At 37.9% G+C, this 144,179-nt stretch overlaps 1 pseudogene; it reads right to left on the bottom strand.

Moving 5' to 3' along the window:
- Window positions 1-27,897: 27,897 nt before the first annotated feature.
- Window positions 27,898-107,060, bottom strand: LOC112304411 (protein NipSnap homolog 1 pseudogene; annotated as a pseudogene).
- Between the last annotated feature and the right edge of the window lie 37,119 nt (window positions 107,061-144,179).

Below are 144,179 nucleotides of genomic sequence, written 5' to 3'. Positions count from 1 at the left end.
GTCCACAGGACAGTGGTGAGTCTTCAATGGGAGCCCAATGGGAATGCAGAATCTCGGGCCCTGTGCCAGACCTTCAAACACTGCATTTCAACAAGATCCCCAGGTAACTTCTAAGTTCATCCAATTTTGAGGAGCCCTGATTTGTACAGTTGCACTTTAGAAGTCTCTTCCTCTTGTGTTGGGGTCTTCAGGAATGTGACTTTTCATCCTTGAGTCTCAGTTTTCCAGTCTGAAAAGTAGGGCAATTATATGTACTTTGCTTGGTGGTAATAAGGACTAAAAGACATAAAAGTCTAAAAGCAACAACAATTCCAGAAAAATGTTCATGTTCAGCCAAGTGACAGCTGCTCTTCGTAGAGGTATTTTCAAGCAGGGTGGGCCCCTCTAACTTTCTCAGTGGTAGAATGTAAGCCTTTAACTCTCATAAACACTCTGCACCCAAGCCCAGTCCTCCCCTTACCTGCGCCAGCACTGCAAGAGAATTAATTGTCTGCAAATGTCAGGCCCGAGTCGGAGCTATCTGTGGAAGTTGCCCAAGCATGAGGGCCAAGCTCCAGGCCTGCCTTAGCTGATGCTCTTTGCTGACTGCTCCCTGAAAGCCACAGAACTTAACTTGAAAATGGAGAGCTGCAGCAATGAAATAAAAAGAGCAAAACGCCTGCTAGGATAATAAGCAGGTTTTCTAAGGGAAGTTTGTTCTATAAAAGGACAGAGACATTCATGGGAGAAGAGGAGGGAAAAGGGTTGGGAGACGGGAGACATGACATGTCAGAAAGGCTTGTGTATAAATATTGCTCATAGGCAAATTAAGGATTTTTAAAAAATAGGCAAGGAGAGATCTTCCCAGCTGAGCTGTCTTGAAAAATGAGATGTCCCTGAAGTAGAAGTTAGTATGTTTTTCTTGGTTGAATAGGAAAAATATGTTTGATTGGGGAAATGTCTTTAACAATGATAATTACATGGGTACCTGAAATATTACCTTCCTGGTCATTTTCTGCAGGGTTAATATCAGTGGAACATATTTAAAAATATGAGTTTTATTTAATGGCCTTTTCTCTTTTTTCCTGGTACTAGTTTTCACGGCATGATTTCTGACTTTGGTGTCAGATTATACAGGAAAGCAGTTTAGAAGGTGCAGGTGATAAAAACAGGCCCAGTCAATTTTTACAGGGCCAGCGGCAGTGATGACTTAATTGCCACCTTGGTGAAAAGGCTGTGATCCTTATGCTAAATTATTTAAGAAATAGCTTTCAATGTACGTTCTCAGAATTCCGTCCAGTCTCTCGGCATTTCAGGTAGCACCAACAGTTTGGGTGTGGAAAGGCCGAAGAATGGAAAAGTTCACGGCTAATCTGCAGGGCAGGATGTCACCAGCTCAGGGGAGCCGGGATGTTGGGGGCGGGGCGGGCAGAGGGAAGTGCAGACTGTGTACACGTGGACAGTCAATCCATCTGGGAAGCCGGCGAGCATGGTGGTGTTTTAAATGGAGCATTGTGTCTCCCGTCCTGATGACATATTCAATTATGCAGGATCATATTATTTCCCACCCTTTGGGATTTAAAAAAAAAAAGTCATTGAAACTTGGAGAAATCCTTCTCAATACAAGCAAAGGAAAATTCTGTGACTGGGATGATAATGATGTCTTTCACAATCTCTGACAGGTAAATTATGAACATTTGCAGGAAAACTTGGGAGCACAATGTTAACCTGAAATAAGTTCAGACCATCTATGGGGCTTCTGTTTTTATAAATCAGTGTCAAACTGTAGGGAGGTAGGGAAGCTACAGCTTCTTTTTTCAGAAGTCAATGACTTTAGCCTTTATCTTACAGATAGTGCTAATAAGGACAAGTAATGAGGTCAGATTAGGACATGGTACTTCCTAGGGACAGGGATCCTTATGGGACAGCATTTCTCAGGGGTCTGTCTCCCCTACAGCTTTCAAGGTGGGGTAGATGATTTTTGCTTATTGTGTACATCAATTTCCAGCTGATAATATTTTCAAAACTATAAATTTTCTAATACTTAATCACAACCATAGGAAAGTTATATCAAATTATTGTTACAAAGTTACAACAAATTATTGCTGCCCCCAACTTGGGAGATTTTGAATTTCATTTCCTGGGGGGAAAAGCCCCATTGAGTTTTGAGTTCAATGCCTTAGACACTTGGCCATCACAACCTCAGGTCAGTCAGAAAAAGTTAAAAACCACACGATTTCACTCATAGGTGGGATATAAAACTGAAAGTAACAAATGAACAAACAAGAAAAACAAACAAAAACTCAGAGGCATAGACAACAGTACGGTGGTTACCAGAGGGAAGGGGGTGGGGAGGTAGGAAAGGCTAAAGGGGCCAAATAACAAGGGGTCAGGCACAACATTCATACAGTTATTTATTCATGCAGCCACTTACGCATCCTGCCGTTTAGCAACATTTACTGAGTGCATTCACATGCAATGTGCTGTAAGTTCTATGAGGCAGAGGAAATACAATAGTAAGTAAGTGTACACAATAACGTTGAAATGAACTCACAGTAACTATTGTTACTGGCACTTTATATGCAGTGTGTCATATAATTCTCACAATAACCTTATGGGAGAAGTACAGCTTTCTCTCCGTTTACAGATGTAAAATCTGATGACTGGAGGAGCGAAGTGTTTTGCCTCTAAATTTACATAGTGGTGAAACGGAAATTTGAACCTGTAATTGCTAGACCCTATAGTGTGTGCTGTTTACTGTCCAATTCTTACTACACAGCCCAAGTTGGGAGACACACATACAATTACAATACAATTTAGTATGTATAGCATAATAGAGATAATATAAAAATCATGGAAAGAGATGATTTTAAGTCTGACTACAGGTTGGAAGAGCAGGTAATTCTTTGAAGGATGTACCCTTGAAGAATGAGTAGGACAGGTAGGGAGGTGAGAAGGTAATATACAAAGTAAATGAGCATGAAAACTTAAGGAAATGGTACAAAAATGTTGTTAATAGAGCATAAGGTACAGAGGAGATGATGGCTGGAGAGATTGAGAAATCAATAGGAAAAGAGGGACAAGAATTTGGAAAGCTGCAAACAGCAAGAGCAGAGGCTAGAAAGCTATCCTTAAAAAGTGGTGGGAAATCAGAAATGGGAAGTTAATTGATTTGCATTTTAGAAAGTTCTCTCTAGAAGCATTTTCCAAGTTAAATCAGACAAGGCCAGTTGGGAGACTTGGAGCACAATATGAGGGGATGTGGTACAAAAGAATACTTTTGAGTTTGTCTACAAATACTACCCCATAGGGGAAAATACCGCCCCCCGGGTGAATTCAGAGCAGCACAGAGTGGGGCAGGGGCACAGGATATCAGGGGTGCCTGCTTTGTATCAGGGACTATTGACTTTGAGCCCGTATGTACTGATCTTTTATGTGTTTCTTAATTTCATGGGGCAGGGATATTTGTGTTCTAAATGAGTGGTCTACCTTTGGTGCTGACTGGCGTGGCTGGCCAATTTTGGCTGTTGCTCAGCAGCTATTGATGGATAATTTCTTTTTCATCAGAGCCTTGCTGTTCTGGCTACCCCTTGTGTATTAGTAAGTGCCCCGTTCCTACCAATTAACCCCAAAGATAACAGAAGCAAACTAACATGTAATTCAATAGAATCTTTGCAATATTTAAAAGTACTAATATTAAGGATTTTGTTGGGTTATTCAACATTCAATTAAAAAGCCTCAAGTGTTTAATTTAGAATTTTCCATAGGACAGGTATTGTTTGTTAATTAGTTAATTAAGTAACAAATGATTATTGAAAGCATGCGTTAGGATTAAGCAAGCTGCATGAGAGATAAAGTTATCTCTAAGGCAATTAGCTCACTGTAATTTTAATGATAAATGTATAATTAAACTCTTATTCTGAAGAGATTGTTTAGAATGTTTTTTTGCAAGCATTAAACAGGCATGTAACAAGATATTTACTTATATAACAAGCAAAATGTAATTCTAATTCTTATTACGCCTCAGCCAATGTGTTCAAATGATACCTAATTTGCTAAAAGCAAAAATTTGCAAGTATTAGTACTTAAAAACATAATCCATTAAAAGCTTATGTAACTAACTTAATTATACTACAACTAGATTTATCCCTAAGCCTGTTTATTTCACCTCAGACAATTCCATCTGAGGCTTTCAAATGTATTATGACTTAATAACCAACATTTATACATTTATGTATTCAACACTTGAGGGGATTACTAGCACATCACAGTACAAAAACCCTTCCTCCCTGTTTTAGTGCCAACTTGTCAAGAGAGAAGTACATTCCCTTCTTGGATGTCTAGAACCTACCACAATTCCTGGCACATGGTACTTCGTAAATGTCTGTTAAATTAATTTGAGTGAGCAGAATCAGGAAGTCTAGATGTTTCTTGAAGTATATAATTCTGTTTATGGCCCTTTTACTACAATCCCCTGGCTTCTATCCTTGTACATGCTGTTCTTCTGTATGTTTTGTTCTCTCCAGCCAGCGGCCTGGTTGAGTAGGGCTCCGGAAATTGTTTCTCCAGGGAACTAGCATGGACTGCAGGTGCAGTGGGAATTGCAATAATGATGATAATCATAATCATAATCATAATCAATACCTGCAAACATTTATTTAGTGCATATTATTTACCAGGCACAAAGAGAAACTCTTTCATTGATTATTGCAGTTTAGATTGTTAATAATGCTATGAAGTAGATCCTACTCTTATCTTTGTATTTCAGTTGAGGAAACTGAGGCTTAGAGCAGTTACATATTTTCCCAAGATCACACAGGTAGTAAGTAGTGGAACCAGGATATAATCCCAGGGATGGTGAAGCCAGAGCCCATTCTTGCCTGAGACTGTGATCTCTTGAAGCAGATTCTGAGATGGAGTTACTTGTACAGCTGGTTTATGAGAGCACACACTCAGTGGAAACCCATAACGGAGGGACCCTAGCAGAGTAGGGCAGGGGAAGAAGCTAGGCAAAGAGGTGACCTCAGTCTGATGTACAGAGACTCTGGAATATAAGTAATAGCAAGGAGTAGTCCCATCTTCAGGCATGGGAAAGGAATTTGAACCCTAGAACCTGTCTCTAATGGGCTGTCACCTACCCCTGGGGAAGAAGGCATAACTTTACAGGTATGTTCTGATGAGAGTAGGTCATTTTGGCAGAGGCCAGTGTCTGGGACAAATTTTTTTCTTAGCTGTTGCAACCAATGCTCAAAAAAGCAGAGACGATGGGTGCACCAGGCAGCTATGACAGATCGGGGCAGGGTACCAGTAAGCATCTGCTGCAGAACTTGATTCCATTATGGTTCTCCTAACTTCCAAGCTCCAATGAAGAACACAGAATTTTAGTCAAGCACACTAGGTTTTTACCCTGATGTATATTTTTTCTAGCTTACTGGCTTTGGGGAAATTGCTTTAAAATCCTGAGTCTCATTTTCATCATCTGTAAAGTGGGAATTTTACTATTACTAGTCTCATGGGATTGTTTGGGAGATTAAATTGAGAATGTCTTTGAATGCATTTTGTAAACTTGTTGGGAACCACCCTGCCTGGTTTTAGATGCTGTAACCCCCCATGGCTAAGGCTGAGGGAGAGACCTTGGGACCCTAAGCCACTAAGGAGACAAAGCTTATCTCCCTGGCAGGGGCGCTGCCTCTGCCCCCTTTACTTCACCCTGCCTGGCCCTGAGCAGATGACTGGTTAAGATTGCTCAAGAGAGGGACGACCTCAGACAGGCACGGTCATGAAGGGGCCTTCAGGGAAGGACTTGGGGGACTATAGAAAGAGGGGATGATGGACTGTTGGCCCTCAGCTTTGACATAGCCTGAGTCCTCATTCTGTCTGCAAGACCTTTCCTAATCTCTTGGCTGCCTTACTTCCCCTGCCTGACTTAAGCCTGAAACAATGCTGGAGGTGAGTGCAGCCCTGTTCTGGAAAGGGCAGGTTCCCTGGGGCGATCAGGCTTAAGAAAGAATACTTAAAATCCTGTGAAACCTGCTTTGCTGATACCCTCAATTTAAATGATAAGGGTCCAAGCATGAAATGAATGTTTCCCCAAAGCTTTATGGGCCTTTAGCTATCTTGCCCTGACTCAAAATAAGCCCTCAGAGTTCTGTGAATGTTATCTATTGTTTGGGCATTACTTACTGCCTGACAATGATTGATTAGCTTTACATATATACACCCTTAATTCCTATGCAAATAAACCCAATAAAAGCCCATTGAGGAATAGGCTCCTGGCCCCTCTCCTTTGAGAGATCGGCTACATTTCCTCCCCCAGCAGTTGACTTATTCTCATCCTCGGCAGCCAGGGGGGTGGGGGTGGGGGTGGGGGGTTCTGTGGGCAGAGCCCCCTCCACATAAATAAAGCAGAACTTGAATGTAGCTTGTATATTGTGTTTGACATCCCCAGGGGCAGCCAGTGGGTGGCAGCCATAAATCTATGGAAGTCCTGGTTTAGGTGACAAGTTTGTTAAAGATGTCATTGTCATCAGCACAAGGCCAATAATGTAGAAGAGGGGAATAAAAAGACTGGGAAGAAACTGAACTTGACAGGAGGAGGGTTGGCCATTTACAATCTTTTAAGATTCCTGCTGAATTTTGCTAAAACCTAATTAACAGGTGCAAAAACTGAGGTTCAGAAAAATTAACCTACCTAAGTTCCACAGCAAGTAAATGGCAAGCCTTGGATTCCAACTCAGGTCATGTGAAGCCTAATTTCACTAAATTTTTCAGTAATCCCATACTCCTTTCCTGCCTTCAGCATTGGCAAGCCCAGTATTGAGATCTACCTTCTCCTGCTCTCTTGACCCTGTGAGTCTCGTCCTGCATCTCAAGAAATTCTCATCCTCAACATTTCGTGCCTTAGCTCTTTCTCCTGAACTATAATCATAAATTCTGAGTAGTGGAGGAGAGAAAAACAACTTCTGGTTTCTGTTTGGCTTACAATCAGCACTTACTCCTAAGACACATTTGTAGCCTTATTTGAAGCTTGAAGAGGCAAACAAGTTCATGGTAAAACCATGCTCAGTGGAAGTCAGCGTGGAAAACTAACTAGCTGCATAGAACTGAAGCCTAAATGAAAGGCCATAAAGCCAGCTGATGCGAAGCATATGGATTTCAGTAGAAGGCCAATCATTTGTGAAGGAAAGGAATTTAATTTTTCAGGGGGATCTAATTTTCCCCCAGAGAACATCATGCAGGCAATAGCCAAATAGCCGTTAGCTGTTAATTTGCAAAAACATTCTTTCTAAGAAAAGCACTTAGAAAGTGATTGCTTCTGACTGATAAATAACTAAATTTTCTCACTCTCTTTCTCTCTCTTTCTCATATCATGTATGGGGGGGACCCCCCCCCAAAAAAAATCCCAGAATTATCTTCTGAAAGGCAGCCCTTGTGGTAAAGGCTTTCCCCACTAGGTAGTGTTCCAGGAACCCATTGTATCAGTGTACCAGCTGGCGCTGTTATGAGAGGCAGCATTCGGCTTCAGTGAACTTTTTTAAAAGACTCTTTCAACTGTCTGCCCATTCCTGATGGGAGATTTACGAGCTCACCCGCTCACACCGCAATGAGTGTTCAGCAGTTTTTGACCAAAAGCAGCATGACCTCATGCCCCACCCTCCCTATTCACCCACTCTTACCCTGAGTGACTTTTTTTTTTTTTAATTTCCCTGGATGAAAAATGTCTTCAAAGGGAAATATTTTGCAGATGTGGAAGAGGTGAAACAAAAAACGGCAGAAACACAAAAATGTATCAAAATCGACAAGTTCAAAAACTGTTTTGAGCAGTGGAAACAACGTCTTGATAGGTGTATTGCATCAGTGGAGAGTACTTTGAAGGTGAGGGAAGTTTAAACATGTAAGAATAAATACACACTTCTTTACAATTAAATTCCATTTTGGGGTCACTCCCCGTAATTATGTTTAGATAACAATTTTGAGTGTCTCCAATGTTGTTCATCGATGTCCTGATGAAGTGTGAAATGGACAGACCATTTGTGTTTTTCCTCTTTTTCTGCCTTTGCTCATAAAGCAGAAATACTTCTTTTAACAGGGAAATCTCAATGACCTTAATTGTGTTTCATGGACATTCCTTCATCGATCATTAGCAAAAGGTAATGTTTAGACCATTTACAACCATTCTTTGAGGGGCGAGACCACTTCTCCTCCTGAGGCCGTACAACGGACACACGTAACTGAACAAAACTGGGGTTCTTCTAGGAAGAAGAAAGAGAATAGATTATGAATAATCAACCAGCAAAGTATACAGTATAACAAAATGATATGATATATTAAAATATGTTATATTTTTATCCTTTTATTAATTAGTTAGAATTTTCAGAAGAGGGAGAAGTTCTGTAACATGCTTCCTCAAATCCCCAACACCAATCTACAGAGGCCTTTCTTCTTTGCGAGAATGAATGTGTCCTAAAGCTGGAGGCCATGAAAGCAACTGTGGAGGCACCTTGCTCGGGGATTTCCGTGCGGCATGGTATCCACCATGAGTGATTTTGTAAGTGTTAGAAACTCTCCTTTGGCAAAGGGAAGACATTAAACCTCTTTTAATTGGCTGGTCGAGGAGCACAGGATTTGGAATTAGGCAAATCAGTACTTGAATTTTTGCCCAGTAATTTTTTTTGTGTTAAATCATGGTTCACTTATTAGATGGAGGTCATAGCTTCTCACTCATAGATTTGTTTTGAAGTTTCAGTGGGATAAAATATTTGAAAAATACTTCATGCCCAACGGGAAGGTAATGCTGTCAGTACACATAGGTTGTAGACATGAGAGGGGGCTACGGATGGTGGGGACATCATGGGCCTGGATGCAGGAAAAATGCAGCCCATCACTTAGATGACATGAACTGGTATTGGAGGCCCTGATGGCGGCACAAGGCTTGGGCAGAAGAAAACTACCATTTGAGGCAAGCTCAGTTCTGTCATGGTTTTGCTGTGAGGTCTGGAAACGATCAATCGACCTCAGGATTTCGTCATGTTGGCTGTGATAGTTACTGCCCAACTTTATGAAAGAGTATGCAAAGACAGTTCTAGGGGTTGAGCTTTCAGCTAGTCTGTACACTGAATCAGACATGATGGAAGAATATGTGAAAGTAATAATATTTATAAGCATGTATTTGTACTTTGAAAAAGTAATCTGCGAAGCAATGTATTATGAAATTTATTACACAATGTGTTTGAATATTACTCTGAGTGCTTAGAAGGGAAGGGAACACTCATGTCCAGGGGTTCATGACTGATGGCCGCCCTGCAGGAGGCATCATAATCTTCCCTTTTCCTTTTCCTTTCCTTTTCCAGGATGCTGTGATTACAAGGCCACTGTTTCAACTAAGCAGTGGATCCCACATGTCTTAGAACTTGGAATCTCTTTGTACTGAGGAGACAGCATCCTGAGCATAAGGAACATGTTAAAATTAAAGTTTGGGCTTAGAGTTATTTAACTCATGACATATTATTTTGAAAAGCTCATAGTTTGACTTTGAGCAAACACAACTAGGCTTAATTATTTTAAAATCCATCTTTTTAGAGGATTTTCATCCCCAGACTATTGCCACGCTTGGTGTGATGGCAAGAGTTATTTTAAGTTCTTTAAGGCATACTTAACTGATGCTCTAAGCCAAACTTTTGGTTTGGCAGCTCCAAATAATCTATCTTCACAAAGCATTTTTAATAGCACTGTGAAAATCTCTTCTCCCTGAGAGTCAAAGTGTCCCGCATAAACAATAGAACAACACGGAGGCCCGGCCTGCTAAACAAACAGCAATGATAAATTCCAATATTTCCCAATGTCACTACTTGCTTAATAGGGTGTAAGCAATCAAAGCGACCTGAAGCTGTTCTCTAATTATTTTCATTAACTGTTCAAATCTGAGTTTTTCATGATGCTGGTTATGAAGAGTAAAAGTAAATCAAGTGACACTACTAATAGTATAATTATTAAATTATACTATTAATAATTTTCAATTAAAAACAAGCTAGAAAATGAACTGCTGGCTCAGCCCCATTGTTCCAGGATATGTCCTCCCTTTTCATTAACACAAGACCCAGTTAAATGAATGAGTGTAATTTGGCTCTTGAACATACGAAAAGGTTTTCCCAGGGCTCAAAAGATTTCTGGTTGGAATCTCTCAATATTGACCAATACTTCCTACCTTTTTGTTCCTTTATCCTCTTTCTCTTGTGTCCTCACCATCTTTTATTTTTGTGTAATGTGGGGCTTTGTAGGAGAAACAAGTTAGGCTGGGAAGGGGGAAGTAATCAGTACCAGCAAAGAAGGCATTCCGGAACTGAAAACTCAGGAATGAATAAGTCCCCTGGCAAGGACAAGTGAATTTGTGACCCAATGTTATTCTTCTACTGTGGAAAGGATAAATGTGGGCAGAACACAGAGAGAAAGGTTATCTAGCACCCACTGGCCTTGTGTCTTACAGCGTTTTTGTTGTAGTGTGTACTTGCTTCCTGAATTTCAGCTGAGGGAAAACGTCCATGGAGTTGGTTTATACCAAGGCATGATAACCAATGACTATAGGCTCATTGAAGAATAAACGTCCTCGCCCTGACAGTGTGACTCAGTTGGAGCGTCGTCCCATAAACCAAAGGGTCACAAGTTTGATTTCCAGTTGGGGCACAAGCCTGGGTTGCAGGTTCATCCCCGGTTAGGGGGTGTTCAGGAGGCAACCGATCAGTGTTTCTCTTTCACATCGATCTTTCTCTCTCTCTCTTGCCCCCCCCTCTCCCCCATCTCTAAAATCAATGATCATGTCCTGAGGTGAGGTTAAAAAAAAATAAGAGTTCCATTATATTATGATATCATGCCTAAAACATTTAGAGACCACTGGTGAGATCTCAGTGTTGAGCTTCCATATTATTGCATACTCTAGAAATGCCTGCAAATATATTTTTTTGATTATTGAATAAAATTTTCTATAATTTGCATCATTACTGTAAGATTATGTATATGAAAGAAGAATGGAAAGGCAACTACGAAGGTGATACTGAACGGTTTTTGTTGTTGCAAACAGAGAAAAATCTCTCCTTCCCCCAGTTACTCAACTTTTAACAATTCCATAATAATGATTTCTTTTACAACAAAAAGAACTAGTAAAACAAGTGAGTATGGATGTTTGAAAGATAGAGTCCCAAGTGGAGCTGAGCCACATTAGCCGTCAACGACTGGCAGGGCATCTGGGGCCATACAAACTATAGTAGGCATGCAATAGAGGTTAAAGTGGTAGGAGGCGATAATGCCCTCATCCGTTCTTCTTTCTTTCTCTAAAGAAATTTATGGTGGGAGCAAGACAATTAGAAATCTGGATTGTTGTCTAAATTCTAGTAGGAATTCTCAGTCTGCTCTGTGTGGAGTCACTTGAGCGGTAAAGATACAACGAAACTAAACCTAATACCTTCACAATCCTACTCCACTTAGGTCGGAATGACTATTCAGGGTCAAGAAGTTCTTGAAAAGTGATAACTGGTCTTGGTTGGGCTTTTTCTTCTTTCTACTCTCAGAGAAGGTAACTATATGCCATTATCTCCGCCGTCCCCCTCCACAGCCTAGGCGCCATGGCGTACGTACTTCAGCATATTCTCCAATTAAGCCAGAACTCTACCCAGAATCCTTTAAACTGCCAAACAATTGGAAAACACAAGCTATCCCATCCTAGCCCCCAAATTCTTTCCAAGCCTCATTTCTTCCCCAAGCAGTTCTTTCCTGAAAAAAGGGGGTATGCAGCAGTGAACTATAGGTGTGTATTTTTAACAGTATTCCAAGGGTAGTGTTTTTTCCTACCAAGACGCAAATTTTGATCTTCATGTTTTAATATGTAATTTATCTCACATATTTAGAGATTCTCCATGTTGATGATTAAATAGCAAGTGGTCTATTATACTTATTTGGAAGAGAAAAGAATTTGAATTTAATATTCTAAAAATACAAGCAACTATTTGATCCGTAAGGCAATACAGACCATTGCGTACGTGCACATTTTTAAAAATTCCATCCTTTGAAATCCTAGTTGAAAATGTCAAAGTGGAGCTGCAATGAGCCTCATCGGAACAGGAGAAAGCCCCCAACCTCACTAATAAAACTTTCAGATTTTTTGATTGAATGCCATTTGAAATTACCCTCATCACGTTAACGTGCAGTAGGTAGCATGCAGTCGGGCTGCCTCTCGACATGACCCTATTAGAGATTGCCACTTGTGAGGAAATCTATTCAAAGGCAGAGGCTGTATTAAGCTGGATACCAGGTCAAATGACACTATTTGGGGGAAAAATGGAGAGGTACTTCAGCCTAATGATTTGTGAAAAGTTAAGTAACAACAAATTCCATGAATATGAAATTGTGGAAAGAATGCTCTCATCACTGCTTTTATCCCTCAGCACTCTGTGCAGACGGTAGCCGTGAGGAATTAGAAATAGCACCTGCTGGTGCGCCTGTCTCCCTCTGAAATGATGCTTTTTAAGAATGTAATTTTAGAGCATTTAAGATGGGAAGGAGAAATTTCAGTGTGGGGTTCTTAAAGGTTTTTTTTTTTTTTTTAGTCAGTAAGAGAGGATGGTAGGAAGTGCTATGTGAGTATTCTGACATTTCCTACCTGCTTTTGCTTCCAACAACCTTTGTATATTCATGCAACTGCTGTGGAGAACTTTGACAGTTCTGGCTGGAAGCTGTGGAAATCTCAGGAAAAAGCAAACTCAGTTTCTGCATTAATAACTGGTAGAAATAGATCAGAGATCCTCTCTAATTTATATTTGGTTTTTGGAAGGTTAATTTTTATAAACTTTTTGCTGGACTATAATAAGTATTAATATAACAGTGAAAGATATAATATTATATAATGTATTTTAAAGTATAATATAACAGAAAAGTATGCCTATAATAAATATATGACAAACTGAATTTTCATCCTGAACACACGCCAGTATAAAGCCATAAGATCAAGAAATAGCAACCCAGAAGAAGCTTCTCTCATGCCCCCTTCCAGCCTCTGCTCCCTCCCAAGAATAATCACTTTTTTGTCTTCTAGATTCTTTTTGCCTTTTGTTTACTTACTCAAAGCAGAATCCTACACCTGATGTTATAAGATTCACCCATAATTATCTGCTTTATTTTAATTTATTCATTTGCATTGTTGTATATTTTTTCACTATGTGATTACACAATTTGTCTATTTTTGATGGGTGTTTAGGCTATTGTTTTGGTTCCTACAAGCAGTGTGGCTTTGAACATTCTTGCACGGATCTTCTGAAGTAACATAGACACATGTTTCCGTTGGGTGTACACCAACAAGTGGTCTCCCTGGGTCATAGGGCTCGGAGAAGTTCATCTTGAGTCAATATTGCCAAGCGGATCTCCAGCGTGGTTGCTTGTTACTCTCTGCAGGCAGTGAATGCACGCCCCAGTGGCTTCACATTCTCACCGTACTTGGCAGGCATGTGCAGCTGCTAGGAGTTCCGGAGACTCTCGGGGACAGAGCTGTTTTCTCGTTCATCTCAGCATTCAGAGCACGGAGCCCAGTGACGGCACTTGGTTAGGTTCCCAGATTACTTTCAGCCCTAACAGTAGATGGGTCTGTGAGCAGAGGGACAGCTGAAGCAAAACTGAAGTCTCTGTGGAATCAAGAAGCCAGATCCTGAAGGAAAGGGAGACACTGGCTGCCTGTTACACTTCCTTGCGTTGGTCTTTATGAGGAGCTGCCAGTTCTAGAGGACCATCTATTAGGACACGTCTAGTGAAAACTGATCCAGCTCATAGAAGTTTCCTCTCACTGCCAATATGGGAACAGATTTTCGTTTTATAGTTATTTAATTTTACAGCACCAACCCAGATGTGCCAAAAGGCAATTCTCTTTACTATTCTATATTTGCTCTCAAGTCAACATGCACACCATTGCTGGAAAACTCTCTGTCCCCTTCAGGGAAACTCAGGTAGTTTTGGCTTAAAACCCTGTCTCTTTCATGTAACTATTCAGTTAAACTGAAAATTTGCCCTCTACTTCAGCTTCCCTTCTCCCAAGACATGACCGGTTTTTCCCAGGGGATATTGGAAGAATAGTGTCTGGTTGCTTCCTGGACTGTCTTGGTCACAATAGCTTTCAAGACGGGTGTCTGATCTGCCTGGACTCTAACCGTGGTTCCTGATGTAGCCTCCAGTTACAAGGCCCACAAGCTCCGAATCTTCAGCTCAAACCCGGGATGCTGTCCTTTGAAGCACTTCCCTCCACCATTGCTACACCCTGTGCATTAGGTTGCCCCCAGCCCCATGCATATCTCATGGATTTCCTCATTTAGAGACATGACATTTTCGAAGGGTGAGCTCTGGGAAGCGCAGCACTAACTCCGCTGCTCTGAGATCCCCCCAAGCCCACACTGGATGCCTCTCTCAGTCTGCCCTCCTGTATGTGTCCAAGAAGAGTTTGGGTGTAGAGTTGGTGGAGGTCTCTTAAGACAAGCACCAGCTTCTTTATCCCAGTTTCTCTGTCAGAATCTTCTTTCTTGCCTGCTGGTTGAAAACTTATTTCCTTTTGGGGTGGGGATGTGTAAATTGCTTCACTCACGGTGAATGTTTTTCTGCAATGTGTGGTTTATTTTTTTTAACACGAGCTCTATGTCCTGTCTTCTAAGTTTGGTTATTGATATTTAGATTTGTTTTGGAAATTCTAATGAGCCATGACCCCCTTTTCTATCAGTAAAGCCTGACTCCTGCCCAACTAAGGTATGTATCCCTCAGATTTTATCTTCTGTGGCTTTGAGGACTATAGTTATTTAAGTGACACTTGGCCCTTGCTAGTATCGACCCTTCCTCTGAGTTCAATGCCTCTATAAAGCTATCAGTGGTGGAAATATAAAGCTGCTTGAATGGTGGAAAGATGCTTGAATGGTGGAAATATAGGGATGAGGGCAACTGGAGCACACAGCTTTATATCCATTCACAGCCCCCACTACCTCGTGGAGCTGCCTGCAGTCTGTATATCGGAGGGGATACTCTGGAAAACCAGAGGACTCGTTTGCTCAGGAGGCCTTTCAACTTCACCAAGTAACGATATCACTTTTTATTTTTTTAAGAATGTGAAAATAACAAGCTAAACATTAAGCAAGTTCACTAAAATGTGTGGGCCCCTTTTCAAGAATATGTTATGAAATTTCCATGAAAATTTCCATTTTACAAAGACTTTTTTTTTTTTTTTGCCAGAGCCCCAAATGAGGTATTAATGTTGTGGCAGGATGTCCCAGTTTATGCCTCAGGGAGGTAGTAAGAATATTTAGAATATTTTCTCCACGTTGAAGCAGCAAAACCCAGTTATACCCCGCAAGCTCATCTTAAATGTAGCCCCTTCTTTGTTCACACCCAGGGTCAAGGAGGTTAAGTCAGCCTGGGTTTCCAGGTTTGCTTGGATGTCAGAAGAAATTCTCCTTTGGCAGAGATATGCACCAAAGGGCTAATAAAAAGCATTTTGATTGGCCGCTTTCTCTTGATGTCTTGAAATTTATATTTTATTATGATCAAAGAATGAGAGTATGTCTGCGTATATCAGGCCCAAGGGATGACATTCCTAATTTTGCTGTTTCCTTTATCTTCGCAGTGAATCACATCCACTCAGTAACACACCCTTTGTTTGTACTTCACAAGGGCGAATACCTTCTGATTTGGTGTCACAGTAATTTTCTATAGATATTTACCAGAAATACATTTGCCCCTCAGCCCAAAGCAGTATGTTTATTTACTCACGACTTCTTTCATTCATTATATTTATTTATAACATATTAAATGAGCACAAGAGTATGTGGAAATGAATGAACATGCCCCCTGTGCTGAGTTAAGCTCACTATTCAGCGGTGCAGACAGACCTATAGACACAAAGTACAGTGAAGTGTCACTGGTGTTGGGATAAATGAAGTACAATGAGGCAAAAACATAAGAGTTGTTTTCCATATTGGGTAATGTTCAGATTTTTTCTTAAAAAAATGGCATGAATTGGATTTACAGGCAAATACAATGGAGAGGTTAGTCTCGGTAGGAAGCACAACAGAAGCTGAGCTGTGGAATTATGGAGCCACATAACAACATCTCCAGTGACCCATGAGGATGCTTAGAGTGTGGCGTAGAGGAGCTGATAACTTGAGAAGAACGGCGGAGGTTCCACAAGTCCAGATGGTGGAGTTGGTGTGCCAGGCTGATGAGGTATTTCAGCTTGTAATTTGGTCATGGATATGGGTGGAGGATGTGATCACTTACATGTCTCAGTTGCAATCTCCAAACTGAGAGGCTTAAGCAACACAAATTTATTTCTCTCAATTTTGGAGGCTACAAGTCTAGATGAAGGTATTGGCAGGTTTGGTTTCCTCCGAGATCTCTTCCCTTGATGACCACCGTTTTGCAGGTGACTGCCTACCCTTAGTGTCTTCAGCTGGCCTTTCCTCTGTGTGTGCATCCCTGGTGTTCCTTAGAGTGTCCCTGTGAGTGTCCTAATCTCCTCTTATAAGGACACCAGTCACACTGAGTAAAGACCATTCCTGGAGGCCTCATTTTAACTTAGTTACCCATTTGGAGTAACTGTCTTCAAATGTAGTCACTTTCTAAGGTACTGGGGTTCATGACTTCAACATATAAATTTGGAGGGATACTCACCCCAAAATTTATTATCAGCCCATAAGAGACACTGTTAATTTTTTTCAACATTATAAAAACTTAACATGAGGACTACGTTGGATCTATAGAATTCTGAGGTTGCTAGTTTGGGTGAAAAGAAATAACAGGTGCATTCAATGAGATAAATAATTCAGAAATGAAGCAAGTTTGTTGGGGGGAGGAGGGAACAGGTGATTACTTCATTTCTGACTAGGTGGAATTTCAGGCAGTAAGATTTTTGAGAGAAGTCCAGTATATAGTCGGGGAGGTGAAGACGAAGTTGTGTAATACTTTAGATATTACTTATATTTAATAATTTTCCCTAATAATTTTATTGAGCTTCTTCTGATAAATGATCAGCAAGCAATTTTGCATTGGAATGAAAGGTTTTCTTGAAGGAAGGAGGAAAACCACAAATCTTTATAATATTTAAGGAAATGTTTGCTTCCACTAATTCTTATTGCTTTGGAGAAGCTCTTGAAACTACCTCCCCTCAGTTTCTCATGACATATTTTATCACACACACTGATAATTAAAATATATATCTTTTATTATTGCAGTGAATAATGTTACTGTGTTAGCAGACACTTCATTAGAATGAATGAAACTAACCCACAATGATGGGGAATTTCAGTATCGGAGAAGTTCCTAAAATTTGACAAGCAAAACCTTTTGAAATAGCAAACGTTACCAAAAAGGCCTGACTACTTGTCACAGATGGATGCCTTCCCAAAGGTGACTTTGGTAAACAAAGCCGCCTTTGAACTACAAGACAGAACAAGTGTCAGAGAAACAATATTATTTTCAAGGGAAAGGTGTGTGATGGGCAGAAAGTTTCAATTTTGTTGAAGGGCAACACCGATATTATTTTGTGATAAGTAATAATTGTAGGTAAATGCGTAAACTGTTACAGAATGTCACAATATAATTTTTATATAAATAAACCAATGTCTTATTTGTTATATTTCTCCCAGCTAGTTCATATACTTCAGAATAATTAATGGTTACCAACCAGGGCAATTTGCCTCCTCCCCTCAGGGAGTATCTGGAGATATGGCAATATCTGGAGATTTTTTTTGTTCCAACATGGGGGGAGATGGGAGGTTTGGGGGTGATTGTTTCTGGCGTCTAGTAGGTAGAGGCGACGGATGCTGCTTAACATCTGGCGGTGCCCTGGCAGCAGCCCTACTAGAAAGAATTATCCAGCTGAGATGTCAGTAGTGCAGAGGCTGAGAAATCCTGGGTTCATAACAAAACAATGGCATTTGCCTTGAAAAGTGAAGAACCAGTCCTCTGAGTTGACTTTCAAGTTTGGGTCAAATTCCTCTCTGAGGAAGTCAGTCCCTGCTGCAGTGAGGGTGGTGCGGGTGCGTATGGTGGGTGCCCGTGTTGGCTCGCTTGTTTGTAACCTGGGTTATTGTTGTTTTGAATTAACTGCATTTCATAACTTACACATCTGGGCTTAGATGCACTTAAGCTATATCAGCACTTTATTTTTAATTGTATTTTTGCACATATGTACATTTAAACAATGAGATTGTAACAAATCCTAAAACCCACTATGGTTCTTAGAATGGAAATTCAGAACTCCACTGAAACTGAATGCCCGTATAAATTATTGAGTCTTGAATGACTACGTAGACCTAGTGTCTATAAACTCAGTCTCTTTCTCTTTTTTTAATAGGACGCATAAATGGGGTACATTTATAAATTGCATTATTATCTATAAATCATTTTTATACATTTTCCATTTAATGCATATAAATCCAGTGTCAGTTAGTATTATCAATACCTTTTTAAAAATGAAAAGAATGGCTCGTAGACAAGAAAAACTTGCCTAGCTATTCAGGTCATATTAACTTTAAAATAAAATCAAAGTCATTTATTTATTGGAATTCAACACATATGTATTAGGCTCCCACAGTGTGCCAGGTACTGTGATGAAATACTGTGCTAGGTTCTGAAGACACAGCCACAGTCCCATGAGAAAAACTTTGGCATTTTAGGATTAGAATTTGGGTTCTTTGAGGAATCCCAGAACCAGAAAAAGATTTATATTTAATATGATATTAACAGCATAATACTATTCACTCTCACAGAGTTTAAGAGGTAGAAATAGCCATGGGGCACAGCAGACAATTAATTAAAGTATATCCTTAAAGTATAAGAAGTTACAAAATTCTGAATTCAAATGTCATATTTTTATACCTAATTATCTCTTTTTCTGACTCCACTGGCTGGGGATTATGGATCAACAACAGAGACAGTTATATTTATAATCATATACATCTAAAGAATTATAACTTATCTGACCTTGAAAGACCTTTGAAATACACTATTTCATATTCCTCTGGGTCAGAGGGACCAAGCCACTCCTCAAGCCAGAGCCAATGACTAGGAGAGTGAAAACACAAAATAAAACAAAGTGTCCTGACTCCCAGATAGGTTGACTTTTCTACCAAATTTCTTATCTGCCTGTCCCACAGAGCTGCATGTCTGATGGCAAGTAGGGTGACCAAAACTGAGACTCTCCCAGCTGTCAGGGACTCTCAGTTTCAGCACCCTATGTCTCATGGTGGGGACTCTGCAGCCCCAGCAAACGGGGCAACTAGTCTCCCTAAATTGACAAGATGCGTAGACGGATTTGTTACGGGGGTTCCTTCCTGCGAGTATCGCCTTATGGTACTTCAGCTTGCTCAGGTATTTTCTGTGTGACCGTCGATGGCCAGGAATGGAAATATGCCCACGGTCAGAGTTTTGTAAGATATGAGAAAGTAACACAAGGAGTCATGGCTGTAAATAGTAGGAGATATTGCAACATCTCACTTATATTTGAGATATGTTTTCAGTGACGGATAAAGGTCATTTACTAAACACGTCCCAATAATACCAGAAACAAGATCCCAGTCTATTCTTAAGCATAAGTCTTTGAGATAATTGGACCTATTTATGAAGAGAATTAGAATTAGCTGCCGAACTTTATAAAATTCCACTTTAAGTCTCTAAGTACCTAGAAGAGAGACATGTTTTCATTAAAATTAAAATGTGAAAAATTTCCTTCTTGATTTAAAATAGTAATATTGAAAGTATTTACCTGAGAATCCTAAGAATTTTCACCTCACAATCAGGTACCGCTTTGTACAGAAGAGAGTGGCTGCAATACAAAAGTCTGGCAATAACAATTGTTGGTGGGGAATTGGAGAAATTTGAACTCTCATGGATTGCTGCTAGGAAAGTGAAATGGTGCGGCCATTTTGCAAAATACTTTGGAAGTTTCTTAAAATGCTACACAGAGATATTTCATGTCACCTCAGCAATGTGCTCCTGGGTATCTACCCAAGAGAAATAAAAATTCATATTTACACAAAGACTTGCATGTGAATGTTCATAGCAACATTGTTCATAACAGCTAGAAAGTAGAAGCAACTCAAATGTTCATTGACTGGTGAGTGGATGAACAAAATGTGACCCATCTATACAATATAATACTATTTGCAATAAGAAGGAACAGAATACTGATACATGCTACAGTCTTCTCAAACCAGAAAAAGCTTTATTCTCAGTGAGGGAAGCCAGAGACAAGAGATCACATAGAGCATGACCTCATTTATATCAAATGTCCCCAAAAGGCATTTCTAGAAAAAACAAAAGGTAGATTAGTTATTGCCTGAGGCTGGAGGCGTGAATGAGGAGTGACTGCAAGAGGCTACAAGGTCTCTTTCTGGGGTGATAAAAATCTTCTAAAATTAAATTGTGGTGATGGTTGCACAACTCTGTAAATTTGTTAAAAATTGTTAAATTGTGTATGTAAAACTGGCAAATTTTATGATATGGAACAAAACAATATACCTTAATACAGCTATTTTTAAAAAAGGAAGTATGTTCACTTCAAATCACTTCCCTTGAAACAACATAGAACCAAAAAGGACAACATAGCTTAAAAAACCAAGATAATTTGATGTTGTATGTGGAGGGAAGTCGTGAAGTCCGTATTTCTTTTGTCGCGGTTGTTATTTTGCAGAAAGAATCAAACCTGTGCTAACTGACCTCCTCTGCCCGCGCACATTGAGCGGCATAAATCCCTATTTCTCAGTCTCGCTCTCTTTAGTTCCCTCCCTCTGCCTCATCACCTGGTAACCATTTGGTGGCATTTAGAGCAAGGGTGCAAATGCATTTTCTTTATGGATGTTTGAACAGAGTTTGGGCCTAGCACAATGAGAGGAAAAAATGGAAGGAAATCCTTGTAATAAGATTCATGGACTCTTATTATCCAGAAATAATGACATTGCCCGTCCTTTCCTCCCTCCGCTGAAATCACCTGCACCGAGGGAGAGCGAGGGTGGATTTACAGTCAGACTCACCAGCAGAACAGAACTGGGCTGTCCCAGCCCACCTGCCACAGGCAGAGTGTAGGCAGAAGAGAGAAGAGATTTGTAGTAGGCAGTTGAAAAGGGCAAGAGAGAGGCCAACTGATTTAAACTCTTTTTGTGAGCTTTTTAAAGATGCCTGTCTGCTTACTCCTTCTCATTGAAGTTCAGAGACCAATCTGGCCCCCTCCCAGGCTTTTCCTTCTCTGCCCCTGCCACCGTGGCCCTGACCCACACCCTGGCTCGTTTTCCATTGCAATACCTGCAAGTCAGCCCTTTGCACAAGTTAGGGATCAAACCAGACCTGGCAAATGGAATATATAGGTTATTTACAGATTGTTGCTGAGCAAATTTAATCACTGGCCGGCTGTAACTCTATCATCATTTCCCTTGACGAGAACATCACAGACTTAAATTTTGCAAAGGAGGGAGAAGTGGCCATAATCCAACTATAACAGTAACAGCCAATTCTGCTGTGATGGGAAGAGCGCTGTATTAGTGCCAATACATTAACCAACTTTCCAATTGCAGCGGGGAAACCGATTGTCATTACAATTCCCACAGCACTTCTCCGTGGAGGTAACAGAACTGCTTGAATGAGCCTTCATTTCCAGCTCTGCTGGACTGTGTGTGTGTGTGTGACAGAGAGAGAGAGAGAGAGAAAGGGAGAGTCACTGATTAAAACTCGAGAGTGGGCGTGGAGGGCTAGGCATTTCTGAATCATTCTTTTGCCACTAGTTGCATGATGCTGGGCAAGTCAGTCAGCTACTATAAAACTTGGACTGTATTTGAAAAATAAGAATAATAAAAATAATAATACCCACTAGTGTATTAAATAGGGACACAGATTCTTTAACACTCCTATCAGGAGATGAAACCTGTGTCCCCTCTCCTTGAGTCTAAGTGGGTGCTGTGCCTGCTCTGATTTATAGAATATGGCAGAAGTGACACTGTGGCAATTTCTGGGCACAAGCCTAAAAAGGCTAGCAGCATCTACTTGCTGGCTTGCTGGGGGTCCTAAGGTGCTATTTTAGAAGCCTGACCATGCTAAAGTACCAAGCTGGAGAGGCCATATGTCAGCGTTTCAACCAACTGTCCCAGGAGAGCTCTTGCTTCCAGCCATCCCAGGGCATGAGGCATGTGAAGAAGGCCATCTTGGAGTCTCCAAATAAGCCTGCCCACCAGCCACACAACCCACAGGACCTCAGCTGATCGCACAAGAAGCAGGAGAATTGCCCTGCTGAGCCCTGTTCAGATCCATTGGCCACATATTCATGAGGTGTATTAAATTAGTTGCTGTGTTAAGCTGCTAAATTTTGGGATAATTTCAACAAATAACCATAACACCAACCATGAAACTGTTGAAAAGATTAAGCAGAATAATAAAATTGTTCATTGAAAAATATTTTTAGTGCTATTTTAGTAATGATGATAATACTGAAAAAAGGAACATATTCCAGCTCTGCCTAATATTATAAAAAACTGACCTTTTAAAAAATAGTTTAGAGAGCTAAAATCCTTCCTGACCTATAGGTTTTATCTTGAACAACAGATGAGATGAGGACTTGCCTGGAGTAACTGGAGAGTCACACACATCAGGACAAAGTAAGCATCTGGAGAGTACCTTTAACATACCAGGTGCCACATACACATTTTCTCATTTAATCCTTATAGCAGCCTGATGAGGTGACTACTATGGGTTCATGTCTTACAATAGGCTCAGGAAAGTTGAGTAACTTGGCCAAAGTTCCACAGCTAGGAAGTGACAGAGCCAAAATCTGAACTCACGGCTGTCTGCCGCCAAGGCAGAGAAATAGCATAAATTGAGTTGAGTCTTGGAGGCTACATACGTGTGGAATGAAAGAGAGGAAATCCTGGAGGCATAGTAAGGATGTCTGCACTGGGGATGGTGAGAAGATGAACGGCCGTTGTTTCTGAAGACAGGGGAGAACGAGCTCCAATCAGTGGAATCTTGTTTTCCGGACTTGCATTGATCTCGAGGTCCCCACTTCCCATCCACAAGTCGGCCCTGATGAAGAAGAGTGTGGAAATGGGCCTGGGGAGACAGGCTGGGTGTTAGAAGTCAGGGTGAGGAGGATTGAAAGCTCCAGTGTGGCTTCAGGACTCACTGTTTCTGTTGAAGTCCTACTTTCATCTCCTCTCTTGGCTTTTGGCAAAGCCAACACTAGCAGCGAACAAAGGCTGCTTCCTTCAGTGCCTGAGGGACAGAGCCAGTATCAAAGTTGATGAAGAAACAGGTTGGACTTGTGAGGGTATCTCCTGAATTTCTTCATAGCCTATGACCTAAAATAACCCCCAGATTGAAACTTCTGGCCCATCCTTGTCTTCAGTCCTGGGTGAACAGCAAGACTTCCTGCTGGAGCAGCCTCTCGCAGCTCTGAATTGGGCCCATGCAGTGGGAGGTGTGTGGCTGATGAGGAGAGAATTCCAGGCTCAGGAGCACACCTGCTTACCTCCTGGAACACAGAGCTTCAAGCTGCCCTTGGTTCCTCAAATTGCTTACCTCATCCCTGATGCTCTGACTTGCCACCTTCCCCAAGTACCTGATCTTTGAAAATAGACTCTTGTTGATCTCATCAAATTTTCTTCTCTCCCCTCACTGTCACAAACATGCAAAAAGTAGAAAATACTTGTGCTAGCTCCTCCCTAGTCTTCAGCTTTGGAGCAGTAACTGGCTAACAGCAGCTAAAATGAACGCACAAACAATTCTGAGCAACTGTGTCAACAACAACAACCAGAAAGGAAGGAAGGAAGGAAGGAAGGAAGGAAGACAGACAGGCTAATTGGATTTAATAGCTACTTTCTTAACTTTTTTTTAATCTGAAGACTCTCCTTGTAGGATATCAAAAGAGCCATTTGAAGGAGATGATCTCTGCAATGCTTGTCATCTTGTGTTTGTTGGAGAAATAAATCTACAACACAAAACATTGTTGTTAGTGAAATAACACAAGTATTACAAAGTAAAAATTAGATCTGGACATAAAACCCATTTAAAAGAATGATCATTCAATAGCTCTTGAAAGCAAGCAAGTGGCTACTTCATGTGCGGCATGATGGGAAAACTCATTTGATGGGAGTGAAGACTTGGGTGAAATATCTGGGCTCTGCTTTCTTTTCTGAAATTTTGCTGAAGGTTTCACTCTAGGTTCTACAGTATCTAGTCATGTGTCTGTAACTTATTTCCATAGAGAAGAAAGCCCTTACACTTACTATCTTTTCCCTAATCCATTGAGCTTACTCAGAGTGTTCATTCTCAGCAACAAAAGTCAGCCTATTTGCCTGGTTTTTCCATTTTAGTTGCTCTCCCCCATAAATTCATTTTGCTACTTCCAGAATTATATAATGAAAAGATACAGGTACCACAAGTTCACTTTATACCCATTTTGGGTATATGAGTGAGATTTCTTGGGCCATATTATTATTTTTTTCCTTTCCTCCCAGAATAGCTTTTTGGTGGCAGAAAGGAGATGTAGGGATATTATGATACTATGATGTTTTAAAAATATTTATAGAATTAAATGTGCTCCTTTCTGTAGTTTCTGCTAATGAGGTTTCATTGTGGTCATGGCTGATGTAATGTTTGGGAGAAAGAGTCTGTGACCGACATTCACCCTGTTATCCTTACCTGAAAATACCCGGTTCATAGAATTTTAGAGGTTCCTTTCCAAATCACCAGTCCTCAGTATTACCTAAGAATTATATAGAGGACTAGCATTTATTACATATTTATTTACTAAATTCTAGCAATTCTACGAGGTTTTCATGCATTGATAACTTATTCCTCAGAGCAATCCTATGAGAGAGCTGTTATTAGCATGCCATTTTTTTCAGATGTGACACTGAGGAACAATATGGCTAAATAACTATATCAAGGTCAGGAACTACTGGAATATGGGACCAAGACTTGATGCTAGGCATTCTGGAATCTGTGTCTTGATCTGCCTTAATCACTGTCTTGTTTTCCTTCAAGAACTCAGAAGGAGGAGCCAGCTGTGTTCATCAGATTCTGCCACGGCCAAGCACTCATCTTTGTGTCTGTGCCTTGCTTTATCCAAATTTGGCCCTTGTAGTTCCTGTTATTCGCTCTAAGTGCTGAGAAGTTGCATTAGGGCTAGATTTACATATGTGGAGGTGGCATCATTCCAGAAACCTTCAGTATCTTGTGTCGTGGTAGAGCGAGCCACACTTCTGGGTTTGGGGAGGCCTGCACTGATGGCAGACCCATGCCTTTTGTTCTTGAAAAATAACAAGATAATACTGTCACCGACCATGAAAAAATAAGCATTATTTTGTTAGACTTGCAATACTTTATCTCCCCAATTGCTTTAGACAATAAGCATCTTATTGTCCTTAGTCTATTGCTTTTCACATTCTGTTTTCCCAAGTGCAATACATATTCTCATTCTGCTGGATTCCTCCATATGAATCAGGAATGAGTTATTCTTTCATGAACAAATGAAAAAAAAGATATAATAGACAAGAAAGAACAGAGATAACTTGCCTGTTTGCCCCAATGAACCTCCTTTGGACATCATTTCAGAACTTTGGCTAGGGCAGTGGAAAAAATAAATGAAAACATGAGAGTTTGAGTCATCCTTCTAAGTAAATAATCGTTCCCATTTTTTTATTTTAATCAATCTGTCAGCAAAAAGTCTCCCTTGACCCAGAAATGAAGAATTATATTAGTGATCAGTAAATGCATCACATTCAGGAGGAAAAAATGACATAATGTGCCAGAGAGAACAAAAGTCATCTGAAAATCTAAAGGGGGGTTGGTCAAGGAACTGACTGATTTCATGTGGCCAACATCTCATTCCACCGGCTGAGTCACACGCTCTCCTGGTGGGTGTCAGTGCTGAAAAGACAAGCTTTTCTTAGTGCAAGTATTTCAGAGCCCCATGAACAAAAAAGCCAAGATATTTTTCTACGGTGTTGAGCCCTGTCTAGATTTTGAAATGGTTGTTTAATATTATTTAATAAAGGATGATATCAGAGAACAAAATATGGATTGCTCTTCCATTTTTAGCATTGACAAAGAAAGGACGACTGAACCATATATGCTTACGGGCTCTAGATATAGGGAGACCATGGACTTTGAATAGAAGAGCAAAACTTCCAGGTGTCTGTGTTGTGGGAACAATGATTCGTACCTACATTTGGAAGGTACCTGTCCCTCCAAGAAGACTTGTCGAGGGGCTTATTTGTGGCATTATTTAACTTGTGAAGACAAGGAAAGGAGTGTGACTTTTGAACATACAAGCACTGGTGTTTGGCTGTGATTATACGCTGAGCTCTGCTACTTTCTGTGTTCTTGGATTACTCGGTAAACTCTTTGAGTTTCTTTGTCATTAAAATGGGTATGTTAATATTAATTCATAGGATTGTTGGAAGGGTAAAATAAGCTAGTAAAGTACCTGTCTGTTACATAGCAAGCACTCACTGTTAGTGACAATAATTATTACCATCATCCTGTTACTGTTTCTTACCTGAGAGTCCCCCACTCAAAGATGTCATGCAAGAGCACGGGCAGTTCAGAAGTAACCGCCATTGTCCATCATGTTTTTGCTTTACTTTGCTCTTTTCTGCATGATTTCTCCTCCGTTCCATGATTATGCTCTGTGTCCAGGTCTAGGGCTATTGTAACCCCAGCTGTGAATCTTTGCCAAGGCCTCAGACTTCTCAGAGCCTCAGCTGGCTCATCTGTAACACTTACCCAATGTCCATTCTCAACACATTTAAAAAGGGCTCATATCTTTTTTTTTTTTTCCATCAGCAACTCCAGCACAATTTTTCTGAAAGGGAGGCAGAATAAATCTACCCAGAGGACCATGCATGAAGTGTGGGGGTTACTGAGGAGGCCCCCAAAGTCACTGACCCCATTCCACATTTCGAGTGGCCCAGCAGAATGAGGGTTGGGCTGATCAAATGTGAAGAGGGAGAAAGGGATGCAGGGTGAAGGAAATACAGGCTTAGGCCCATATCTTTGCCTACAGGAAGGAAAAGGGAGGGCGGGAGACTCTCCCCGCACAGAAGGGCTGGAACTACACATTCTTTATGCAGAAGGAAACAGATGAGCCTCTTTCCAAGTGTCTTGTATTAGGAACCCCTCCTAAGTGGTCTTCCATCACGTCTGTTCTATCTTTCCCATTCTGTATTCCAAATTTTGCAGTTCAAACCAAAGTTCTGAATTCTATGTCCTACCTTCGGGGTTCCTGGTTCTGGATTCTTGTTCCTTTTCCATTCTGATTCCTGACCCCAGAACCTTTCCAGTTCCCTTTCCCCAGACTTTCTAGGTGAATTAGGTGGACCTACTGCTGACTTTGCTAATAAAGGGTTTTCCTTTACTTCTTGTGGAAATTCTAGGCTTTTTCCCAGCAGGAGGGATTTGGTTCAGACTATTCAGCAAGTGGGTGGCCCAGTAGAGACCAGGGAATTCTTGAGAGCCTGGTCTGATTTCACCTCTTCCCTTCCCACCCCACCTCTAACCATTAGACACACTGCATTTCAAGCAACTAAGCCAACCTGAGGTTTTCCATGGTGATGGTTCGGGACTAGTGGACCTCAGATGAGGAATCTTACAGAGAAGACATAAAAGGTTGCTGTTCTTCATTCAGAAAAATTAAAGGCTGCTTCCAGCACAGGGGAAGGAGTGGGCGGGGAAGGTGGGAGGTCTCTGGGCAGAGCTAGAAGTAACCCTGTCATCCTTTGGCTCCCCACTGTCTGAGCTGAGCCTAGCCCCCAGAGTCCCCCTAGATCTGAGAAAGAACCAAGACAGCAGAACTGGGAGCTCCTCTGTCCATGGCTGCCCTTAGGGAGGAGGGGAATGAGGTGGAGGCAGCAGCCAACATCACTGAAGAGGTGAAATCTTCAAAGGGATCATGATCTGAGACTCCATGTGTCGCACCAGGGGGACTGTAGTAGACATTTTGGTCCCAGCCCCTCTTCCTCCAAGCAGCATTTCTAGTCTCTTCCCAAGACTGCAGGTCTTTATAGGCCTGGAGATGATGCACAACATAGAGCTTTCCTCTCTGTGAGAAGAAGCTGCCCACTGCCTCCTGGTTCTCCTGCTGCTACTTGATGGCCCGAGCCCAGTTGTTACCCCACTCGATCATAGTTCCTGGCTTAAGCTTGTATGTCCTCAGCTCATAGATGTTGGGACCTGCTCTGGGCCATGGCTCATTCCAGAAGCTGAACTCGAGGAACATCTGGTTTCTCCTGGGCAGCAACATCTGGCTGTGCTCCTTTTGGAACTCCAGATACTCCTTGTTGTTTTTGAGCTTGTTCATGCAGTTCACGAGGGCTGGGTAGCTGCCTGAGAATTGCCACAGGTGTACTGCCTGGTCCTGCTCCTGTACCACATGTTCCACTTGCCCACGAGCAAACAGGGGTAGTAAAAAGGGCTCACATTTTATGTTGCCCTTGAGTCTAACTGAATTTTGTTTTTACAGGAAGTAACTGACTAGTAGTCTCTAATGTGAGAGAATACCCTCAAAGAGTCATCACCCCATTGCCATTGAGAACCACACCCCAGCATGCCAGGAGGGAGAGGGGTTACAAGGACAGTCCTATACAAAGGCGTTTCAATGAATTTCATGAAACAAATGAGGTATGCAGTGCACACCTGCCTCTTAGGATTAATTCTCAGGTTACAGTGAAGCTCGGAAAATTGCTGTTTCTTGACCTAAAAAGAGGTTAAAACACTTTCAGTGGAAATCGATCCACTTTAAGGTATTTAGCACTGTTCATATTTTGTAAAAGTCTCTAGGACAGAGCTGGTTTTTCAATTGGCACTTTATGTCACAGTTGTAGGAAGCCCATCACATAGAGAGCGGAATCATAATGCGTGTTTAACAAGATGGGCTATTTCCTTTGTTTCACTTCCAAGGTAAAAGGAGAATGTGCCCTGGACCCCCAGACAGGCTGAGGATAATGGGACCCTTATACATGTCCGCTATCTAAGAAGTGGCAAAGTGATTGCTAGAAAAATAAAATTAATTTTTCCTGATGCTTTTATTTTTCTTTGCTAGGGGAATTTATGTTACACATGGTCAAATAGCATTATGTACAATGAAGGAAATGAGGTGTGAGAAAATCATTCAATAAAAACGATGAATCATAAAAGATTATTTAGAGAAAAATGCTGTTAGCAAGAGTTTGAGAAGTATGAAGATCTATTTTCATAGGTTTTTAGGAAATGCTATCACGGAAATGACACCATTCATACAGTTGTTCTTCTCTTTCCTTGAAAAGATAGTGATGAATTTCAAGAGGAATTAAGTAAGAAATAATACAGGCTGTCAGTCTTGACCTGGGACTGGCTGGGGACAATCACTTTCTGAGGGGACAAAATGGAATCAGAGTCATGACCAACAAATTAGAAAACAAAACTCAAATTATGAGAATGTCTTCAATGACTCACATGTGACCAGTGGGGAAGAGAGAATGACAAGACAGACTAACCAAGGGGTAGGGCGGATGTAGGGAAATGGGAACCTTCATGCGCTTCTGTAGAAGATAACATGGTGCAGTTATTTTGAAGAACAATTTGGCGGCATTGAGAGAAATTGAGTAAGGTCCAGCAATTGCACAGTTAAGTGTATACTTGGGAAAACGTCTTGTGCAGGTCCACAAAGTAACACATAGCATGTTTGCTTGGCATAGCAAAATGATGAAAATGAACTAGAAATAAATAAGTAGGAAAACAAATAAAGTATAAAATATTTTTATGAGGGCCTAGTATACAGGATTCCAGAGAAATTAACTAGTTATACATAGATTAATGTGAATAGATCAAAATATTATTAACAATAAATGGAATGGCTGTATAGCTCGATGCTGTTTATGCAGATAAATAAAACATATACAAAGCATTGCTAGATATTATACACTGATATGCATACACATAAAAATAAAATTTGTGGGATGTGGATCTGAAGCACAAGTATGAAAAATGGCTGGCTTTTAGGGGGGAAATGAAGTAAAATAAAACAAAAAAAGAGGACAAATTTGAACCAATGCTAATATATTAATGACATAATGTTATAAATAAAAAAGTCAGATAAATCTAGTTCTGTACGCCAGAAGCATCTATATCTCTGCAGACGTATAGCTATATAAAAGGCTATGGATATATGAAGATCTCCCTGTGTATATATGTAGCTGTAGGTCTATATATCTAGGTCTATGTGTATGTCGATGTCTATAAAATCTGAATGGTACTGAGTTAGAGTATGGTAGTGTTGTGTTCTCATGGGAAAATCAAATTGGAATGGTTATTCCCCAAATGAAGAGAAAAGTTAGCGAGTAATGCCAGATAAACAGATGTCTACTTCACTTAAACCTTGGAACCTTAGAGAAATAAAATTAAAGTGATAAGATGAAATGGAATAATTTCAGAGAAACTAAATTTTTGGAAAAAAAGTTTTTTTCCAAGAGACTTATAAAATATGAAAACATTGATTGATTCAAAGAAAGCAATCAGGTTGAAGATGACTCTTCCATTTGAATCTCCTGGGCAGTTAAAGAAATGAAGAATGGTTGGTTTGGAGAAGATAACACTTAGGAGATAGGACACCAGTGATGTTAGTGAAAGAGCTGAATTAATTTTTGTTTTTTTCAGAAGACAAATCTAAGACAGTTACTAGATAATAGAAGGGGTTAGACATTAGTGAGATAACATTTTCTAACTATGTCTTTTTTACCACAATAGATTGAGGGCTATGGACCATAGACACTCTATTGCTTAACAGCTGCCAGGGATGTTGTTGAAGGTCCTAACTGGAGACAAAGGATGGACAGAAGGCCCCTCAAAAATCTCCCATCTTTAGGTCTGTTAAGCTGTGACCATTTAAGAACTTCTCAACAAGATGTGACTTTCACAGTGGTACTTATGTTTTATATTCAGACATAATTTTTTAATTGGTAAAAGTTTGTCTTGCCGATTTTATTCATTGAGTGATCTTGGTATATGAGGGTCTTTTCCCCCCTGTAGTTCTTGGTGAATCATGTTTACAATAGTTACCTAAATAATTCAGTTAATTAGAAAAAGGAAAGCTATCTTACTGATACTAATATAAATTGTGTCCCCTATGATTACCCACAGTAGAAAAACAGATGACATCCTCTTCTAACCTTGAATCTTTAATTAAAAAAATATTGTTCTGTTACCAGTTCATACTTGAGCTTTTGCCAACCACTTCAAGGAAACACCCAAACTGCAATGCAAATTTCATTCCCCCCAGAGTTGTAGAGCTGTTTTACTAACCTCCAAGGTGTAGAGCAGTGGGAAAGAAATCTTTATGTTTCAGGAAAATGAGACATGTGTTTTGACATCCTAGGGAAGCACCTAAAAGCTTATAGGTAGTCTGAGAGACAATTTAATTCCCAAATGGTAAGGGAGCAAGAGTTGAAGTTATAAAAGAGAGAGCAGATTTGAGAGTATTAATTTGAGAGGAATGAGAGTTCTGAAAGAACTACACGATGAAAAATCTAGTGTTATAATTGCCAACTCAAAAATCAGTTGCCTGTTTCTAAATGCTTGTACATTACAACTTTTATTTATCTTTAAAGTATATATCCTTGCTTTCTGTCATTCTTCTCCCTTGTCTGGGACAAAGATATAAGCATAGGCCTTTCTTAATTCCCTTAGCTCTAGCTCTGCCATTAGCCTCTAGCCTCCCAGCACACTGAAGACCACACAGTGAAACTACCACGTTGTTTGATCAGGTTGTTAAAAGATGACCTCAAGCACCAAGGTCACAGGGATAAGGAGCCAAAGTACTATCATCAGAGGCATAAGTTCGTGACTATGACTTCTTATGGAAGGATGATCAGAGCCTGCATACAGGTGTGCCATAGGGCTGAGTGAACTATTTTATCAAGAAACATGTTATCTATGTAGACACAGAGCTGGCTGGATTTAAACATTAAGCCCATGTGATTTATACATATGAAATGCATACATACATTTATATACACATATGATTGACACATATAAAATTGGTCTAGCAAATGAGCTCCTGTAGTGTAGGATAATTTAATAAAGATTAGTAATGAGGTAAATACTCTTGGTATGAAATGATTGTTTCTCATTTCTGAAGCCACCTGAATGGGAAGTGAGCTCAATCTGTATATTACTCCTGATCTTCCTCCGTCTTTTACTACCTTTGCCCCAGGGAGTGTATGATAATTTCCCAGACTGGTAAAATTGGACAGAAAAAGACAAACGGGTGAGGTCCAGCTCCTTCTCTGTCTGATGATCAGGTGTGGTCACAGGGGATGTGACTCCTCCTCCGCTCCTCAGTGTGGCCAGTCTGCCCCATTGTGGGCAGTCTTCCTAGGTCCAGAATTGCTTCCACAAGGGTGGGAAAATCTACTTAATTCAGAAGTTCAATATTAGGAAACCCATATGGACATATTCTAAGCTGTCTCTTCCACATAGTCCTTAGCTACTATGAATAGTCCTACTTTAACCTTCCATTGTCCTTAACGTTCTGTCTTATTTCTCAGTTTACTCAGAACCTGGATGAGGGTGAGAGACTTCATCAATGAGGTATTAAAAGGCCTCACATTCAACGTACAGGATTAGAGTGACTCTGGGAGCTCAGTCTGGGTTGCATGTTAGAAACAATCGCATGCCCTTCGCGGAAGCAGAGGAGCTTGCCCCTGAGTTCTTTCTGACAGAACAGAAAGCTCTTTATCCCTAGGAAGATGGGTGCAACTTTCTTTGGATCAAGTTTTCTGTGGACTGGGTGGTTGGTATTACCAGCAGTTTCTCTAAACAGCTAACATCTAAACAAAGACTGCTTCACACCCCAATACCCTGATACCCGCCCCCTGACCTGTGTGTATTCCTGTGCTTGTCTTGTACGAAGGGAGCAGAACAGTCTCCCCTTGAGGACACAGATCCACTGCGTGTCTAGCAGGCTCTCATCTCCGGAATGACTGCACCTTATCTTGAGACCCCTTGACTTGAAAGTTTCCCCAATAAAGTATGCTTCTTAATGCATATATTATGTTCTAGATTTCATTTTCACTCAGCCTTCACAAAACTCCACTCTTTTTATATGAGTATAATTCACTCATGCTAAAATCCATCAAAATGTACAATTTGATTAGTTTGGATAAATGTACACGTTTGTGTAAACACCACTATTAGGATATCGGCTTCATTCACCCCCAAATCTCCCTTGTTGTGGTATTTTGTAACCAATCTCTTATTCCTATTCCTAGTCCCTTGAAACCACTGTTTTGATAATTTTGTCATTTTCAGAATGTCATTGGATGTCCAAAATAATAGCATACAGTATGCATCTTTTAGTTTGAGTTCTTTCATGTAGAATAATGCTTTTGAGGTACATCCACATTGTTGCGTGTATCAGTAATTTTTATTTTTATTGCTGAACAGTATTCTTTGTAAGTATGTACTATAATTCATTTATCAGTTCACCAGTTGCAGGCCATTGGGTTATTGCACATTGTTAGCTATTAGGAGTAATGCTACTATAAACATTTGTGTGCAGGTCTTCATGTGATCATGCATTTCTCTGTTTCTCTTGGGAAAACATCTAGAATGGGAGTGCTGAGTCATATAACTATTTAATATTAGAATTTTTTAAACTGATTTTTATAATAGATGCAATATGTTTAATTTCCACCAGCATTGCTTGAGTTTTCCAGTTGTTCTACATTTTCAAACACTTTTTGTAACATCAGTCTTTTAAATATTAGCTGTTCTAGCCCTTGCCAGTGTGACTCAGTTGGTTGTAGTGTCGTCCCATAAACCAAAAGGTCATGGGTTCGATTCCCTGTCAGGGCACATGCTTAGGTTGCAGGTTCAGTCCCCAGTCAGGGCATGTGCAAGAGGCAACGAACAGATCTTTCTCTCTTCCATTGATGTTTTTTTCCCTTTCTCTCTCCCTCCCTTCCCCTCTCACTAAAATCAATAAGCATGTCCTCAGGTAAGGATAACAAATTTTAAATATTAGCTTTTCTAGTAGTTATATAGTGTTATCTTATGGAGGTTTTAATTTGCATTTACCTAATGACTAAAAAACTTTTGCAGCTTTTCATGCCTGTGCGTAGTCTTCTTTTTAACTGCCTGTTCAAACCTCTGCCTTTCTAAAAATTGAGTAACTTGTTTTCTTATTATGTTAAGAGGTTTTTAATTTTTTTAAAGATACTCCATATTGTTTTCCATGGTGGCTTATACCAGACTGCATTCCCCCCAACAGGGCACCTGAGGGTTCCCTTTTCTCCACATCCTTACCAACACTCCTTATTTGTTGATTTACTGATGGTAGCCATTCTGACAGGTGTAAGGTGATATCTCACTGAGGTTTTCATTTACATTTCTCTGATGATTGTGATGTTGAGCATTTTTTCACATAACTATGGGCCCTCTGTATATCCTCTTTGGAGAAGTGTCTATTCCAGCCTTTTGCGCATTTCTTAACTGTCTTGTTGTCTTTTTGGCATTGAGTTGTCTTAGTTCTTTATATATTTTGGAGATTAAACCTTTGTCAGATATGTCATTAGCAAAAATGTTCTCCCATGTAATGGGTTCCCTATTGTCTTGCTGAGGGTTTTTTTAAGCTGTGCAGAAGATTTTTAATTAGATGTCCCATTTGTTTATTTTCTGCTATGTTTCCAGTTCCTTAGGTGATAATACCAGCAAAAATATTTCTATGTTGAATATCTGAGATTTTACTACCTATGTTTTCCTTTCCACTTCTGGGGATATGGCCCAAGGATCCTAAAACACCAATACAAAAATACATACGCACCCCTATTTTTATAGCAGTGCTATTTACAATAGCCAAAATTTGGCAATAGCCTAAATGCCCATCAGTACATGAGTGGATAGACAAACTGCGGTACATTTACACAATAGAATATTATGCAGCAGTAACAAAGAAGAAATCCTAAGATTTTGCAACAACATAGATGGACCTAGAGAAAATTATGCTAAGTGAATTAAGCCAGTCAGTGAAAGAAAAATACCACATGACCTTCCTTGTATGTGGACTCTAATGAACACAATAAATTAATGAACAAATTAGTAACAGAAGTTTAGGTACATAAAACAGACTGGCAGCTGCCAGAAAGGAGGAGGGGGGTGAAATGAAAGGTGGTGAAGGGATTAATGAAGTAACATTTATGTTCAACCCATGGACACAGACAATGATATGGGGATTGGCTTGGGGAGGGGAGAGGATGGGGCTATGTGGAAGTGGAGAAATGGAGAAAAAATGGAAAAAATTATAGTAGCATAAACAATAAAAGTTAAGTTTTTAAAAATTAATAAAATAACATTGTAAAAGAAAAAATAAATAAAACTCTGCTCATTATGTAATGCAAAAGAGGTTTTAAAATATATATACATATATATATATGTATATATATTTAACTGAATTATTCAAAGAAAAGAAAGTTAAAGTCTTGGTGAAGGCCAATTTCTCTTTTTTTTCATGGTTTATGCTTTTTACATTTTATCCAAGAAATCATTGTGTTACCCAAAACTTCAAGGATTTTTGAGTATCTTCTAAAGGTTTTATAATTTTGGATTTTATATTTAGGTCTATGATGTAGTCCAAGTTTAAAAAAAATATATTGATTTTAAAGAGATGTTATTTTTGTATACTGTGCATTATAAGTGTCTCTGTTTGTTTTCACATGGATGAAAAGAATACCTTTAACCACCGGGTTACTTTGGTACGTGTGTGGTCAGTTCCTGGACAATGGATCTGCTCCTGGGCTCTCTCGTGTTTCATTGCTACATAGAACACACATGTCTTTTTTGTTTCCAAAACCTGTCTCTCTTAACCTCTATGGTTTTACAATAGTTCTTAAAATCAGATAGTGTGAGTATTCCAATTTTGTTCTTTTTAAAATTACTTTGGTTATTCAAGTTTCTTTGCATTTCTACATAAACTTGAGAATTATAGTGTCAGTTTCTACAAGGCCAGCTGTGACTTTGTTTGGGATTGTGCTGAATCTATACATCAATCCGGGAAGAACCGACCTCTTAAAAATATTAAGACATCTGATCCAGCAACATGGAAACATATCTCTCCAATTATCTCAGTTTTATTTAACTTTTCTTTCAGCAATGTTTTACAATTTTTAGTGAATAGATCTTGTATGTATTTTAAAACTATATCCCAAAATATTTTATAGTTTTGATGTTTTACAAGTGTTTGATTTATGGAAACATTTTATTTCCAATCCCAATTATTTGTTGCTAGCAGAAGGATACAGTTGATTTTTGTTTATTGTGAATTTTACATCATTGTTTGCTGTATAACTTCAAAGAGTGTTGGACTGCGGTTGCACTTTGTTCGGTTTGGAAAGTTAGATCTCTTTGAAAATTGTTTTTAAGTTTCTTAGGGTACTCCCAAAGTGACCTTTAATCTAGGGCTTCTGTCCCCACACTAGGGTGATACTCCTGTGAGGATTCTCTCAATGCTGATGTATCAGAAAGTCTTTCAACTCTAGCTGGTTCACAGGTGAATTATCCTTAGAGTTTGATACGAGCTCTGGAAATTGTTCTTCCTACTGCTTCTCCATGGTTCTTTCCCTGGAATCAGGCAGTTTTTTGTCCCGTGTTCACAGACTAGCCATCATCCGAAACTTCAAGGGGGCTTGCACTCTCCCTGCACTTTTCTCCTTTCCGTGGGCCTGCCTCACAAAATCTAGTCACCGCCGTTTCCTCAACTCAACAAGGCTACTGGGTTCCCTTGGCTTCCCCCTGTTTGTGCTGTAGCCTGAGACACTCTTCAGGCAATAAGGAGGCGCATTTTTTGGGCTCACCTTATTTGTCTTCCTTTTTTCAGGGATTGCCGTCCTGAGGTGCCCATGTCCACTCTCTGCAAACAATTATTTAATGTGTTTTGTTCAGTTTTCTAGTTGTTTACTGTGGGAGGGAAGTTGCTGCAACTGTTTATCTTTCATGGGCAGAGCAAAAATCAATACTTTTTTGATCTTACAAGTATCCTGTAGAGAAACCATCTGTGGCTTTTGTGCAGAAAGAGGCAATAGGTTATTCTGGAAGGACTGACACCAACCTCCTCAAAGTTTCCGTTTACTCTCTTTCCTATATGTATGTGACAAAATAACATTTCCCTGATTTGAACAGAATCTAGGCTTATTACGAGTCCTTTGAGCCTCTCTTGAAGAAGAAGGATCCACCTCAGTATGGCAGGTATCAGTACTATATTCTGTAGAAGAGAGCAAAGAACTAGATGGGTTTTAGGATTGCATTCCTTGTGTGTGTTCAAGACACAGTTGTCCTACTTACCAATGAAAAGGGACCTGTGTTTTTATACTGCAGTCTCTAAGTGGCATGACACTGGATAATCAACTCCAGATATTACTTTACAAAAGACCAGTTGGACAAATTCAGGACACATTTTATCACTGTATCACTGTGAGTGTACCCCTGCATACACTCATGAATTTAGCAAGTATTTATTCCAAGGGGCAGTACTGATGGGAAGCAACGTGTGAAGTCAAGAAAATGATGACATCCTATGAGGAGAAAACTTATTGTGACTTATTAACCTTATAAAGCTGAACATGAGTTATATCTAATTTGAGTTTCTTCACAGTTTTATCTATGAGTATGATGTGGAAATAAACATAGTTAATCAGTGCTACTCTACTTCATTAATAACATTACCAGAGTCATGAGTTGGCAGCAGTGTATGTGTGAAATGTGACTTTTTAAGCATAGTTTGATGTGAAGGGCACCCAGAGCCTGGCTTTGCACACTGGCTCTGTCACTACTCATCTCTGAGACATTACACAGTGTCATTCTGTCTCTACTTCAGATTTTTTATCTGCAAAATGATCTGCAAGATCAACAGTTTGCAAGTGCTCAGGGGATGGAGGTAAGAAATGGTTCAAGTCATTAGTTGATAAGAGGCTCCTTTAAATGGGGCAGCTTGAGATTGTCCGTGTCTATGTTAAGGGAACAGCTAGTAGCGATGAGGTGTTCTCATGACTTAGCATTAGCTCAAAACCTGTGGTGACTGCATATGCCTCTTCTGAGTACTGCTTTATCTACATCCCTTAAGTTTTGGCATGCTATGCTTTTATTTTTCTCATCTCAGTGTTTTCTAATTACTCTTGTGATTTCTTCTTCACCTATGGTTAGCTAGGAGTCCATTGTTTAATTTCCATGCTTTTATGAGTTGCCCAAATATTTCTGCTATTGATTTCTTATTTAGTTTTACTGTGGTCATACTTTGCATCATTTTAATCCTCTTCTCTTTTTTTGTTATTTACTAAGATTTTTATCTTTTATTTACCAAAATAAAGTGTTATAGATTACAGAGATTCACATTTTCCGAAGTTATTTTGAGGAATTCTATAATTTTTGTTGACAGTATAGAAGTTTTTTAAAGATAGTATATCCCTTTTGTTTGATATTTAATATTTGAACATAATATGTATTTTCTGGTATAATACTATATATTTTAGGACAATATGGTTATGTGTATTATTTAAAATTCCAGAAATCGTGATGTGATGATTTAATCCTTTTCTATACATTAAGGCTTATTACCCAGCTCAAATATGGCCAGCCTCTGAGAATGTTCTATGTGCACAGTGGACATTGTATATGCCGCTGTTGTTCGGTCTCTGTGATATGTTATTTATAATACTGAATAATATGTTATGCAATAAAATTTTTACTAATCTACAGGTTGAATTTTTGTAAAATAACTCTTTTTAAAGATAATTTTAGAGCATTTTGAGGTTTAGAACACAATTGAGAAAAATGTATGGAGATTTTCCATGAATGCTTATACTCACACATGCATAGCTTTCCCAAAATGCCAACATTCGGGGGAGAATAGTACTTTTTAAAAAAATTTTTATTTTATTTATTTATTTATTTATTTTAACAAAGGAAGCTATATTGACACATCATAACCACCCAGAGTTTATAGTTCATCTTAGGGTGTACTTTGGTGTTATACATTCTATGGGTTTGGACAAATAGATAATAATATATATCCCTCATTATGGTATTGTGCAGAGTTTTTCACTGCCCTAAGAATCCTCTGTATCAGCCTATTCACCACCCCCAACCTGACAGCCACTGATATTTTTACTGTGTCCATAGTTTTGCCATTTCTACAATGTCATATAGTTAGAATCATACAGTATGTTGCCTTTTCCAGTTGCCTTCTTTCACTTAGTAATATGCATTACAGTTTCCCTATATCTTTTTGTGGCTTCATAGCTTATGTCTTTATAGCACTGAATAATATTCCATTGTCTGGACGTAGCCCAATGTAGCCATTCACCTATTGAAGACTATCTTGTTTTCTTCCAAGTTTTAGAAACTATGAAGGAAGCTGCTATAAACATTCCTGTACATGGTTTTTTGTGTGGACCTAAGTTTTCATCTTTTTGGTAAATACCATGGAGCATGATTGCTGGATCATATGGTAAGAGGATATTTAGTTTTGTAAGAAACCGCCAGACCATCTTCCAAAGCACCTGTACCATTTTGCATTCCTACCGGCAGTACAGAAGAGTTGTTAGTGCTCCTCATGCTGGCGGCATTTGGAGTTGTCAGAGTTCCAGGTTGTGCCCATTTTTATGTGTGTGTAGTGGTATCTCATTGTTTAATTTTGCATTTTCCTTTGACATGCAATGTGGAGCATGTTTTTATGTGCTTACTTGCCATCTGTATATCTTTGATGATGTGTCTTTTAAGGTCTTTTGCTCATATTTAAATTGGGTTGTTTTCTTATTGTTGAGTTGTAAGGGTATTTGCTTATTTTGCATAATACTCCTTTTATCAGATGTGTCTTTTGCAAATGTTTTCTACCAAAATGTTGGTGTCTTCTGATTTTCTTGATATTGTCTTTTATAGAACAGAATTTTTTAATTTGAATGAAGTCCAGTTTATCAATTCTTTTTTCACAGATTATATCTTTTGTGCTATATCAGAAAAGGCATCAACGTACCCAAGGCCATCTAGGTTTTCTCTTGTGCTATAGTTTTCATTTTTATAGTTTTATGTTTAAGTCTATGATCTATTTTTTATTAATTTTGTGAAGGATGTAAGATCTGTATCTATATTCCAGCATCATTTGTTGAAGAAACTGTCTTTGCTTCACTGTATTGCCTTTGCTCCTTTGGCAAAGATCACTTGACTATATTTATGGGGGTCTTTTTCTGGGCTCTCTATTCTATCCCACTGGTCTGTCTGTTCTTGTGCACACCACACCGTCTTCGTTACTGTAGCTTTATTGTAAGTCTGGTATTGTCAGTTCTCTAACTTTGTACTTCCCCTTCAATATTACGTTGGTTATTCTGGGTCATTTGCCTCTCCATTTAATTTTTGAATTAGTTTTATGTCTTTCTTCCCACTCTGTAAACTTTTTATTTCCTTTTCTTGCCTTAGTGTTTTAGCAAGAATTACTAGTACGATGTTGAAAAGGAGTTGTGGAAAGAGATATCCTTGCCTTCTACCTGATTTTAGTGGGAAAGCTTTGAGTTTCTCATTATTAAATATGTTAACTGTAGGTTATTTATAGTCTTTATCAAGTTGAGAGAGTTCCCATCTATTCCTAGTTTACTGAGAGTTTTTATCATGAGTGGGTATTGAATTTTGTCACTATTTTCTGCATCTATTGATATGATCATGTGAGTTTTGTTTTAGTCTGTTGATATGATGAATTACATTAATTTACTTTTAAATGTTAATCCAGCCTTGCCTACTTGGGATAAATCCCATTTGGTCATGGTGTACAAGCTGAATTTTTTAACCTAAATTTACATAGGTTTTGAATACTAAGAAAAAATGATTTTGAAAATTAGTATTTTGAAAATTAGTGTTTTGAAAGATTATATGAGTAGTGTTTGTGAGTTAAACTGCTCAGGAGACACTGGGCCAGTTTCTTCATTTGGGTGTATATTTAAGGCCAGTTTTTGGCCCAGCAGAAACTCAGTTTTGTTGTCAAGGAGAAAGTAAGATGAGCTATAAGCTAAACTGATGTCATTTTGGCTCTATTAGGAAAAACAAGATATAAAATATTTACTTACAAACATTCTCCCAATTCCTATTCTATGTATATTTTTGCATTTGACATTTATGGTTATGTGAAATATTTTTATCTATTATTTTAGAGTATGTTTTTGGTTTTTTCAAATGCAAGTTCTTTTGTCAGGAACAAATTACCTAATCCTGCCTCCAGCTGAATTTAGGATGAGACTTAATACGTGGGGACTGTAGGGCAGAAAAAGCACCAATAAGCCAGGGTCAGAAACTCTAGTAGTAGCCTTACTCTGGCTGCTCATAATTTCTGTGATCTAGGCAGTTAATTTTACTGCCGTGTGACTTAGTTTCCAATTTTGTTGAATTGAGAAAATCCCACCTGGTGTGTGAGACTGATTGATGACTTTTTCGTCTAAATCCCCTATGCTTCTTGTTGGAAGTTTCATGATAAGGTAAAAGTATTTCCTGATTCCACATTTCACTTTCTTTTCCATGTGCTTATAGATTTTCCCCTTAGTTTCCAACTTAGGGACATCTCTGTTTTCTGTAATCATACTTTTTCAGTGCTAATAATGTGAGCATGATATATTTTAAAACCAATGGATGTTCAAGAGTTACAGCAAGAAAATGAAGAGAGGGAGGAAATTTAGGTCCAGACATTTTCCTCAGTATATTGCGTCCTCTTAAATACTGATCCCCTTGTAAACACAGACAAGTTGTAGAAGGGATTGGTGTGAAGAAAAATGTGTTCTTGTTAACTTTCTTTTCATCTTTTCCCCCCCTTTTCTTTTTTTTTGCCTTCCAAAGTCTGATACGTCTTCTGGTATATTGTGTCTTGGTGCTTTGCTATACTGGGACCAGCACTGTGTTTATTGATCCATTCATGAAGTATTTATTGAGCATGTACTAGGTGATAGGCTTATATTAGGCTTGAAAGATTTTATAGTAAATAACCCAGGCAAAAGTCTTTCTTTTAAGAACCTTATATTTTCTGGGGGAATACAGGCAATAAACACACATATACTATTATTTCAGGCAGTACTCAGCAATAAAGAAAAATGAAGCAGAGCAAGGAGGTTAGAGGATAATGTCAGTTGAAGGGGGAATCATTTTATATAGGATCATCAAGGAAGGTTTCTCTGATAAGGTGACATTTGAGTGGACATGTGAAACAAGTAATGGAGTGAGCCATGGAAGTATCTGTGGAAAGAGTCTTCTAGGCAAGAGGAATAGCAAGTGCAAAGCCTGAGTCACGTACAAGGAGTCACAAGGAGCCTGGTGTGGCTGGAGCAGAATGAGAGAAGGGGAAAGTGTGGGAGATGCAGTGGAGAGAGAGAAGGTGGCTAAATGATGGAGGGTCTGGAGGCTGTTGTATGAACTTTGGCTCTTTTACTGACTGGGATGGGAAGCCATTGGAGGTTTTTGAGCAGAGCAGTTCTGTATCTGACATAATGTAAACAGTTCACCTGGCTGTAGTGTGGAGATTAGATTGTAGTGGGTGAGGTGATCACTAGTGCTATTCAACTAATGGTAGGACTGGACTTCCTGGCCCTGTTGTAGGGGGAGTCATGTGGCTAGTATTGACCATTGTACTGTGAATGATAGGAACACAATTCACTTTCAGGTCAGAGAATCTGACTTCCATTGTGTGAAACTCTGTAATTTTACTTCACTACAGCAACTGACAGGAAACTAGATGGTGACGGCCCTGTAATCAAGAGTGAAGACCACATGGAGCAGAGGGCCTGGCTGACCTGTGATGGACATAAAACGTGAGTGAGAAGTAAACTTGTTTTTGTTTACTTGCTATTTTAAGCCACTGAGTACTTAAGGTGGTTAATTGGAAGTCAAATTAGGATACTGCCATAACAAAAAACATAAAATATTGTCTTATCGATGGATGTGGAAGACAAGGCTATTATCGGAATCTGGAAGTATGGTGTTCCGTGTTTTGCAATGGCCCTTAATTTGACAAAATCTCTGATGGCGGGGAAGGCAGAGCATGTAACTAGTGAACATGTAAGTGGCTCTAGGGAAAGGCATTGGAAAACTAAATATTAGTAGTGTGTGTAGATTGATGTTGGCTAAATTTCACAAAATATTATGCAAAAATATAACCCGAGAAAAGAATATCCTGATTTTTAAGAATGAATGAAAGGGATTAGAGAGTGTTCAAAAATTTGGAAGTATGTAAAGTTGGGAGGTACTCATTCTCTACTATGAATAGTAAAAGGTAAAATTTAGAAATGCATTAAGAAATAAAATTCAATTAAAATTTAGACAGCAATGATTAAGAATATAGCTTCCCAACATACTATTAAAACATGTAAGTGGTTGAAGTGATGGCCAGCAAATGATTTCAACTGAACAAACAACTTGGAAAAAGAGAAGCCTGCAAGTGCCAATCTCCCATAGAAGCTCATGATCCGAACGTGATCATTACTAAGTCTAAAGGTAAGAGGTTGAAAAAAACCGAGAAATATAGAAAATTAAAAAGTTTGTCAAGAAAAAAAACCCTGAGGCTGTGGCTTTTGGCTTATGAACTGACTACCCTCAAATACTGTCTAACAGGTAAGAAGTCTACTAAGCTTTAAAGACTGTTGTAGTATTATCACGAGAGCATCAAAAAGTTAAAATGATTTAAAAGTTTATAAATTAAAAATGTAACAGTGGCTAAGTTATTAGTGAAGAAAGAAATGTTTTATAAGTTTAATGGTAAGAAATGTTTTATAAGTTTAGCCTAAGTGTACAGTATTTATAAATTTGACAGTCATGTTGTAAAGTAATGTGCTAGGCCTTCATAGTCACTCACCACTCACTCACTGACTCACCCAGAGCAACTTCCAGTCCTGCAAGCTCCCTTCATGGTAAGTGCTCTATACAGGTGTACTGTTTTTGTATCTTTTATATCGTATTTTTACCTTTTCTATGTTTAGATATGTTTAGACACACAAATACTTAACCATGGTGTTACAGTTGCATGTGTTACAAATACTTAACCATGTGTGCCTACAGTATTCAGTACAGTAACACGCTGTACAGGCTTGTAGCCGAGGAGCAATAGGCTGTACTGCAGAGCCTGGGTGTGCAGTAGGCAGTACCATCCAGGTTTGTGTAAGTGCACTCTATGATGTTCGCATGTGATGAAATCACTTACCCTTTCTCAGAATGCATCCCTGCTGCTAAGCAATGCATGACATTCATTAGATTTACCCAGACCCTTGAGAAAAAAATACTGATGTTTGAGTCTCTGGCTTCTAGACTTCAGGTTCTTGATATTTTTGTTCTCTGATCTACTTGTTTTGATATTCCTAATTGTTAAAAATGAGAAATTCCCACTTAGGTCCCTTCTAAGGCCCAGGCAAAGAAGAAAGGGGTGATTTGGGACAGCTCACAAATGGCGAAAGGTTTTTTTCAACTGCCTCATGTCAAACTTTAGATAAATTTTGTTGGAGGGAAATAGAGCAAAAGTGAAAGAAATGAACCACATAAGCCTCATTTTAGATGGATTAAGTTGGAAGGTTTTTTCAATCAAACCAAATATGTGTTGCAAGCAAGCAACAAAATCCCTTTAGTCTTTATTCTATTGTATGTATGTTCACATCTGCTTTGGCTAACATCTGCTCACTTTCTTATGAGCTTGAATATTGACTGAGTAGAAATCAAATGTCAAGGTGGTTCCCCATTCTCTTGTCAATTTCATACTATTAACAGTTACCATATTTCTCCAAGCCTATTTGCTCTGCATCTGGAGAGCATGGACTGTTCTTTCCCGCTAGGCTGCTGCTGCCCCTTGCCTGTGTGATTTGATTCTGTGTGTACAACCCTCTCGCAGATACAGCTCCAATTGTATTACTAAGTCCCCAGGTTTTTTGTTTTACTTCCAAGTCCTTCAAAGGACAGAGCACCTCATACATACGTATTTTATCACCATTATTTAATTTACTTTGCTTTTCTGTCACTCCCCAATGCAACCAACATTTATTGAGCACTTACTGTACACAAGGGATGTTGGCTGGGTGTTGGAGGCATGTGAAGATGAGAAAGATGTGATCAGAGATTGGAAGCAGCTTTCAGTCTGAGAAGGCAAAGAGTGTGTACATGGTTAACAAGACTGATTTTTATTATATACGGATAGAACACAAAAAGTTTAAAGTAGCTGTCTCAGTACTGGCACACTGACATTTGAGATATTCTAAATCTTTTGTTGTGGAGAATAGAGACACTAATCAGAAGGCACATTCCACTTGTCTATTTACATACTTCATGTATTCCTGAAGGATTGTGGTCCCCCTGGGCAAGTCTATGAAGGAAAATGACCCTAAGGCATCTCTTTCTTGCTAGACCTATGTTCCTGGACTTCTAATCTTAACTCTGAAGTAGATTCTGTGGGTACTGAGCATTTGAACATGGTTATTTATTTGGCTTGACAAATTTAGTCCAAGCCTCACAATAGTGTGTATGGAAAGTAGTAGTATTTCTGGGTAAAAAAGATCAGAATGCTTAAATGAGTTTTCTAATATCTAGCGTATGGCCAACACATGTTTTTAACACTGATGTCTGACTACATGTTCAATGGCCACATCACTGATGGCACAGGGATAAGTGGACTATCATGAGAGCAACACGATAAGAAAGTTTTCTTTGTCCATCTCACCAGTGTGCTCAGGGCTGTCCCTGTGCACAGTTGTGATGTGGCACACAACTCTAGAGGACATCATTCACCAGGAGCGCAATGAGCGTGGCGCTCCTATGCAGAGGTGTACCCTGACCTGTCTAAACCACTGGGTAAGGGATGGAATGTACAATGACCTAGACTAGTTACTGGTATGTATTTTAACTTCACAGAGTATGTTGATAGAAATAAAGTGTATTTTGGTAACCTTCAAATCGAAAATATTCAAAATACCCATCACATTATTCAGATCAAGTGTTATGAATGAGTATGTATGCATTTATAGTTAGAAGTTGTGTGTGTGCGCATATATATATATTTAGATGCTTGGCCTCTTTATATACTAAAAGGCAAAGAATATGTTTAACTCATTTTATATGATAATATATAAATTTTTAGTCAATTTTTCTTACTACATATTTGTATAAATTCTGAGGCTACCTCTGATAGTTGAAATGGAGGTGAAAGAAGGCTTATCCCTCAGGTGTGTTTTCTGGAAATTTGACATCCTGTCAGATTGAGGAAATCTGTGTGTTCCCATGGAATGCTCAATTTCTTTTCTGCTCTGATATTTTATATGTGAAGCTTGCATTCTTGAAAAAGTATGAGCATATGAGAGGCTAAAGCTGTGCTCCCAGACTGGGCAGAACCTACCATACATCAAAACCAGAGTAATTGTATGCAGTGAGGTTTTATTTGTGTAACTTGCTTTCAGATATGCAACTATAATTATAGAAGCCTTTACTCTTTCTTCTGCTGCTCTGTTTTGTACTAACAAGTTCAGTTTGTAGAGACTGATGTTTCTCCTACAGAATGAGAATAAAGTCAGATGGGCAAAAGCATTGACTCTGGGTCCTCCTGTTAGAAGTCTTGATTTCTCGCCATAGGGTACATTATTAGATTTTTACATCCCCCTTATGTAAGGAAATCAGGCCCTTAATAGTTTATTTAGATAACCTAGGTGCTGTTATGGGTCCATGACCAATTTGGCATCAGAAAAAATAATGAATTATGCAAAGAACCTTAGAATTTGAAGAAGAAATTAAGGAAAAGGTAGACTGAGAGTATATTTTCTGATTTCTTTTGTTCATAGAGTGGGAGAGACTGATTCCTTATTAGAGGACTGTGGGCCACTGAGAAGGAATGAGAACTGGAAGAAGTTAAGATATTGGAATGTCAGGTCTTTGTAAAATTCTTCCCTCAATTTCTCCCTTTGGCTAATACATTCACAGAATGCAACACAGAGTGGGTGCCTTGGGCTCATGTGGAATGTGACTACAGATCCAAGAGCTTTAATGGACTAATTGGTTGTTGTAAAATTATGTATTTCCTCTTTAGGGTCTCTCTGACTTCTTCATATTGGTACTAATTTCTTTCAAATTTGGGTCTTGTACTGTTCTATTCTATTGTGTAGAGATGCCCTGAGGAGCAGCTTCCTATTCAAAAACTACAATTCCCAGTACCCTTTGTGCTTAGGTGTGGGCATATGGGTAATTCGTACCAATGAAATAAGAACAGAAGTAGGTTCAACATTGGGCCAAGTGTGTCATCACCATATTTCCTTGTTCCCTTTTTGCTGATTAGATGCTGACTATTCTGAGGCCTCTTTTTTTAAAAATAGAAGAAAACTGGATTACTGAATGAGACTAAGCACCATCAAGTAGAAAGACGTAATCTGCTGGAGGAGATAAAAATTCTAAACTGCTCTTGTGCTAGCCACTACATTTCTGGGTTTATTTGTTTCAGCAGCTGATGTTACCTTAACAAAATATGTAAGAAATATTTGAGTTAATATTCTGAGTAGTGGAATTAGGAACTAGACTGCCAAGGTACAGTGAGTCAGAGTAGAGAATGTGAGAGTGCTAAATTTAGAAATGTCTAGCAGATCGTGAACAGCTCGAGGAGGTATCTAGAGAACTGACACCACCCTCTGCTCTCTCTCAACCAAATTTAAAGAAAAAAAAAAAAAAACGTTTGTAGTGTTAATACTTACTCTAGTAAAATATTTTAATTCAGACATTGGTTACATGACTTGTTTGGAAATCAAACCCAAACACAAGTCTCCATTATATTAGAAGAGTATCCTTGTTTGAATTTTAGACCAAAAAAAATATGATAACATTTTAAGTTTGTTTAAAAGTACCAGTACATTTCTGGTCTTAAAACTAATTCCCTTTTGAAGAAAATGTTTATTTACACTGGTCCAGAGGAAAGGCACTGTGACAGTTTGAGTCTCATGGTGTCTGCTTTTAAAGCATCATTTAAATATACTTTTTTTCCCTACCAACCAAATATTAAGTGTATTGATTGAATATCTCTAGCAATTTCTGGGGCCAAAAAACACTACAACTGTTCCCCCAAGAGATAAAATGTCTATGAAGTGACAAAATTCTACAGAGGATCTGTGGAGAAAGTCAATAGTTACAAATGCAACACATATCCCATCTCTAAAGAAAACAGAGCCTTGATTGGAGGGATTTAGTTTGGTTTAAGAGCTCAGTCTGTTTCCTGAACAAGGACTCATAAAATAGTTGATCGGTCTGTTGCTGTGAAAATTACATACTTCCTTCCAAGGGTCTCCCTGGTTTTGGATTTTTGAAAGTGAATCTAATAAGTTCTAGACTTGGCATTCTGACCATTATTTTCTCATGGTTCTCACTAGAAAGGCACAGTGGCAGAAAAATTAAACCAGTTTTTATTTGGGATGGAAAATATTTAAAATGTGATTTTCATACTGAAAAATAAATAAATATGTGTGTGTCTATATATATATAATATTGAAAATTTGGAAAATAAAGATAAGCAAAAGATGAAATACCTTATGAGTAATATTTCTCTGTGCATGAATATAGGGTTTGGGGGAAAATATTAGATTCTGCTGTACATATGGCTATAAATTTCATTTCTCTCAAATGCACATTACATACTTTTACTTGTTTTTGAATATTCTTCAACTGTAGTTGTGTTAAATAATTAGGTTGATTGGAATTTTCCAGTATAAAAACAATTTTTATGAACATTCATGTTAGTAAACCTTTCTATATACAGGTTTTCGTAAAGTGACTAGGTGGTTGAATAATGATGCTTATTTTATTTTTTTTTATATTCTGACCAAATGTCTTCCAAAAATGTTGTGTTAACTTATTCTTTATTTATGACAGAGCTTGTTTCTCACTACTCTTCAATCTTAAATATTGTCATTTAAAAATCTCAAATATATCTTTTGTTTTAGTTTACTTTTTTTTTGTTTATTACTGTGGTAGTTTATGGCTATTCCTCTATTACAAATTGCTTATGTCTTTGAATTTTTGAGGTAATTATCTTCCTCCTTCCCTTCCTTTCTCCTTTCTTTCTACTTTTCTCCAGATTTTTGAAAAGTATACTCATTTTAAGAATACAATTGAAAGAACTAGGTACACATTTAATAATACCTTACAATTAAAACATAACTATTTTTATCACCTCTGTGGTAGTCAAAGAAAATGCCCCATCCTCAAGAGATATAGATGCCCTAATCCTTGGAAGCCATGCATGTTACCTTCACACATGCACACGCCAAAAATCTTTGCAGATGTGATTAAGATACACATATATTTATTTATATTTTTATTCTTATTTATTCTATTACAGTTGTCCCAATTTTCCCCCTTTTCCCTCCTTCATCCCACCCTATCCCCCACCCCCATAGTCCATCCTTACCCTGTTGTCCACGTCCATGGGTCACGCATACATGTTCTTTGGCTGCTCCCTTCCCCTTCTTTCCACACTTACTCCCACCACCTGTTTCCATGTTTCTGGTTATGTTTAGTTTATTTATTTAGTTATGTTTAGCTCAGTTTATTTTGTTCCTTTGATTCCTCCCATAAGTGACATATTATTTGAGATTATCAAAGTAAGCCCTAAATGCAAAGTATAAAGAGTAAATGAGTAAAACTGAAAACAAAAATTAATTATTTAGGACACAAAAGAACAAGGAATTGATAAATATTGAAAAGATAATAAAATACTTAGCTTCTATAGACTATTTAAAATTTTAGAAAATTTTAAATACGTTTTTAAGACTCTCTTCATTGGATATTTCATTGAGAAGCTAGTTTACCTGGGTATGCAGTTTTGAACATTTTTGTACTGAACTTGTTTTCACTTTAATATCTTTACACTTGTTGCTTCCTTTGTTTGGCTCTGCATTCTTCTAGATACATGCATTTACTTAAGGGAAAAAGATGAGAAAAAATATGCTAAAGTGCAGAGAAGATAGAGCCGCATGTAGGAAAGATACTGAAGTATTTGTGATAGGGTATTTTTTAAAGCTTATATTAATACATTTAACAGTCTTGATAAATCAGAGAGTTTAAAGAAAAACACAAAGTGAACCAAACTGTCTCAAAATGAGGTACATTAGAGGAACAGAATAATAGCCATGAAAGTGTTTAGAAAAGTTACCAATAATTACTCCTCCCAAATGCCCTTATATGATTTTACAGCTGAGGTCCCTACACACCTAACACACTTTCAAAAAAGACTTAATTCTTCTTTGTGGAAAAGGATAGCATGATCTGAATTTAATCTGTAAAGCTAACATAAACCCACCCAAACAGACAGAGACAGATCAAAAGGCCCACAGACCAATGGATTCATACTCATGAAGAACTCATGATGTCTATTTAGGTATGTTGGTGCAAGTAAAATATACAGTGACCAGGAAGGACTTACTCTAATTATTAAAATTCAACTAATTAATCCAAAATAAAATGAGCATGTGCTTTTTATCAAAACAATGCCCTTTTAAAAGATTCAACATCTGTTTCTAATCAAATTCTTAGAAAATAAAGAATAGAATACTTCCTCAATATTATAAAGATTATTTATCTTAAATTAACAGTCAATATTATATTTAAAATTTAAGCACCAGAGGAATTCCCTTTAAAAGCTAGAAAGTTGAAAAGGATATTATCATTTAACATTATTTTAGAGGTTTTATTATAATAAATTAAAAAGTGAAAGAAATGAATTTTAGTATTGAAATGAAGGAAGTAAAAAATTTAGCATGTGAATTATGTGAAGACAATGATTACCAACCTGCAAATTTAAGAAAATTAACTGAGAAATTATAAGAACTAATAGTATAATGCAGTAAGTTATGAAAAAACCCCAAAATAAACATAAAACCCCATGACATTTTTAGCTTCTATATTATCACTAATCAGTTAATAAACACCTTTTGAGAATCACATTTTCAATAATAAGGTGAAGTTTCTATTCATACTGAGATGAGGAAGACTTCAGAGGAGTAGGTTTGAAACAGGAAGAAGCGAGGTGTATATTTGAATATGACAAATTAGAAATACTGATAAGATTGAAATGCAATTGAATTTACTACATATCGGTATAGGGTTCACTGGGCTGGAGATATAAATTGGAAGTTGCTGGGATGTAGATAGTGTTTAAAGTCATAAGACTTCATGACTTCACTTTTGGAGTGAGTGTAGTGAGAAAAAAATGATGCAGGGACTGAGCCTTGAGATGCTCCAAAACTTACAAGTTGCTCGAATACGTATGAACCAACAAAATAGGATGGGAGGCTAAGCTGAGAAATGAACCAGGAGTGAGGAGGACAACAAGAAGGAGAATATGTGTTCTAAGAACTACAAGGTGATCTTCTGTGTCAAATGCTGTTCCCTTGTCAGGGAGGAAGAGAACAGAGACTTGGCCATTGGCGTTGACAATGTGGGGATGATTCATAATCTTGATAAGAGGCATTTTGATGGAGTGGTATAGATATCAAACCTTGTTAGAGTGGGTTCAGGAGAGAATAAAAGGAGAGGACACAAAAAACTCTTGTGAAGATTTTTGTGCACACAAAAAAAATCTCTTGAGGAGTTTTTGCATAAAGGGAAACAAAAATAGGACATTAGCTAGAGAAGACTGCAGCCAAGAGCTTTTTACATTTTTTAAAAGGTAGAAGATATAACAGCATTTTTTTGGTATGCAGATGGGAATATTCCAGGAACATATGGAAAAATGACAGTATATGAAAGAAAGGTGGAGTTGATGAAGCGAAAGCCTTGAATAAGCAAGAGATTATAGATCCGATTCATGTATAAATGGAGCAGTTTGGTTTGGGAGTAGAGACAGTCCATCCATAACAGCAGGAGAGAAAGTCAGGTATATAGAACAGATTCAAGGTGGTTGGAAAATGTGATAGATGGGATATATAGAATTTTTATTCACCTTGTCATTTTGGTACTCCATTGATGTAGTTTATTAGTTTGGTAATAAAATTCATATAAGAGCTTCAGAACAAATGGGGGACTACTTATGCTTTAGAAGATTTTAAATAATTGTTTAAAACTCTCTTCTTAGGATCATTGTGAAACTAGTTTACCTGGGTATGCAGTTTTGAACATTTTTGTACTGAACTTGTTTTCACTTTAATGTCTTTATAATTGTTGCTTCTTTTTCTTGGCTCTGCTTTCTTCCGGATATATGCATGCTTGGTTTCCTGTTATTATTTATATCTCTGTTTAAATTTTACATCCTCTGGTAGGCTTGACTGCCTTGCTTAAAAGAACCCATATCTCTATTCATTTCTACTCATATTGTCTTAATTTTTTTTTCTTTATAGAATGTATCACTCTCCATGATTAACTTGAATAAAGTTGTGTTTGTTTAATTTCTGTCTCTTTCCAGTTGATGTGAGTTCCATAAGATTAGCAATATTGCTAGTTTCATTCACCATCGTGTACCCAGCATATTAGTATTTTTTGTGTCCCCAGCAATTACTATTGTTGGATGAATGAATGCATGAAAGATCAGGAAATGTTGGAGTAAAGACATTGAAATGGAGATCTATATCATATGTAGGAATTCCTTAACTTATAAAAGAATGAAACTATAATTGGTCTAGAAAAATGTTGGTGACTGAGTGCAGGGCTCATTTCATATTGTTTTGTTTTTTCCACATTGATTAGTGCAGTGGTTTGCAGATATAAAAGCATTTTGGTTAATACTCATTGAAAAAATTTATGAATAAATTGGTGAATTAGTGAAACGTGTTGAGACTAAGGCATACTTTGGTTTTGTTATTGTATTTTTCCTACACCAGTATTTTACTGTGGGTATTACTTTTAAGAAATTAGGATTAATGCATATGACTAAAAATACTTGATTGTTAAAGCAACTTTGAGGCCTAAAGACATGATAGCATCTCTCCTAGGTTCTAATAGAGTACTAAGGAGCATATAATTAACTTTATAATAAGCTGATTATAGAGTAACATGAGTGTGGAGCAACAAATCATCTTAGCATCTAGTATATTACATGAGACCCAAGGAAGAGAAACACGATTATATTGTAAAAAGTTACGTTGCCCATTTAGTCCAAGAGACCTACATAAAAATGGTAATGTTATGGGGAATAAAAACAGACACAATTACTATTTCCAGGTGGATTTTGCTTTTATATATTAGTATCCTCTGAAGTTACTAGGATAGAAAGCAGTTATGATTACTGGCAGGTGTTCATAGCATATTTTATTATGAGCAGTATGGAGAAAACTAAAGATTGCCTCATTTCAACAAACTCTGTACAGAAAACTACTCAGAGGGCCTTGGAGTAGTCAAGGTCAGCTTCTTGGTCTACTTAAAATGCTGGGGTTGGCTTTGTGACATTTAGATGGATAAATTTTAAATTCCTTCACAGACCAATGTTGAGGGTCAGAGTAAGTATATTGACTTTTTATAAACCTGGCACTCACTCCCTGTCTAGCTCTTTTATTAATTTATTAATTAATTCATTTACATAGAATACATGCTACGAATCAGACAATTGTAAGCATTGAAAGTAAGTGAGTAGCTGTCATAGAAATAGCCCTTATGCATATATGATGGGCCAAATCCTAAGTGAATATAAGAAAGAAGAAAGCTAAGGTGCAGTAAGAGTGCTTATTAAGGTTTAATGAGCATATGAATCACTTGGTGGGGTATCTTGTTTAAATGATTATCAATTTAAGAGATCTGAGGTGGGAACTGAGCTTCTGTGTTTCTAACAAGCTCTCAGGTGATGCTGCTTATCCTTGGATGACATCATAAGTAATGAGAAAATAGAACACAAAAAAGGGAGGCATTTGGTTTTCTGAACTTGTCAGGAATTTGAAAGTATGCAAGGTACAAAAGCAAGACATGTTTACACTGAACGTGAGGACAGATACCCTCACCTCCATGCCCTGTTATCACCATATGCAAATAGCTCTTCAGACACTCTTCATAGCTACTGCTCTGCTCACCCTTGAGAGCACTGACCTGAGAACAGTGGCCACTCAGGGTCTAGAGACACGCTTGAGTCTGCTTGGGAAAATAATTCCAGGTTCTTCGCAATATAAATTGACTCCAGTGGGTGGGAACATGAGAGAGCATAGATCCAGATAAAATAGTCAGTAGACATGGAACTGGGTTTAGAATGTGAATGGATGAATGGACTCAAACACTTACGTACATTGTGTGTTCACACTTGAGTAGAATAAAGGAGCAGAGGGCAAGGTCCCCTAAACAAGGGTATATTGAAAAGGGTAGAGAGTGGGACTCTGTTATATTTTCTGAACTCTGTGCTCTGTATATGTCCCAAGGATGCTCTAGTACATGACAGAAGGAGAGTCCATAAAACAATGTAAGGAATAAATTGTCAGTCTGGCGTCCCCAGGACTTAACTTTTGAATTACTGATCTCATCATTTTTCTTCACTCTATATTAGGGATTTTCAACCTTTTTTCATCTCATGGCACACATAAACTAATTACTAAAATTCTATGGCATACCAAAAAATATATTTTTTGCCTTCCTCACAAAAAATCAGTAAAATCTTGATTCATTCTCACTGGATGGCTATTGTTATGTTGGCTGTGGTCATTTTTTATTTGACAATCTGAGGAAAAAGAGGTCAGTGCCCCTGACTGAATTAGTCAGGTATTGCATGTTTTAAAACTCTTGTGGCCTTGGTTGAAAATTGCCGCTCTCCACAGTCAATGGCTATCCATTTCAATGGGAAGAAGACATGTCATTGAATAATCTACTAATAGTCTATTGCCATTTAATAATACTTTCATTACTCTTATTCCTGCTTTTTTCCCTTATTATCCTCAAGAAAATATAACAAAGATATGAAGTGGATTACAACCACATCATGTATGACTGTAGAACTCTGACCAAAATCTCAGTAGTGACCACCCAAGCAGCCAATTCACAGCCTCAATGGCAACCAGCCCAGAATGGTCAGGACTTAGTCAATCACTGCCAACTTCTCTATTCCTTGCTCCCCCTTCCAAATCAGAACCAATCAGAGATGGATAAATGTGCCTCTGAAACCAATCATATAAGTTGTCTTCTACTTAGCCCACCCGCACCTTCCCTATCCTGACACAAAGTGGACAAGCATCATTTAGGACCAAGTGTTGCTAACTCTCATGGGATCATCCAAGTCTAAGCCTTTCATCCTGAAGGAAAGGTTCCTGCCTCTTATGTGTATTCTCATTACAATCTGTATTCTTATACCTGTCTCTCTAAGTGGTATAACGTTACCAAGGATTTTTTTTGGTGGGGGGGCTTCAGTATTCACGCTGGGGAATAGGTGACTGAAACAAAATTATTCATTTGAGGATCATCTTAGAAAATAAAGGGAATATAGTAAGCATTTTTATTGTTGTACAGAGGCAAACAAACAAAATTCTGATCCAGACATTGCTTCACTAAAACATTCTTTGGCCAAACATAAGCAATTCAACAACTTGGGCATTTCCCTCATAAACTTTTGCTGTCCTTGTCCTCCATTTGATTCCCTCTACCTGGCTCTCCTCTTCCCTTTTGTCTTTTAGAGCACTCCGTCCACACCTCCACTGAAGCTTATCTTCTCCTTCTCCTCCTCTTATCTTGACCATTTTTACCATTTCCAGTGACTCTCCTAAGACCCCGGAATACCCATTGCCCCTAAAGATGCATCCCTTCTATGAGCTGGGTCTATAGACAAGGTAGGATTCAAACCTTAAAGCCATGTTAAATTTAAGGCTCTAATTAAGGACTTTCTTGAACCCAGAGAGGACCAGAGCTATTCATAGGAGAACCTAGATTTCTTTTGGATGTATATGACCCAGGATTGCCTGACCTATATCAACTTGTACACATACTGGTTAGAACCTCAGATGCCAAATCTTAAATGATAGAAGATGATTGAATTGACCCAGCCAGGGAGTGTCTTTCTGCAAAGGAAAGCTTCTTTTTATAAAAAATCTGAGGGCCAAAAATCATCTCCAAAACTAGGGAAGCATATTCTAAAGGCCATATTGATATATTCCCAACAAAAAATCAATTGTACCATAATTCAACCATGCAAATGAAAAAAAAGATGAAATGAGAAGGGGAAATATCCCATTACCTGAACTACAGGGGTTGTAACACATGGCTGAGCATTTTGAACTTGTTTTTGAAGAACAATGAAATAAGACTCAATGTAAACTTATGACCCTACAGATCAGCTGGTGGCACATTTCCTAACAGATCCAATTGACAAGGACACTTGTAAATATATTAAACAGAGGGACATTTTGAACAAAAGACTATCCCATCTTAGAAAAGATAAGTTAAGACAAAGCAAAATCTCTCAAATCATATTGATGAGGATGCTTAAGAAAGAAAAATCATTCAGTATCCTACCCCACATTAACTGCTTATAGATATAGGCACTACTCTTTCTATATTAATATAGGAGTAAATATAGCACCTGGGTGCTAGATATTAACAATGCTTACAGATTTTCCCTGTCTCTTAACCCTTAAATGTAAGTAATGCTTGGACCAGAGACTAAGGAGCATTACTCCCTGCTCCATGAAACTACTACCCCTGAAAACCTAACAGGGAGTTTTATTTTGCAAACAGAATTGTAATATTAAATGCACACCAGAAGGGCTATTTCTTGAGGTACCAGAGGACACAAATAACCAGAATCAAGTTGTGTCCTTTCTGGGTATATTTTTGCCTTCTCCATTGAATTTGATGCATATCCTAGTTAAAGATCTTAACACCACATTGGATACTCAGTGGACTAAAAGTTCCACTGAGTTAGGAAAAGTAACTGAAATAGATCCTATTAAAGTTCAGATAGGTCCCACCAAACTGTTATACAAACTTCCCCAATACTCATTGAAGCCAGAGGCAAAGAAAGTCCTGAAACCTATAGTTGGAGGCCTTACATTGCAAGGCCTCCTCAGACTCTGCACTATCCTTTGTAACAGTCCTGTCCTGACAGGAAATAAACCAAATGGTTGAGGATATCAATTTGTTTAAGATCTCAAAGTATTCAAAAATATTTATATCTCTCTTCCCAGTAGTCCCTAACACCAATATTATCCTGGCATCAATTCTGCTCAAAGCCACCTGTTTAACCATAGAGAATGTTTTCTCTTTTTCAATGTGGGCCCAGCCCAGGACAACTTATACCTTTTTGCGTTAACCTGTGGAGGACAATGATACATGTGGAAAGGTAAGCACCAGGGGTTCACTGAAGCTCCTCATTTTCCCCAGGTCTTCATTCATGACTTAGATGATCTAAATTTCCTGTGTGATGGAGTTCTGATACAAGTGGATGATTTGTTCAAAGAACAATTTTTTTTTTTTTGTACAGAGAACAAGGAAACCTGTAAAAAAAGATTTTATTTACTTACCTTAGCAGAAAAGGGACACAGAGTTTCAAAAGATAAATTACAAATTTGCCAAAACATAGACCATTATTTAGGATATGACTTAACTAAGGAGGGAAAAACACTCTGAAGACCAAAGATCATTCAAGAATGGTGTAGACCCCTCATACAATGGCCTCTAAGGGAATGGGTGTCAGGATTTTCTGAAACTGTAACATCTCTTCATGAGTTCACTGAGTCATCAGTAAGAGAACCCCTTCTCAGGGAGCCCAAATACGGACAGGCCTTCCCTACTTCCAAAAAAAGCCCCTTTTTCTATTTTGCATGTGAAGTTTGTACAAATCCTTGGAATTTTAACTCAACATCATGGGAACCAGAAAACATCTATCCTTTACAACATCTCCCCCCTTGATCTGGTTGCAAGAGTTATTCTGCTTGTCTCAAAGCAGGAGCTGCTGCTTCAAAACTGGTTTATGCTTTTGGTGAACTAGTCCTAGGCAATCCATTTAACTTCATGGTTCCTCGTACACTACAGCATCACAATTGATTCAGGACACACTACACTTTCCAGCAACTTAATGAACCCCTTCAGATTATGTTGCTCTTCCTCCCGCATTACTATGCACTGTTGCAACACCCTGAATTCTGCCACTCTCCTGCCCCTGCCAGAAAAAGGGAGCGTCATGGGATCTTACCTTAGGGAACTTTCTGTGCTTTTCTCAGATATATGAATGCCTTTGAGAACTGTGACCTACTATTGTTCATCACATTTAAAGTTAAAACTGAAGCAACATGTCTCTCACTAAATTAAAGTCTCCATTAGAATACAGTTCTCTATTTGAGGTAAAATCATCTCAGAAGGCAAAACTTTTTGCACTTTCTAGAGCTTGTAAACTAGCCAAAGAACAGAGAGTAAACATTTATACAAACAGCAAGTATGCTTTTGGAATAGTGCCTGACTTTGGGATGCTTTGGAAAAACAAAGGAGGCATTTCATCTCTGCTGCAACATCCACCAAAATGAACAAGTTGAGAAGCTTTTAAATGTACTCCCACTTTCTAGGGAGCTGGCTATTATAAAGTCTGAGACTCATGCAAAATCTGGTTATATCCTCTCGGATAATCTCTGTGATCACAAGATAGCTGATTGTTGGCACCAGATGGTTTAAAAAACATCTTAACTAAATTTCTCCCTGAAACTCCTTGTCAGGTTACAGACAGATTGCTTATTATCTCAAATCAGCATTGGTCGGCAAGTTTGAAAAAAAACAGGAGAGCATGTATTCAGGTCATATGCCACAGTTCAACTATATAACACTGGAGAAACTTTAAGGAGAGGACATGGACACAGATCAAAGCTTGAAGCACCATTTTGCCACCTCAGATGACTTTCATCTATATTCCATCCTCAATAGGGTTTGAATAGGTTTTCATTATTGTATTTTTTTTTCAGAATAGGTTAAACTCTTTCTTTGCTCAAAAGATATTGTCTCTAAAATACGGTTTGATTTTGTGTTTCCAACCTAGGTTTATCAACTTTTATGTCAAGTGACAGAAGCACAAATTTATGAGAAACATAAAAGAACTTTGTAAGGTGTTACCTCTTACTCAAAAATTATACTGTCCTTACCATCTACAATCTTCTGGTAAAGTTGTGAGAAACAACGACATCTATCAAGTATGCCTAGTCGAACTTTCAGAAACCCTTGAGTTCCCTTGGCCAGAGTTACTCTCATATCCTATGTGCCATATGGTTCACTCCCTTAGGGACACATTAGTTACCCTTCTATGAATTAAACAACTGGAGAGCTTATGCATTTCTGAATTTTACTAGGCTCTGCTGTGCTGTACACAGGCATGGCAAAATATTGCACAGGACTTGGGTACTGTACTCAATCTTATTATCAACAATTGTCTTTAATCTCTTCATGTTCCTTAATCAGGAGGTTTTGTCTTTTGGAGGAGAAATCGGGGTAGAACTTGTCTTGAACCTCAGAGGAAATAATCTCATTATGTACTGTTAGGAGCAAATGCAGCAATGAAACTCTAAAAGTTTATGTTGCACAACTAAGGAAGCAATTCAGAATCTGCACAATTAGAAAGTTACTCTAACAGAGAAACTCAAACTGAGGATTCTCAGAAATCTTCTCAAAGCAGTTATCTTCAGAAGCAGATAGCTAACCTTTGGAACAGGCTAATGATCTTGGATAGTAGACAGATTCCGCCCAAGAAATCAGACCAAGACTCCTATATAATTGCTACTTTCTTTTTATCTGTTTGCTTATAATAATTCTCTTTTTCTTGATTGTTAAACACTCTAATGACCTTCTTTTCCCCCTTTCCTTTCCTTTCCTTTCCTTTCCTTTCCTTATAATGGTTAGGTCAGAACATGCTCATTCTAATGCTATTCTTAGATTTCCCAAATAGTAGTCACTGCCCACAATCCTACCAACTGCAGTATGTGCCATCCATCACTAGGTCCCCACGATAACATTTTTCTGGCAATTCTGGTCTTATCAAAGGAGACCATGCAACTGATGACATTTCTACTGAAATCTACATGGAAAATGACCTTTAGCAAATTACCACTGTAACTTTGCTAGTGTCCCTCTCTTAAAAAAAGAACAAGTTATTACAACCTATTGATCAGACCCTAGGTAATTTAAATTTGAATTCAACAACCTTTGTAATGCAATGAGCTAAATACTTGCCATATGAAAAAGAATAATAAAGATCCCAATATGTAGTGTATGGTCTTGTTTCTGACCTAGTTTCATGTACAAATTCCTTTTTTCCTGGATCTCCATGTATTCCGATGGCATACTACTTCCTCTGTGGGCTAGAGATACCTGATCCTCTTTGCCTCATACTGACATCTCAGGTACCTTGGGAATTCTAATGCTTCTCTGTATGTAGAGAGCGTGATTCTATAAATCAAAGGCTGAGAATTCTAATTCACGTATGAGCTCCAAATGGTAAGACACTTAGTAAGACACTCCCTGTGAGAGAATTGCTGCCTTATTGTTTATGCAAGCAATTACAGCAGTGTTCCCAATGGTGGCAATGATAGAAATAGAAAGGACAGTAAAAAACTTACCACTAACTGACAGAAGTATTAGTGACACTGCCAATGTCCTATGAGAAATGGAGATCAGCCTTAACTTGTGGGCATGAATAGTGAGGGACAACTGCATTTCTCTAGATTTGTTGTTGGCTAGTCATTCTGTTGTTGGCTAGTCTTCCAGGAAGCCTGACCATACCTCTCTAGCAATTGGCCCAGAATGGTCAGGACTTGGCCAATGATTACCCATTTCCCTATTTTTTGATCCTGCTTCCAACTGAGAACCAAGGAAAAGAAGCCAAATATGTTCCTGAAGCCAATCACATAAGATGTCTTATTTCTAGTTAGTTTACCTCCAGCTTCCCCACACTGATGACTTCCAACCAGAGCGTACATGAAGCCTTTCATGCATCCCCCCAACTTTTTTAAAATTATAAAGCTTTCTGACTCCCCTGCCTGCCTGAATCTCTGCCAACTATAATTCACAGTAGCTGACTCCCTTGCATAGAAAACTCTGGATAAATATCATCTGTTTGTTCTACTTTAGGTGGTCTTTGTTAGTTCTGCAAGTCTCTGTTACCGGAATCAAATATTTTGTGTTACTTCTTAAGACAGTGGTTGTCAAAATGATAGTGTACGTAAGAGTCATTCGGAAAGCTTGTTAAAATACAGATTGCTGGGCTTTAACTTCTAATTCAGTAGGTCTTGGGTGGGAATTTGCACTCTAACAAGTTTTCAGATGATACTGTTGATGGTCAGGTGACATTTAGAGAAATGTTACCCTAAACCACCAACATGTTTTAATAACAACAGCAACAATTCCTGGATTTATGTAGTGTTCTTGCTCACTCTGAGACAATTGTGTAAAATCTATGGGCCCAAAGCCATGTTGTAAAACATGACCTTCTTTGAAAACATACAGCTTGTGTTGTAGTTATGAGGTTATATGAGGAGGAGAAATGAATTTGATCTGAGCTGGGGAAAATGTCTTCACCTTGCTCATAAATATGATTTGTTTTGTCCTTTCAGCTTAATTAGCTATAATTTAGCAAAGATAAGTAGGAGACTTTGCTGAAGTCAAGGAAGGAAAAGACAACCTCTTACTAAACAAAAAAATTGTGAAAAGAAAATTACTGGGGTTAAATTAGTTATGATCACCTTTCACCAGAGAAAAGTTCATAACTTAGCAATGGCATCTGGCCATTAATTGATTACTTGCTTTGTGGGTTCCACTGTCATTTGAGTGGAAATAGTGATGCAGAAAGCTGGGAGAGGGGGAAGGATATAAAAGCAGTTCTTGCTAAGGCAGTGAGGAAGACACAAAACTGCACAGGTACCATTAAGAATTCAGGGATTGCCCTGGCTGGATGGCTCAGCTCTTTGGAGCATTGTTCATACACCAATAGGTCGTGGGTTTGATTCCCAGCTGGGGCACATATGGGAGGCAACCAATCAATGTTTCTCTCTCACAGCAATGTTCCTCTTTCTCTCTTTTTTCTTTCTCTCTCTCCCCCACCCCACCTTCCTTTTCTCTAAAGTCAGTAAACATATCCTCAGGTAAGGATTAAAAAAATCAAGGATATTGGCAGTGAGTCCCCCTTTGGAAGCCTGTGGTCTTAGTGCTGTATATAGATCTTGGCTGGCCTATGATGGTCACCTCTGCCCTCTACACCCCACCAATATTCTCCACTCTCTTCCACCAACATTTTTGTCTTCCTACTTTATGTATCCCATAGTCCTTACAACCTGAATACATTAGCTGACCAGTAAGTAGATGATGCTCCTGTTTTCATGTTCATCATGCATTTTTGCTTAAATTGTCTGAATTAAAGAATACACAATAAATCTCAATATAAATTGAACATGTTCCTGGGCAATCTGCATTTCTCAGTTAAAATTTCCTCATAATGAAAGAGTAGTCAAGTACTTCCTTCTTTGTGCATTCTATACTAAAGAGCATTTCTCTCCAATGGACTGAGAAAACATTTTTTACGATAGCCAGTTTTAGTCTTTGCTTTTTAAAATTTGAAAAATAAAACAATAGAAAAACACAGAGAATAATGGTAAAAGGGCAAAAACAGACCAAAAAGGGGCTCTTTAAAGAGTTGGATTGTTTGCCTAGGTAACGGAGCAGATCCAAGGTTGCATCGAAAGGTCTACCTTGTGGTGAAACATGACCACCTAATAATTTTTTGTAAATGACATCTGAGAGAATGAAGAGTGAAACCAATTACAATTTCTAATGGAACATTTGATCTAGCCAATGATTCTGAGGCACGAAATGCCTTTAGGAAGCTTTCTTCTCAGCTGGAACCTAATTTTACTGGACCCATTTTACTCTGTATGATAATGTAGATGTCCTTTATGGCTTCTTTGAGGTCAAAAAGGCATCACTATGTGCTGTTTAGGAGTAAGTTTCTTTCTAAATAAGATCTGACTGGGTCATTACCCAGAGCAATAATTGGGTCATCAGGGACAAGATGAGCTCAAAATGAAAGAATTATTCACCGGCTAAAGATGATAAGCCACTAAGGCAAAATCAGCAAAGACCACAGATTGTGTCATCAGAATTAGGCTTTCCTCTTATTTAAAGGAAGGAAGAATTGACCATATATGACTTGTTTGATAACTATTTTAAAGAGAAAATAAGAAAATTTCAATTACTGTCAACCAGCCAACAGTTAAGGACCAATGATATGTATACTTTGACAGAAAACAATGTTACTCATAAAGTCTGTCTAAACATGGCTATGAAGGAATTGGGCTAATTTTAATAAATTTTGAAAATATAACCATCTCATTTTTTATTTATTTTTATTTATTTTTTAATATATTTATTGATTATGCTATTACAATTGTCCCATTCCCCCCCCTCACTCCACTCCATCCTGCCCACCCCCTCCCTCCCACATTCTCCCCCTATAGTTCATGTCCATGGGTCATACTTATAAGTTCTTTGGCTTCTACATTTCCTACACTATTCTTACCGTCCCCCTGTCTATTTTCCACCTATCATTTATGCTACTTATTCTCTGTACCTTTCCCCCCACTCTCCCCCTCCTGCTCCCCTATTGATAACCCTCCATGTGATCTCCATTTCTGTGGTTCTGTTCCTGTTCTAGTTGTTTGCCAAGTTTGCTCTTGTTTTTGTTTTAGGTGTGGTCATTAATAACTGTGAGTTTGCTGTCATTTTTACTGTTCCTATTTTTGATCTTCTTTTTCTTAGGTAACTCCCTTTAACATTTCATATAATAAGGGCTTGGTGATGATGAACTTTTTTAACTTGACCTTATCTGAGAAGCACTTTATCTGCCCTTCCATTCTAAATGAAAGCTTTGCTGGATACAGTAATCTTGGATGTAGGCCCTTGCCTTTCATGACTTGGAATACTTCTTGCCAGCCCCTTCTTGCCTGTAAGGTCTCTTTGGAGAAATCAGCTGACAGTCTTATGGGAACCCCTTTGTAAGTAACTGTGTCCTTTTCTCTTGCTGCTTCTAAGATTCTCTCCTTCTGTTTCATCTTCGGTAATGTAATTGTGATGTGCCTTGGTGTGTTCCTCCTTGGGTCCAGCTTCTTTGGGACTCTCTGAGCTTCCTGGACTTCCTGGAAGTCTATTTCCTTTGCCAGATTAGGGAAGTTCTCCTTCATTATTTGTTCAAATAAGTTTTCAATTTTTTGTTCTTCCTCTTCTCCTTCTGGCACCCCTATAATTCAGATGTTGGAATGTTTCGAGATATCCTGAAGGTTCCTGAGCCTCTCATTTTTCCGAATTCTTGTTTCTTCATTCTGTTCTGGTTGGATGTTTCTTTCTTCCTTCTGGTCCACAACGTTGATTTGAGTCCCAGTTTCCTTCTCATCACTATTGGTTCCCTGTACATTTTCCTTTGTTTCTCTTAGCATAGCCTTCATTTTTTCATCTAGTTTTCGACCAAATTCAACCAATTCTGTGAGCGTCCTTATTAACAGCATTTTGAACTGTGCATCTGATAGGTTGGCTATCTGTTCACTGCTTAGTTGTATTATTTCTGGAGCTTTGAAGTGTTCTGTCATTTGGGCCATTTTTTTTTTTGTCTTGGTGCTTCTGTTACTTAAAGGGGCGGAGCTTTAGGTATTCCCAGGGGCGGGGTAATGCTGGTCGCTGTGCTGTGAAGCTGTATGTGGGGGAGGGGCCGAGAGGGAGTAATGGCGCCCGCTCCACTCTCCACAGGATTTCAGTCACTGGCTGTGCTACCCACAATCAAATTGGGCCCCTCTGGTGCTGGTTCCAGAGTGGGTGGGCTTGTGCACACCCTAAGCCCCTGTGGGTCTCTCCAACGACCTCTCCTGTGAGGCTGGGAGTTTCTCCTGCTGCCGCCCCAACCCGCACGGGTGTTTTTACTCAAAGGTTTGAGGCTTTATCCCCCACCTTCCCCCCCCCCCCCTGCCGTGCAGGAGCCCTGGGTTATGTGGTCTGCTTCGCTCCCTGCTGTTAGTCCTGGTTTATCTGTGCATGAATGTGGGGCCGCAGGGTGCTCGCTCTGCCTGTCCCGTTCTCCTCCGTCACTCCGAGTCCGGCCCTCTAGGTTTATCTGTGTGCGAATATGGGGTTGCAGGGTCTGCTAGTGGTCAGACTGCCTGCCCCATTCATCCCACACTCCGCCAGTCTCTGTCCCGCCACAGCAACGCCAGTCCTCTCTGCCCTGGCTGCCCGTCTCCGCCCCTCCTACCGGTCTGGATGAATGTTTACTTTTTATCTCCTTGGTGTCGGACTTCCTTGCTGTTTGATTTTCTGTCAGTTCTGGTTGTGCGAGGAGGCGCAGCGTGTCTACCTACACTGCCATCTTGGTTCTAAGAAGAGTGCTTCACATCTCATTTTTTAAAATGAACAATTTGATTTGGCATATAAGACATGAACTGTGATTTTTTACACATGTAAAAACGTAAATGCTTTATAAATAGGCATTTTTATTTAAATGATACAGAAATATTGATATTTTCATCTGGGAACAAGTATCTGTTATCATCTCATTTGCATTATTTTTATTTTATATTTTAAATCTGAAAATAGATCAATATTCTTTTGTACTCTAATTGTTAAAGTGCTATAAATAAAATAATAAAACTTTAATTACAGTCAGACAACTTTAATTAGTAGCTTTTTATCCTTGGTTCTCATCAACACAAAAAGCACTTTTTATGGGCAGAAAACAATGAAACTAATAGCTTTATACTTGCATATTTTCATATTTTATTTGGAGAGTTTTATTCCATGTATGTTGTCATACATGGTAGGTATCTAGCTTCCTATTAACAGAATTATATTAAATATTGCAGTGAAGTGAACAGTGTTTTCTCATCTCAGTATTCAAAGGTATATTTGCAAAGCACACCTTATTCAGGAGTCCTAGTGGTAAGTACCATGGATATGGTAAGAAAATACTTTTAGAATTTTTACATTCATAGTTAGGCAATGTACTAATTGTGGTCTTTCAGTTAGTTTTAAAAAATCATTATTTATAATCTATAGTAGTTGGTTATTTACAATTTATAGCAAAATTGCGGTTGGAGCCCACAAAAGCCTATTTAAGTCCATGATTTAACTGTGAAAGTGACTCAGTTGAGCCACTGAGGAAAAGTGGACTTAATAATTATAGGTTTTGAACACATTGTAGGGTGATCAACTGTCTCAATTTGTTCAGGAGGGAGGGATTTCCTGGAACACAAGGCTTTCAGTGCTAAAGCCAGGACCATCCCTGGAAAACTGGGAGAAATTGGTCACCCTGATACATGTCCCCTGATAGTTGCTCTGGAAAGAGCGTCCCCACCCTTAATTCCATCCAGAGACAACACTGAACCATTTCTACCATCTCACCTCACCAAGGGGCTTCATTGCAATGAAACCAGGAAACAAGGGCTTCAGATCTCTTGGGGAAATGCACCAGAGTGGTAAGAAAGTGATGTTAGATTTTATTGTAAGTGTGAAGGGAATGATTCGATGTTATGAAATCAAGAATAGTCTCAAGAAGGAGGAGTGGTTAATAATGTCAAATGCTGTTAGAATTTCAAGTAATACAAGTAGTAGTCATTTTGATTGGGTTTGGTAACATGTAGACTCTTGTGAGAGTAGCTTCCTTTGTAGTTTTGGGGATAAAAGTGTGACTAGAGTGGGTTTGAGAGAGCATGGAGAGAGAATAAGTGGACCCACTTATGGTGTGGTCTGAGGACTGAAGTTAATGCCATATAAATTTCATCAAAGGTGGCAGTATTTATTATTTGTAATAAATGGATTTTACTTAAGAATATTGTACATTTGTGAATTCAAAGCATTCTTTATATAATCATATAGGATTATAATCTGTGCTTTTTCTAATAAGACAGGAAATTTTTTTTTCTGGGGTTGTTTTGCTCTTGTAAGCAGGATATGGGCACTATTATATAGTTATAATGAGTTGACACACCCATATCTCTTGTAGAAATAATCCGGTTAAAACAAGTCAGGGGCTTTCCCTAAAAAGTTTATCCACTGTGGGATCCAGATCACCATTGCTAACAGAATACCAATCTTGGTTCTGACCTGTCAATATGTAATGCATGGAAAGTCAACTTTAGCCTTCTTATTCAAGATGATGATATCTTGGTTTTAAGTTATAGTCATAATAATATTTAAAAAAGTATATTTTATTTATTTTTCAAGAGAAGGGAAGGGAAGGGGAATGAGAGGGAGAGAAACATCAATGTGTGGTTGTCTTTTGTACTCCCCCTACTGAGGACCTGTCTGGCAACCTAGTCATGTGCCCTGACTGGGAATCGAACCTGCAGCCCTTTGGTTTGCAGGCCCACACTCAATCCATTGAGCTACACCAGTCAGGGCTAATTATAATAATCTTAACAATGATTGTAGTTATATTACTATATTAAAGTTTCTAAACACAAAGTCACAAATGAGTATGCTTTTATTTTTTTTCAGCTCTGAATTTCCATGTCAACAATTTCAGTGTTTATTAAATACCCAATGGGTACCAACCTATCATTGTATAGTGCTAGGTTTAGGTGTTAAGGGGAAGGGGGGAATAAGGTAGATCCTGAGCTGGCTCTGACTATAGACTGGTCTAGATTCAAACATAGGTTAGAATAAAAAGATGGGCACGGTTAAAGAGTTACTTTTATTTTGGATAAAAAACAAATTTTCAAATAAGCAAAGAAAAGACAGACAAGAGGTCAAGATTATAAGTAAATGGATGCTATTCTAGAATGCCTTCTTTGTGTTTTTAAAAGTTAAAAAATTACAGTTGATGTTCAATATTATTTTATATTAGTTTCAGGTATATAGCCTAGTGGTTAGAGAATTATATAATTTACAAAGTGATTCCCCCAATAATTCTGGTACCCACCTAGCACCATATGTAGTTATTACAATATTATTGACTATAGTCTCTATGCTTCACATCGCTGTGACTGTTTTGTAACTACCAATTTGTACTTTTTAATCCCTTCACCTTTTTCAGCGAGGTCACTCTACCCCTCTCCCATCTGGAAACCCTTAGTTTGTTCTCTGTATCTATGGAACTGTTTCCATTTTGTTTGTCCATTTATTTTGTTTTTTAGAGCCCACATATAGTGAAATCATATGGTAGTTGTCCTTCTCTGTGTGACTTATTTCACTTAACATAATATACTGTAGGTCCATCCATGTTGTCACAAATAGTAAGATTTCTTTTTGTATGGCCAATGTTATTCCAGTGTATACATGTACCTCATCTTCTTTATCCAGTCATCTATTGATGGGCACTTGGGTTGCTTCCATATCTCATGCCTTCCTTGCTCTTTACAGAAGCAAACCCCATTTCCATGGTCTCAGTGGCTATCATGGAATGGAAAATTTCTTAGGTGGTGAGAGCCTGAAGATCCAGGCTTCTTGCCTTTTCTACTATCCTATTTAACAGAGTCATATTAGCAATCTAATATCTACCACAGTAAAAAAAAAAAAAAAAAAAAAAAAAAAAAAAAAAAAAAAACCCAAAAAACCTTAGAGGTAAGACTTGAATTTGTTTATATAAAAGGAATATGATCTCACCTTTAACTGGAACATAATCAACAAAAGAAAAAAGCAAACAAAATATAACCAGAAACATTGAAATTAAAAACATTGTAACAATAGCCACAGGGGAGTGGGGAGAGGATAATGGGGAGAGGGGTCTATAGGAGCTACTATAAAGCACACAAGGAAAAAAATCAAGGGGGAGGGTAGAGGTGGAGGAGGGAGGTGGGACTGGCTGGGGTGGGGTGGAGGGAAGGGGAGAAAATGCAGACAATTGTAACTGAATAAAAATAAATAAATTAATTTAAAAAAAGGAATTTGGGGGATGAGACAAGAGTGCATGACAACCTACTCAGAGCAACAATATAAAACACAGGAATAGGAGAACAAACACAAAGGTAGTAGTGAAGACATTGAGTAAGTTATCATTTTGTTTGAAGAACTTGCCTGCTAAAACATGAGTGACCTTGTGGGGGTTCTTGTTCAAATGCAAATTTTTATTCAGTAAGTCTCCTAGATTTGGTAGATGCTGCTGGTCAAGACACAAATATTTGAGTAGTGAGGGGCTAAATGCTTAGCATGGTGAATTAGAGCAAAATGGGAAAAGCAGCTTTAGAGCAATTTGTGAAGGGTCCTAAAGAGTTAGATTTTTCAATGTAGACAATGGGGCACCAATTCATGAATTTAGATGCACTGCTCTGAAATGTCATGATTTTAGGAATAGCCATAAAATAGAGAGGCAACGAAAGGATCATATATAAAGGGATAGATTTCTGAGAAATTTAAAAGACTTGATAGGATTTGGAGATACATAAAATATGTTTGAGGTGAAGGAGATAGACTTCCTCCTATAAAAAATAGGAGGAAGTGAAATATTTTCATTATAAAATTGGTAAGCAAAGAGTTGATGGATGGTGAAAAATGATACTTGAGAATACTACTCCCGTTATATCTAGAGATATGCTTATATCATTAATAATATTGGCAGAAAAAGGAAAATCCAGCCTTCTGCTGAGAGACAATAAATAGGTGCACACCAAAAGAAGGCAAGGAGTTCAGGGAAAAAACTAAAAGTTAAATTTTGAAAGGGTGTTATTAACAATTGCAGAGTGAAGGAATATAGGAAATGAATGGAATGAGAACTTATATTCAGATATTGATATGAAACTTCTAAATCAACATATGGACATTGCAGGGTAGAGAGCAAACAAGCTTCAGTTGAGGTTTTTATTCATAAAACATCAGCTAGAGCATGTCATTCAAGCCGCTTGCATAATCACAGTCCAACCTGTCTGCTGCATTTGCTATTCGTGTGGCTCATTTTATTATGGCAACTTAGGACCAGCACTCTTGGTGATTCATGAATTCTGTGTGTGTGTATTTCTTTTTAAATTAAAGATGCCCTACCTGCATTTAAGTCTGAGGGGATTCTATGATGAGTGACTCTAATGAGTGTTTTGATGATAGCCAGAGGTTTGAGCTCTTAGAAGATTTTTTTGTTCCTTGTACTGAAATGTTCAGAAATGATGCTGTGGCAGGAACTCTTGTTGCTCAGCATCTATCTCCTTTGTTTTTATAGCTTTACCTTTTTATTTACATAAATGTCCAGTTAAAGACTATTTTTCCCAGCTTCCCACTGGGTTTTGGCCAAGTGATCCGAGTAAAAGTGATTTATGAAAATTCCTTAAAGAATAGTAAGGTTGTGCCCCCTGCCGCAGTTTCCTTCTCTATCTGCTGACTGAAACACGGACATGGTGGGAAATAGTCTTGGACTGTGCGGAACAGGAGTGCGCTACAACAGGAGGGCAGAACAGTAAGATGATGTAAGCTTATTTTCCCTACACGCTTGAGTTGCCTGTGACTGGAACACTCAGATTCTTTCACAAAACAGAAATACATTTTAATCTTGTGTATTTGGGGCTGTTATTGTAGCCAAATTTGTATTCTAATAACTATTGGAGTCATTAGAATACAAATTTGGAGGTTTGGAAGCAGAACTGCATCAGATGAGACAAATACTTACTCAGAATTGTGTCTATGATTAGAGACTAAGAATCAGAGAGGAACCAGAGCTTCCTTTTTGCATGATTTTGGTTAGCAGTCATAAGTATAAAGGATCTGGATTTTGATTCTTATCCCACCTAGGCCACATACTTATTTACTTTGCACAGGCCTCAGTTTGTGAAGTGGAGGTAGTATTTATTGTTCTGCCTGCATCAGTGCGGCTTAAATACCCAATTATATAGTAAATGCATTTCAAAACTGTAACTCTGCAAATCTAGCAGAGTGCATTTTCCAAAAATGGCTGTGCAGCATCTCCTATCCCACCTGATCTTTGACAATGGGATACTTTCCCATCAAGAGGTAGTGATCTATATACAACCCCACCACCCCCCTTCCTTGAATCTGGGTGGTCTGTGACTACAACAGCTAATGGAGTGTGGCAGATGTGGTGCTTTGTGACTTCTAAGGCAAGGCCATGAGAGGTAATGCAGGTTATGACTTGATTTTTGGTACACACTCTTGGGAGCCCTGAGCTACGGTGTAGGAAGTCCAGCTGCCCTGTGGCTGCCATGTTTTGAGGAAGCACCGATCGCACAGAGGCCATGTGTGGATGCTGGGTAAAGATGCCTTCAAATGCTTCCAGCCCTTACATAACCACTTTGCTCTTCTCAGCTGAGGTCCTGGACTTTATGGAACAGAAACAAGCCATGCTCACTGTGCCCTATCCAAATTCTTGACCCATAAAATCTTTCACCATAATGAAATAGTTATTGTTTTATGACCTGAAGTTTGGGGTGGTTAGTTATGCAATAAATATAATCACAAAAAAATTTAAGACATGATAATCATTATTATTGTGATCTATTGGCTTATGAAAATACACTAGGATCATTTGATTTAATCTCCGGAAAAAAAACAAAACAAAGGTGAATGATTTGGAAGCTCCAGTTAGGAAGTAAGGGAGATTTAGGAGATTTGGTATCATTAGTGCATTTATCAAGAGTGAAGTGAGGTTTTAGGACAGAGAATGTCTGCGGATACTTAGTCTATAACAAATGAGAGATCCCTTCCCTCTTGCGTCAGCTGGGATAATGAAACTCATCGAGATACTCTGGCCTTGCTCTTTAACAATGAACTTCAGAGAGGTGCAGGCTGCCCCAAGCCCCAAGTGCTTTTCTTGTGTCTCTGCCAGACTGATCATTGTGAGCCAGCACACCAAACTGTCGTCCTGATCCAGAGCAGCTGTCTAATTACAATTTTGTTATTATTAATTACAGAGTAGAAAATCATTTGTAATTAGCTCAGCCTAAATCATAGTTTAAACAGCCAAAAATTACATTACAAACTAAAGTGTAATTAAAGCACTACACTAAAGTGTTTATTTAAACCCAGTTTAGTTACTGCAAATTTTTCAATCAGCTTCTCAGGATCATACATAGATTTAATTAGTCTCCAGTACTGACAGTTTAGTGCATTTATTCATTAACCATCAATATTGCCGAACAAATGTAAATAAAATGTAGAAAGAGATGCTTTAAAGGGGGCAGTCATGAAACATCTGGGTGAGATAATGAGGCTGGGAAAGATGTGCATGTTAATGAATCTCCCAGGCTGCTGGAGGAGCGCTGGCTCTGGGAAGCAGAGCATCTCTGTCCTGATCAAGTTTGCAGTGTAGGTTTGTGCTGCAGGTTGAATGGAATGGTGTGTAGGGTGGGGTGGAAGTCAGCTGAATTCAATTCTTGCCGTTGCTCTAGGTACCACTCAACACAATTCTGGTGGAGCTAAAAGAGAACATCCCACTCTGCTGACCTCTGGGGCTCTACATATCTCTTTCAGAAACAGAAGAGCTTATAAAGGGATGTTCAGGAAGAAGTAGCTTCTCTCTTGAAGGGTTTAGAGAAAGTGATCTCTGTGGCGATAAGTATCATGCATATTCCAAGGAATAAATTTTCTATTCAAGGACTATTGTTTAGAAAACCGTCCTTGCCACACATGCAAAACTGCCTGCAAATATTCTAAATGAATTAAAGATTTGTGAAAAGTACTCTTCAGGGCAGCCCTACACATTTGTCAATGGGACTTTCATTTCTTGATGCATTCTTGGTAGTTCTTTTGAAGCGCCTTCAGAATGACCCTCATCATTTTTTGCTGGATTGCTTTATAGCCTTCAAACCCCTTTCTCAGTTTTCAGTCTTGTTCCCCCACACATATTTTTCTTCTTTTTTCATCCTACTGCCAGTATTGTTTCTCTAGAATGCAAGCCTCTTTGTCATTTCTTTGCCTAAAACTTTGCTCTCCAACATTCAGAAGCTGAAACTTCTCACTGTGATCTGGCCAGTCTCTGCTTCTCTACCATTGTCCCAGAACTCTGACTTATGCCTTCACTTTTTAGGGTTCCCTAAAAGCATCAAGATATCTTTTGGTTCTATACCTTTTGCACATATGATATCTTGATAAGTAAGCTGACTTTCATGCTTTGATTTGGCCAAGTCCTATGCATTATTGAAAATTCAGCTCTGGCAATATGTTTTTGAGAAGCCCTTCCTGATATTTTTGTCCTATTCCTCATTTTAAGTTAACAACTTCTAGTACCATGTACTGAACTAATTCTGGGAAAGAGTTTGTTCTGCTTAACTCATTAAAGCTAATAATCTGACTGAGTTTCAATATTTTTATGGAATTGCTCTTAGAATAAGTCCTTGGTATCATCTCAGTGGCCTAGATTGAGGAATGCCATCAGAAACAATTCAGGAGACTTGTCACACTATTTGTTATAAGAATAATTTGTTTATTATGCCACTCAACATCCTCCTTATAAGAATCAGTGAGACAATGTTTTGTGTGTGTTCTCCTGTTTATTCAACTGTTTGAATTCCTTCTTTGTACAGATATCCAGAAACTCCAGAGTCAAATTCATGACCATTTTTAGCAAATGAATGACATTTTGCAATGTGCAGTTCACATATTTATTTTTATGGCTTCTCTCTTACTCTCATTTCCCTTTCATTTTAATGCCTTGTCCACTTATTTTGATATGTTATTATTAAAATAATATGTAATACACAGTATTACTGAATATGAAATTATGTATTTAAGAATCTTCCTTACATATGTTTTAGAACAAGGATAAGTATAAATGAAAAAGATGGAGGAAGAAAGGGAGAAAAGGAAGAGAGTAAAGATCCAATAAAGAAGAAAGGAAAAAATTTAAGTACCTTGCTTGAACTTTGTGCAAATGCAGCATCCTATATGGCCATATTTCTTAGGTGCAAAGCAAATAAGTTAGTTCATTCCTCTTAGAGTATGGCACTATTAATAACGAGTAATACCCTTATGTATACATATATGAGCTCTTTCATACAATTTTCACTCCTAGAAATGTTTGCAGAACATTCAATGTCATCATCAGTAGTCATTCAATTGAGTGATAGGATGTATATACAAAACATCTTGAGAACCCCCAAACTGTACAGATTTCAGTAATTCTGGCTGGTACCTCCATCATGAAAATAACTCTGCCCGGTGTGTATATTTGTTTGTGCAGGATGGTTGCTAATTAATAAACTAAACTCTTCTAACTTATGATTGCCCCAAACCTGGGGATACCACACAAGATCATCGAACTTATTATTTTAAAATTTCCCCATTTTGTGTTTTCCCTTCCTTTTTATTTTATTTTTTGAGATGAATTCAGAGCCATTATAAAAGCCTGCAGCAACTTTCAACAAATCAGCTGCTTCCACCAAAGGTCTTCGCACCCTGACAGCAAATTGTTTGAAGTTTTCTAGGTTATTAAAAAGTCAGTCTTCAAGAAAAAAGACACTAAGTTTTCTTTTGAGTATTCTTTTGCATTTTGCTTTATACTGTAAATTAAAGTGCAGAATGAAAATTTAGCAGATGAATATAATATTATTATAATGACAGTTGAGAACACACAATTCAAGTCAGTAAGTGATCTGCAATTTCACCCTAGGAATTGTGGAAGGGGCTGGTCTCATATATTAAAAGCCTTTGCCTCCAAAAATATTTCTCTTTTCTTTCACTAAAATTCCTCAGAGGATAAAACTCATCATGCCATAATTGGATATAAAACTTATTATACAAACACCCCAGGGAGAAACACATGTTTTCTTAAATTCATGCTAATATAAACAAGATAGATATCTCCCAGCTCCAGGACTGCAGCTGGGGACTGAACTCTGAGACAGCATATCTCTGGGGATAAACTTGAGTTATACTCCAGTGTCTGATGGAATATAAGTTTGCAGTACTCTTTCTTTTCTCATTTTCCTTAGAAGCCATAACGGACAAGAGCCAAGTCTACAAGCACTCTAATGAAAGAAAGAGACCAGAGCCTGGCATGTTCAGAACTGTATCCTGCTCCCTGGAACCACCCTCACAGTGTGTGATGGTTCAGAGATTCACTCACAAGAGCCCATCAGGCACAGTCAGATAGGTTAGAACTGGATTTACTTAGGGGCCAGGTACCTGGAAAAAAAGAATTTACCAAAACTGAGACTCTCCACTGCCGCCAAGAAATCTGTGTTCTCTTCTCTGAGTAGAGAGAGTGGGGTGTGCCATCAAAAAGACAAATCCCGGATCTCTTATCACTGGAATAATCTCTGTCCCCTTCATTTCTGGACATTAGATGGCACTCAGATCTATCCTTTCAAAACACAACTCTGTTCATGTCATTTCTCTAGTTATGGGACTTTAATGGATGAAATCCTTCCTCTTAATATATATGATTTTCTGGGCATGCTCCAATTAATTTTGGAGCCCATGGCCTGTTTGGTAGGAGCCTTTCCTCTTACTTCAGATTATGTCTTTCTCTTTCTCATTAAAGGCCATACCCTCAACTGTTAACCAGAATCTTGCTCCAATCTCAGTGAACCACCAAAAGTAACATTGTTAAGAGTGGTCTGACTTCAGGCATTCATTTGGACTTATGGCTGGTTCCCCTGTTAGTCATGTTGGGCCTTGCTTTGAATCCCCAGCATGATGCTGTCTTCTTGTGCACTCTTCTTCCATGGTGTGCATGTCATCTGCTTGTTTGCTCTCAGCTCCGTTTTCCACCCTTTCCCCACTCTGCTCTGTATTATAAGGTACTAGCAATACTAACTAGATTTCTCAGGCTCCATGGTCCCCTGGCTTCCACCCAAGATAAGCTAATGCAAGGCAAAGATGAGATATTAGAGGAAAGAAGGAGCCAGGGTATGTGTATCTCTCTGTCTCGGCCATGCAGCTGCCATCTCCAATATGATCACAGCTCCCACTGGATAGCTCTTGCTGTGGTCTCAGTGCACACTTCTTCTCCTGGTTATTCAACCCAACTCTTAGTGAATAGTTATTGAGCAAGACGAGCCTTATTTTATAATGAAAAAACAAAATAATTTTAATTTATTAACCTTTGCAGTTAAATGTCTAAAAGTTTACTTAACATCATCAGACAGTGTGAAATACAACATCCCAGGTCTACAAAATGGTAAACAAAAGAGGAATGTGCTTCTGGACCTGCTGCTGATGGTGTTGGAAAATCAATCTCTTCTGAGAAAAAGCTTCCAGCAATATAGATTGTTTGAATTACTTACCATTATGTCAAACTTACTTTAGCATCTGCAAACAGACATACTGTATGAATACTGAGAGAGGCACGGTTTTCTCTGTTTGCACATAAGGGCCAAAAGTCATATAGATTTTTATAATCAAGTAAGCCTTGTAATTCAATAACAAGCCCTTTATTTAACCCTTAAACACTTGATGTCTCAGGTCAAGTTGTGTGTCTCTCTTTTAAACAAATAAACTCACACACGATTCACTGCATCAAGTTATAGCTAAGTATTTAGGAGGAAGGTTTCATTTTGAATGTTGCTATCTCCCCATTGTCAGTTCCCTGAGGACTACGTTTCATTTCTCTTCCACTTTGATGAATGGAGATATACACAGCCAGTTTAGCCAATGAAATTCCCAGAATAAAATGTATTTCCATAAGACTTCAGCAAAATGTACCAGCTGCTTTAATTCCAGGGCAAATTAGGTACAAACCATATTTTCAAATCATTGAGGGTGAATAGTCAAGGGTTTGACCAAATATTGGTGAGCATTGAGGAGATGACTGAATAGGGAATTCAGGTGTGTTCCAGTCAGTAAGGTGCTGACCAAGACAGAAGGAAAGATACCTGGGTTTCTCTCCTGGAAGTGTATCTGTTATTCCTCAGAATAGTTCACAATGGCCATGGACTCCTTGCCACTCTCCAGGTAATACTTCTGTATCCAGAGCACCATGCATTGAATGATTCGCTCATTCAAATTCTCCCCTCCTAACCCACCACCACGATGTGTTGCCAAAGATTTGCAAAGACTCTGTAACCATGCAGAATGGGGTTTGGCTATTTGTCACTCTTAATCCACATGACCCAATGATTGTGTTGAAGGAAGCAGGTTTATATTAACATGGTTCCAATTTGGGGAGGCCTGAGAGAATGAAGCAGGGTGCAGCCAAGAGGAGGGCCCCAAGAAGGGATTTGTAATGGGGTCCAGAGCTCAAGGTATCCAGGAAATATTAGAACAATGTATATAGGATGTCCTCACCCCCACAAGCCTGAGCCAGGGGGGATGGGACACATGGAACAGGGCCATTCAGAGCTGTTTTGGGTAGCAAGAGCTTTGCAGCTAACCCCTGGCATAGTCATTTAACATATCTATAACCTTTAACTGGTTTCATGGATATGTTAAATAGCTGTGGCCATGCTTTGAGCCAGGGGGATGGAAGCGAATTCCACCCAAGATGGGACTGGGAAGCAACTCCCCCTGGTTACAGGGCCTGTGGGAGAGCTTGGAGATGATTGGCTCCATGCCATGGGGCCACACCTACCCAGACTTACTATGGCAGCCCAGTAAAGCTGGAAGGATACGGGGATGCTGGCAGGTGTAACTGACTGTAGGGGTAGGAAATGGGGCTGCAAAGGAAGATGGGCTCTGGGATTTAAAACCTAGGTGCAGCAGCCATAGAAGGTGAACCACGAGGTTCTGAAGCAAGTAGAAAGGGAGAGAACCAAGAGGTTCTGAAGCAAGAAGATAGGTAGAGGTCCACGCGGTTCTGATGGAGGGAAAGGAAGAGGACCATGTGGTTTTGGAGTGCTTCTTTTTCCACGCAGCTTAGGCAGCAGGAGAGACTTTGCGGGAAGAAAAGGGGAGAAAGGACTCTTGCTGGTGAGCCATGAGAAGGTGCCACATGGTTTTGGATTAACTGGAGATGGCAGCAGCCACACAGCTGATGGTGCCGGGAGCCTGATCCACGGACTTCTACTTCCTTTCCCGAGACACAGTACCCCAGACTGGGCACAGGGAGAGGGAAGGACTGTGCATCTGTGGGTATTCTAGAGGACTTTAGTATCTTATTGAAGACATTAAGTCATTACTCTAAGTCTGTGTAACTTTTAAATAAACAATTCCTTTCCTTTTCACCAGTCTCTGGCATTGAGAGATGCCTTTCCTCTGTCGGCGAGCATTGTGAACCTAGCAGGTGTGTGTTGCGGGGGGGGGGGGGAACCTCCAGAGACAGAAAGGGGGGATCCTTTCTGTAATAATTTATCATGAACCACCCCCCCTTGCTCTGTAACAAGAACTCCTGCTCTCATGAGACCATGAGACCTAGAAGTTCTCTTGCTCCCCAAGAGACTACAAGCCAAAAGTTCCCCATTTCCTTATCAGTCCTTAAGCCAGTTACACAAACAGATCTCCATCCGTTCTGGAATGTGCACTCATGGGTTTCAGAGTTGCCATCTTCTTACACAGCAATCTCTCTCAGAATCTGGGGTGCAGTCTTCTCAGTCTCCATGACCCAGTCCAGGACCCATTTGCCCTGCTGCACTGGATCACGGTGTCTCAGAGGCTAGAGCCCCAGCAGGCATGCTTCCCAGCATGGTACCCTGATTCTAGGAATGAACTTCCAACCATACAAGGCCTAAGCCACTGTTGGGCCTGGCATCTGCCTGGTCCCATGAGAGCTCCTGTCCATGCAGGGAGCAAAGCTAGAGACCCAGAGTGTCCAAGCACCAAAAGCCCAGAGAGAAAGAGAGTTTGCACCAAGCTCCAAAGCAAGAGAGTCAGAGCAGAGCTCAAGCACCTCCATGCCTTTGCTTTAAAAAGGGCCCTCCAGAAATCCCAGGTGCAGGAAGCCAGTGGGAGTGTCCAGCTTTCCCTATGATACATCAATGTCCACCATTTTTGTCAGCTTCCCAGTGTCTTTGACCCTCTTTCAACTGTCATTTTTAGTAGGAGCAAAAATTTCACGCACAGGCACACAGGTGTCTGTTCATCCAGGGTGGGGCATCTGCCTCCCTTAGCTTATGCAGGTGCTATATGAGCTCCCTCCCTGCTACATCACCTCACCTCAGGAGTGGCTCCATACATTTGTTTGCATAGCCACATTGTCATTGTTTACAGTTTGCTCCAGGCAGCAGCCTCCTTCTGCAGGCCCACCTGATGGAAGGCAAGGCTGCCTGGAGTAAGTAGCTGCCTTTGTTATGCAGTATGTATTAAGCACTGTGCCTGCTTAGTGGGCAGGCTCCTTGGGCTCCTCCCTGCCGTGAAGAAGGCATGGTACTTTTAATCTGCTACCTTAGCACCTTTCCCAAACCCCTACCTTTTTGCAGGATTAGAGGGTGTTCCTCTGGACCTGGGGTCTCCCCTGTTTTCTAGCGATCTCTGGTCCAACCTACCCTATTACATACATTTTTTATGTTCATATGCAAATCTTTTGTAACAGAAATACTTTTTTGCTATACACAAATCTTGTCTGACATTCTAATCTGCAGTGATGTAGTCATACCTCCTTATGGTCATGTGTTCAGGCTGCTTTTCAACTCTGATGCTCCAAGGAGGTGGTGCCCATACCAAGCCAGTCATTTAGTATTTTGGATACCCCTACCCTTGTCAACACATTTAGTTACTGAGTTCCTAAAATGCGCCAGGGCTATACTGGTAATATACTGTTACATAAGACACATAATTCATACCCCTACACAGAGAAAACAGTTAGTGAAAAATAAAAATAAAGTATAATGATTATTTTGATAAGGAAAGGGTGGACATTTCGGAAGCACACTGCAGGTAGTTTAATGCAACATGGAAAACAGAGAAGGCCGCCTTGAGTAAGTGACATTCACAATGAGTCTGAGGGAGGGGTGGGGATCATCTAGAAAACATCTGTGTTATCTAAAATGTGTCTGTTGGGACAAAGGCAGGGAATGGTGGCCGCCCTAGTCAGAGGGAAGGGCATGTCTGAAGATGTGACAGAAGAAACAGTGATGACAGAGGTGAAAGAGTTCAGAGAGACTGGGGTGGACACCAAAGAAGGTGACAATCACCAGATACAGCCAAAGAGGCAGGCAGTGGCAGGTCTCTTGGATGGGTTTGTAAATTAAGTTGTGAAGTTTAAGATGTATCCTAATGGCAAAGGGACATTTTTTTCAGCAAAGATTATTATTCTTAGAAGATCTTTCACAGGGTGAAAAAACTGGCTTTGAGATTTTTTTAAGAGTGAGAAGATACGAAATATGTCTTTTACTGTAATCCAAATAAAACAATTGACCATGGTTTGGGCTACATTTTGGTAATTGAGTTAGAGAGAAATGGATGTATTCAAGAGGTATTTTAAGAGGTAGGTCCATTTGTTACTTAACATACATTGTGCAGCTTGAATACTTGTTTTCATATATATAGTTTCTATGCTTCTCATATACTGTTAACCCCAAATGAAGGCCCATTGTTCATTAATGGGTAAAACACTTGAAATTATACCTATCAGGATGTTTACATTTACAGTTATATTCCCAACTAAAAGGCATATGCTGAGCTCTCTCTCCTAGCCCCTGGCACAGAGCTGTGCACATGTTAAGTGATCAGTACTGTTGTTCGAGGAACTCAAACGTGCCTGAGTGAAATTCAACAACCAAGCATTCTAAATTTGAAGGGCACGTGCTCTGACTGATTCCTACATGAAGTGTTGCTGGATTGTTTGCTGCTTGTACACTTTTTTATGACCTAGAGAGAATATATTCAGTAGAAAGTGATAAACAAGGTGGTGCTTCTGGAATATCTTGAGTCTGATGACCCCTTGCCTAACACTTAGTCCATCACACTTCCAGTTCATAAACACATTCGCCCTTAGGCTATGTTTGAGAGGCAAAGGCCTTTCATTTAATATGAAGCTGATATTATTGATTTTTCTTCCACACATAGTGTGGGTGTGATAACCCAGACCTTGTATTTATTAGCCCAACTAATCATTAGTACTGGCTGAACTTCAGAAAGTTCAGGGCTTTGGTTCAAGTTTCAAGTACTCAGCCTGGAGGCTTATCAGGGGTGCACCCACACTAGGGCAGCACCAAAGGTCTTCTCCTTATTCCTCCACTGTTTCCTTAGTGGTGCTGACTTTCCTTTCTCCCAGCCTTTCTGTTCAAGGACAATCCCCAAATTACCTCATTTGCGAATCCCTTTTCTATACTTTTTTCAGTTTATTCTAAAATTTTAGTCCAATTAGTTCTAGAGAGCTCTTAAAGAGAAATATTTATTTTTAGTACTATAGGAGGGTAAAAATATTATTTCAAATAGTCTCCAATATAAACATGGCATATTAGAAAGAACATGAGCTTGTGGCCAAACACTGCAGTTTGGAGAGAGTTTTAGCCACTTACAGTATGAAGTTGGGGTAATGACTTAACTTTGCAGCTTTTGTTCCCTTATTTACTGAGTAGGGATAAAAATAATCTACTTTAAGGTTATTAATATTAAATGACAAGACAAATGTAAAAGTTTCTTTAAAAAAAATCACAACATGGTACAGAGTAGATGGTAAAAAAAAATAGTGACTCCACCATCCCATTTCATTTTATTTGTAGCTGAAACCTAAAAAGCCAAGTCTATGATGGACTGGTTTTGTATTTCCCATAGCACTTATCACAGTCTTGACCTAGTACATGCTCAATAAGCTTTTTTTGAATAAATTTATGAAATAAATTTGTCAAAGAGGTTGCAAAGTTTTTCCTGTCACCGATAATGTTACAACAAACAAGTGTGTCCCGATAAGCAACTTGAAAAAAGGAACAAGAGTCATTTACTATTCTATCCCTAGTCCCTGTCTCACAGTAGAGACTCAATATTCATTGTTATTAAATGAGTAAATAAGTGAATCAATAATTACAGAATGAAAATAATGATCTATTCAAATCTACAATGATTTGATGATACAGGGTCTCAAGTAGAAAGAAAAATCTATCTATCAGGTTTCAATGTAGGAGGTGCTTGTACTGGGTAACCTGCAAGGAAAGACATACCAGAGGAAGAGAAAAATTACAGAGGAAGTAGATTGGGCCTGAGAAAACTTTTTATTTTATTATTACTATTTTAAATAAATGATAGGAATTAAGGACAGGTCTTTGACGTAGGGAAGAAACCAGCATAATGGATGTTTCTATGGAAAGTATAAGTCAATTTGTCTTGAATCTGGCATAGTTTTGAGGAAGATAAGTTTTATCTCTGTACCTGTTTTCTCCTTTACCTTTTTTTCTTTTTACTTTTTTTATATCTTCATAAACCTAGACTGCTCCTTTTAACCACACTGCGTGCTGTCTGGGATCCTGAAACTTTTCTGACTGGTCATCCATTGTTCATTCAATAATTGCCAACGTTTATGATATATAGTGAATATATGTAGTTCACCACCCTGATGCCTACAGATTCCTTTCACTCGTTCCTTCACCTGTCCTCCAATCCCTGCCTTGTACCTGCTATCCTCTACTTCTATCTATCTATCTATCTATCTTCTACATATCTGCTGTAGATAGCAGGTTCTGTACCTGCTATCTTCTTCCAGAGTTATCCTTGGGTCACTGGGATGCCTCCCCCAGACATAGTTGCAAGTGTCTGAGAGTTTACAACCCTTCAAGGGCAGCCTGTTGCCAAATGGCTAACTGATGGCAGGTGTGAAAGTCCAGCTCCTTATCTTGAGGCAGGACAAACTCCATGATGTCATTTATGTTCAGATCTTCCTGTGGAATTGGGCTGGATCTGGAGATTATCCCAAATTATATTATTTGTAATATAATAGAACAGGCTCCTCTCCCTGTTCTATTGCCCCATTTTCTCTCTGATATCTCTTGTGACCACTTTCTTAATAAATCACTTGCATGGGTACCCTCATCTCAGAGTTTACTTTTTGAAAGGTTGAACTAAGATCCTGGAACACTCCCATTGGCCAGGCATCTCTCTCTACCTGTGTACCTACAAATACTGCTCACCACATACACACTGACTAATAAAGTTAAGGTGAGGATGTTTTAATTACTTTGTGATAAGAATTCTGGGCCGTCTAGAAATTGTTTGGTTTTTAACCTCCTCTTAATTAAATCCTGTTTCTTTTCCAGTTTTTATTCCAGTTGCCCATTAACATTTAGCAGCCCCTGTCACCTTAAAGTTGATTCTTATTACTTCAAGCTCCTAACTTTTTACTCCAACTCAGATTCTGATTTGGATGGACCAATTAACATTCCTAACGTAAGTCTTATAGTAGATGGATGTTTTCCCCAACTGGTTCAGGCCTAGGATTCTAGTGCTTTCTTGCCCTCTGGAACTTCAGGTGTAGGGAAAGGGAGGTGAAGCTTCAGGTCTTCTACTAGACAACCAGGATTAAAATATGGCTAAAACTGTGTCTTGAAAAATAGCACCATATTAGCAATCACTGTTGCACTGTCTCCAAAATTCTAAATGAAACACACTTAAAAATCACAGGGAGAAAAATAAGAAGAAAATTTGCAATATTATTCCAACTAAGAGCAATAGTCAACCTACTGCAGTACAGATGTCCACTTAAAACTGGGCCCGTAGAATGGAGCTGACAAACCATTGGTGTCTTCTGCTGCACAGTTGCTGTCTTGAAGGACAACCTGGAAATTTTTTCTTATCAATTATAGACTGCCCACTCCTGGAATTGGAAAGACAAGATCTATCATTTATACTATCTAGAAAAATGGGTGGCTATCTTTCTAATGCAAAGAATATACTTTCTACAAGGTCACCAGCATGCATTATTTTCTCTAGCATCAATACCAACCAAAGATTTTGTTTTGAACCAGATAGTTGATTATGTTCAAGGGAGAGAGAAAGATTCCTAGAAGTGAGCAGCAGAGGAGGGCAGTGGGCATAGACATACCACCCATGAATAATTTGTGAAACAATGTATATAGATGAAACACAACTGATTATGAGAAGAATCAACATTGAGAATTTAGGAAGAGTGATGTTGGCATATAAATTTTCTGTTGGCATAAACTTGCCTGGTGGAGAGTAAAATTAGTTAAAATAAAATATACACTAAAAATTGTTAATATGGTTTTAATTTCAAAATTAATCTGAAGAGAACATATGTATGGAAAATATTTGAAACTATAATTTGACTCTAAATTCAGATTTTATTTAATACAGATTGGGAATGAAAGGAAAGTTTGTAGATAGGGATCAATCATTTCTTACTTTTTACATCAGCCTTATATAAGATAGGATTGTATGTTGAAAACCTTAGAAGTTACCATCAACACATTAGGATTAATAGCTTTCATATCACTAAAGACAAATAGAGGCAGGCATAGAGTAAAAGACAGGGAACAAAAGTGAAACTGTATTTCAAAGAAAAGTTTTTAAAATATACAAAAATAATTACAAATTGATTCAACGGAAAGATCGTCTTTTTGTAAAAAACAAAGATTCAGACTGAGCTAAAAGCAAAATTTGTATTTGTGATGAAATTACTATTTTAAAGCATAATTAAACAGAATTGGCCAGGGTTTTAAAGCAGAAAGAAGTACATTGTTAAAATAGAAGATACAATTCATAATGGATATGGAACAACAGTTTATCATGCAACATAGCATCAATAATTCAAAAGCAAAAATAGAAATGCAGAGAATAATTGATTCTAGCATAACTGCTCCAGGGGACTCTAATGAAGTTAAAAATTGAATAACAACTTTATGTTGCATTTACACACACACACACACACACACACTTGTACCTAGTGAGACTACATATCCTTTGCAAGATTCTATAAGCATCTCAAAAATGATCATAAACTAGGCCATGAGACATATACAAATCTTTAAAAAATATAAATTAGAAATAAGTGAAAAAGGCTTAAAATAATAAAGTAGCAAAAGTGAATTAAAAAATATATAATCTTAACTATTGGAGCAAAATAACTGAAATTTAGAAATAGATACCTTTAGAAAATAATTAAAATTGAAGTGTTACATATCAACATTTTTGCCATGTGAGCAAAATAGCAAAGAGAGAAAAATGCATGGTTTTAAGTGTTGTCATTATTTGAAAATAAACCATGATAGAAGTGATTAAAACACTTTTTAAAAATCTAGCAAATTTATCTAAAAAAAGAATATGTGAAAAGCAGAAACCATTTAATTAGAATACAAAATTGAATTGACATGCTGACATTTTGTTGCGGATACATGAAGATAAAAAGCATCTAGAAAACCTGAAGTGGATATGATACACAGAAAGATTTGAAAAATGTAACATAATACTTTCATCATTCACATCTCTGAACACACATAACATAACACATCTGGTTAGTATTTAATACAGCTGACACTTCAGCTGCCAGAAACAGTCTTCAATATTGTTGCCTGATTTCGAAAAGAAAAAATAATTTAAAAAGAGTAATTAAAATTACCTAAAAAATTTCAAACCAGTTTCTTCAGGGAATTAAGAATAGAAAGCTAAGATTTAATTTTAATGAGTAAGTTGCCTAAGATGTCACAGTTGGGAAATGGTAGAGATAGCATTCAGATTTAGGTTTGCTTAATCCTAGCACTAACACTTTAATTTCCTGTGAACTTGCATAGAACAGTTGTCACATAGCTCTATATCTCACATTTAGTTAACACAAAGGCATATATAGAAGTATCAACCTACATGGTTATATGTGATTTTCTCTAGCAGTACTCTGAAAGTGAGTGCAGGGACTAGAGATACTAGCACAGAAATGAGTCAGTTGGGCTCATGGAGGATTAGTAGTAGAAGCAGAAGCCTTATTTGTTGAGGTTGAACCTGCTATAGAAAAGTAATGGTGTAAAGAAAGTAAAAGGATAGAAGTGTGATTTCAAGAAATGAAATACACTTTTTGAGACGTCAAGGGTAAAAATTTGGAATAGCAAGATAAAAATGTGATAAAGGAAGTGAGTTGGTTCAATTGGATACTGGCTGCAGAAGCCTCAGGAGACGAGATTGAATTTTTATGAGTCAACCATGCAACCTGAACACTGAGTTCGTTCTCCAGATGATGGCTCATGTTGGGGTAGATGGCAAGTTAGCGAGCCAGGTGACTCTCTCACCCAGAAATTTTGGAAAAGTGACAGTCATAGGTTGATGAAGACAGTGAGTACCCACGTGAACCTCACAGAAAAATATTTTTCTTTAAAGAGTTCATGTATCTTGAAGCAACAGTGCATCCATACATGAGAAATTTAGGAGGTGGAGTGCTTTGTCATCAGAGAGCATGAAGGAAAATAGTGTAGAGAGAAGTTCCATTTAAGACCAAGAAATAGGCTTTTGGGGGATCACAAGGTGTATGCCCAGACTTTACTAAGGAAAAATCTAAAAAGGAGAATGGAGTTGGAACTTGCAACAATAACTACAACAAAAAGAGGGGTTCATTGGAGAGCAGGTCTGGGTTCATCGTAAAAGAAACACCATTCAAGAAAAGCTCCTTGAAGTGGTGATAAGATCCCAAGGGGAAGCTAGTTGGGAGACTAGGGACTGTTGGGAAGTCCTAAGTGGGAGCCAGATAGAAAGTCTTCTCCTCACTGAATAGATTCAGTTAAAATCTTAGCAAAGGATCTCTAAGGAACCTATCTAGGGGTCCCAGAAGAGAAATAATCAGCTATGTACTCTTCCCACGCCCAGATGGGACCAACCCAGATCATTACTGCTTTGATCCAGTTTATTTTGCCTGCTCTTTTCCGCTCCCACTTCCTCTACACCAGGCATAAAGGGGTCAAGCAGCACCTTGCACAGTTGGGACCTAGGGAAAGGAAGAAGCTTTAAGTGGGGTAAGAGTCCATAGTTCTGATATTATACTGGATAAAAATTGTTTATTTCAGAAATACTGTAGATCTCATGACTGAAAAGACTTCCAAATTTGTTTCTGGCCTCAGATTTTATCCAAGGAATGGGGAAAAATAAACCAATAAAATGAGTTCAAAAGCAAAAGAAGAAGAAGGAGGAGGAGGAGGGGGGGGGAGGGGGAAGAGGAAGATGAGGAGGAGAAACAATGAAGTTGGTTTTGACTGTCATGCTACCAGATCTAACTCATTAAAAAAAGATTTGTAAGCATTCACTGAACACCAATCATGTGCTAGACACTGGGGCTTCAGAGATGAACAAAGCAAATAAGGCCACTGAATTCATGGTAATTCCATTGTAGTGAGAGACTTGGTAGATGCATAAACAATGAAGGTATCAGATAGCCTGGATTTTATAGAATTAAACTGGAGAGATGTTGTACAAAATATATTAGGGGACTACTTTAGGTATGGTGGTCATTGAGGCTCCTCTGAAGAGATATTTAAGCTGAGATCAGAGTGGCGGCAGGGAGCCAGGATGCAAGTCATCATGGGGGAAGTGCTTCACTAGCAGAGAAAACACGTATAAAAAGATGTAAGATGGACACAAGCTGTGTGCAAACCAGGGTAGAAAGGCAGGGGTAGGCTTCACCACTATGGACTAGGGAGGTTGTGGGCTAGAATAAGACAGGAGAGATTTGGAAAGGCAAAAAAACAGAGAACTCTGTAAGGCAGAGATAGGACTTAGATTTTATCCTAAGTGTGCTAAAAATACATGGCAAGGTTGAGAATAAGGAATGATGTGATCTGGTTTACACTTTGCAAACATCCCTCGGGGTGCAATATGGCAAGTATTCAGTGGTATACTACAGCTGGCCTCAAAGGCTCCAAGAGTGTATTGTAAATTTCTCAAGACTTTCACAAGCCCTTTGTTTCACACGGTCATTCTTAAAGTTGGCCATTGTAGGAGAATTTATACCATGGAAATGGGCAAATACTACAAGTCAAGATTTTCCTTCCCCTTTTAAACAGTTACGCATACACTACTTAAAACAGATGACTGGTAAGCAAAAGAACCTTGGAGACCAGTCAGGAAGCTTTTGCAGTTTTCTAGGAAAGAGATTTTAGTGGCTTGAGAGGGAGTTTGCTGTAGTAATACACTGATGTGTGCTGATTGGGCTGTGTTCTTGAGAGAGCGATACCAGGGGAGGTGAAGGATCAGATTGGGGATGCAGGATAGCCATCAGGGATGACTTACACAAGGATAGGTGGAGTGATACTTATGAAGAAGGGAAGAATGTGTGAGGAGCAGGTGTTCTGGTTGTGATGATGGGGAGGAGAGGCATGGAGCAGGGTTTATGTTTGGTTTGTGATGCTCATTAAATACACAAGTGGATAATTACAACACAAGTAAAGTAGTGGTTAATTTTGAGGGAAGGGAGGAGGATGTGATTGCAAAAAGGAGCACGGAGGTTTCTAGGATGCAGGCGATGCTTGGAGTGCCCTGTACAGGCATACCTTGGAGAAACTGTGGGTTTGGTTCCAGACCACTGCAATAAAGTGAATATCACAATAAAGTGAGTCACATAAATTTTTTGGTTTCCCAGTGCATATAAACGTTATGTTTACACTATACTGTAGCCTATTAAGTGTGAAATAGCATTACTAAAAGTAATATATATATACCTTAATTGAAAATATTTTTGTGTCAAAGTACAACCCATCATATGAGCCTTCAGGAAGTCATACTCTTTTTTCTGGTAGAGGATCTTGTCTCCACATTGATGGCTGCTGGCGGAGCAGGGTGGTGGATGCTGAAGGTTGCTGCTGTTTGGTCCTGGCACCAAAACAGGCACAGAGACCAATGGGGCACAGTGGAAAGCCCAGATATACAGCCATTTAGTATTTGATGAGCAAGCCAAGAATACTCAATTGAAAAAAGACAATTTTTTTAATAAATGGTGTTGGAAAAACTAGATAATCACATGCAAAAAAATGAAATTGGATCCCCATCTACACCATTCAAAGAATTAACTCAAAATGGATTAAAGGCTAAACGTAAGACCTGAAACCATAAAACTCCTAAAAGAGAACATAGGTAAAAAGCTCATTGACACTGATCTTGGCAATTATTTTTTTTAGATACAACACCAAAAGCACAAGCAATAAAACAAAAAATACATATATGGGACTACAACAAATTAAAAGTCTTGTTCACAAGTAAAGAAACAGTCAACAAAATTAAAAGGCAACTGACTGAATGGGAAAAAATATTTGCAAACCATATCTGATAAGGACTTAATATCCAAGATAGATAAGAACTCAGACAACTTAATAGCAAAAAACATGCAATCCAATTAAGAAATGGGAAGAGGACCTGAACAGATATTTCTCCAAAGAAAACATACAGATAGCCAGGAGTCACATGAAAAGATAACCAACATCACTAATCATCAGGGAAAAGCAAATTCAAACCAAAATGAGATATCACCTCACACCTGTTAGAATGGCTATCAACAAAAAGACAAGAGATGACAAGTATTGGCGGGGATGTGGAGAAAAGGAAACTGTTGTGCATTGCTGATGGGAATGCAAATTGGTAGAGTCAATATTGGAAAAGAGTATAGAGGTTGCTCAAAACATTAAAAATGAAACTACCATATGATCTATCAATCCCTTCCTGGGTATATAACCAAAGGAAATTAAATCAGGAATTGGAAGAGACACCTGCACTTGCATGTTCATTGTGTCAATACTCACAGTCACCAAGATAGGGAAACAATGTAAGAGTCCATCTATAGATGAATGTGTAAGGAAGATGTGAGATATATATAATTATATATATATATATATATAATTGACATCAGAGGCATTGATTTCTCAAGTTTTAAAGATGTTGATGTCACTCCTTCACATTGTTCCACTAAGTTGCAGTAGCTCCACTATCCCTTTAACTCAGTGACATAACTTTGTTCTATCATTTCCCAGTGCACAGATGTCCTTTATGTTTCCAGTCCCAAAACTTGTTCCACTTTCTTCACTAGGCCTTATGACATATTCTTGCTCAAATGGACAAAAAGAGGGGATACTTAATTGATTTGTTATCATTGTGAAGTTGGATGTAATTTACTTCTCTTTTGCTTTTCATCATCATAGTAGTATTGTTTTTGTCATTCATTATTTTAAAAAGCATTCTTGACAATTCTTGATTTGACCTCCAAATGTGGCATTGTCACCATGCAGATTAATCAATGTCACTTTCTTCATCTTTCTCTTGTTTTGTGAATTACCAATTTAATGCACACTAGCTTTGACTAGTCACAAAAACTGAGTGGTTTTACAGCACTTGTGGGGGAGATGTATAACCATCTTCCTCTAAATTGTGCCTACTGCCAGTTCATCACTCTCATTAGAAGTGCTGTGTCACACACCAATCACGCTTAAAGGAATATGTCTTCATCCTCTGCTCTTAAAATCAAACAGAAAGTCTGTTGTCATTCACAGTTCACTAGTAATAGTGCAGGAAGTAGGAATGGACCATGTATACCAGGCCTTGGCAATGAGGTATGGTGAGTCTCTTCAGAGACAGACGGAGAACAATTTCCATGGAGAGGCTATGCCCAGCTTCCCCTCCACCTCATCCTCCCACCAAATAGATGTCATAATAAAAGCTGGATCATTTGAACAAGCTTTGGATTTAGTCTGCAAGGCTTTTGTTTTCGTTGCCACAAATATATTACAAGAGCAGCTTTCCAGCCCCACCCAGTATCTTAGAGCAAGGCAATGACACTTGTTTCTTTTGGTTTTGATTAGTGTTTGAAATCTGGATTCATTTTCAGAATATTTTAAGCTGAGTATTTTTGTTCTTTTAATACATGAATTGTCTCCCCTCCCCCAACATTCCTGTTGGACCCCTAACTCCCAGTGTGACTATATTTGGAGTTGGGCCTTGGGATAGGTCTTACGGGTGGGGACCTGATCGGATAGGGTTGGTGCCCTAATACAAAGCGAAAGAGATACCACAGTTCTCTCTGTGTGTCATGTGAGGACACATCTGCAAGGCGAGAGGAGGTTTCCACCAGAAACCGACCATGCTGGCACCCTCGTCCCAGACTTCCAGTCTCCAGAAGTGTAAGAAAATAAGTGTCTGGTGTTGAAGCCAGCCAATCAATGACATTTTGTGATGGCAGGCTGAGCTGACTGAGACAATGCAACATGAGGAGAGCCAAGGTCCTTGTCCTCTGTCCTCACTGCTCTATGAGAGATGAATGAGCATTTGCAGCAATAAATGTTTCTAGGGGAAGAACAACAGAATGCCTTCCAGGCACCTTATCATAAGTTTTAATGATTCCCTAAACTTGCCTTGATAAAATAAATCTATCTATCTATGTAATTATATTTGCCAATTATATTTGTATCCAATACTGCTATAGGTTTGAAATATACTGATTTTTCAGTAATGTCTAATTTTATTTTAGTCTCTTGTTACCCTTGTTATCCTTGTTGCACTTGTAATTCCTTATTTCATGCCTATATTCTCAGCTATACTGTAAGCCCTATGATATGATTTGTATGTATTTCACTTATGAATTTATCCCCAGTGACTACCACAGTACTTGCCAAAGAGTAAGAGCCCAATGAATATTTATTGAATGAATGAAATTGAATAAATGAATTTCTCTTTCATCATGATCTCATTTGTTTTGGGGCTGAGGCTCAAATCTTGGACATTCTAATTAAGTTGACAGCTCTGTATCTTCTGGCAGATGAAAGAGGCTCAGACCTAAAGATGTTTGGCTGCATGTGCTCAGTTCACACAGGAGGGGATGCTTATCAGAGTCTAATCATTCATGTCTGTATCTATATTTCTGTTTTTTTACCCCCCACACCCAGGTGCAATCCACACAAAAAAGTCATGAAATCCTTTTCTCCTTCCCTCCAGTAATAATGTCCCTGCTTCAAAAATGAAAAACATTATTGTCCATTTGGGGATTCACAGTTTTTCTAGGTTGTCTCTTCCCTGCCTCTGTTGCATTAGCATGGACTCTCACTGTGTCATACAAAGAGAGGAAACAGTGTTCTCAGAAATCTTCTGTCCCTGGCGTTTGCCTTCCCAGGCTGCACTGATGGGAAGGGGCCATATTTTGAGGCAGCCCATTTTATTGATAGATAGTTTAATGGTGAAAATTTCATGTTGATATGAAAACTATGTTTTTTACATGGAGTGTGTGTGTGAGAGAGAGGGTGGTGGAAAGAAAAAGGGAGAGAGAGAGAACGAGAATCAACTGTGTCAAATTTCAGAAATGTAAGTGACACAATTTTATTAATTTTATTCCCCCATTTCTGGCCTTGCAACCTGTGCTTTGGAGACAGTTCTTTTGCTACTTGGATGACAATTCAGGTGCCCCCTGTACTTGTTTTTGGTGACTTCTAGAAATAAAAGCATCTTCTGGTTATTATTAGTCATTAAAAGTCTCATTTTAGCAGTTAAATGTGTATTCTCAAGAAGTCAAAATTCTGAACTTGATGTTGCTCCAGGCCTCCAACTCTGCCTCAAGCTCTGAAATCCTGCAGAGGAGGAGAGACGACTGGTCTGCTTTCTCCTTTCTTTCTCCGAGGTGAAGTTCTCCTTTCCCCTACTCTAAAACCTTTGGATTTAGATCAAGTGGAAAGAGAAGTGTGAAGGTATAGTAAAGTTCTTACTTAATAGTCACTACTGTGGTTTAGTATTGATGTTTTGAGTTTTGTGACTATTGAAGCTGATTTTTTCTCCTAAGTTGGACATTTACTTGAAGATTGTACCATTAATGGTATTTTTATACTTGTACTTTCCTTACTTACTTACTACAGGGGATTTTTTCTCTGGTTGGTCACTCACAACTCTCCAGATACCTGATGATTTGACAATCTCATATCTTTTCTTAAAGTCCCACCTCCACACTTGGTGGCTCTCTTGGACAAATTCCTTTTAAGGTGATCCCAAGCTGACTTTCTCTTCTGCAAGCCCTATATCTGATCTATGAGAAACACTTATCTTCTGGGTAGGGCTGCCTCTAGCGTGTATGGTCCCTTTCTGTGAATTACAAAAAGGTCATTCCTCTGGAAAGATGCATCCTTGCAGAGCACATGGTTTGGCATGTCACCAGTGACCACGCAAAGGAAAATGCACCCCTTTAAATGGGAAGATGTGGCCCCACCCTTAGGAATCAGAGCTGTATTTCAGTCTTCAATTGCCAGTTAATGCCAAGCACCTTTAGACAGCACATACAGTGCTCAAACTTCTACAACTATGTGGAAGGCCAGGTGAAGAAAGGCCACTGCAGCTCCTCTCCTTGTTCTATTGTCAAAGTCTGAGTGGCTTGCTAGCCATAGTCATCCACCTTTGGGCTATTGCTGGTGTGAGTCTGGTACCACCGTCTGTTTTCCATACACCAGAGACACAGATCAGGTTCTCCAAGCACTTCTACCTATCTCTGCTTCTTCTGAAAGACTGGGGCCTCTTCTTCCTGTGAGACAGGGCAAACACCACTGCTCTCCAACAATTTTTTCTCTCTTAAAAAAAAAAAAAAGAAAAAGGAAAATCCAATCCACTCTTAGGCCCTATAATATTAACCCTTTTATATTCTCAAGGTATCGCTAGGCTCATCAAATTGTGTTGGGCTGAACTTTGAAAGTTGGGTGCAGATGGTCATGTGCCTCACTTTGGAATGTGGAAATGCTTGTCACGTAGTGGTTTGTTCCCAGTCTTTTGTGATGTCAATTAAAAGGAAGATTAAAAAGTACCATTTTTATATCTTTTCACACTCATTAAAAAAAACCCATATTCATGTTGCTTCTGAAAAATGCACAATTCTGTCTCTCTTTTACATTCAAACAGTTCACATATTTGAAGGCGTTTCTTATGTGCTCTATACCAGCTAGTCTCCTTTCCATTGCCTGTTCCTCAAAAGTGACATTGGCTTTCAGGCCCTTCTCCATCCTGATTTCCTCTTCTGGTCATATTCTAATTCACCATGGTCCTTAAATATTGACCTATAATTGAACATAATACTCCAGATGTGGCTTGGTCAGAATATAGAAAGACGATTACTTCCCATAAACCAGAAATTACACTTTTATTAATGCAGTCTAAGATCCTTGGCTTTTTAGCAGCCACATCATACTGAATTACAGAGTTGACTGTAATTCAGAATAATATCCAATTTAAAGCAAGTGCTATTCCCCAGCCAGCTGAACAGGGTTTCCCATTTTAATGGAGCATTTAAGCGAAAATGAGGTTAATATGTGACCGGAGGTAGCATTAGACCACCAAAGCACGTTATGCTTCTAAATTGGTTGACTAATAAGTGTCACAAATCAGCTCAAGTGAAACTGGAAGTGTCAACTACCCTGAATACTTGTCAACAGGAGGAGAAATTGGGGTAGTGGTGGTAATAAACAAGTCATTTTTCAGAATTATTCATAGGTATTTTGTCTGAAGGAATAGGCTTAGTTATCATACAACTTGTTCTCTTCAGATTTTAATGTGGTATTTAAAATTCAACTCCCTTTAATTTTTAAAATCAACATGTCTGATTTTAAAATACTTGTTCATTATAGAAATTTGGAAAACATGGCAAAGTTTAAAGAGGAAAAATGAACTTCTATCAACAGAGATAACTACTGTTAAGGTTTGTTTAGTGTAAATGCTTTCTCATTTGAAATTGCTTTAACAGAACAGAACAGTCACTTGAATTAACATGGCTTTATAATAGTCACTTTTAAATGCCAAAGATAAATGCTACTGAGTTTCTTCAACCCAAATGTACTTCCCTCAGCAATGCTCATGGTGGACATGACTAATACGTAACCCACTATGCGAGAGTTAGAGAAATCTCATGTCAATGCGTCTGTATCTATTACATAGAACCGTATGACACCACCATGTTGGTAAGAAGAAAGTGGTTGAATATTGCCAGTATCATATGGCCCAATACAGTAAATTTATGGCCGTCTTGCAGAGTTTCTTGAATTCTGTCAACATCTTATATTTAATATAAGTAGCTCCACTTGGCAGGAGAGTGGTAGGGACTGGAAACAAACAAGTTGTTCACACATGTTTTTCCATGAGCAAAACGCAAAGACTGAGAAGGTCAAAATTTTTGTATAAATGTTGATAGGCAAAGTACATTTTAAAATACTTTTAATGTGTTTGGTAATTGTGTTCTTAGGTAGCATATTTCTAAACATTAGTTTTTCATTATGGGTCCTGTTTTGCACTCTGTTTCTGGTACAGGTAATGCTGACCAGGAACTGTAGATTACTGTTAATGTCCTCAGAAGGGGTCAAATGATGTAGGAGTTTCTGTAGCCCCACTCTTTTCATTTTCAGGAAATCCCAGGACTGTATGTCCATGTAAACACATTTTCAAATAGGATGAATAAAGCCTCCTCTTGGTCCAAGTAAAATATTGTAAGAGTAGTATTAAGTTAATTAGGGTTACTAGTCTTGCACGTGGGCAGCACTCGAGTGAAATAGAAATACATTTTTTGTTGTGATTATTGCTAGTAATCAACTGTTCAATGGAATTAGACTTCATTTTCCATTTTCCTTGCCTTTCAAGGTATAATTAAAGCCTGATGTCAAATCTCACTCGAGCTCTTATCAACAACTTCCACTTAACCACTTTTAAGAAGATAGTCAGCCTTCGGACTCAGGCAAGGAGGCTACAATTCACAGGTTACTGTTTAGATGACCCATAAAAGTCACCCCTGGAAACATAAGAAGATAAAAAGCAGATTTTCTCTCTGCACATGGGTGAAATGAGCTAAGAAAAGAAAAATCAGTCATTTCCCTTATATTATGCTGCAAACAGAAAGACTAGTAGTGCTGGGGTTGAGCTGGGAAAGCTGCCTGTAGGCTGGTATTACTAATGAAGAGGTCAGAAGCAGCACCAAATAGCTGCAGTGACCGCCAAGAAGCAGGTTACATGGAGAATAAATGGCAGGTGAGCCTATTATATTAAGCATTGTTTCATTACTTACAATAAAAATACCCTTCTATTTATTACCTCCATTAATCACCTCAACAACCTTGAGGGGTATTATACCTGCTTTACACAAAAGAAACTGAAGCTAGGAGAAATGAAGTGACGCATTGGATGCAAAACTTCTGAATCTGTGACCTGTGCTTTTTTCACTTCTCTACAGCTGCTGAAATGGTCTGAGTCTTCTCCATTCTCATAGAAAGCCAGGAAGGGGAATATATCCAAGACCAGTGAGTGGAAAGGTTATTCTCCCTTCTGAGTACAGGATGTCACAGAGTTGATGATCTTTTACAAATGCCAAATTTAAGTCAAACTTCAGGTCAGCAATTAAGTCAGCATGTCAAGTTTACACTTGACAAATAAGTATAAACTTATCAGGTGGTATAAAGTTGTTACAATAACTATACTTTTCTTAATTTAATTCTTTGGAAACCATAAAATAAATATATGTGTATTTTTTAAACAGAGTTCAAATAGTAGAGAGGGTATAACATGTAAACTAAATTATCTTCCCATCCTACTTCCTCATTCTCATGCCCACTCCTATTCCTGGACTGTATTCATTTGAACGATATCTTATTTTAGTTAATCTGGTGCTTACCATCATACTTTACATAGTAGACTCACATTTAGCTCTTTGACTTGTACATTTACAATATTTCTTTAAATTGTATTATAAACATAAACAATGAAATCCACTTTTATTACCTCCCATGTAGCCCCCCATTCCTTTTTTCTGCTTTTAAAGTAGTAATATTATTACATATTACATTGTGGCAGTTCAGAAGGAGTCACCCTATTATGTATCTTGGTGGCATGCAGATTACTTTGAGTGAAAGGAAGTTTTAGCTTCAGGTTCAAGGGGAATTGTGCACCTCCCTTTAACTCCTTAGAAGAACTTGAATGTGGGGCCTTGCCCATAGTAAGAAATTATCAGAGATAACTTATTTTGACCTATCTATAGGGCAGGGCAAATTTCTATTTATGAAATATCCACTGTTATTTATTTCTTATGATCAACACAGATTTAGCTACCAATAGAAACTATATTTGATCATTAAGAAAAACTGAAGAGATTTCAATATAGAATAATGTTTTCATTTTGCCCCTAAAAACTCACCTCCATGCAAGTTCTAAGGAAAAACGCACTTCCTGTGTTTCTCCTCTTCTGTCAACTCCACTTCGGACACCAGATATATGAACTTTCCATGCACGAAGCAAGTATGCAATACCAATCGGCGGTCCTGTAATTGAACTCAGTGCTGACATAATCTGCCTGGATTATGCACCTGATCCCATCGAATGAGAGCTCAGTCCCACAAGTCCGCGCCTCTCCCACTGCAGATGCAGGTTGCCAGACCAGGCTGTCACCTGTACTTTTCACTGACTGTGAATCAGAGATATATACAACCCCCTTTTTTAGATTCAGTGAATTGGCTAGAGTTGCTCACAGAACTCAGGAAAAAAAGTTTACCTAGTAGATTACTGACATGTCATAAGAATAAATTCAGAACCAGTCAGATGGGAGGGATGCACAAGGCAAGGCTGGTGGGAAGGGATATGGAGCTTTCACACCTGTCCTCTCCAGGTATATTACACCCCTCTCCCCACAGGCCCACACGTCCACCAATCCAGAAACCCTCTGAATCCTGCAGCTCAGTGATATTTAAGGAGGTTTTATTAAATAAGCACATTTAATTAAATCATTGACAATTTATGATTGGCTCAATTTCCAGCTGCTTCTCCCTCCCCTGAGGTACTGGTGGTGATGTGGGGCTGGAAGTCCCAACCCTCTAATCATAGGGTTGGCTCCCCTGGCCACCAGCCTCTACCCTTAGGGGCTTTCCCAAAGTCACTACTGTGAGTAAACTCGGGTGTAGTTGAAAAGGGCTTGTTATGAATAACAAAAGACACATACTTCAACCCTGGCCAGGTAGCTCAGTTGGTTAGAGTATCAGCCCCATACATCAAGGTTGAAGGTTTGATCCCCAGTCAGGGCATGTACAAAAGTCAACCAATGAATATGTCAGTAAGTAGAGCAACAGATTGATGTTTCTCTCTCTCTCTTTTCCTCTCTCCAAAATCAATAAATTAAAAATGTATTTTTAAAAAGATACCTATTTCACTTTTGTGACTCTGAAATTATTTCAGGAATTTAGGACAGTATCCAAATATTATATCAAAATATAGCCCTTATTGCTCTAATCACTTAGGAAATTACAAGGGTTTGGGGGAGCTATGAGCCAGGAACCTGTGGACAAAGACCAAAATGTATATTTCTTATTATAAAGCACAGTATCACACAAGCGTTATAAATAAAGGTGAAATCAAGGACGAGGTTAATCCCCTAATTAAGATGAACTAATTAATTTGCTAGATTTATAGCCTATTGTTTCTTCTTTGCCAAAACATATGTTGGTGTTTGGAAGGATTTATCTAAGAATTCAAGATTTTCCATCATCATAACTTTTAGGACAAGAAGGTATAAAACTATTTTATTATTAAATACTGACATAAAATATGTCACTTATAGTTCAACAGTTTTCCTTAAAATATGATTGATCACCAAGAATTTCACAATCTGCAGTGTTTCAGAATGTAGTTTTTAGTTAGAGGTCTAGGAACTTGGAATTTCCAAGACCTATGTTACCCAACTAAAGGGGTCTATTTGCCTGTGCTCATCAAAGCCCAATAAATCACAGTTTGCAGCAAAGAAAGTACGGGTTTATTTTTAGGAAGTGGCCCACTCCTGGAATCACAGGTGAGCTAATACTCTAAGACCTTGCTTTGTGATGGCTTCCAGGGGATGGGTTATATATATGTGAAAAATCATTAATCACTGTGACTAAGGAAGTTAGGGTCCTGGTCAGGGTCATGGTCCCCACTGATTGGCCGGCGCTAGAGTAGCGAGTGATTGATCAATGCATTTAGTCCTGATGTCAGCCATGCATCTGGTTTTGCTACTTTTCTGGGCCTGGAGCTGAAACACAAGTAAGGCTTAGATGTTACCTTTACTGATTGAAACTCTGTCTCTGAGGTCAACAGACCAGAGGCTTTGATGCTGACCAGGACCTTATTGTCCTGAGGGCTTAACAATGAGAGGAATGGTCGTGCTCGGGAGGAGACAGTGAGTTAGGGTGCTGGATGAGGCCATTTTGAATCAAAAGAAAAGAAGAAAAGGTCGTATTAGTGAAGTTTCTATGCAGTTTCATCTATAATTATTAGTAATTTTGTATTCTACATTTAAAATATAATTTGATAAACATGACAGCAAACAATGTTACATAAAATGACCCAATATTACTATAAATTTTACATAAAAGTTTTATATTCCTTTTCTTCCATTTATTAGGAATTTTCTTCTACCTATCACTTTTAACTGATTTAGAAATATAAGAAGAAATACATCTTTTAAGATAATTCACATACTGTATTTCCTTCTAACTTAAATATAACACATTCATTGACATACAATTTTTAAAAAATTTTTATTGTTACTCAATTACAGTTGTATGCCTTTTCTCCCCATCCCTCCACCCCACCCCAGCCGAACCCACCTCCCTCCCCCACCTACAATTTTAAGATTTTTGAAAGGATTATGCAAGTAACATCACAAGTAGCCACAACTTAAAAAGTTTTGATTTTTATCATATCGTTACATGTCAGCAAGCTGGGAGGGTTGAGTGAGAGTCTGATTTATAAGTCAGTGATGGGCAGTGTTTGGCCACTGGGCATGGTATGTAATCTCTGTCTGTGTGGTGACTACCATGTGATCCCCCACTCACTCCGCAGTATTGCCGGAACACACGCACATTCTTACAGTTTGATGACACATAAAGTTGGCTGCTTCCACGATTGTTTCTGATAATGATGTCTTGGATACATATCAGGCTTGAGAGTGACTCTCTCATGGACCTACTTTCTCATTCTTTCCAATGTTAGAGCTTCTTTCATCGAATTGCAAATAGTCCTCTAAAATTCTCTGGACTACCCATAATCATGCATCTATCATTTTATCATCAATTAATAGAAATAAGTATGAACTCCATTAGTCAGTTGTTCATAGTACTATGTGGGTTGATGTACAAAACTCTGTCCAATTAGGAGCTTTTCCAAGTCTAAGAGATAATACTTATATGGATACATTTTCGAGAACCTTTCAATAGTCAAATAAAATAATGCATGTAAACACTGACATGAGGGTATATATTTCAAACACCAATCTGCATCAGTCCACTTGGATATGGGAGAAGGGGAATGCATAACTAGGGGACTAGATAATAAAGTTTTAGTTGTAGAATAGGAATTGGGGGGATCAGTTAAGAAGAGCTGCATTTGCTCAGCACCTGTTGTCTAGCCCGTGGGCAATATCTGCAAGGATCACAGCAAATTAGAGAAATATTTGACATGTACAAGTTAAGAACTAATTGACTTTGCTCTATACAAGAAATAGAATTTTACTTTTTCAAAAAAACTGTGGGGATTTGGTAAGTGTAAAAGTGGCAGAGCAGCAACACAGTCCCATGAATATGTTTGTTGTTAATTACAGGCTTCCTGACTGAATAAATAAATGGGATGCTCATGGAATGAATGAGTATGAACATGTAGTGTTAAGTAGTTCATGAGTTAAGTAGAGGTGGCTTATATGGAAAGTCTATAATTCAGATATTTTGGGAACATGTAATTTTAACTGACCTTATTCAGATTTAATGTCTTCATGGTCAAAAATATTACCAGATTGCTCTGGCCGGGTGGCTCAGCTGGTTGGAGCATTGTCCTATACACCAAAAGGTTGCCAGTTCAATCCCTGGTGAAGGCACATACCTAGGATTTTGGTTCAATCCCCAGTCTGGGTGTGTGAGAGAGGCAACCGATCAATGTTTCTCTCTCTCTCAAATCAGTAAACATATCCTCTGGGTGAGAATTTTAAAATATATTACCAGATTACTTTTTTTAAGGAGAAAAAAAAGCCTTGTCAAAATATGTGTCATGATTTGGGGGTTAGAAATTAGGGTTCTACTTAATCAGTCTATGTTTTAATAACTAACCGATGGACTTTAAAGTGCTTGGGTTCTATACATTTCATCCTAAACAACATAGACTGCACAAAGATGATGTCTCCAAAACCATATTCTACTCTAAATATTAAATATTTGAAATGAGAGGATTTATGGGTGGTTTTTATGTTTGCTGTTTTACCATGACCTATCCCCTTTGGCTTAATTTTTCCTCTTTACATAACAGATCAATACATTTTACCTGAGTAAAAAAATTTTATGGCAATCAATCTTAAATGCTGATTTATTTTGTGTGGTTCATATCAGTGACTGAGAGATAATTCACAAGATCTTTTTACTATTTTTCTGCCAAAGAGTCTCAAAGGCTGGCCACAAAACAGTTGTCTCTAATTCTACTCTTTAATTCATCCCCAGAGAGTCTTCATTTATCTGGTCTGTGAAATGACTTGGGTGGCTAGCATTTAGCTACAGGAGCATATAAGAGGGGAGGAAAAGAGAGGGAGAGACGGAACAAGAGAGAGGTAGAAAGAATAGGAGCAAGAGAGAATTTTAATTCGTTCTGGTGGGAACAAATCTTTGTTGTGCATGTTAGGGGTGGGTATTTCCTATCAAAATGAAATAATAATGATGGGTTATCAAAAGGTCCCAGTTTATTAAAGGAAACGTGGTAATTTTCTCAATTGAAGTAGAAGCTCACAGGAGGAAGCTCCATAAACAGTCGCAATGTGTGGCTTAACAGCTGTCTTTTGCAACCACTAACATTGTTAATATGGTGAGAAAAGATGAAGAACAACTTGTAGAGTCTTCTTCACCTGTCTTTTAACTCACACATACCAGGCAAATGTTTTAATGATTAAATCTTTATACCCTTGAGAAAGATTTAAAAAATAGTAATAAAATGTGTCAGCGTAGACAACAGCTCTGACTGGCTGTTATCTCCTGTCCATCATCTCAAACTGTCTTGTTTATCCCCCATCCCAGCCCCACCCCCGGAATCCTGCTCAGGCACCATTACTGCACTCTGTGTCCACATAGCACTCTCATGAGCACTTCATGAGCACTCTCATGAAGGAAAAATTAATTCTGAATTACGGGTCCCATAACTGCCTGTTCCTCACATTATCTGTCAGGAAAATAAGCAGACAATAGCTGGCTAAGTGGATTTCTGGTAGCTGCCATTCAAAAGAGAAGAGACAGGTGTTCAGTGGGGCTTCTTTCTTTTCTCAACAGCTATTTAACAGTACATACAAGAGGAGTTTAATTGACTCACCCACCTGCACCCTTTTCATTTCTTGGTTTTATTGGTTTTAATGAAAATATTAAGTGCACTCTAGGAATAGCGGCTAAGTGACATTTTGATTGAAAAATACAGGGAAATGTATAATGGAAGCAGGCGCTCTTACAGTTTTAATAGAAACCAAAAGAAGTAACACCCAGAACAACATTTTTGCTATTGTTATGCATATCGCTTATCCTGAGAATGTAATTGGTTGTTGTTAAAAAAAAAAAAAAAAAAGCCTTTCACCTTAGCTACCTGATGTTTTTTGTTGTTGTTCCCCAAGGGATAAAGTGGTCAGGCTTTGACATATTTTCTTTGATTTGGTACCCTTCAGGTAGCACCCATGGTCAAGCGTGCATTGGAATCAAAACTCATTAGAGTTTCTGGGGAGAAGTTGGATTCAATGACAAGAATATGGGATGAAAACAATGACTCATTGCAACTGACCAGGTAGAATAGGGGCTAGTGACCTCTCTCAACAGCCAGCAAAGATTTGTGTTTGCCTGAGCCTATATCCTAGACTCAAACTAGAGAAAGAAATAAGTCAAAGTAAAAACTGTGCTATAAATTATTCTCCAGGCATATAATGGTTTAAATTTTTGCTGTATTTCAATCTTGTTCATTCTAAGAACAATAGCTTATTGCATTATAAATGCAAAATAAAATAAAAAACACTATCATTCCCAACAAACTTTCAGGCATACACAAAAATTGCCTCTTAAAATTTTACATCTTTTTATTTAAGGCTAGAATATTTATTTTCTAGTGAGCACTGAGTAGCAGAAAAGAATGATTTGTCCCCCAGGAAGAAGGTTTCTCAATGTACATTGAAGTGAGAAGTTCTCTATTCAACCATATTCAGTTTTACAACTGAAGGATAAAATAGAAGTCCAGCAGGACATGTGCCACATAATTGTGCATACATGTAATTGTCCCAGGTATTTTTTTTGCCTAGCACACACCTAGATAAATGGTCTCATTTATTCTTTCATTGGTTCATTCATTAATCCACCTATCCATCCATTGTACTTGGAATCTTTTTGGATGTAAGTTGTATAATATTCAACCAAAAATGCCCTAAAAAATAAATGTCATTTGTTAAATCATAACAAGATACCCCAAGGAAGGGTAGTCTCAAGTTTGGTGCAGTTACTTAATGGGGTCATCAAAAAGCAGGTTCTTTTCATATTTCTTGTCATTCATTGTAAGCCTGTTGGCTTTCATTTCTAGGCTTGCCTCTCCATTGCAACTTGGCTACAAGTTTCATGTTCTTAAAAGACAACAGACAAAGGCAGGAAATCTGAGCATCTTTCTATTATATTGGGTAAAAATCCCAGAAAGACCAGGTTCCATGCATAGAAGTATCTCTCAGGATCTCCCTTTACCCAATTATGAAAAATGAGGGTTGGGGTTTCCATTAATAGTTTAGACCATCTTTGATTCTGGGCCTGGGTCAGTGGTATGCTGGTAAATGCTTAATAAACTGCTTTCTGGGGAGAAAAGAAAAGCAAACATTGATTGTACATTGGCTGATTTCTGTGGTACAAGCACTTTCATCATAGCTGATTTCAAGCTACCAACATGACATCATTAAGGCAGAGATGAGAAGAGTGTGCATAACTAGCTCCCACAAACCAATGTGAGCTATCTCCAGCATCCAGCCAGGCGGGGCCCATATTCCCTGAGCTAATGTTGCCCCAATCCCCAGCTCAAGTGGGATTATTTTAGAGAGAAATAAGGGGAGATTGATGTGTTACCTGCAGTGTCTGCCACATTCATTTGTTAATTCATTTAACATAAAGTTTTGATGCTCTCTAGCTGCCAGATATTAAGGATACGTACTAGGTACCTTTGACGGAATTACTTTGTCTATTCCCCTTTATCAGGAAATCTCTTTCCCACAATTCCTGCTGATTGAGCAATGAACATTTTACCATATAACTATTCCTCCTGATCCCCCATTATAACTGACCTGTAGGGAACTATGCACAAGCTGATGATAGGGTTCTGCACAGAGAGGACTTGTACAAGTAAGACTTTTGAAGTCATTTATCTGTGTTTAATGTTGGTCCTAGTAGGTTTTGTTGAATTAAGGCAAGCTGGCTTTATGCAATATAAATAATCAATAGAATATGATAAAAAGGAGGCAAATGAATAGAGCGGATTCTCAGAGAATAGAAAATACAAGACATGGGGTCAGAGATATATAAAAAGAGTGATTTAAATAATTACTTTTATTATCTCAAATGGGTTTCCATTTCTAGCCATCAAAATATTCTCAACTGGAATAGAACACCACAGTGAGCATGAAACTACTCCTGTCAGTGGGCCAATGATGTCTCAGTGGAGAAAGAGAAATCAACCAACAGGTGATGGCTTTGCAGTGTGAAAACGTTTCACTCGAAGTACACAACAGAGCAGAAGCCCATCAGAGGGGCACTCTTGACTAGTCTTTAGGCAGCAAGAGAAAGTGCTACTTCAAGAGTTTCAGAATCCTCTTAATTTTTTGTGCCATCAGAAGAATTCTTCTTCACTCTAATTATAAGATTTTATTTTCAGGTGTAAAATTTTGGGTTCCATTTCTGGATTTTGAGGACTCTTGTTTATTGGACCATTCTTTTAAAAAATATTCACTGTGTTTTATTTTTCACTCATGCTAAATGTCTGTTGAACATCAGCTTGTGACTTTGCCCTGCTTGGTCCTCACTCTGGATTCTGGATGACAGAGCACAACTATTTAGAATACTGTCACAGGGGAAAAAGAGAGCTTTGTAGCATCTCATACCAACAGTTAAATTCTCTGCCAAGAAGTAACAATAAATTTCCTTCCTAACCTACTAGTCAAAAATTGTCACTATGCCCCCACTTAACCACAGGGTATTCGGAAAGTTCTGCTCTACTATGTATGCATGAAGAAGGTACATAGGAGGTCTACTCCTTTCATCTGATTCTCTCTGTAGACTGGGTCACAAGTCTGTGTGTTCTTACTGCTTCATTATCCACCAGTTTCTGCTTGACTCTGCTTTTATGTGTTTAGTTTCCATTATCCAGGATATGATTGTAGCCCAGCTTATGGACAGGTTCCCCTTGTATCAGATGTTTACCCTGTGCCCAAGCAGCCTGACTATAAGTGTGAAGGTGAGAACTGTGGTTCCTTCCAGGCAGCAGTTGTTGTGGAGAAGAGGATGACAGCTGGGGGTGGGAGGAGGTTAGGAGGTGGAGGGATGAGCAAAAAAGAAAAAGGACTCATGGACATGGACAACAGTGTGGTGATTGCTGGGGAGAGGAGAGTATAAGGGAACTATATGGCAATGGGAAAAATACAATAAAGATGAAATAACAAATAAAATAAGCATTATATAATGTGAAAAAAACATGATACCAAGTTATACAAATACTTGGTAACAAGGTACAATTATATATGGCTGGGCCAAAGTGAAACTCTGGTAGATTAATTGGTAGCAGAACAGCACTAGATATCTCCTAATTTCTGGTAATTAGGCACTTCCTATGGTTTTTCGAGGAATGAAGAGCATATAGGAAAAAACTTGAATGCTATCCCCACATAGGGACCAAAGTTATAGGAAAGAGAAGACAGTGTGACAGAAGCCAAGATCAGAGACATTGCCAAGGATGAGTAGGAACAGCATGGCAGCATGGGGTGTACCACTCTTAGACCCAGAGAATGTAACCCAGGGGTGTCAGTACTCCTAAGTCAAGAAAAAACTCTCCCTAATAAAGAAAGGAAAAGGTTTGTCTCATATGCCCTTAAGAGAGATCACATTTGTGCAAAGAAAATTAAGGAATGGGTGTGGTGTCATTATTATTGCTAAAGCAGTTCTGCAGAATTAGGCTGTTCAGGCACAATAAAAACAAAAAGCAAGAAAAATAAATTGGAAAATATTGTTGAAAATGCCTTTCTTCTGAAGTGTTATTTAGGAGTCCTACTTTGCATAGGTGAAATAGGATGTGTAGCTCCATAAGCAGAGTTCTCTGTTTTAAGGGCTTCTGGCACTTGAGTTTTTCCTGGTGAATGCTGGGTAATGTACAGATGATTTTGAAGGCATGTTTCTAGGTAAAATACAAAAAGACTCAATTATGTATTTTATGTAAGCCCTTCCTCTTCCTTCTTTGTTGGCCTTTAAGTCCTGGCTCAATTCCAGTTCATGCAATTACACCCTGATTATCTGAAGCTCACTCTCTGGTTAAGGGGTTTGTCTTTACCTCGCCTTTAACAGTCTGCTAAGTAGCTGTAAAGAATGTTATTATAGTTGCTGAGATACTGAAACTATCTCAGGGACACATTAATAGCAGAGACTACCAGGATTGAATGGCAGAAATCATAAAAGTGTGTTAAAAATGTCTTTGTCTTTCAATGAAAGAGTTGGAAAACATATCAGTGTGAGCACAAAAGGGGGGTTCCATCAGTCACTGTGCATCCAGATCTGTGCTAAAAGGTAACCCTTTACAAAATGACCTCAATAATTTGTAATTACCAAAATAACTGAAGCTGTGTTTTTTAAGTGTGATCTGTGGATCACTGTTACTAGGAGCCTAGGAATGGAGGACTGTTAAACTGGAGATTTCTGTGGTGCATGTTAAACCTCCTGAACCACAATATTGGGGACTGTGGTCAAGAATCTGAATTTTTACAAAATCCCTTATATACCTACCTTCCTTCCTTCCTTCCTTCCTTCCTTCCTTCCTTCCTTCCTCCCTCCCTCCCTCCCTCCCTCCCTCCCTCCCTCCCTCCCTCCCTCTCTCTCTCTCTCTCTCTTTCTTTCTTTCTTTCTTTCTTTCTTTCTTTCTTTCTTTCTTTCTTTCTTTCTTTCTTTCTTTCTTTCTTTCTTTCTCTTTCTTTCTTTCTTCTTTCAGTTCTGCTTAGAACACAACCATCTCCATTGAACGGTTGAAATACCTCTTGTATCAGTTAGAAGAGGCTAAGTTATAATACCTGAAAAAGTAAATCCCTGGACATCAGGGGCTTAAGATAACAAAATTTTATTTCTCATTCATGTTACATACCTGTTGCTGGTTAACTGATGGCAGTGCTTCATGTCACCTTTACTAAGGACATAGGCTATCAGAACAGCCATCATCTTAAATGTTGTAAGTCACCTAGGCAGAGAGATAGAGGGCTCTGGAGTGTCTCCATGAGCGACTGAAGAATCTTTTGGAAGTGATTTCTTTCGGAACTCAACATATCCTAACCAACAACTAGGGGCCAGGAAGTAAAATCCCATTGGATCCCAGAGAAGAAGAGAGGAAGAAATAGTCTTTGAAGAGCATTAATGACTATGATGTGCAAACTTGGACATTTTCCTCAGTCAAGGCCTCTTAAGCAGAAGGAAAATCACGCATTCTTATTTCTTACTTTTTACTCTTCTTCACAGAGGAAATGAAGTCCAAAGCTGCAAATGATACTACAGGCCATAGAGAATACAGCCAATTATTACGTGCATTAGTTATACAATACTGCTAGGAACATTAAATTCATGAATAAGAAAACATTGGTCCTAGAGGAAATATAAGGTTGGATTCTTGTGAACATCTAGTCACAACATTTTTTATCAACCAATCAATACGTAAGCTTGTTTTTTTGTGTGATTCTGTTTAAAGATACATTATTTAATACATATTGTCGATCCATTAATATTGAACTCATGGCCAAGAGTACTATAACTCATGTATTAACAAAGTTTATATAATATATGTATTTTCTTCATAAGTCATATTACAGTTTTGTTATACTTAGGAACTCTAGAAAAGCTTCAGTAGTATGCTTGAGGGACATTTTAAACAGTAAAATCACCAAGAAAAAGCACATAAATGAGAAAAATTCAGCACTCAATAGTCCACAAAAACACCATGTTTAAACACCTGTTAAGTGGAGAAAAATTCAGAACATGGCAACACCCAATACTGGTGAGGATGTGGAACAGCATGAATTCTTATTCACTGCTGGTGGGAATACAGAATGGTATGGCCACTTGGGAAGATAGCTTGGCAGTTTCTAACAAAACTAAACATTCTCTTACCTTATGATGATCCAAAATCATGTTTCTTGATATTTACCTAAAAGAATTGAATACTTAAGTCCACACAGGTGGTTATAGAAGCTTTATTCAGAATTTCCAAACTTGGAAGCAACCAAGATATGCTTCAGTAGTTGAATGGATAAGTAAATTGTGGTATATCCTGTCAATGAAATATTATTGCACTAGAAATATTACAGCACTAGACAGAAATGAGCTATCGAGCCATTAAAAGGCCTGGAAGACACTCAAATACATATTACTAAGTGGAAAAAAAAGCCAATCCAAAAAGGCTACAAACTGTATAATTCTAACTATGTATATATGACATTCTGGAAAAAGCAAAACTATGAAGACAGTGAAAGATTGGTGGTTACCAGGGGTCACAGAGCAGAGGATTGCTTAGGGCAATGAAAGTACTCTTTGTAACACTTCAATTGTGGACACATGCCATTATGAATTTGTCCAAACCCATAGAATATGCTACACCAAAGGTATTCTCTATTGTGAACTATGGACTCTTGGTAATAACGACACGTCAATGTAGATTCATTGTTTGTAACAAAGGTACCACTCTAGCAGGAAATGTTGATAATGGAGGAGCCTAGGCATCTGAGAGGGCAGGGGTATGTAGGAATCTCTGCACCTTCCTCTCAGATTTGCTGTGAACTTAAAACTGCTCTATAAAATAAATACAATTATATATTTTGAAGACACATGTTTGCAGTGTGAGAGCTCAAACAAGAAGACACAGATTGCCTTGTTCAACCTCAGCTGGGAATGTGTGTGTCAGGAAACTCAAATTTTTTTCTGTTCTGCACATATCCAAAAATGATCATGGACATGCTGTGAGTACTGATTTTGGGGTTACAATAAATTTTAGGGACCAGGCAAATTTATAGATATGGAATCCATGAGTAATAACAACCAACTGTATATCTAGTTCTTTTCTGAGGTAGTTCCACCATGCTTCTTTACTTGTAACATGTATTTGGCTTATGGTAGGTGATAGCTATCAGTCCTATGATTTTAATATGAGAAGGTAAATTTCCACATCCTCCTTAGATCTCAATGTTGATTTTTATACTAATCTGCTTTCAAATATCAGTTCTACTATTTATTAACTATGTGTCCTTGGACAAGTTGTTCAACCTCTTTAAAATTTAGATTTGTCATCTATAAAATGGAGCGAATAATACATAATCCTGTATAATTATTGTAAAAGTAACACAGATCATAAATAGAAAACAGCTACCACCCTACTTGGCCCACCATAGGAGTTAATGGGTAACTTGTCTAATACTAATACAAATGCCACCAAAGAAAAGTAATTAGGTCCTATGAGTTTGACTTGGGCACATATGGGAGCTCATCTATGTAAAAATTCATTCTTTCAATCATTCATTCATAACTTTAATATTTACCGAGTATCTATAATGTGCCAGATATTGAGCAGGAGCCAAAAATGCAAAAAAAAAAAAACCCTAACATTGAATTGAATAAAGAGATATCTAAGCAAATCACATAAAATGAAGATACATGATTGGTTGATGGCAGCATAGACTGGCAAAATTAGGGGAGGCTTCACAAAGGAGAAGATGGCTATGCTAAGTCTTAAGGAGGTATTAGAATTTATCACATGAAGAAAATGAAGAACAACATTTCAGGTAGAGAAATCTGCATTTACAAAGGCCTTGAAGTGACAGAGTATGGCCTATTTTGAGAACACCAAGAATTTTAATATCATGTGATCACAGATAGAGTTGAGCATCAAAAGAAGGAGGTAGAAATGCAAGAAGAGACCAAATCAGTCTAGGTAAAATTTTTTAAATGTATGCTGAGGTTAATGAAAGTGTTAAAACAAGGCTTGATATAATTCACCTTTCATATATTTCAATCACTTGGTCACCGACATGGAAGACGATTTGGAAGAACGATATTGAGAGGAGACAATTTATGAGGTTCTAAGACTAATTGATTGTGGGTAGGGTTGGAAACTAAACAGTGGTGTGGAACTAAATGAAGATTCACCCAAATGGGAACAAGCAAAGGCTTTTTTAAAATTGTAATTCTATTATAGTTGTCCCAATTTTTCCGCTTTTGCCCTCCTCCACTCATCCCACCACCCACTCCCACATGTAACTGGAGAATATTATGCTGAATGATATAAACCAGTTGGTGAAAGACAAATACCATATGACCTTACCTATAAGAGCGAAGGATTTTCATTCAAAGCTTAGCATCTAAACTAACTGATAAACACCTATGATAAGAGGTGGGAGGATGACACAGAAAATTCCTATTCTACTTTAAGTGTAAAAGTAAATTAGATCAGTATACCTGCCAAGTATAGTCTTTCTATAGATAATCTCCATTATCTCCATAGGGGGAAATATCTCCATTGTCCATACTTTACAATATATTATCTCCTGTCCTGGAAACAGGCTCCTTTTCATCAAGTGACATTATGATTTACCTACTATTATGGGTAAATCATAACAGTCTCTATATTTAGTAGAGACTATTTACTCTCTATATTCTCCACAAAGTTGAAACTAAAACAGAAAAGTAGAAACTGAGAGGATGGAACAGTTTGCATGTGGATGAACTACCTGAACCTGTGTATCTTATCTCAAGGAAAAGATACTTCTTCATTCCTTCTCTTCATACCATTTAAATTATTATTTTTCTTACTGGATTAAAAACAAATTAAACAATTTAATTTGAGACAAATGGATTAAGTGTTGGTAAAAATTCAAATTTAATTCTGAGTAATACAGATGAATGAAGATTCAAAGCTATTAGCAGAGTGAGGAAGCCTGACAAAAACTATGGATAAAATAAAGCTAATAAGCATATCATCTTGGTCTTTTCATGCTCATAAAAGCCAACTAAATAAAGGCTGATGACATAAAAGTGCTTTCTAAAAAAAGGAGTAGAGGAGGAAGGATTGAAAGAAACTGCTAGGAAATTATTTCAAAATGTCAAAAGCAAAATATTTCCTCAAACATAGTTATTTACACCCAGTCAGTAGCAGAGGCAGGGTGAAGAAGTTGCTTGCCTAGAACTTAAGGCCTTTTGTATTTACTTCTACCTCTTAATTTATTTAACCAACCAGATCCCCTAAATCTTGTAGGGAAGTCCCACCTCAGTGAACACTTTCACACGCCTAATGACTAAAATCCTTGTACTTCATAACTCCTTCAGCTTTGCTTTCTCTCACTGAAAACTGTTGGAAGAAATAAGTTAGGACCAGAACATTTCCTGTCTCCTCCCCTTATAAAGAGGGGCTTAAAGGAAATATATTTCAGGCTGGGGAAATTGTTCTTCCATGTGAGGGTTTCCTTCTCACCCTCTTTGTGCCCCCAGAACTGACTTAGTAGTGTCAGAACTCATGGGGAATCTCATTGTGATCTTTGGGGGGAAACACCAACCTTAGATCATGAGGTAGAATACAGGCTAGAGTTTCATTAATTGCCAGCTTGAAAATAATATGCATAATCATGTGGATCAAGTGCTAATTTTCTTTACCTGTTTTAGCAAGGTAGGCCCTCTAGACAGAGAAGTATACTATCAAGATATCATTTCTAGATAACGACATCCCCCAAAATAACATCTGCAGAAGCCGGTTGGACTGCCAGCTGCAGAAAACCCAACACTCCTACTTCCTGTGAAGAGTGAGAAGCAGTAGAATCCAAACAACTGAAGGGTAGAACTGTCACATGCGTCAAGTTCATGATTCAGAGTACTCCACTGATTTGAATGCTTTCACAGCTCCAAGCCATGTAGAGTAAGGTTCACACTCTTTGCAAGCAAGTCCAGCTTTTCATGATCCTGGGCCATTTCTCCAGCTCCTTCTACTGCCAACCCACACAACTCCCCCAAACCCCACTGCCCCCAGCACTCCTTTCCAGTCATAGACCACTTTAGGTTGCTCCTTCCCTCCCATACTTTGCCTGCCTGATCAACTTTCCTATTTCTCAAGAACTTAGGCCTTTATTATTTCTTCTGTGAAGACTTCTATGACTTTTCTTCTTTGGCCAAGTAAACTATCTACTTTTTTCCTCTGTTCTACCACCATTTCTAGTTTTTACTCAAAAATATTTGCATTCAATAATGTTTATTGAAAATATGCCTATCTTCTCTCCCAGCAGGACAGCTCCTTGAAACCAGTAAATGTATCTGTTATTACTCATATCTAGAGTAAAGCACATTCCCTGGTACCATAGTAGGTGCTTAATAGTTATTTACTGAATAAATGAATTCATGTGTGAGAGCAAACCCAAGTTCTGTCTCTGACAACAGACTTAACATTTTTTTTTAAAAAGATATACCCAAATAAGTCTTGTTTCCCTGTTAAGGCACACTTGTTAAAAGAACATCCATAAATATAACTAATGCTTTTATGACAGATGTTTTTAGCTGGCACCACCTCTTTGGGCTATGGAATTTACATGTTTATTTCACACTTTGTAAATGTTAATTCATCACAAAATTTGGTGGAGAGGGACTTCAGTCAATAGCACTAGTTTCTAAAATCTGCCAAATAAATCCAGTCCAGTTTTTACACTATTTTAGTCCTTTATGACTTTCTGGTTATACTGTAACCCTTTGGAAGACTGAAAAAATCATTACTTTTAAATTGTGTATTTAGTCAGGATAATGGGAACTGACTGACATGTGTAATTTGGAATCCTGGCCAGAACTCTATCTGGCAGTTCAAATCATGTCATTGGAAATCTCCCACTTTTCCTATTTCTCTCGGCTCTGCTTATCTCTGTGTTTTTTTCATTCCCAGTTAAGCAATATCCATATGATCGCAAAGATAGCCACTGGCAACTTTACACTCCCTTGGCGTTTCCAGTAAGTGATGCAGGTGAAAGACCAGATTTCTTTCCCTGTAGCATAAGTACAAGCCATGTACAAAACTCATTGGTCTGAATTGTGTCTCAGATCCCTCCTTGGATCAGTCACTGTGGCATTGGATGCTAATTGGATATCTCAGTGGGTCATAAGCAGATCTTTACAATAGAGATGGTATGGGATTAATTTAGATTTACACTACCAGAAATACATATTGTAAAAATGTAACAGAGTTGATTTCCCCAAAGAGATGCCAAGCAAACAAAACAAACCAACAAAAAATATTTTTAGCCTACCATAAGTATGCTTGTCCTCTAAGCTGTTCTATGTCTTGAAGTTAAAGCAATCAGAATGCCATAAACTATACAGTATTAGAACTGCCATCATATTGTAAAAAACAATAACATTTTTTGCTTCTGAGCATTAGATGATTTATGGGTTTCTTTTTTTGTCTTTTCCTCCATAAAGCTTCATCTTGAGAAGTATTTATGATAACTCTTTGCTTTCATTCCTGAATCATAATTGATTGTTTTGAGCCCAGCATTCCCTAAAGAGTTCAATTTAAAATTTTCTTAGATATTTGCTTTGGACTAAAATCATATTAAATTCCTTGTCACTTTTCTGTTCACTTTCAAAGCTTCAAAAATTGCTGTACCATTTATCCTACCCAGTATCCATCCAAGGACAGAACACTAAGAAGAGTTTACTATATTCAAACTAAGTTTTCTGTGCCTACTTTCTCTGAAGTAATTTGTGATATCAGAATCATTAAAAAACAATGACAACAAACAACAGTAACAAAATATCCAAGCTCAGCCACCCTTGCTTTTTATGCTGTTAGTGTCAATTTATATTTTTCTGATCTCCCAAAGCCACAGCTACATCTTGGGTATGACATTATGGGAAAGGAAATTTCTAGTTGTTGAGTGCTGTATAAGCAGTGCAGAAAATGTACTCCTGTAGCACGGCAGAACCTGACCACAGCTCCTCTCTGTTTGAAATTCATCTCAACACAAGGAAATAAAGTTTCCTCTAGAGAAAGTCACTTTGATCAGGTATATCAAAAAAAGTGTAAAGAAGTAATAAAATGCTTCAATATGGTTACTCGGAAACTTCTCAAGTTGCCAAATGTAATAATCACACCTTCCTCAACGTTATCTCCTACTTTAACTTCCATGACTCTTAAGACCAGGCCTTAAGAGTGTTCCTCCAAAAAGGTATTTTATTCAGTTATGGTAGGCACCTCAGGGCAGTCACCAACCCAGGCCAAATTTAAACTAAGTTGGAGTTTGTGGCTTTTTCAGACTAGGAGTTGTTATAAATTCTGGCTTCAAATCCTCATCTATCCGACTTAGGTTAGTAATTCTCAAAGAATACAGTTTTTCTTATTTCTCTCACAGCAAAGACAACAAAGAAATGTGGAATCTGTGTGGATGGCTTCACTGCCCTTAGTTTTAATGATTTGCTGGAAGGACCCACAAAACTTAGAAAAGCTGCTAAACTCATTGTTACGGTTTATTAGAACAGAAGGATACAGATTAAAATCAGCAAAAGGAAGAGGCACATAGGGTAGGATCCAGGGGAGTTTTGTACATGAACTTCTAGTTGTGTTCTCCCAGCAAAGCCATGCCGCTCCTATTGCTCCCAGCAGTGAGGTGTGGCTACATGCGTGGAGCATTGCGCACCGGAGGAGTACGCCAGAGCCTTGCCGTCCAGAGCTTTTACCGAGGGTAAGTCATGCAGACATGGCTGACTCTGTGTGACTGGCCTTGTCTCTAGCCTCTCCAGGAGTCAAGTTGCTCCTGCATGATTCAGGGCCTTCACCATAAATCACATTGTTAACATGGACTATCTGACATTATTCAAGAATATCAAGCAAACACATTTTTATTAAACAGGACATTCCAAGGTCTTAGAGGTTACCTCCCAGGAGCCAGGGGAAGGAAAAAAAAAAAAGCTTTCTTAGGGGGAGAAAGATTGAATAGTATGTAACCTTACTGTCTCCCTGTGTGGGTTCCCCACCCTCCTTAGTTCACCCTTTATAGTTGTCTCACTTGATGGGGCCTAAATTTATTTAGAGGGTCTCAAAACTGACCTTGCACCCTAGCTCACCTCAGGCTTTATTTCTGGATCCCAGTGGATGGTATATTAAAAAAACAACTTCTGGTCTACCCGCAATGGACGCATCCCCTCGACCAAACTCTGACCCCAATTTCCCTCACTTCTGTGAATTTATGATATCTTGTTATTTTTGGCTTCTGCAGACTCACCATACTGTCCCATCCCCTTGCCATGAACTGAACTAAGTGTAATATTTTAATATCTGAAAGTTTTATTTGTGATGATCTGTGAGTGGATTCTTTAAACTTCTAATGTTTCATATTTTTAGCAATGGAAATTATAGCATCTAGAGCTTAAATTTTGGAAACATCTTTTTATCCTTGCATTTCACATGGAACCAGCTGGTGAAAAGTTGCTGTTTACTAGCTATATAACCTGAAGCAGTCTCCTTCGCAGTAAGATTTCTATTAAGGTAGATGCTTATGAAAATCCCTTGCATGGGGCTTGAGAGCCTCCTGACCTCCATTTTTCCTTCTTATAGGAAGCAGATCAAGTGAAAATGATTATTCTGCATGATTATTATTCATAAGTAGCCTATCCAAAATGCTCTCACTCTTTCCAGAGACAGGCTGTCTGTTTGCAGTTAGGGAAGAGGACATGTAATGTCTAGTCCGCTGTTATTTCTTTCTTTCCTGCTTGTTCTTTTGATATACCTATATGATCTATCCTCTTTTTTTTCTTTTTCTGGAGAAGATTAAGGGCAAGCTTGCTTATTGGTGTCACCAAGAAGGTAAAAGAACATCCGATTGTAAGTCACAATGGATATTTTCTTTCCACATTGTGCAAAGCAATCCCCACTCCAACGTTATTTTTTGATTGTCCCATTGGAGACTTCATGGAGGTAGAGGAGGCAGCCTTAATTTGGAATGCTCCAAAATAATTTCTTCTTGCCTGACCTCTTATAGTAGTCAAATATCTCTCTTTTGGGCTACCTACAGTTTCCTCTCCATGAACTTCTGATAGTCTGTTTTCACCACTAGACTGTTCCTTCATTGGCAGCAAGTACTGTGATTTTGAATCTGTGTATCCATGGGTCTACCTCAAAAAATAGTAGATATTTGTTAAAAGTCTGTTAACAAGAAAATCAACCTACATCCTGATCTCTGTATTTATTTTTAAATCAAATCTTAAGCCTTGCATCAAAATTTCTTCTGTATATATTGCTCCCCTGTCCAAACACTTTTAATTAGGTCTCTGTTATCTAAATGCTCCAGTTCAAAATCCTCAGCCTTGGATCTTGAAAAGTCTATTGCTAATCTGGATTTCCAACTTTATTTTTCACTCTTCCAAGGTATGCTCCTTACATTTTAGCCAACTAAATTATTCTCTGTAGATATGCTGTATTCTTCAAGTTGCATAGCTTTGCACCAGCCGTTTCAGAAGTCTGAGGTTTTGTAATTTTCAGCTTCCTGTTTCCAAGGGTCTTACCAAGCCTTTAGAGCCTCCCTCAACAATGCCTTCTCTCCAGACGTGGCCTCCTACTCCAATCCCTCCCACACTAGTCCTTTACCTGCACTTTCATCAGGACCCTTATTTTCTAACTGCCATTGTTGTTCTGCATGTGACTCACATCCTACCCCTCCCTGGCCCAGACCAATGAGTGCTTGACGTATAGTTCTGATTCTCATTCTTTCAGTGCCTACTCCATGCCTTACAATCAACAGGTACAAAATTATTTTGTCTGAACAAATATGTATTTAGTGCCTATTATACTTTCCAATCCTTTTGCTTAACACTTTTCACAATATCATTTGATTTAAGCATGACAGTAGTGCTGTGTAGTTGTCATTTTGCAGAGGACAATCTGAGACACCTTGTGTTGTCTGTGATGGCACTCATTAAACCTTAGGGTATACCAGGATTATCTGGAGGAATCCTTAAAACACAGATGGCTAAGTCCCACCCCCATAATTTCTGATCCAGCAAATATGGGGTGGGTCTAAGACTCTGCATTTCTCTCAGGTCCCAGGTGATGTTGGTGTTGCTCTTCTGGACACTTTGACACTGCAGCTGCCTTTCAGCCTCCATGTCATTGAATGAGGCAGAGTGAGTGCCTGGGCAATGTGAACTCTACAGGATCAGAAGAAATAGCGAATACCTCCAATCCCAAACTGCATCCTCAGTGACTGCTATTTAATTTAATTTTACTAGTCTGATTAAAAATAAATAGAGGGAAAAGAACAAAAGTGAAAGAACAGATAAAAAGGGAATTTTGTGAAGAGGCCTATATTATTTGTTTATATTAAGTTATATTCCAGTGATAGAGGGAAACAGTCGAGAATGTTAAATAATGATCCATTGTTATCCAGTGGGAAAAATTTACACCAGTTGAGGGGAATGCAAAATTTCTACTAACCCAACTTTATGCATGAAAAGGGGGACTCTGGGAGCTTAATTTTACTTTAGACTCGGAAGTGTGCTTTTTAATATCATGTTGAATAAACGAAAAATTTGCCTGCCAAGAATAAGTTTTCCAACTTTAAACCTTAATTTTCTCACAAAAGGAATAGTAAAACAGACCTCTGGAGGTTTTTCAAATGCAGTCATATTTTAATTCTCTGATACTGTTAATGGGAACATTGTAATACAGAATTTTCCTTTCTTTTAAATTTTCTGAGTCAAAACAGAACAATACTTAAAAAATATAATAATATGAAAAATGGCCCCCCTTTTGGACTTTCGGTATTGAAATTAAAGTTTTTCAAAGGTGATTTCCCATCCAGTCGGCCAAAGGTCCAGCAATGTGTATCTTTCTGAGACTGAGATTTGTTTTTATTTTCCCAGAGGTTTCTGAGAATTGGCCTGTTACCACTCTATCTTCAGAGCTGCTGTGACATGCTGTGTGACCCTCAGCATATTAAAATTCTGAAATAATGAGTTTAAAAAAGAAAACGCCACAATTCATGGGTCATCATTAAAAGACACAGGGCCGTAAATAAGAGGATTATTTGAAAATAGAAAGAACAATAAAAGGGAAAAAAAGGCATTCATAGAGGGCAGTGTCTGGGTCCTCATTATCTCGAACCTGGGAGACTGTCCAGTGTGCTTACCAGCCTCCGGCCTGAGTGACCTCCCTCTGCGTGATCTTCCTAAGATGCTCGTATCTCTGCCCTGCTTAGAATTCCTCAATAATTCATGGTTGTCTACAGGGGGGGGGAAAAAAAAAACTGTTAAATTTTGTTTTGTGTCTCCTGCAGAGTTGTGTGAGACCCATGTCTCAGTGCATCTTATCTTCAACTTTATTACTGTTGAACTCACTGTCCTTTCCTCAAATGCAACATTTTTTCTCATGCCTCCATACACATTTCCCTTAGTTTTCTTCACTCCAGAAAAACCCTTCCATTCCAAACTCTGTCTGGTCCCTCCCCTACTTTATTGTTGTTATTATTAATTTTTAATGAGCCAAATGCTCACTAGGCCTTACACTAAAACTTTCTCCTTCACGAGGCTTTTCTTCACTACCCAGGGTGACTTGGGCAGACCTTCTGACATCTCCGGGGCGGGGCTGAATGATGCCCTCCCAGGATGTCCAGGCCCTGATCTCTGGAACCCGTGAATCTTACTCTGTAGGACTGGTATGACTTTGCTGGTATGACGAAGTTGAAGATCGTAAAATGAGGAGATTACCCTGGATTGTACACGTGGCCTTCAATGTAATCACGTGTTCTTGTAAAAGGGAGTCAACAGGAGATTAGACTTGAGAGAAGAAGGCTGTGCAATAGCAGAAGCAGAGATTGGAGAAATGTGTCTTAAGGATGGAGGAGGAAATACAGGCAGCCCCTAGAAGCTGAAAAAGGCGAGGAAATGGGTTCTCTTCTAGACACTCTGGAGGGAGTATAGCTTTGCCAACACTTTGATTTGAGCCCAGTGGAACTCATTTTGTTTTGGTCTCCAGAAGTACGAGAATACATTTCTGTGTTTTAAGCCACTAAGGTTGTGGTAGTATGTTACAGTAACAATAAGAAACTAATATACCTTCTCTGTACAGTACGTTCCTCCATTTCAGCAGCTGTTTCATGCTTTTGTGATAATTTGTGTACTCATCTTCCCTCTAGATCAATGGATTTCTACTCCATCAGGTTTAACAACTTATCTTGTCATGAACCTTCCACTGCCCTGCAATGAAGCTCACCTACACTCCTAATTTGAAAAACCAACACAATGCCCTACCTATACTATGTGAAAAAATATAATGAAAGTAATTTATAATAAAATATTTATCTCTATTTGTAAATATTTGGGCATGATTATATGCCAAGACAACCAGAATTGTAAGGCACTGACCCCTATAATAGAATCATTATGATGAGACAGCTACCTGTGCAAACCAATGCAGGTGTGTTTTGCTGGTGATTCAAATGCCAAAAAGTCATTATTGTGCCTGACCTTTGTTCTGTGGAACTCTTGGTAAGTTCTTCTCCAAAAATAACCCAAAGGAAAGCATAATTATCCCTTGATTTTCGTGATAGTTACATGCTTGGAGAATTCTCTGTATAAATTAAACTGAATGAAAATTCTTTGTGTTTATTGGTTCCTGTCTGCATTCAGATAATGTCAGGAAAAAAAGCTTTTACCATATGAATGTCTGTTACAGGTTGGAAAGTCATGTGGGATAAGGGATATTTCTTCCCAGTTGATATACCAGTGACCTGATATATTCAACATCTTGAGCCTCTGCCCACTATATGCTAATGGAACCTTGTAATCACTATAACAAGAAAAATTTTCCCCACAAATACTCAGAATCATTCTCTGGGAAGCACTGCTGTGTACTTTCAGCTCTGTGTAACCAGTGCTTGTGTCTTAGTTATCTAAATACGACCTGAATCTGTCCTGGATCCTATCCCACAAAAGAGGAGAGGTACCTGCATGTGGCATGACGAAAAGGTTGTGCATATGTGGTGTAGTGGTTTAAAAATATCACTAAACCAAAATGGGTTGACAGTATTCAAATCCTCTATATCATTTTTGGTTTTTTGCTTTTTAAAAGCAGCTTTATTGATAGATATGATTCATACAATTTAACCACTTAAAGTGTACAATTCATTGGTTTTACTATATTCACAGATATGTGAAAACATTATCAACATAGATTTTAGAACATCTTTTATCACCTCAGAAAGAAACCCAATACTGTTTAGCTATCACCCCATATCCCTCCATTTCTCTCAGTCCTAAACAACTACTAATCTCTATAGATTTGCTGTTCTGGACATTTCATATAAATGGACCATTTAGTATGGTCTTTTGTGAATGACTTCTTTTTTTTGAGATTCATCCATGTTATAGCATCTGTCAGGACTTCATTAATTTTTGTGGCCAAATAATCTTCCATTTTATACATATACTACCTTTTCTTTATTCATTCATCAGTTTTTCAGATCTTCTTTATTCTCTGTACTGTCTTAACATTTTGGTTTTTTTCTGTCAATTGCTGAGAGAAGATGCTAAAATGTCCTACTATGGTCATTCAGTTGTATATTTTTTAATTTTCTCAATTGTTGCTTTATGCCTTTTGAGGCTTTTCAGGCATGTACACATTTATGATTGATATATCTTCTAGCTATATTGACTCTTTTATCATTAAGAAATATACTTCTTCATCCTGGATAGTGCTCTTTGTCTTAGAGTTTATTTCATGTAACAATAATGTGTATAGGCCAGGCTTATTGTTTGTATCATGTGTTTTTCTGTATTTGCTGAACATTTTCTGTACATACAGTTGGATCTTTTGTATTCATTCTGATAATCTCTCTTTTTTTAAATTTTTATTGTTATTCAATTACAGTTGTATGCCTTTTCTCCCCATCCCTCCACCCCACCCCAGGTGAACCCACCTCCCTCCCCCACCTCCACCCTCCCCCTTGGTTTTGTCCATGTGTCCTTTATAGTAGTTCCTTTAACTGGAGAATTTAGTCTAGTAACATTTAATGGAATTAGTTTTATGTTTGAACTTAGGTCTACATTTATTTTTATTTTATTTTTATAGTTTGTTATCTTTATTTTCCTACCTTCTTCTGAATATTTTATATAATTCTGTTTTGATTTTTTATTGACTATTTAGCTCTAGCCCTTTAAATATAGTATAAGCTGCTCAAATTTTTTTTCTTTAAAGTCATGTGCACTTCAAATACATTATGAGAGAAACTACTCTTTTGTAATTGTCCATGCATGCTTTTCATTCACTTCTGAAGACCTCAGTTTTACTTTAGTATAATTTCTCTTCAGCCTGAAGAACTTCCTTTATTATTTCTTGCAGTATTGCCTTGTCAGAACAAATTTCTTTAACTTTTCTTTATTTGACTGTGATATGCCCGGGCATGGGTATTGGAATTAATCCAATTTGTGGTTTGCTAAGCTTTTAGAATATACAAATGTATATCTTTCACCAGATTGGGAAGATTTCTGTCATCATGTGTTCAAAGATCTCATTCTGTCCCATTTTTCCTCTTCATCTTTTGAGATAAATACTTGTACATTTGAAACCACCCATGCAGATTTTTTAGGCTGTTTTTATTCTTTTTTCTAGTGTCTTTATCTTGCTTCTTCAAATGTTATGTTTCTATTCATCTATCTTCAAGATTATTAACTCTTCCTCATATCTGTTCTGATATTATGCTCATTCAGTGTATTTTTTATTTGAAATCTTTATATTTTTATTTGTAATATTTCCATTCATTTTATTATATTTCCTACTTATGTGCTGTTTCTATCTTTTCACTCAACAGAAGTGTGTTTTCTTTGGCCTCACTAGTCATGGTTAAAATAGCAACTTTAAAGTCCTGGTCTAATGGTTGAGCATCCGGGTAATGTCAGGGTTGGCCTGTATCAATTGTCTTTTCCTTTGGAAGTGAGTTACATTTTCCTGGGTCTTCGTATACTAAGTGGTTTTTGTATTAGATACTGGATATTACGAATGTCATGTTGCAGAATACCTAGATTGTTATATTATTCCAACAACTGCTGATAGTTTTGTTCTGTCAGACAATTATTTCAGACAAATGAAAATTGCAGAGCATCACACCTGCGAGGGGCAGTGAATGGCTCCGTTCTACATTCAGCTTTTTAAGTCTCAGTTTTAGTTGCTTTCAATCATCCTTGTGCAAGCCTGACTTGGGGATCATCCAGGAATCTCTTTCTCTAACTCTCTCCATCCTGGGGTTCTTCTATCACTCTCTGGTGATTGTGGTTATCTTAGGGCTCCTATCTCTGACTTCTCTGGAAAAAAGGATGACGTGTGTGTGTGTGTGTGTGTGTGTGTGTGTGTGTGTGTGTGTGTGTGTGTATGAATCATAGCTTTAACTATCACAATAGCTTCACCTCGGGGTAAAGCTGCAATGAAAGGAACTCTGTGCAGGTCACTTGCTCCAAGTTTCAACTCTCCCCCCCAAACAGGCCTGCTTTTTTTCTTTTTTGGGGGGCGGGGGGGTGGTGTTCATAGCAGCACAATTTACAATAGCCAAGTGCTGGAAGCAACCAAAGCACCCATCAGTAAATGAGTAGATCAAAAACTATGGTACATTTACATGATGTAATATTATGCAACATGCCTGCTTTTTAGTCTCCAGGTCTCTCAAGGTCTCTCCATTAGGTTTTGGGGGTTTTGTTTGTTTGTTTTGCATTTTGGCAGGACTGATGACCATTCCTTATGGGAGGATTGGTTTCTTAAAAGCTCACTCTTCTATATCAGAAGCATGTTAATTTCCTTTTCAGAAAACAATCTTAGAGGTGTTAAAATAAATCATAGCTTTAGTCAAGCTCTGTATCATTTTACATGAACTTGACATTGTCAACTATAGTTCATGATAATGTCTTCTTCCTTAAAAACAACCAAAGTCATAGACTGTCTTTTGCTCTGGAAATTCAACCATTTCTACATCTGTAATAGTTCAGACCTCTGGATAGCAGTGTGTCTGTTTAAAGCCACGGCTATGACTCTGCTGAAAGTGGATAGGTTCTGTGATAATTTTGCAAGTGGATAAAAATACTAGTGGGCCTTCTTTGAACTCACCCTGGGTGTTAATTGCCCCTATTTCTGAAGGCAGCAGGGGTTAGGGAAGTTGGTGGGGAAGAGCAAGAGCAGCCAACATTGCCTTCTCTTTTCTCTGTACTCTAGTGAAAAGGGTATGAATCATCACAGAGAGATGAAAATCTTTTGGTTTGCCCTGAATCAGGCCAGCATGCTTGATGACTCAGGGAAGGCATTGATGAGTACAATGTTAGAAGAAGAAAGTAACAGCAAGGGCAGGTTATGAACATATTGTTCTCCTTGTAAAATAGCCACTTGCCTACTTGCCCTGTGCAAAGAATGATTTATCCAGACAAGACCACCCTGTAGGGAAGTGGATCAAACGAGAAAACCAAGTGAGATGAACTAGATCAGGGCTTCTCAAACTTTAATGTGCAAGCCAGTTTCCTGGGGGACCTTTTTCAAATACAGATTCAGATTCAGCAGTGCTGGGTGGGCCTGGGATTCTGCATTTCTACCAAGCTCTGGGGTGATACAGATGCTGCTCTAAGTAGTACGAAACCAGAGGCTTTCATATAGCAGCATTTTAACTGATGTCAGGTGAGGAGAGTCAAGTGATTATTTCATTTATTTTACTTCCAGGAAAAATTCCATGGGGAAAGTGGAAATGTTTTTTTTTTGCTTGTGTTGGTCAATTTTCTGTGCATATTCAAAACATGATGTTAATTTATTATCAGGGATAACACTTATTAAGCTCCCACTCATTCTGGCTGCTGTGCCAAAACACAGCTTATTATATGTTGTGAGGTGTCAACAGCTGTGTTATTGATGCTAATGCAATTTTCTTCACTCATAATTATTATAAAGCTACTATTTTAAGTTTGAGAATATTTTACCCATGTAAAATAATTGTTTGGTGGTGGTGGTGGGGGCATTTCACATTGTAATTTATAAAATTTTAAACAGTTCATTTTTTATTGTCATTTATCCCCCTATATACACCCTCTTTCACCTCCACCCCACCCCCACCCCCACCACACTGTATTTTATGGATTTGTTTTGTCCCCATGTATTAAGAAATGAGCGTCTATTTTTATTTGTAATTAAACATGGGTTTTATGTTATATTTTATTTTAGTTTTTATTATTTGTGATTATAAGATACACAGAGAGAATGAAATGGTTTGGTCTTTGCTTTGCAATTCTATTCCCTGAAATAGAAACTGAGTCTTGTAGAAGGACAAAGAAGTGCCGTGATTCTCCTCGGTATGAAAGGCAGTTTAGAGAGCAAGGACACTCAAATGTTAGAATATTATAAATCAGGATATTTTAATGGTTTAAGAGGGCAATGGGAAATTATACCAGAAAAATACTTCCAGGGAAATTTGATGAATATGGTTGTCTAATCTTTAAAATGTGATGTCAGAATAGACTTGAAAATGTATCTGAACCCCAAAGACATTCCCTGCATTTCACTTAGCCTGATCTTTATTAACGTTGTCCAAACAGAACTCAATTATTTTACTTGTAGTCCTACAAGCGTATTTTACCCTGAAAAATTAGATGCCCGTTGATGATTTATACTCTCACTCAGTAAATACTCTACTGTTTCTGCAAGGCATTGTTGAAAGGTATGGATGAAGTATATTTTGAGCTAGTAGAGAACAAAAGATCTCTTCTTAAAATAATTAAAGAGATCATGAAAATAAAATTAAATCAATCACACATTAAGGAGAGGCAAAATGATTTGGTGATTAAACAGAGCTGGACAAAACCACATTCTTCTGGAAGATATGAGGGAGGTTCACAGCAAAAGGGATTTATGAAGCCTGGTCCCGAAGGATTTGTGTGTTTTGGACAGGCATATGGGATTAGTTGCTTGAAGCCAAAAGGACCTCACTATCAGAGTCCCACCTGATCATGGACTTAGGGATAGTAGAGTGTGGGTGTTTGAATGTTTAGAGAATAACTGCTGTAAATAAGTTCCAGGTCAGCTGAGCCTCACCCTGGTCTGCTCTCAACTTCAGCTGTTTACTCCAGTGAGGTAAAGCAATGTTAGCATTTTCACACTTTTTTCTAGGTTACAGTTTGCATTATCTATTCTATGAAATAAAATAAATTATCCCTAATGGCTTAAGAAAGTACCTTCATTTATTTTCTTCTCCTGATTCTCTGGGTTTAGTGGGTAGATTTTCTTCTGGTCTCATGGGATGCCCCTCATATAACAGTCAGAAGTTGACTGGGAATGAAGGCATGCATAGAATTGATAAGGATGCTGTGATTGCTAGACCTCTCTCCCTCTCCATGTGGCCTCTTCATACAGTTTTCTCCATGTGAACTGTCCATCAGAAAGGTGAGTCTTCCTACATGATGATCCAGAGTTCCAAAAAGTGAGCACTTTAAGAGAAAGAAAATGTGCTCCGCCTGTTCCCTTGAAGACTAGTCCTGGAATTAGCATCAATGCCATATTCTATTGGTAAATATGTATCACCGGGCCAGCCAGCCCATTTGTGTGGGAAGGAACTACATAGTATGTGAATATCAGAAGTGGTTCATTGGGGACCACCTTTGGAGACTAGCTACCCCAGGAAACAACATTGAAAGTTCACATTATGTAATATCAACAGAAATTCAAATAGGTAAGTGCCATTTATCTTTGTAGATCCATTTTGTGGTTGAATTAAGATTTTATGATCAGTTTGGTGGAGGAATGTAGGGAAAAGAAAATCAAGAACAAAGCTAAGAACTTGAGCCTGCATAGCTGTCAAGATTATGGTATTATTAGTAATGATCATTTATGCAAAACAAGAACTTAAGGTAATGCCACAGAAACATGATGTCAGAAAGCAGATCTTCAGTATAAGATAATGAACTTAGCTTGCTGAGTCTGGGTCGCCAGAAGAACACTTATGATATGGGAAGGCAAGCACACCAGTGTGCCATTCATAGTAGGTTTAGGACGTGTTTGGGTGTTTGCAGATAATACTATTAACATTTTAACAGCATCATAAAAAATGAGTTGAAAACCTGTCCCTCTATTTTGTCTTTCCTGAACTCTGCATGAGAAAGACCTGTTGTAAAGTTTGTTGTAATATTTATTTAAACCTTTTAGGCCACATTTTTATGGATAGTTTTCTTTTTTTTTCCATGGGTCATTTTTCTATTTTCTTTTTAAGTCATTTTTGGCATAATACATTTTACATAGTTACACAAAACTGTTCATTTCATCCAAGATTTCAATTTTATTGCCATAAATTTTTGTATTAGAGTCTCATAAATCTGTACAGCATCCAGAGATTTGTTTATTCTTCATTCTTTATTTGTGTGTGTATATATCTTCATTTTACTAATCTTTTCAAGAAACATACCTTTAATTTTTTCAAATTTTCCCATCATGCCTACATTAGGATTCTAGAATATTGGTTTCCTCAAAGAGGTCCATGTCCTAATCCCTAGAACTTGTTAGCATGTTTTGTTATAAGACAACACAGTTAGTTTTGATTAAATTAAGGTTTCTACTAAACTGATTTTACAATAAATGTGTGGATTATCCTGGGTTATCTGGGTAGACACAGTGTTATCGTGAGGATCCTTAAAAGTGTCAGAGTGAAGTGGTGTGAGCTGGACTTGACTGGCGATCGTTGGCTTTGATGATGGGAGGAGCCGAATGTGAAGGCAGAAATGTGGCCTCTAGATGCTGAAAAAAACAAGGTCAAGGCTTCTTCCCTGGAATCCCTGCCAGGTGTGCAGCCTTCCCAACACCTTGATGTTAGCTCACTGAAACACAGTTTAGACTGCTGACCTCCAAAACAAGAAGATAATACATTCATATTGTTTTAAGTCACTCCACTTTCTTAATAGAAATTTGATAAATTCACACTTGTTTTACATTGTCTTTTTTTAGAAGTGTGATATTAGATAGAAAATTTAGAGACCTCAGGATTGAAGGACATTTTTTTCTAAGATTGATCAAGAAAAACAAAATTAACTATGATTTACATTTAATGAACTCTCATGTTAAGAGAACATACTTGTTAAAATCTGAGATGAAACTTAATATAAATTTCTTCATTTCCCTATTCACTTTTTTAAAATGTAGCACCTGCCTTTGTCCCTCCGTCTCAGTCTATCATAAACACATGCTTTACTCTGTAAATCCCAGCACACAAGACTTAGTCTTTGCAGAATCGTTTTAAAGTCAAGTACACACATCATGACACTTCCCTCCTAAATAATTCAACATGAATATTCTAAGGACAAGAACGTTTTCCTATGTAATCACAATACCACTAACACTTTCAAGAATCTTAACATCAACTCAATGGGAAATACAACTTTCAGGTTTCCTGCATCATAGGAGGGTGTTTACTGGACCCAGGCTCGTGATCTTTCGGTTTAAGTTCACAAAATGCCTTTCCTTATGCATGGGTTGACTTTGATGTCTAATACTGTCACCATCCTGTTGGTTTCTGCAGGTGAATTTTCTACTCAATTCCATTCAAAATCATTTCCCCTCTGGAAAGAAATTATCATAAATGTAGCAATTTATTCCTGTTATGCCCTGAGAATATACTCAGAGAAAGCTGAACTTGCAGTGCTGAGTCCGACTCGGACAGAACACATCTGTTTGGTGTCAGCAGCTGTGGCTTTGGTCATGGAATTCAATTTTTAAAGCAATGAACAGGGATGAAGTGGGTGTCTTTTTTTGTTTACCAGTTTGGTTTTAATGATGTTCACAAGTAAGGATAGAAGGAAATACGTTACAGTTATTGCCTCTTAACTTCTGTAACTGATTCTTTTTTTTTTATTGTTGTTCAATTACAGTTGTCTGCATTTTCTCCCCATCCCGCCACCCCACCCCAGCCAAACCCACCTCCCTCTCCCACCTCCACCCTCCCTGTTGGTTTTGTCCATGTGTCCTTTATAGTATAGTTCCTGAAAACCCCTCTTCCCACTATTCCCCTCCCCACTCCCTTCTGGCTATTGTTAGATTGTCCTTAACTTCAATGTTTCTGGTTATATTTTGTTTGCTTTTTTCTTTTGTTGATTATGTTCCAGTTAAAAGTGAGATCATATGGTATTTGTCCTTCACTGCCTGACTTATTTCACTTAGCATAATGCTCTCCAGTTCCATCCATGCTGTGTAACTGATTCTAAAGCACATTAATGTAAAATAATATTAAACTTCAGGAGAAAAAGCAAAAACAGAATCTGTTTTTTTTAAATAAATTCTATAGGGCAAACTAACTTAATTCAACTTCCTTTGTGGCAAAGTCACTACCTAGAACCACAGCAAACTATAATCTCCTCTCTCTCTTGAGAGAAGACCTTTAAAAATATGTAAAATTGCTTATTAACCCAGTTTAAGGACAGTCCAAAATGGAGGGAGAGAAAGGTGGAAACCTTTGAAATAGAAAGAAACAGTTCCCTGGGTTGGCTGTCTCTTAATAACCCTGGCTTTTTTTTTTTTTTTTTTTTGAGATGCTTTAGTGTAAGTCAGACTTTTACATTGACACAAGCTTTCATACCCCAAGTAGGAGTATTCCTAGAAACGTTTAGAGATCACAATTCTTACATGTCCCTTTAGCTTCCCTAAGGACCCGCGGCTTCTAGTATAATGATGAAAGGCTTTCATTTGATTGTTTTCTTGTAAGAGTTTAAAATTAATCCAGGTTACACTTTTCACAGTTTTGATTTGCTTTCTAGAATGTTAAAAATTCTGAGACAGAAATTCAGAATTCTTTAAAATTGAAGATAAGGGAAGTGGTTCATGAAGTTTCCACTGAGGTATCATCTGTGGTCTCCTTGATCATTTTGGAAAATGTCTACAAATTAGTTGATAGTACTTTGTGATACATATGTATGAAGGAGATAATGGATGGTAATTGGATACTTATCAAACACTAAGATACATTCAAAGTTTTGGGAAACAGCCAATTAAATTTGAACATATCCGTCTAACAAAGAAGGACGATATTTTTGAGAGCTTAGGACAGTAACCATAGAGCAAAGGTGTGTGTATGTATGTGTATATATTGTGTCTGTGTGTGTGTGTATAAATAAATAATCTTTTTATGTTTTACCTAGTTGGGAGATACCATGACTTAAAAGATGTTCTTAAGAAACAAAGGTACATTGTGATAGACTTTAGAAAGAAAAATTAACCATTTTTAAATATGATTTAACACTGCATTTACTGAGGAATCACTATGTTCAAAGCACTATGTAAAGCATAACTTAAATAATGAAAGAAAATTTCATATATTAGTTCTCTATAAAAAGAGGTATCGACTTCTGGTCAGAATGGCGGCATAGGTAAACACAGCTCACCTCCTCACACAACAGCATCAAAATTACAACTAAAATTTAAAACAACCATTGCTCAGAACTGTCAGAAATCGAGTTGAATGGAAATCTGACAACTACGGAATTAAAGAAACCACATCCATCCATACTGGTAGGAGGGCCGACGGTGCGGAACTGGCTGGTCCCACATCCATGTGTGGTGGATAAAAATTTGGGAGGGATATCTTTGGAGCAAGGATTCCCAGCTCCACACTAGGCCCTGTAAAAATTGGGAGAACTGTAATGACATAATCAATATAAAATAATTTAAAGAAATGAAAAAGAAGTATCGACCTTCCGTCTTAAAGAGAGCAATTTCTAATACCCTCATGCCAAACCTTTTTCCACTCCCAGACCCTGCTCTTCCATCACTCTACTGATATGAATTCATCAATGACAAAGCATTGATTGATGCACGTATAGAGAGATGCTTTTCCATCCTTACAATTTGTACTAAAAAAGAGTATTTTATTTTTCCATCCTGACTTTGCTCTTTCCTCTATACACTGTCCTTAGTTAATGTACTAAGTTTTTGTCTAACAATGTGGTAGATTAAATTCTGTACCAATGGATATAACCTATCTTTCCAGTCATATCTTTTGGGACATCTAAGTATGAACCATGTTCCTTTACCTTTTAGAATTTTTTCTCGTTTTGACATTTATATTTCTGAGTTTAGGTTTCCTCCTAAACTGGGGCAAGGATTCAAGTTTGTTTGGGAGATGCAGTTAATATCAGTAAGAGGATGAAAAAGTGATGCAGAGAGGGCAGCCAATAAAATGTAATGAATAAAGAGTTATAGAGTCTCTTCTACTGCGGATACTAGAGCTTAATTGCAATGGGAAAATATTCAGTGTAGCATCATTAGAGGCCAGGGAGCTGGACACAGCTGGTGTTAATTCCTCAGCTCTTTGTCCAGTCATATCTACGGGAAGAGCAACATTCTGCCACTTCAGAGAAAGTACTCAAACAAATGGATAAAGAAAATAATGTTTGGAAGTTGGCCATTGAAGTAGAATGTGGACAGGGAGCCTCTGTCTTTTGTGGCCTCGTTTATTCTCATTCTTAGCTCTTTGCTCCCTTTCTTCTCCCACCTTCTACTTAACCAATTTCTTCCGAGTTATCTCATATGTCATCTCCTTATTGCCTTCTCTGACCACCAACTATGGCTTATTCCTTTCTCTATTGACTTCCATAGCACCTACATGTTTTTGTATTGTGTTATTTGGATATGTATTTTATATTCACTATTAGGAAACATATATTTATATATTTTCTTTTTTTTTTAACAAGAACCTTGTAAATTCATCTCTTTTTGTGTCTAACAAAGTGTCTTGCATCCATTTGAAACCCCAAATTTTTTTGAGTGACTTTACTAAATTGAATGTGCCCTGTAAACTAAGTATTACAGGGAAATAAAATACAAATATCTTAGTATGACCTAGCAAAAAGATAGGTACATTTACTCTAAAAATATATTTTATTCAAAATACCAAAGAAAATTACAAAGAAAAGTTACAAAGATTTACAAAGAGAAATAAATTCAAAGCACAAACTTGAATTTTTGACATATATTCTTTCAATCTTATTGTAATGACTTTTCTATAGCACTTCCAGCTTTTTGTTATCTGGCTTCAAACCTTAAATGTCTCACTTGTTAAATACATCTTTAGTAGTATTACTTACAAAGTTCTTGTAAATCTCTAGATTTGAAATCACCGAAGTTGAATGTTTCATTATTCTCATAGCAGGTAATATCTGTTCATCTGTATCATTCTGAAAGTTTCTTCTTACTAACAACTCAATGACATCTTTTTCTTGCTCTGTATGCCTTTTTAGCAAGTGCGAGTGATGTGATTCTTATTTTTGATTTGCCTTCCTGTGCTATTGCCCCAGGTTCTTTCTTATTTATGGCCTTTTTTCAAATTTTAAGTGCAATCTGCATAAATTTAATTTATTAAACTTATATAATAAACATTATTTAATAAATCACATTATATTTGTGAGTAGACTTTTAATAGTAGAAATGGGGAAAATTTGGACTAATGGAAAGAGAAATTGAAAAATAGAGAAGGTGAGATTGTAAGAATTTACTGGTCGGCTTTTATATAATGTTTAAGATCTTTCTTCTAGCAGTATTTGAAATATAGACATTTTATCTAGGACTTCATAAAACTATGGTCCATGAGTTGGAAAGGATTCCAGTTTTCTGTGTCTGGACTTACCTTTAATTGACAGCATTTTAAAATGATATTTTATGAGTGAACATGAGAGAAATATATCTAGGGATTACTAATTTACAGTTACATCAGTAGATTATAATGAATATGTGAAAGGCTTATATGTGGCTGGACCTGTATTAACATATAATGCTATTCCATGATTTCATAGATGAATAGTATGGTAAATATATTTGATTACTTTTACTGTATTCTATAAATACATACAAGAAGAGAAGCAGTGGTTTTAGTCATTTGTATAGAATAAAGTAGTATGTACTCCTTTTTCTCTTAAGTTAAAACTTAAAACATGCTATTTGCAATATTCTTTCTTAAATATATGGGTATCATTACTTTTAATTTTCAAAAAGGATGAAAAAAAAAAGGATGAGAGTTAGGATATGACCCAGTAAAATCAACTGTTATAATTAAAACAACTCTTCATCTCTGATATATTTTATGTAATTTTTGTGTTTTCCCATACTTATAATTATAGAAATGAAATATCTAATATTGGTCTGTACAGTGTCTCAGAAGACAGCTCTCATTTGAGTCTTTTAAATATGTGAAGTAACAATTTTCATATTAAAATTTTTTTTGTAAAGAATCCCGGGCTTTCTTCAAAAGACCAGATTTAAGTTCCACATTTTATCAATTATTGGCTGTATAATGTGTAAATCACATAAACTTTTCTAGATTTATATTTCTTATTTGGAAAAAGAGTGATTAAGTGAGATACTGTGTTTGAAAATACATTGTAATATGTTATACTACACTTTAGAATTTTAATACTGTTTACATTTTATTTTATTTTATTTTTTCATCTGAACAGATATTTGATTAATATCTATCAAAAGACCAAGTTTATTTTATTTTTAAAAATTTTTATTGTTATTCAATTACAGTTGTCTGCATTTTCTCCCCATCCCTCCACCCCACCCCAGCCAAACCCACATTTTAGATGTGGCAATTAAAAATCACTGCCAGGGGAAGTACGGTTACCTTAATTTATTTTGACATCTATGTCCCTTCAGCTTTTTATTGTTTTTAACACAAAAGACCTTCCTCTGTCCAACTTAAGTCCCACTTTTTGGCTGATAATCTCAGGACGGAACTTCTTATCACTTAAATTTTACCAGACTAGCAAACAAATATATCTGAAGTCCACTAATTCTAGGATGGAGATTATTCCTCGTGGATAGCATCCAATTCAGCCAAACAAATTTCACTCATTTTGTTGAGTGAAAGCAAGCCACCCTGTGACTTTAGTTATGAAAAAATGCTTTTGGAAATAAATGAAACAGCAGGTTTTTCTAACCCAACATCTTTTCTGCCAATAAATATATACACTCATATGAAGGAAAAATATAACATTTAGGGAGGTCTTAGTAGAACTACAGACTATATTCCACTTGATATATTCAGAGACAATTTATAGGTGGAATGTTTAAACTTGCCTCTAAAGAGTATTCATTGGTTATGACTGAACGAGAACAGCTGGGGCCAAGTTCTGAATTGAGATCACAGCTGGACAAACAGCAGACTTGCACCCCCACCGAGGGTCTGTCTGGTCAGAGCCACCATTTCCTGCCAGGGCTATTTCAGCCACCCAGGAATATCTCTCAATTTATCTTCCTGAATTATATTTTCTATATTCCCAAGCATCTGAAATGTTATCAATTCCTAGAAGAGGGGATATTTAGAGTGTTAATATTCTGGGAATGTTTGTATTCCCCTCAGTATTGACTCAGTATTTATCTCAGTATTGGAGGAACCCCAGGAACTTTCTTATGAATATTGCCTGGGAAAAGCATTTCAAATTTTATTTTTGTGATGGTGGGAAGAGGCAAACACTAGTCATTTGAGTGACTATTAAGGAAAAGTTAACAGTGCTTTCTCTAAGTCCTTATACCTTAAAAAATAACATGCCTAATAGATGCTCACTTTTTCTTTGGGTGGTTTTTGTAATTTTTTTTGCTACTATTTTGAATGAAATGTGTTATTCTTAGTTGTTTTAAAAATAGAAACACTAGTCCTTTTTATTTTTATTATTTTTTTCTTTATTTTATCGATGTAAAATTCACACAGCATAAAAACCAGCATCATAAGCATTTTAATTAAAGTACATTATTCAATAGTTTTTATGATATTTACAATGTGGTACAATCATCACCACTGTCTAATTCCAGAACATTTTCATCATCCTAAAAAGAAAATTTCATACCCATTAACCAGTCACTCTCCACCTGCCCCTCACCCCAGCCACTGACAACCCCTAATGTGTGTGTCTCTATACCTTTGTACCGGTGGAATTGCTTGGTCATATAATAACTCTATGTTCAACTTCTTAAGGAAAGGCCAAAATACTTTCTCAACAATGCTTGCAATTTTCTGGGTTTTTTGTTTGTTTGTTTAAAATATAGCCATCCTTGTGGGTGTGAAGTAATATCTCACTGAGTGCTTTATTTGCATTTACCTAATGACAAATGGTGTTCGGCATCTTTCCTTGTACATCTACTTGTATATATATATTCTTTAGTAAAAGTCCTTTGGCCATTTATTAATTGTCTTGTCGAATTTTAGGAGTCCTTTATATATTCTGATTACTAATGCCTTATCAGATATATGATTTGCACATATTTTCTCCCATTCTCCAGGTTGTCTTCCCACTTTTTGATAGTGTTTTATGAAGCACAAAAGTTTCTAATTTTGACAAAGTTCAATATACCTAATGTTTATTTTTCTTTCTTGTGATTTTTGGTATCATATTTCAGAAACTGTTAGCTAATCCAAAGTCACAAAGACCTGCACTATGTTTTCTTCCAAGGGTTTATAATTTTTGCACTTACATTTGTCTTTGATACATTTCGCATTAATTTTCTTTCTTTCTTTTTTTTATTGTTGTTCAAGCACAGCTGTCTCCATTCCCCCCCCCCACTCTCCCCTACCCCAGCCATCACCACTTCCCAATCTTGATCCTACCTGCCTTTGGTTTTGTCCATGTGTCCTTTATACATGTTCTTGAAAACCATTCCCCTTCCCCGCCCCCCTGTCCCATTATCCCCTCCCACCTCCCCTCTGTTTACTGTCAGTTTGTTCTTAATTTCACTGTCTCTGGTTATATTTTGCTTGCTTTGCTTTGTTGATTAGGTTGCACTTATAGGTGAGATCCTGTGGTATTTATCTTTCATGGCCTGGCTTATCTCACTTAGCACAATGCTCTCCAGTTCCATCCATGCTGTTGTGAAGGGTAGCAGCTCCTCCTTTCTTTCTGCTGCATAGAATTCCATTGTGTAAATGTACCATAGTTTTTTGATCCACTCATTTACTGATGGGCACTTAGGTTGCATTAATTTTTATATCTATGTGATGTTGGGGTCAAAGTTTATTCTTTTCTCTGTGGAAATCCCATTGTTTCAGCATCATTTATTTACAAGATAATTTTTTCCACAGTGACAGCTCTTGTCAACCTTGTTGATAGTCAATCGATCATGCATGCATAGGTTTATTTCTGGAGTTTTTATTACATTTCATTGATCGTTATGTTTGTCCTTTGCCAGTACCATGCCATTTTGTTACTGTAGACTTGTATTAAGTTTTGAAATAAGGGTGTGTCAGTCCTCGGACTTGATACTTCTTTTTGAAGCTTGCCTTGGCTACTCACGGTTCCTTGCCATTCTATATGCATTTTAGGATCAACTTAATCTTTTGGGGGGATAAAAAAAGAAGTTACAAATTTGATGGAGACTACATTGAATCTGTAGATAAATTTAGTGGGTATTGCCATGTTAACTAAGTCTTCCAATCAATAAATATATTACATCTTTCCATATTTAATTTAAGTCTTCAGGTTCTATCAAACATGTTTTATAGTTTTCAGTGTACACATATTACATGCCCTGGGTGAATTTATTCCTAAATATTTTAATATTTGGAGATGTTGTAAAGGAGTTGTTTGTTTTTAAAATTTTATTTACATATTATTCATTGCATGTGCCTAGAAATACAACTATTTTTGTATAATATTCATCTTATATACTGTAACTTTGCTGAACTTATGTATTAGTTCTAAAATTTTTTAAGTGAATCCCTTAGGCATTTCTATATATAAAGACTGTACCATCTGCATTATCCCCAATAGATCATCTATTCATAATTAGTAGTTTTATTCCTTCCTACCTACTATGGATGCCTTTTTATTTGTTTTTCTTTCTCTGGCTGGAACTTCCGATACAAAGTTGAATAAATGTGAGAGTAGACATCATTTTCTTGGTCCTGATCGTAAAGGGAACGCTTTCAGTCTTTTACCATCAAGTGTGGTATTACCTGTGGGTTTTTCATAGATGCTTTTTTATGAAGTTGAGAAATTTTTCTTCCATTATTAGTTTATTGAGTGTTTTTATCACAGAAAAGTGTTGTTATTTTGTCAAGTGATTTTCTGTATCTATTGAGATGTTTATGTGCTTTCCCCCCTTACTATGATGTATTATATTGATTGATATTTGTATATTGAAATATCTTTGCATTCCTGGGATATACCTCACTTGGTCATGGTATTTATTACTTTTAATATATTGACATATTTAATTTACTAGTGTTTGGCTGATTATATTTTGTGTAGTTCTGTGAAAAATATTGATCTGTAACTTTCTCTTCTTGTGCTTTGACTGCTTTGGTAATAATGGCCTTATCAAATGAATCAATTAGTACTCTTTCCTCCTGTATTTTTTAGAAGAGTTTATGAAGGATTGGTGTTAATTGAATGTTGGTAGAATTCAACAATAAAGATATCTTACTCTGGGCTTTTGTTTGTTGGAAGTTTTTATTTAGATTACTGTTTTAATTTTTTAACTTTGGGTCTGTTTACAAAAATTTCTATTTTTTCTTGAGTCAGTTTTCTAGTTTGCGAGTTTTGAAAATTTGTTTATTTCATCCAAGTTATCTGGTTTGTTGGTCATAAAATCAGTTGTACTATTCCCTTATAATTTTCATTTCTTTATTATCATAAAGATGATAATAATGCCCCCACTTTAATTCCAGAAATTAGTGAGTTTAGGCTTCTCTCATTTTTTCTTGGTCTGTCTCACTAAAGGATTGTCAATTTTGTTGATATTTTTCAAAGACCAACTTTTGGCTTTAGTCACTGTATTGTTTTTAGATTCTCTAGCTTACCAGTGTTCTTTCTTAACTATTTTTTCCTTCTTCTTGTTTTGGTTTATATTTTTTCTTTATCTAGTTTATTTTTTTAAGGTAGAAGGTTAGGTTATTGATTTGAATTTTTAATCTTTTTAATGTAGATTAAAAAATATAAAGCTATAATTTTCCTCTGAGCACTGCTTTAGTTATCGCCCATGAACTTCATATATTTTTGTTGTTATTTTATTTATCTCAAAATGTTTTCTAATTTTCCTTTGATTTCTTCTTTGTCACATTGGGTATTTAACAGTGCTGTTTAAAAACAACATATATCTGGGCTCTGGCCAGGTAGGTCTGTTGGTTAGAACATCATCCCTATATGCCAAGGTTCTGGGTTTCATCTCCAGTCAGGGCAGATACAAGAAGCAACCAATGAATGTAAAAATAAGTGGAATAACAAGCTGATGTTTCTTTCTCTCTCTCTCTCTCTCTCTCAAATCAATTTAAAAATATTTGTGAATTCTCTAAATATCCTTTTGTTATTAATTTCTAATTTTATTTCATTGTATTTGGAGATCATACTTCGTAATAGTGCAGTATTTTAAACTTATAAGGTAAATTTATGTGGCCCAACATATGCTCTATTCTGGAGAATATTTCCTGTGCACTTGAGAAGAATGTGTATTTTGCTTTTGTTGAGAGGATTGTTTTAGGTCTGTTAACCATTAAGGTTATATAGTGTTGCTCAAGTCTTGCCTTTCTTTGTTGATCATTGCCCACTATTTCTGCTTGATATTGAAAGTGGGTTATTGAAGTCTCCAACGGTAATTGTTGAATTGTTATTTCTCCCTTCAATTCTGTTGGCTTTTGCTTCATATATTTTGTGGCTCTGTTGTTATGTTTATATGTATAATTGCTATGTCTTCTTGGTAGATTGACCCTTTTATATGATATTTTTTGTCTCTCAAGTAAATGTTTGTCTTAAAGTCCATTCTTTCTGCTATTAATATAGCTACTTCAACTGTCTTTTTGTTGCTATTTGCATGGAATATCATTTTTGAATTTTTCTTTTTCAACTCGTTTATCTCTTTGGATTAAACATAAATCTCTTATATACAAATTATGATTAGATCATGTGCTTTTAAAAATCATTTCCTCTGGCACTTGACCTGTTAAACAGAGATTTTAATCAATTTATTGTTAGTGTGATTACTGATAAGAACTTGTCTTATATGCATTTTATATCTTTTTTGTTTCTCCACTCTTCCTTTACTGCCTTCTTTGACAATTATATTCTTGTATATTGTTTTAATTTACTTTAATTTATTTTATTACATATTTTGAGTTATTTTTAAGGTTTTACTCAGGATTACAATTAGCATGTTAATTTATAACTATCTAAATTTAGATTAATGACATCTTAACTATAATAGTATAAAAGATGCTCTAATAAAGCCCTTGTCCTGCTTTTATGTTATCATAAGTTACATTAATATACTCATTAATATAAATTTCATAGTGGTTTGTGCAGTTGTTTTTAAAATCATGCAGAAAAAAAAGGAGTTGGAAACAAAAATGCTGACTTTTATATTTACCTCTATAGTTACCTTTACTGGTGCTTTTTAATTTCTGTTTTGAAGATTCTAATCACTATCTATTGTCCTTTCATTTTAGCCTGAAGGATTCCCTTTAGCATTTTTTTGTAGGGCACATTTACTAACAACAAATTCTGAGTTTTGTTTATATGAAAATGGATTAATTTTTCATACATTTTTGAAGCCTGGTTTTAGTTGGATATAGAATTTTTAGATGGTTGTTTTTCCTTTTTTAAAAAGATTTTATTTATTTTTAGAGAGTGGAAAGAGGGAGAAAGAGAGGGAGAAAAACATCAGTGTATGGTTGCCTCTCACGTGTCCCCTACTGGGGACCTAGGTGTGTGCCCTAGACTGGGAATCGAACAGACAATGCTTTGGTTTGCAGGCTGGCACTCAATTCACTGAGCCACACCAGCCAGGGCAGATGGTCATTTTTCTCTTTCTTCACTTTGAACATGCCATCCAACTGGCTCTATTCGTAAAGGTTTCTAATGAGAAGTCAGCTGTTAATCTTCTTGATGATCCCTTGTACATAACAAAATGTTTCTGACTTTTTGCCTCCAGGTTCTTCCTTTATCTGTAGCTTTGACAGTTTGATTATAATGTGCCTTGATGTGTGTCTCTTTGGATTTATCCTATTTCTACTTGTGGAGGTTCTTGAATGTGTAGATTAGATTTCATTAAAACTAATGAATTTGAGAAGTTTTTGGCTATTATGTCTTCAAATATTATTTTTTCCTTGCCTTGATCTCTCTCTCTTTTCATTTTCTTTATTCTTTTCTCTTTTGCTCCTCAGACTGGATAATATTAATAGGCTTACCTTCTCCTTCACTGATTCTTTCTTCTGCCTTCTCAACTCTGCTAAGAATCTTTAGTGAATTTTTCATTTTAATTATTATAGATAACTACAGATTTTCCATTTTTAAAGAAATTAAAATATAGAAATTGTTTTTTATTGATATTCCCTATTTTGTAAGACATATTTTCATGGTTTATTTTTGTTCTTTGTCTATGGTATCCTTTACTCTTAATCATATTTATTACAGTTGCTTTAAAGTGTTTTTCTGGTATCCAATGTCTGGACTTTCCGGAAGGCAGTTTCTATTAATTACTTCTATTACTATGTATGGGCATAGTTTTAAGTTTGGGCTAGAGCATATCCTTTTTAATTCTGGCTTAAGCAATAATAGCTATATAGAACTTGTACCCTGCTTGTCGATGTCTACTAAGTATTCATCTTGTCAAATACTAGAGGTAGGTCTTTTCTCTCATGCTTGAATTTGGTTCTATAATCCTCCAAACTGGTAAAATACAAAGAAATATACATATTTCTTCACTTGTAATACTTAATACTTGAGGGAAAGTAACTACTAATATAATTCCTAGTTCCTACTATTCCTCCAAACAAACACATACATTCTATATTATTTTGTATTTCAGTCCTGGAATAGATATAAAAAATTATTGGTGGGTGGCAGAATTCTCCTGTAAAAGTAGAGGACTGTCTACCTGGTTCTGTTGCTTGGCGTGGAGCAGACAGTGAGGATAAGTGAAATAACTTTCTACCCTATATATTTTCTGTTTCATAAAAAATTGCTTGTAGAGCTACAGGTGTATTTTTCTTACTTCAGCACTTACAGCTGAGTAACAATTAGAAAGTCCAGACTGAAGTAATATCTTTTCTGTCAGTCTTTATTTTTGGAAGGTGTAAATTTTCATCTTGCTCTGTTTTTTCATAGGTATTTTAGCGACAAATTGGAGAGGTTGAAGCAAAATTTCCCAGCCAGATGCACTTTAAGCTGGGAGGAGTGTGTTCTTTGTGTTCACACATGTCCTGCAGCCAAAGCACGCTATCATATTCCTTTGGAGGTATTGATTTTTTTCCCCCAGCTGAACCAACCCTGACTTGAAATCTTTAAAGTTGATGGACTGTAGAGTGATCAGATTCACTTGACACTGTGTAAAGCACAAAGCCTTTTGGTTTCATTATTTGGGCTGGTTTAATGAGCCATATGAGAAAAATAAAATTAACACCTCATTATTGTGGGATGTTTAACACAAAGACAATCTGCATCATAGGGAGATGTCCAACTTAATCTGAGGTCCTAGCTACCATAAAGGGTTAGTTTTGTTGTTCGATGTGGCTCCCAGGAGTTATGAAAGGCAATTTCTGCATAGTTATGTCCTGACTTTTGATGAAAACCTAGAGCATGAGTCATCAGAAGAATGGATGCTCTGCATATGTTCTGTCATGTTGACTATACTAAATGTGCTTTTTCTTAGGTTCTGATTCCCTTTATGAACTTGAAAAAGAGTAGGGCTTGCAATTATATGAATGACTCCCACCAAGTGAAAAATACTTTGTCAGCATAGCACATCTGTGGGAAAAATGTGGGAAACAAGAGAAGTCACAAGGGTTGCTGACAGGGACCATTCATTTCACCTCCCTCAGAAAGGACATTTAGCTTTTCTAAAACAGAGTTCAAAATAGAAAGCCATCAGTCTGAAACACACACATGCATTCACATACATACATGAGTCATCTTCGGTTTCATGTCTCTCTACTCTGAATTCATATTACCTTCAACAGAAACTTGAAGTTTAATGAAATGGTTTGACCTGATTAAACTTCCATCTAGGAGCATCTGAGAGTACATATTCAGGTAACTTAATTCTACAGATGAATTTCTTTTACCATTAACAGCAAATACATCTGTGATAATTATTAAACTAGAAGTAAAGAAATAGATTGACTTGAGATGACTTTATCCTATTTAAGCTTATGATGTTGCTTTACTTCACAAAAACACACCCTTATACTTGGCCTTCTATTGTGTAGCTCATTCTTTTTGGCCTTTCCCTTACTTCTATGCCAAAATCCTATTTCTTCCCTCCTGTTTTTCTCCAGATCCGTTCTGTCCAATAGAACTTTGTGTAATTATAGAAATGTTCTAAACCTGCAGTTTGATAAGGCAGCCAGTAGCTACAGATGCCTGTTGAGCCCTTGAAATGTTGTCAGGGTAACTGAAGAAAAGAATTTTAAACTTTACTTCATTTTGATGCCTTTAAGTTAATATTTAAATAACCTCATATGGCTAGTGGCTACTATACTGGATTCTTCCTATGTGTAGTTTGGTTCCTACACCAGTAGAATCACCTTGGAACTTCTAGATATTCAAAATCTTGCATTCCAACATAGACGTTACTGAATCTCAATCTGCAGTTCAGTAAGACTCCAGATGATGTACCTGTTCTGTAAAGTTGAGAAGAACTACTCTAGACAACTCTTCATCCTTCAAAATTCAAATCAAGTGTCATTTCTTTAGGTATTCAGGACAAACTTAGCAGCAGTAGGCACAGTGCCAAGGGCCCACAGTACTTTTAGGGACCATGAAAATGGTTTAATTTCTTTTAAAATTAGAAAAAAATGTGAACTTCTAGGTGAAAAAAAGCATTTTACTATAATATTAATCATAAGTAGCATTATGGGCAGAATTGTTCCCCCCCAAATTCATATGTTGAACTCTGAACACCTGTACCTCAAAATGTCACAGCATTTGGAGATAGTATCCTTAAAAAGATAATGAAGTTAAAATGAGGTCATTAGAGTGGGCCTTTATTCGATGTGACTGATGTCTTTAAAAGAAGAGGAAATCAGGACACAGACATGCACAGAAGGACATCCATGGGAAAACACAGGAAGAAGATGGCCATCTCTAAACCAAGGAGACACATCTCAGAAAAATCAATCTCACCAACACCTCTGTCTCTGACTTCTAGTCTCCAGAACTGTGAGACAATGCATTTCATTTGTTTGATCTACTTAGTCTGTGGTACTTTGTTATGGTAGCCCTAGCAGATTAATACATACAGCCTGAGACTTTCTCTGACATAATAATAAACAGTTCTAAAACATGCAAATGTAGGTTCTCATCTATTCATTCATTTATTCATCTAACAAATGTTATCTTCTATTTGGTAAAAGTGGGATGTTGGTTGCAGTAAGAGATTAAAAAGATCAATTAGATATGTCTGTATGATTATATAACCAATTAATATTTTATTGATTTGTTTCATAAATTAGTATTTTATTGATCTGTTTTCAGAATCCCCCACCAGAATGTGTTGTGCTCTGTGAAGGCAGAATGTGTTGAGTAACTGTCTGTGAACTGAATGAGTGACTGAGCAAGGCTGTTGAACAAAGCCCACTGTTTGAGTTGTTGGATAACAATCTAAACAGGCTGTTGTTGCTGTTGCTGTTTTATTATTACATTTTTGTTTTATTCAAACACATCTTTCTGGCCATTTCACTTGTCAGACACCAACAAACTTCTCCCTCTCTGTCCTCAGTTATTTGCTTACTTACATCATTTCCTGCTCCCCCTTCCTCCCAGCTCTTAACACCTTTAACTAAGTCTTTTCCTTCCACCTCTGGCCTCACAGGTCACTCCCTCTGTGTCCTTTCCTAATATAGCATTACAAACTCCTCTGGTAACACACACACTCTTTGGGTGGTGGAGGTAGGAAGAAGAGGGTGAGATATGAAAGCAGAAAAATTGAGCTGGCAACTTCAGAGTTGGCTTTGGTGGGCTGGGTGAAGGAGGGCATTTTTTGAGTGTGGTGAGCACTCTCATGCTTGTCCATTTTATTAAAGAAGTATCCTGTTTTCAATATGCCCTACCACCCAATAGCAAGTGAAAGACCTAAATAAAACTAATAATACTAAAGAGATAGGGTAATAACATATTAGTATGCTTAGGTCTATGTTTTAGTTATCTGTTGCTACATTACAAATTACCCAAAAACCTAATAACTTAAAAGACAAATATTTATTATCTCACAATTTTTGTAAGGCCGCGATCTAGATGCAGCGTATGTTGCTGTTGGTAGGAATCAGTTCCTCACAAGTTATTGGAGTGAGTTACTTGGCTCATAGCGTCTGCACCAGAAGCTCTCAACACGGCAGCTGGCTCCCCGCAGAGCAAGCAAGCCAGAGAATCAGGGGAAGGGAACAAGATGAAAGCCATATTCTTTTTAAAATCTAATCTCAGGAATGACACCATTCCCCACCCCCCATTTGTTAGAAGCAAGTTACAAAATCCAATCTCCAGTGCAGGGTAGGGGATTACAGGAGGGCATGAATACTAGGAGCTGGGATCATGGGGTCATCTAACAAATACCTACCACACTCTAGCTGCCTCGTAATAAATAGATTTTGAAGCACTAAGAAGCACAGGTAAGGAACAAGAAAGTTTGGAAAGGGACGTAGGAAAGGCTGTTTAGAGAAGGAGACACTTTAGTTGGACTTTAATGGTGAAAAGCATTAGGTCATAGGAAGTGAATGCAACATGTTTGTCGGTAAAGAAATTGCACCAATGAGAACCTGGAGGAAAGAAAATGGGACAGGAAAAAGATTTGATATCACTAAAGGTGTCACTCCATGCACATTGTAAAGGCTTTTATTATACGCTAAAGTAATGAAGTTTTATTCTTGGCAAGTGGAGCCTGTCTCAGTCAACTTCGGCTGCTATCAAAATATCATCGACTGCATGGCTTAAACAACAGACAGTTATTTCTTACCATTCTGGAGGGTGAGAAGCCCAAGGCCAGGGTGCCATCATGACTGGGTTCTGGTGAGGGCTATCTTCCTGGCTTGCAGACAGACAGTTGCCTTTTTGTCGCGTCCTCACATGGTGGTGGTGGAGGTGGGGGGTAGAAGAGAGAGCTGTGGTCTCTTCTTATGAGGACAGTCAGCCCATCACGAGGATCCATTAGCGGTTAGGGCTTCATCATGAATGTATTTTGAGAGGACTCAAATATTCAGTCCATAGCATGGCCTTGTTCAGAGCTTCTGCAAAGAACCTGAAATTCATTAAGAGTAAAACTACATTTCTTAAGATGTTCTCTTAATCCAAACATTTAAAAAGGCAGAT

The sequence above is a fragment of the Desmodus rotundus genome, chromosome 1, assembly GCF_022682495.2.
Source record: "Desmodus rotundus isolate HL8 chromosome 1, HLdesRot8A.1, whole genome shotgun sequence".
Taxonomy (NCBI): Eukaryota; Metazoa; Chordata; class Mammalia; order Chiroptera; family Phyllostomidae; genus Desmodus; species Desmodus rotundus.
Note: the sequence above shows the minus strand (reverse complement) of the source record. Positions and strands in the feature narration are given on the sequence as shown.